This window comes from Saccopteryx leptura, chromosome 1 (assembly GCF_036850995.1).
Source record: "Saccopteryx leptura isolate mSacLep1 chromosome 1, mSacLep1_pri_phased_curated, whole genome shotgun sequence".
Taxonomy (NCBI): domain Eukaryota; kingdom Metazoa; phylum Chordata; class Mammalia; order Chiroptera; family Emballonuridae; genus Saccopteryx; species Saccopteryx leptura.
The window spans coordinates 204,181,139-204,325,317 of record NC_089503.1 but is presented as its reverse complement, the minus strand read 5'-3'; the positions used below and the strand labels follow the sequence as shown (position 1 = coordinate 204,325,317).

General features: G+C 40.3%; 2 protein-coding genes and 2 non-coding genes across 4 annotated transcripts; 2 read left to right on the top strand and 2 right to left on the bottom strand.

Annotated features, from left to right (window-relative positions):
* Positions 1-17,245: 17,245 nt before the first annotated feature.
* Positions 17,246-38,709, bottom strand: C1H4orf33 (chromosome 1 C4orf33 homolog). Its single transcript, XM_066385179.1, is given in 7 exon segments — positions 17,246-20,368; positions 22,440-22,639; positions 22,767-22,818; positions 32,680-32,740; positions 35,419-35,428; positions 35,430-35,609; positions 38,406-38,709. Coding segments are annotated over 7 exon segments (666 nt in total). The 5' UTR covers positions 38,463-38,709; the 3' UTR covers positions 17,246-20,262.
* A 3,751-nt stretch (positions 38,710-42,460) lies between these two features.
* SCLT1 (sodium channel and clathrin linker 1) lies at positions 42,461-135,269 on the top strand. The gene is made up of 21 exons (XM_066385175.1): positions 42,461-42,970; positions 51,463-51,530; positions 54,765-54,823; positions 55,721-55,793; positions 59,647-59,702; positions 61,383-61,518; positions 63,852-63,974; positions 65,572-65,637; positions 69,494-69,564; positions 87,169-87,259; positions 88,860-88,951; positions 95,341-95,518; positions 100,811-100,909; positions 103,731-103,802; positions 107,669-107,743; positions 109,760-109,905; positions 111,106-111,298; positions 115,533-115,729; positions 129,025-129,103; positions 131,813-131,908; positions 134,724-135,269. The coding sequence occupies exons 1-21, from the start codon at positions 42,937-42,939 to the stop codon at positions 134,784-134,786; spliced, it is 2,067 nt and encodes a 688-aa protein (XP_066241272.1). The 5' UTR covers positions 42,461-42,936; the 3' UTR covers positions 134,787-135,269.
* Positions 79,477-79,552, bottom strand: TRNAF-GAA (transfer RNA phenylalanine (anticodon GAA)). The gene has a single exon. It is a non-coding gene; the product is annotated as a tRNA-Phe (tRNA).
* On the top strand, positions 86,341-86,502 carry LOC136390042 (U1 spliceosomal RNA). The gene has a single exon (XR_010748570.1). It is a non-coding gene; the product is annotated as a U1 spliceosomal RNA (small nuclear RNA).
* Positions 135,270-144,179: the final 8,910 nt, after the last annotated feature.

Sequence of the window (144,179 nt, the reverse complement as noted above, 5' to 3'; positions counted from 1 at the left end):
TAGTAGGGATACAGGCCAAGGATATCCTGGCAAAAATACAAAAGTCTTTGTGATGAAAATGATTAAATGGCAGAAGAGAAGCCCTGGCCGGCTGGCTCAGTGGTGGAGCGTCGGCCTGGCGTGCAGAAGTCCCAGGTTTGATTCCCGGCCAGGGCACACAGGAGAAGCTCCCATCTGCTTCTCCACCCCTCCCCCTCTCCTTCCTCTCTGTCTCTATCTTCCCCTCCCGCAGCCGAGGCTCCATTGGAGCAGGGATGGCCTGGGCACTGGGGATGGCTCCTTGGCCTCTGCCCCAGGCGCTAGAGTGGCTCTGGTCGCAACAGAGCGACGCCCGGGAGGGGCAGAGCATCGCCCCCTGATGGGCAGAGCGTAGCCCCTGGTGGGCGTGCCGGGTGGATCCCGGTCCGGAGCATGTGGGAGTCTGTCTGACTGTCTCTCCCTGTTTCCAGCTTCAGAAAAATACAGGAAAGAAAATAATAATAATAATAAAAGAAAAAAATAAATGGCAGAAGAGAGATCTATTTTCTTCTTCTTTTTTTTATGGAGATGCCCTAGGTAAGAAATTGAGCCTGTCAAATCTCCTTGTAAATCAAATCATGACAAATCTGACAAACTAATATATTTGCCAACAGGAGATTCCTTTACCTACGGCTAGCTTAGCGCAGGATGTATTTGGTTGGTTTAAGATAGCTTATGATAAAAAAAAAAAATACCCACATAGTTTTGGGTTGATGGAGCATGGGTCCCTGGAAAATGTCACACAAACAATGTAGTTTTCTGAATATAAAATAGAACTGTTTATTGACTATAAAACACAGCCCCTCTGGTGTTAGGTCCATGTTGCTAAAAGCAAGGGGTCTTTTGCCTGTGCCCTTTTCACAGGGGACAGTACCTAAGCCCACTCTTCACTCAGTTTAAATTGGTTGTGTGAAATGAGAACCTTAGAAATTGGCTGAATCCATAGTTGCCTTCATGACAAATAGAGAACAGTTGATAAATCCAGCTAAAAATCAGGTCCAAGCCAATCTGAGAAATTCCTGGAGCAACCAGAGACATTCCTCAAACACTGACAAATAATCTATTTCCCCTCACAGACCCTTCCAACGAGCAGGCCACTCATAGCTTAGGAGGGCCGTCTGAGTTTAGCAATATCAAGTTGCTCCTATAATAATTTTGTTAGCCTGTATCACAGAGCCATCCAAAATAAATCTTATTGTCAGCGGGGTCCTGAGCACAAATAACCATTAAAAGACTGAAAAGGATGGCGGCACAGGGAGCCCCACTCGGACCGCACGATTCGGCTGAATCGTGCTCAGCTTACACAGCATCTCTCTGCCTCCTGGAATATATGCAGATGCGAAGCCCCTGGAAGAAATCCAACAGGGCCCTCAGCAAAGACCTTTCAGATTTTGGACTTGAAAACGAAGGCAGCTGCTCATTAAAGCCCATTTGAAAGACAGTTGCTAGCCTGTTCCTGGAAGTCAGTTAAGACTGCCCCCCACCACCACCACCACAGAAGGGCGTCAAAAAGTCGGAGGCTTAGATGTCAATCACGCCTCGTGTGATGTCCCAGAGACACCGACTGACCAGGGAGGGCAGCACGAGAGAAAATGCTTACAGAGGGTGCTCTATGGTAGGGAGTGCCGCTGAGAGAGCCCTCCAAGGACCTGGCCTCCCACCCCGCCCATAGTCCAAGCCCAGTGATTCTTTCCCAGCCAAGACCAAGCAGCTGCCTGGTTCTGTGCCGGGAGTTCCTGGCTAGAGGGTCACAGTGCTGCCAGGAAATTGGCAGCTGTGTGCCTTACTGAGAGGGAAAAACCTTGAAGGGAGAGAGAACTGGCAAGTCCGTAAATCTGGCAGAGGCGAGAGCTACTCATTTAGCTGTGGGGGAAGAATTAGGCTCCTGAGCTCAGAGGAGCCATTAGATATTCACAGAGTTTGGGCTGTAGTCAACAGCAAACGGGTCCTAGATCACGAGGAAATAGAGAATACCCTTTTGTGGCACTCACTTAAGGAAAGGTCATTAAGAATTAAGACAAATTAAAGGAGGGTCACGTGGCTAGTCACCAAAAAAAAAAAAAAAAAAAAAAAATCCAGCTCAGAAAGGAGACTGGAATGCTAAGATAGATGCCTTCCTCAGATTCCTGAGCCAGCTACCTGGGTTCCTGAAGCCAGTAGGTATGCAGTTTCAGATGCAGTAACAACCTGTGTCTTCCCTAGCAGGGGTAGATGGTACATAACATCACCCACTAAAAACTGTACTATAACGTCGGGAACAAACCAAATGAGATCCAGACTTCATTGAACAATGGACTCTACTCACCACCCCTACAGTTGGGAATGTGATGTATGAAAAGTCATTTCTCTTGGGAAGGAACAGAATGACTGATACATGGTTTGTCCAATATCACTTGACTCTCTCTCTCTTCAAAGGTTTTATAGTGTATCAAAGAATGTTTAAGTTTATTTATACAATTAAATAAAAAGCAAGATTTATGTAAACAATGATCCCCCAGGATGAGAAAATAATTTGGGAAGCTGAATTAAATCTTCCAATAGATATAATACTTATAAAAACTGGCCAGAGAAGACAGTGAATTTTGCCTTAGAAAAATCATATATTCAAGTTAAATGCTTCCATCAACACATTATAAAAAGTTTCAGATAACTGTGAATAAAGGAGGAAGAAGAGTAACTAAGTCAACAAGAGAATATCAAAAGACCTATAAAGCAGTGTGGGGTCTGGCTGGCTAGCTCGCTTGGTTCCAGCATCACCCCGGTATGCCAATGTTGTGGGTTTGATCCCCGATCAGGGTACATATAAGAATCAACCAGTGAATGCATAAATAAGTGGAACAACAAATCGATGTCTCTCTCTGTGTGTGTCTCTGTCTCTCAAGGTGTTTTATAGAGCTACTTCTAATGCCCTAACAAATGGGCTCAAATCCTGGTTGTCCATGGAGTTAGTAGGCATAGTCTTTTGTACAAATGTCACAAAAACTGGTAAAAGAAATAATGAAATGATACCCCATAATTCAAAGTAAAAGGGGAATGAAACCAATGGACATTTGTGTGTACTGAATCTGGTGGCATAATACACAGACAGAAACTACTTACAAGTTAAGCACTTGAACACAGGAATTTGGCTATATATCCTTGATGGAATATACTCAAAAGTCAAAAGGAATCACAAAAACAAAGATGCTATACTTTTTAAAACCTTTTCAGTAATCATATTGCTGTTGATGTTTTTTATATAGTCTGTTGTGTGAATTATGGGGAAAAACAAATGAGAAATTATGTTGAAATCAATGAAAACCAATTTGGGCCATGTCAGATGGGAAACAGTAAGATGTAAGTAGAAAGTATCAATATAAAATCATGATGCACTTTCTATTTAAGAAGACTAGAAAACAAATACCCAGGCCACCAGCAATGGGCACTCCTAGTGTCCAAACAGAAGTCTCTAGTATCATTTGCCACTAAGAGAAAACAGGACTAACTGGAGAAATGGCTAGCTCTCTCTGTCTACTCAAGGTAAGCCTGGAACATCCTGTCACCCAGAAAGCCAGTAAGCTACTAAAGACTACTAAGGTCATGTCAAAAGCCTTAGGGGCAACTTAAAGAGACTCTCACTAGTCAAAGTTGGAACAAAAGAAAACTTCAATGGACTAATACACATAAAGTACTTTTAAATCCATGAGTTCATGTAGATACTTTTTAAAATCTCATTGGCCATCTTTGGGGATTGCTAGAAAACCAATCATTCATAAAACTGCTAAATAAAAGAATCAACATTTATCCTATAAAACCAGTGCTTCTTGGGATCAAAACAGTTGAAATGGCTTAATTTATTTTGTATGAGGATTCCAGCTAAGAAGTATGGAAAGAGAAAACCGAATTACTGACATATTGCAAGTCCTAATGAATTCATGGATTCAGGCCATACTCAAGAAGATGACCGGACATTATGCATCTCCTGATGAAGAATGCAACACTGTCTACGAAATGTTTTTACCCAAAATGGAACCTGAATGCAATCAAGCTTCTAGATGTAATGCACAGAAAATATAGGAGACAGATGAAAGCATGGGAATACAATGATCAAGATCTAGATGGCCAAACAAAAGGTCATTTTCTGAAATAGGAGGAAAGTATCTAGACAGTGTCGTAAATCATGCAGCTTTTTCTCCTGTGCTGAGTTCTGCGGTTTGTCACTGTAACACCCACAGTCATTGTGTACACAAGACGGAAAGCTGTCTATGGATGAAGGTGATCTAGAACAGTGTTTTTCAATAGTGTGCCATGAGACATGGTCAGGTGTGCCATGGGGAAATTAAACATGGGTCCCCAAACTACGGCCCGCATGCCGGATACAGCCCGCTGCCAGTCGCCTCCATCCGAACATAAACATTCCCCTCACAATCCCTCCAGCTATCAGCGACAGGAAGAGTGGAGGCACAGGGAACGCTCACTGACCAATCACCTTCTAGGATTCATACCGACCACTAGCAATGAACCAATAGTAGGCCACTTCTCATCCACACCCAGGTGGTCCCCGCTCGGGCTGCCGCACACTTGTCATTGTGTGGCCGCAGCGAGTAGTTGAAGCTTCTACTCATCCCCATGGTCCCGATTTCTTTTTAATTTAATTTTATATATTCATTTTAGAGAGGAGAGAGAGAGGGAGAGACAGAGAGAGAGAAATGGGGGAGGAGCTGGAAGCATCAACTCCCATATGTGCCTTGACCAGGCAAGACCAGGGTTTCAAACCAGCGACTTCAGCACTTCCAGGTCAACGCTTTATCCACTGCGCCACCACAGGTCAGACATGGTCCCGATTTCTAATCCTGGTCAGGACTGGAGGTAAATGTTGCCACCACTAGATGAAGCCTCAGCCTCAGCTGGTTATGTCTATCCTGATGGTGTATATAGATATTTGATCTTTTTCTTTTTAAAAGAGGCCCCCGCAGAGGGGGCCTCAATGCATCACAATGTTATCTAACTTTAAAGCTAAAGTTTGCTGATATTCCTTTGGACAGTTTTTGGTTATCTGTTGCCAAGGAGTTCCCCATTCTGGCCAACAAAGCTATTTTGACATTGCTCCCGTTTTCAACCACATTATCTATGTGAGCTGAGCTTCTCAAGCTTGACTGCGATAAAAACTAAAAACAGAGAGAGACTGAGAACTGTTAAGGAAGAGCTTTGTGTGTGTCTTTCTACCATTCCTGCCAGGATATCCTTTTGTGTTCATTGAAACAGGCCCAGGTTTCACACTAAGTGAGTATAAATACATTTAGAAACTATATTATTAACTATATGTATAATATGTACTGTGTTAGAGTATCATTTTGTGTCATTTTGGTAGATGGTGTGCCCGAGGATTTTGTAAATGTAAAAAATGTGCTGCGGCTCAAAAAAGGTTGAAAATCACTAATCTAGAAGATGGCAGAGCAAGAAAGCCACCTCTAAATGGAGATAGCAACCTGCTGACACAGTGAGAGTATCAATCCCTGGTAGAGAATTTCCAGAATTCTTCTATCCCCTTTATTGTTTAAACTGGTTTCAGTTGACTTTCATTTACATGTAACACAAAAATTATCCTAATTTATGTATTAAACAGCTACATATTGTGATAAGGGACCACTTTTAATGAATATATTTAAAATGTGAGGCTCTATTATATGCATGTCTTACCTATCATATGGGTTTTTTCAATTTATAAATAAAATCAAATTGAAGAGTAAATAAAAGGCCATATTTCTTCCTAGTTCTTTTTTATTTATTTTTTTATTTTTTTTTTTAATAATTTTATTTTTTTAATGGGGTGACATCAATAAATCAGGATACATATATTCAAAGATAACAAGTCCAGGTTATCTTGTCGTTCAATTATGTTGCATACCCATCACCCAAAGTCAGATTGTCCTCTGTCACCTTCTATCTTGTTTTCTTTGTGCCCCTCCCCCTCCCCCTTTCCCTTTCCCATTCCCCCCCCCCACCCCCCCGTAACCACCACACTCTTATCAATGTCTCTTAGTTTCACTTTTATGTCCCACCTATGTAAGGAATAATGCAGTTCCTGGTTTTTTCTGATTTACTTATTTCGCTTCGTACCATGTTATCAAGATCCCACCATTTTGCTGTAAATGTTCCGATGTCATCATTTCTTATGGCTGAGTAGTATTCCATAGTGTATATGTGCCACATTTTCTTTATCCAGCCATCTATTGATGGGCTTTTTGGTTGTTTCCATGTCCTGGCCACTGTGAACAATGCTGCAATAAACATGGGGCTGCATGTTTTTTGAGACATGGTCAGGTGTGCCATGGGGAAATTAAACATGGGTCCCCAAACTACGGCCCGCATGCCGGATACAGCCCGCTGCCAGTCGCCTCCATCCAAACATAAACATTCCCCTCACAATCCCTCCAGCTATCAGCGACAGGAAGAGTGGAGGCACAGGGAACGCTCACTGACCAATCACCTTCTAGGATTCATACCGACCACTAGCAATGAACCAATAGTAGGCTGCCTCTCATCCACACCCAGGTGGTCCCCGCTCGGGACATTGATTTATGTATCAATGTTTCTGAGTTTTTGGGATATATACCCAGTAGAGGGATTGCTGGGTCATAAGGTAGTTCTATTTTCAGTTTTTTGAGGAACCACCATACTTTCTTCCATAATGGTTGTACTACTTTACATTCCCACCAACAGTGTATGAGGGTTCCTTTTTCTCCACAGCCTCTCCAACATTTGCTATTACCTGTCTTGCTAATAACAGCTAATCGAACAGGTGTGAGGTGGTATCTCATTGCCGTTTTGATTTGCATTTCTCTAATAGCTAAAGAAGATGAGCATCTTTTCATATATCTGTTGGCCATTTGTATCTCTTCCTGGGAGAAGTGTCTGTTCATATCCTCTTCCCATTTTTTTATTGGATTGTTTGTTTGTTTGTTGTTGAGTTTTATGAGTTCTTTGTATATTTTGGATATTAGGCCCTTATCTGAGCTGTTGTTTGAAAATATCATTTCCCATTTAGTTGGCTTTCTGTTTATTTTGTTATCAGTTTCTCTTGCTGAGCAAAAACTTCTTAGTCTGATGTAGTCCCATTCATTAATTTTTGCCTTCACTTCTCTTGCCATTGGAGTCAAATTCATAAAATGCTCTTTAAAACCCAGGTCCATGAGTTGAGTACCTATGTCTTCTTCTATGTACTTAATTGTTTCAGGTCTTATGTTTAGATCTTTGATCCATTTTCAGTTAATTTTTGTACAGGGGGAGAGACTGTAGTCCAGTTTCATTCTTTTGCATGTGGCTTTCCAGTTTTCCCAGCACCATTTATTGAAGAGGCTTTCTTTTCTCCATTGTGTGTTGTTGGCCCCTTTATCAAAAATTATTTGACTATATATATGTGGTTTTATTTCTGGACTTTCTATTCTGTTCCATTGGTCTGAGTGTCTATTTTTCTGCCAATACCATGCTGTTTTGATTGTCGTGGCCCTATAATAGAGTTTGAAGTCAGGTACTATAATGCCCCCAGCTTCATTCTTTTTCTTTAGGATTGCTTTGGCTATTCGGGGTTTTTTATAGTTCCATATAAATCTGATGATTTTTTGCTCTATTTCTTTAAAAAATGTCATTGGAAGTTTGATGGGAATTGCATTAAATTTGTATATTGCTTTGGGTAATATAGCCATCTTGATTATATTTATTCTTCCTAGCCAAGAACAAGGTATATTCTTTCATCTCATTATATCTTTTTTGATTTCCCTTAACAATGGTTTATAGTTTTCATTATATAAGTCCTTTACATTCTTTGTTATGTTTATTCCTAAGTATTTTATTTTTTTTTTGCTGCAAAGGTGAAGGGGATTATTCTTTTGAGTTCGTTCTCAATTGTTTCATTGTTGGCATATAGAAAGGCTATTGACTTCTGTATGTTAATTTTGTATCCTGTGACCTTACTGTATTGGCTTATTGTTTCTAGTAGTCTTTTTGTGGATTCTGGGGGGTTTTCGATGTATAGGATCATATCATCTGCAAAAAGTGATACCTTTACTTCTTCTTTTCCGATATGGATGCCTTTTATTTCTTTGTCTTGTCTGATTGCTCTGGCTAGAACCTCTAGTACCACATTAAATAAGAGTGGAGAGAGTGGACAACCCTGTCTTGTTCCTGATTTAAGGGGGAAAGCCTTCAGTTTAGTGCCATTTAATATGATGTTAGCTGATGGTTTATCATATATGGCCTTTATCATGTTGAGATATTTTCCTTCTATACCCATTTTGTTGAGAGTCTTCAACATAAAATTGTGTTGTATTTTATCGAAAGCCTTTTCTGCATCTATTGATAAGATCATGTGGTTTTTGTTCTTTGTTTTGTTGATATGGTGTATTATGTTAACCGTTTTACGTATGTTGAACCATCCTTGAGATTCTGGGATGAATCCCACTTGATCATGATGTATTATTTTTTTAATATGTTGTTGTATTCGATTTGCTAGTATTTTGTTTAGTATTTTAGCATCTGTATTCATTAGAGATATTGATCTGTAGTTTTCTTTTTTTGTGCTATCCTTGCCTGGTTTTGGTATGAGGGTTATGTTGGCCTCATAAAATGTGTTTGGAAGTATTGCTTCTTCTTCAATTTTTTGGAAGACTTTTAGTAGAATAGGAACCAAGTCTTCTTTGAATGTTTGATAAAATTTGCTGGTATATCCGTCAGGGCCTGGACTTTTATTTTTGGGGAGGTTTCAATGGTTTTTTCTATTTCTTCTCTACTAATAGGTCTGTTTAGGCTTTCTGCTTCTTCTTGACTCAGTCTAGGAAGGTTGTATTGTTCTAGGAATGTATCCATTTCTTCTAGGTTGTTGAATTTAGTGGCATAAAGTTTTTCATAGTATTCTACAATAATTCTTTATATATCTACGGTGTCCGTGGTGATTTCTCCTCTTTTATTTTGGATTTTGTTTATATGAGTTCTTTCTCTTTTTTCCTTGGTAAGTCTTGCCAAGGGTTTGTCAATTTTGTTGATCTTTTCAAAGAACCAGCTCCTTGTTCTATTAATTTTTTCTATAGTTTTTCTGTTCTCTAATTCATTTATTCCTGCTCTGATTTTTATTATCTCCTTTCTTCGTCTGGATTTGGGTTTTCTTTGTTCTTCTTTTTCTAGTTCCTTAAGGTGGGAAGTTAAGTGTTTCACTTGGGCTCTCTCTTGTTTGTTCATATATGCCTGAAGTGATATGAACTTCCCTCTTATCACTGCTTTTGATGCATCCCATAGATTCTGATATGTCATATTGTCATTTTCATTAGTCTGTATATATCTTTTGATCTCTGCACTTATTTCTTCCTTGACCCGTTCATTTTTTAAAAGTATGTTGTTTAGTTTCCACATTTTTGTGGGATTTTTCTACTCTTTTTTGCAGTTGAATTCCAGTTTCAAGGCTTTATGATCAGAAAATATGCTTGGTACAACTTCGATTTTTTTGAATTTGCTGATGTTGTTTTTGAGGCCCAACATATGGTCAATTCTTGAGAATGATCCATGTACATTGGAGAAAAATGTATACTCAGTCACTTTGGGATGAAATGTCCTGTAGATGTCATCATATCCAGGTGCTCTAGTGTTTTGTTTAAGGCCACTATGTCTTTGTTGATTCTCTGTTTGGATGACCAATCTAGAGCCGTCAGCGGTGTATTGAGGTCTCCAAGTATGATTGTATTTTTGTCAGTTTTTTTTTTTAAATCAATAAGTAGCTGTCTTATATATTTTGGTGCTCCTTGGTTTGGTGCATATATATTAAGAATTGTTATGTCTTCTTGATTCAGTGTCCCCTTAGCCATTATGAAATGGCCATTTTTGTCTCTGAGTACTTTTTCTGTCTTGTAGTCAGCATTATCAGATATGAGTATTGCTACACCTGCTTTTTTTTGGATGTTATTTGCTTGGAATATTGTTTTCCATCCTTTCACTTTGAATTTGTTTTTATCCTTGTTACTTAGATGAGTTTCCTGTAGGCAGCACACAGTTGGATTTTCTTTTTTAATCCATTCTGCTACTCTGTGCCTTTTTATTGGTGAGTTTAATCCGTTTACATTTAGTGTAATTATTGACACTTGTGAGTTCCCTATTGCCATTTTATAGATTGCTTTCTGTTAGTTTTGTGTCTTGTTTGATCCTTCACTTTCGTTTTTCTATCTTTTGTTTTTATTTGGTTGTATTCCATACATCTTTCCTCTGTTGCTATCTCTTTTATCTCATGTGCTTCTGTGGTGATTTTTTCAATGGTGGTTACCTTTGAGTAATGAAATGGGTCCCTACCCTGTTCATTGTAGCGAACTATTTTGTGAGTACTTTTGCACTCCATAATCCTTTGCTACTGTTAATCTCCATCCTCTCCGCCTTTTCTTTTTGTTGTTGTCACAGTTTAAATTTGGTTTTATTGTGTTCTTCTTGGAGCTTTTACTTGTGGCTTTATTTTTTTTTGTTCTTTGTATCTGATTGGAGAACCCCCTTTAGTAATTCCTGGAGTGGGGGTTTTCTGATGATAAATTCCCTCATCTTTTCTGTATCTGTGAATGTTTTTATTTCTCCTTCATATTTGAAGGATAGCTTTGATGGATATAGTATTTGTGGCTGAAAGTTCCTCTCTTTCAGGACTTTAAATATTGGGGTCCACTCTCTTCTAGCTTGTAGAGTTTCTGCTGAGAAATCTGATGATAATCTAATGGGCCTTCCTTTATATGTTGTATTCTTCTTTTCCCTAGCTGCCTTGAGAATTTTTTCTTTGCTGTTGGTTTGTGTCAATTTCATTATGATATGCCTTGTAGTAGGTTTGTTGGGGTTAAGAAAACTCGGAGTTCTGTTTGCTTCTTGAACTTGAAGCTTTAGTTCTTTCCACAGGCTTGGGAAGTTCTCATTTATTATTTGTTTGAGTATGTTCTCCATTCCATTTTCTCTCTCTTCTCCCTCTGATATACCTATTATTCTTATGTTATTCTTTTTGATGGAGTCAGATAATTCTTGTAGGGCTTTCTCATTTTTTTTAAATTTTTGAGTCTCTTTCTTCTTCTCTATGTTGTGCCTCAAGTTGCTTGTCTTCTATTTCACTAATCCTCTCTTCTATCTGACCTGTTCTATTAGCTAAGCTTGTTACTTCGTTTTTCAGCTCGTGAATTGAGTTTTTTATCTCTGTTTGATTTGTTTTTATAGTTTCAATTTCCTTGGACATATATTCTTTGTGTTCATTGAGTTGTTTTCTGAGCTCCCTAAATTGCCTTTCTGTGTTTTCTTGTATATCTCGGAGGATTTTTAGGATTTCTATCGAATTCTCTGTCATTTAGCTCCAAGGTTTCCAATATATTAAATTTTTTCTCCATAGATTTTTCCTCATCTAGCTGTGTTACCTCTCTTTCTTTTGTATCCATGATATTCGATTTTCTCTTTTTTAATGGCATCTGAGGGTGGTTTTGTTGATAGTATTAATGAGATTTAATAAAGAATAAAAAGTTAAAAAAATAAAAAATCAAAAAGAGTTGTTTTTTTAAAATAAAAATTAATAATGAAATAAAGAAAAATAAAATAAAATAAAATTTTTAAAAAAGGAAATTATTCCCCCCCCTCCTTTTTTCCTCTCCTCTCCTCTCCCCTCTTTCTTGAGAAAATCTTGTGGTGAACTGTGAATTATAACAAACAATGCCTGTAATGGAGGGCCTGAATTGGGGAAAAGTAATAAAGGGGCAAAAAAAAAGAAAAAAAAAGAAAAAAGAAGGGGGTATGGACCCACAAAAAGCAAATAAGGAAAAAATTTGGGTCAAGAATAAAATGATTTGCTTTTAGGTGTTGGTTGTCTAAGAGTTATGATGAGAGGAATAAGAGGAAAACAGAAAAATGGGGGGACAAATTAAAAAATTACTATTTTATTTAGTGGAACAAGAACTAGATAAAATGGAGAGCCAGGGATGGGAGCACTGCTAGTGAGTTAAAAAGGTGAAGTAAAAAAACCCCAAAATGCCACAAACATAAGTTTGAGTCCCAGATAAGATATTTTGTTTGTTATTGAGGTTTGAATGAGAGGAGATGTAAAGGAGAAAGGAAGAAACTAATATAGAGGGAGAAAAGAAAGAGAGAGTGAGAAAAAAAGAGGGAACCACTAAAAGAAGAAAAAAGAAAAAAGAGGAGAGAGAGAGAGAGAGAGTTAAGGGTTTTGGAGTGCAACCCTCATAGAGAGAAAGGAAGAGGAGAGAAAAGATAATGGGAGATGTAACACTTATGGGTAGTGTAGTCCAAGGAGAGGACAGAGTAAGACCGGCAGAGAGTTAATCGGCCAAATTGGAGGAGGAAAAAAAATATCAAGAATGAAGATAAGGGAAACAAATGAACAAATATAATAAAATGGGATAGGTTATAAAGTCTGCAGATTATTCTTGATTTTGAGAGGTTATCTTCTTGCTTTTTCTTTTCTCTCCCTCTTCCTGGTCGGTGACTCTGTACCCTGGGTTCTGCCCCTTTGGCACGCTCAGGTAGAGGTTTGCAGTTGATAAGTTCTATGGCGATGTCATGTATTGTGCTTTAGTCTCATTGGCAGTCGAGGCTCATTAGCATTTATAGGCTCCGACAGTGAGAGAGTCCGTGTTCCTGGAGCCTTTCTCCTAGTCTTTCCTTCCTCAATTACTAGCCTGATAATCCAGCTATGGGGTTTCTGCTGCCTCTGCCTGGATAGTAAGAGGCTCAAAGAGCTGGAAACTCCCCACTCTATTTCCACTCAGCACAGGGCTCTGGGTAAGGATCAGTCAGTCAGAGCTGCTAGCATAATCAGGCGGGGTTTCCGCCCACTCAAAGACCTCTGGCTCTGCCACTCTGTCTGGTAACACAGGCAGGTGCCCACTTCCGGGGCGCTTGGAGGAAACTCTCGCTCAATATCTGCGTGCGCAGACCAGGATATCCGGCCAGCAGTCTCACGCTCTGAGTGAAACCCCCAACCGCATGGAAAAGTTGTCGCGTTGGAATTGGCTCTTGCTCTGTCCCTGTGCGCGGCTTTTGCAAGGTGCTGGGGCGGCCCGAGATTCCGCTTTGGCCCACACAAAGGCCCCTGACTCTGCCCCTCTGTGCAAAAACACGGGCGCGCACTGCCGAGGCACTCGGAGGAATCTCTCGCTCACTATCTGCGCGCGCAGACCAGGATATGAGGCCGGCCGTGTTTCCCTCTGAGTGCAACCCCCACCAGCACGGAAAATTTCCACCGTTGGAATTAGTTCTCGCTCACTCCCGTGCGTGGCTTTCCCAGGGCGCTGGGGCTACCCAGAGATTCTGCTTTCGGCCCACAGAAAGGCCTCTCTGACTCTGCCTCTCTGTGTGGTAACACGGGCACCCACTCCTGGGGCTTAGGAAGAAATCTCTCGCCCACTAACTGCGCGTGAACCGACCAGGAGATCGGGTAAAATGGCTGCCCCGCTTGTCTTTCTTTGTTTGGGTTTGGCGCGAGTGTTAGCTTGTATTGCCCGGGTTGCCACAGGATCAGTTTTTCCTTGGCTTGGATCTCCGTGCCACAGCCTGGTTTGGCCGTTTGTGCCGCGGCCTGGCTCTATTCACCCCCTTTGCCCGCCTCAATTTCTATATTCACAGTTACCAGAGAAAGCCGCCCTGTTTAGGTTAGTGAGGAAGGCGGAGCATTTCTTTTTGTTTTGTTTTTTTTTGTTTGTTTGTTTGTTTTTTTTCTGAAGCTGGAAACAGGGAGAGACAGTCAGACAGACTCTTGCATGTGCCCGACCGGGATCCACCCGGCACGCCCACCATGGGGCGACGCTCTGCCCACCAGGGGCGATGCTCTGCCCATCCTGGGCATCGCCACATTGTGACCAGAGCCACTCTAGCGCCTGAGGCAGAGGCCACAGAGCCATCCCCAGCGCCCGGGCCATCTTTGCTCCAATGGAGCCTTAGCTGCGGGAGGGGAAGAGAGAGACAGAGAGAAAGGCGTGGCGGAGGGGTGGAGAAGCAAATGGGCACTTCTCCTGTGTGCCCTGGCCGGGAATCGAACCTGGGGGCGGAGCATTTCTTACTCCCTTTTTCCTTCAGGGTTTGGTTATATATTTAGCCAATTTTTCACTCGACCATACCTTCGGGTGTATTGCGAAGCATCTGGAGGCTCCAAGTATAGGTTTTTCGGTTTCTGGTTGAAGATCTTGTTGAGTTTTGGGGGAGATTTATCGGTATCACTTCCTACCCCGCCATTACTCTCTCTTTCTAGTTCTTAAGCTGCTCTGGATTCATGTTTGAGTGTTAGATTCCCTCCAAGTCTCCCATCACTAATCATTGAGAATCTTTTTAATACTATCTAATTACCCAAAAGATAATATTACAAACAAACAAAGTGTTTAAGGCTTGTGTCCTGCAAATACTCAAAACTGGCAGATTTTGAACTAGATCCAACATAAGAACAAAGACTAGATCCAAAATAAGAACACAGCCCTTGAAACAATATATGCACTTAATAAATGTAAATGCACTCTGGCCTTTTCAATTCAATTTCATTATAGCCTGCTCCATAGATGCCATAATCTACTTCCAAACAGGTTTGCAACCTGCAGCTAGAAAAATCACTGATAAATCATTCTACTCCATTACTCTCAAAAGATACCGGTCTTACTTCTCCCAGGAAGAAATACAAATGGCCAACAGATATATGAAAAGATACTCATCTTCATTAGTTATTAGAGAAATGCAAATCAAAACTGCAATGAGATACCACCTCACACCTGTTAGATTAGCTGTTATTAACAAGACAGGTAATAGAAAATGTTGGAGAGGCTGTGGAGAAAAAGGAACCCTCATACACTGTTGGTGGTAATGTAAAGTAGTACAACCATTATGGAAGAAAGTATGGTGGTTCCTCAAAAAACTGAAAATAGAACTACCTTATGACCCAGCAATCCCTCTACTGGGTATATACCCCCAAAACTCAGAAACATTGATACGTAAAGACACATGCAGCCCCATGTTCATTGCAGCATTGTTCACAGTGGCCAGGACATGGAAACAACCAAAAAGCCCATCAATAGATGGCTGGATAAAGAAGATGTGGCACATATACACTATGGAATACTACTCAGCCATAAGAAATGATGACATCGGATCATTTACAGCAAAATGGTGGGATCTTGATAACGTTATACGAAGTGAAATAAGTAAATCAGAAAAAAACAGGAACTGCATTATTCCTTACATAGGTGGGACATAAAAGTGAAACTAAGAGACATTGATAAGAGTGTGGTGGTTACAGGGGAGGGGGGAGAGGGAAAGGGAAAGAAGGAGGGGGAGGGGCACAAGAAAACTAGATAGAAGTTGACAGAGGACAATCTGACTTTGGGTGATGGGTATGCAACATAATTGACCTCAAGATAACCTGGACTTGTTATCTTTGAATATATGTATCCTGATTTATTGATGTTGCCCCATTGAAAAAATAAAATTATTATTAAAAAAAAAAAAAAAGATACCGGTCTTCTCAGAAAGGAAAGAGACACTGTCACTGTTGCAAACAATAAAATATTGCCGCGGACCAGTGTGGCTCCAAATAAGGGTGCAGAATTAAGGAAACACACTTGTCAAAACAAAAACAATGGGACCGGGAGGACTCTTCAAACTGCCTGGCAGTATCCGAGTGCCCCATAGCCCCAGTTTGCTTTATTATATAGCCATATGCAAATCAAGGACCCCGATACAAAGTTGCACATCCAAGGCTAAGACAGGAACTCTCCCAAGGCATAAAACAGGATGCATTAGTGAAATTTACCAACATCCGAAAACAAACAGTCAGAGGAAGGGCATATATATTGTTTCCAGCAGCCTAAGGAAACAAGTGGAGTGGGTACAAATACTTAGCATCATAGCCAAATATGGAGATGGAGGGGGGAGAACTTAGCCTTTTGCTAAGCTTCGAAATCTACAATGGCTTTTTGCCATTTATGGTCCACAACAAAATATTAAGGACAGGAAGGCAGACATTCACAACCTTTAGGTTTTCTGTACAAGTAGACTATACAATCATTTTGAATAAATCACTGCTCAATTACTTCAGTTTTTAATAAAGCACCCATCTGCCTCTCCACCCTTCCTCCTCTCCTTCCTCTCTACCTCTCTCTTGCCCTCCCACAGCCAAGGCTCCATTGGAGCAAAGTTGGCCCGGGAGCTGAGGATGGCTCCATGGTCTCCGCCTCAGGTGCTAGTATGGCTCTAGTTGCAACGGAGCAATGGCCCAGATGGGCAGAGCATCACCCCCAGGTGGGCTTGCCAGGTGGATCCCGGTCGGGCGCATGCGGGAGTCTGTCTCACTGCCTCCCTGCTTCTAACTTCGGAAAAATACAAAAAAAAATATTATGATTAAAAGAAAAAGAGAAGATAATCTGTAGGCTTTGGGATATGAGTAGAAGTGCTAAAGGCTTGCTATAATAGCTTCATCCATTTGCTACTGTCACCGTATATTTGTCCCTCTTTATTCCCTTCCCCCCAACACCCACTACTTCAACCCCCTCTATGGAGAATTGGATCAAGAGGATGTGGTACATATGTATATACAGTGGAATACTACTCAGCCATAAGAAATGATGACATATATTGTCATTTACAACATCATGGATAGACCTTGAGAACATTATACTGAGTGAAATAAGTAAACCAGAAAAAGCTCAGAACTATATGATTTCACACATAGGTGGGATACAAAATTGAGACTCATGGACATAGATAAAAGTGAAGTGGTTAGTGGGGGAAGGGGTTAGAATGGTGGGTGCTGGGGGAGGGGAGTAAAGAGGGACAAATCTGTGGTGACGAAAAATAATTTGACTTTGGGTGATGGGCACACAACACAATCAACAGTTCATATGCTATAAAATGTTTACCAGAAACTTAAGTACTCTTATTGATCAATGTCATTCCATTAAATTTAATTTTCTAAATAAAATTTTTTAATAAATTAACTTAAAAATAACTTCTAAATTTAATCAAAGATGCCTTACACTGCCACCATGATTTGTAACCATAGTGCCTTTTGTAAGTCAGCATTTCTTTACACCAGCTCTCTTTTTAGACAGAGAAGTTACTTGATAAGTCACATTTACCAGCACTAATGATTAAATGGAACAGCATAAACTAGAAGTGAACACCATTTTATTTACAGCTTATTTTATAGCAGTATTTTATTAAAGTATACTTTACACATAGTAAAATCACAAATCTTAAATACAGCTTGAGGAATGTTGACAAATGTATACAGGTATATACATACTGTCATCCAGATCAAAATACAAAACATTTCAACCACCGCCAAAATTTCCTCATGCCCCTGTTCCAGGCCCTTTGAATCCTCTGCCCCTACACAAAGCAGCTGTGGTTCTCATTCAAGATAGCCTAGTTTAGCCTAGAATTAACCTTCATAGAAAAAGAATTATACAGTATGTTGTATCTGGTTTATTTTTCTCAGTGTAATGCTTAGGAGATTCTTCTAGGTTGTTGCACGTTATCAACAGGCCATTCTTTTTTATGATAGTACTCCATTGTCTGTCAGTTTATCCCTTCTCCTGTAGATAGAAATTCGATTGTTTCCAGTTTGGTACTGTTATAAATAAAGCTCTATGACCATTCATTTCTTGATTTTGTGTGTGTGTGTGTGAGTGTGTGTGTAAAACTGCTGAATCATATGGTTGGTATGTATTTAACTTGACTAGAAATTGGCAAATGGTTCCCAAGAGGTAGTACCATTTTACATCCCTACTCACAGTGTAGGAAAATTAAATTTACTCCACAGTCTCATTAATTTTGGGCATTTTCAGTTTTGTTTTTCCAATTTTAGCCAGTTAGCCACTGTGTATATTTTGTAGTTTTAGTCACTCAGTGGTATCTTGCTGTGGTTTTAATTCACACTTTTTTCAATGGTAAGTGAGGTTGAGAGCCTTTCTATAGATTTACTGGCCTTTTGTATATTTTTCTCTGCAAAGTGTCTGTTCAGTTCTTTTGCTCTTTAACTGGCTTCTCTTTTATTACTGATTTTCAGTTCTTTATACATTCTGAGTACGAATCCTCCATCAGATGTGTGTATTTTGAGTATTTTATCCCTGTGACTTGATTTTTCACATTCTTACTGGAGACTTTGGGAGAGAAGCTTTTAATTTTGATGAAGCCCAGTTTATATATTTTTTTCTATTTTAGTGAGTGCTTTTTGTGTCCTATTTGAAATTTGTCTCCTCCAGATTGTAAATATTTTCTTCTGGAATTTCTTAATTTTTCTGTAGGATGTTAGGTAGAGGTCACATTTCTTTCTTTCTTTCTTTCTTTCTTTCTTTCTTTTCATGTTTTTCCAATTATTCCAACACCATTTGTTAAAAAGACTATCCTGTTCCTTTTAAATACACTGGCACCTTTGTCAAAAATCAACTGACTCTATGTAGTTCTCTTTCTGGTTTCTCTATCCTGTTCCGTCATTATATTTGACTAAATCTGTGCCAAGGTCATACTGTCTCACTACTGCTGCTCAATAATGTCTTGATTGAGGTAGCATAAGTCCTCCAACTTGATTCTGGTTCAAAATTGTTTTGGCCTAGGCCTTTTGCATTTCCACAAAAAATCTGAATCAGCTTGTCAAGTTCCACCCAAAAAACCTCCTAGGATTTTTAACTGGGATTGCACTGATTCTACAGACCACGTTGGGGAAACAAATCAGACAGTTGATTCTCTCCTGTATAGGTAAGTAATCCAGACGGATTCCTCTTCTGAGCTGTTTGGAACCAAGGCTGTGTTCTCTTTGTATTCAGCTAACCCTGGGTTGGCTCCTCTTTGGCGCAATGTAGCTAATGTGTTAACTCAGGGATTCATTCTGCAACTCAGGTAAAGGAGGTGGGAGAGCCAAGGACAACAGATGTATGGCTGCCCAGTCTTCCATCTTTTTTTTTTCTTGTGGGAGAGACAGAGAGAGTCAGAGAGAGGGACAGACAGACAAGAAGGGAGAAAAATGAGAAACATGAATTCTTCATTGTGGTTCCTTAGTTGTTCATTGATTGCTTTCTCATATGTGCCTTGACCATGGGCCTTCAGCAGACTGAGAGACCCCTTGCTCCAGCCAGCGACCTTGGGCTCAAGCCGGTGAGCTTTGCTCAAACCAAATGATCTCATGCTCAATCTGGTGACCTCAGGGTCTCGAACCTGGGTCCTGCACATCCCAGTCTGACACTCTATGCACTGCACCACCGCCTGGTCAGGCCCAGTCTTCCATCTTTAAAGCATCTTTTCTTGAGATCCCCACTGAACACTATATACTTAAATCTCAGGATATGAACTGTTTTATAGGGCCGTTTCTATCGGCAAAGGAATCTCAGAAAATACAATTGTTGAGCACATCCCTAAAAATGAAAGTTCTGTCAGTAAGGAAGAGGAGAAAGTATGTTAGTGGGTAGGCAATTAAATATCTGTAAGTAACAAAGGTGCTTCTGCAACCCTGCTAATCTCTGAACTGAGAATGCTAGAGCAGGGCCAGGTGTGGTGGAGAGGTTCACGGATAATCTATTTGATGACTTCAAGTTCTCTTCTAACAGGAAATTTCAAAGTTGTAGACCAGGAATTTTGATGTTCGCAAAATAAAATGAGTACAATTCACACATTGTTTAATAGCATTAAGAAAAATGGTATTTCTTTATAAATAAAAGCAGAAGCTGTTACCCAAACTCCATCCTTTCTACAAAGTAAAAATAGTCACAGGACAGGAAAAACAGCAGGTTAAATAACACATGTATCTTAATGATACCTTTACAGATGTGGCTCTCCTGTTCAACTGAAATAGGTTATTGTTTTCTACCCGTTTTAAGAGTGGGCGAAAGATTCTGAGTAAAGAAATAATGTAAATTACAGGGAGTTCAAAAATCTGCAAAAAAAGGCATTCCTGTCTCAGGCTGGCTGAGGGTTAGGGAAGTGGGAAGGGAAATCACAGTTTGATTGACAGAGGCAGGGATATTCGGGGTAAGGGTGATGCAAAGCTCATAAAAGAACTCACTGACATTAAATGACTTTGAGAAAATGTTTCACTCTTTAGATACAATCATCAACAAGCTTTCCATTTCCTTAATTTATACACAATTTTCCAGAGATATACATTATGAAAACATTTATCATGGCAAGGTTGTCATGGTATCTTGAAAGAGATTATACTTGGTATTGATTTATCTTAAAAGGCATAGAGAAGAAATGATTATATGGTCATCTGCTATATTCTTATACACCACGTTTCTCTGTTAGCCACAGGTCAGATTCTGGTTGTTTCCATTCTTCTCCATGCACTGTGTTAAAATTGAAAGGCTTGAAGTATTCCAGACGATGGCTAAATGCAAAGAAAAAGAAGGTGGGGATTGAAATGAATTATGCATTTGTGAAATAGTTGTCCTGAAGGGCTATTTATTCTGTCACAACTGTGATCGGACAACATTTTATTTTAAGAATACGAAAGGTAAGATCTATTCTGTATGTATAACTGTCTCGAGTTAGCTCTCCAACAGGCATTTTGAAAACATTCACCCACATCCCAAAGCACCCCTTCTAAATTCTTACAAATAGCTGCCTCACAGCTGAGAGAAATAAAAATCAACCATCAAAACCTGAGTCATTCCATCTAGCCATAAACAAAATTGTATCATAAAGATGATTTTAAATTTCAACTTTGATATGGTTTATATCAGTCACCTAAGCAATTGTTTTAAAAAGTTCCAGCTCCACAGATCAGAGCAGTGGTTTTCAACCAACGGTCTGCACACAGGTGCTGGTCCTCCAGAAATTTCTTGAGGCTCTGTGACAGTGAAAACCACTGAATTACAGGATAGATCCCTTTGCCAAAGCAAAGGAGGTTACAAGAGTGTTTGAGGGTTAATAGCGGTTCTTTCCTTCCTGGGAACACCATGTAACCATTAGGGAAATTCTTACTGTGGCTTAACGAGAGAAAGGTTGGACTACATACTGCATGGAACTCGAACTCGGCTCTGCAGATGCTCACTCTGCCTCGGCCCTAACCTGGCCAGTGGCAGAATCATACTTCTAGCTGGGCTAAGCCTCTGATAAAGTATCAATCAAGGGGCTGAAATGGGGATTATTAGGTAGTGAAGAGCCAGAGAAACAAGCCATCCGGAGATGAGAGCCCTGAGTCACTGGCATCTAGACTTCGGTCCCATTCTGCTCCCCTGGCCATTCTGATGCAGGTGGGGCCCCAACTGTCATTCCCGAGGAAGAGGTTAAAGAACTGACAGCGCAGGGTAAGAGAGAAGAAGAGAGAAAGAGGTTAGTCAGAAAGGGCCGGGATTGGGGAGTGAAGCAGAGGGAAGAGGGGAAGGGGGTCAGGCAGAAAGCAGGCAGAGGTGAGAGACAGGAAGGCAAGGCGGAGAAAGGGCTCGGCAAGAAGGAGAAGGCAGACAGGGAGCGGAGGGACCACCCCGCCCACCTGGCGCACAGAGGCAGGACGGTGAGTCTGTCCTGGTGCGCAGCCCACAGGGGCATCTCAGGGAAGCTCTTCTGATCACACAGACTGAGCAGATGGCCCTGGCCACACAGAGAGCACGTGGGGACCTGCAGAGCAGAGGCCAGCTTGCCCCAAGACAGCGGCCAGCTTTCCTCCTGCCGGGAGCAGAGCTGGCTGAAGCGCATGGAGCATTCATAGGGCTGGCCAGGAGCTCGATCTCCTCAGCTGACAACTCCAAACGGGTAAGACTCAAACTGGGCAGGCATAGGAGCTGCCAGGGCTCACATGCCTGCTGCCCCACAGGGGCCTGGGCTCTGGTGATAAGTCCGCAGGCATAGCTTCTGGGGTCCCCACACGGAACATGATTGCTAATGGTGGGATCCCAAGCCATGCTGTCCCCATCACGTATTTATAGTTTATTCCTAATGCTACCGGTCTGGGTACAATTTACCAATTAAGTGTCATTTTTCTCATAAATCGTGTTGCCTAGAAACCTAGGTGACACGTTTATCCTTGAGTTTACCACGGGAAGCATGCTAGATAGTGAACTAAAGGTCAGATTCCCAGGCAGCAAGGGGAAGGATTTATTACCCCTCTGTTCACACCAGGAATCTGGATGCCTCTCTCTGGCCACGTAGCTCCAAAAGGGATCATAAATGAATCTGCAGCACTACATCTATGCCAGCAGTTGCAATAGTCACCAAGCGAGACTTCTCACACTGCGATGGAAACGCAAGTTCTGGGCGTACAGCAGGGAGGGAGACCGAGTCTGTCCACACTCAGTCTGGCGAGGATGTGCAGAGGACCAGCAGGGAACACAGCACCCCCTTGGGTGCTTGGACGCATATGTCTCCTTTGACTGAAAAATGGTATTGTTGCTCTACCAAGAATGAATTTCCCAAAAAAACCCACACAGTTGGAAGGTCCTCATTTTCTTTCCACTTACAAATCAGGTTTCTGTCCCGGCTGCCGCTCACTCTGAGGCACAGGGTACAGAGCTTCATAGCTCCTTTTATTTTTCAATCCGTGAATTGCAAATAAATTGAGTTTTGTCACATTTGGTGGAAAATAACTCCAAGGAAGATACGCTCGGCCCTCCCATTTTGTCTCTCCTCTGGACACTTCGAAAGACAGAGCAAGCTCTCGCTGCAGAAACAACGGGAGAAATAGAAAAGGCAAATGCAGACTTATACTTTAAACATATGTATTAGATAACAGATATACATCTATCTTCTATATGGAAAAATTTTGTAACATATTCTTATTTACTTACTTTCCACACATTTCTTCTTCCAGATAATAAAAGCACCAGATGCTGTCCGTGGCTATCAAAATTTAAATTCCTCATGAGTGTTTGAAAGAAACAAACAGTATTTTCTCTGCTAATCTTCATATCTGCAATGTGTATATTTGTAACTGAATTTCCAGATAATTAAAAGATGAATGACAAATATTGGGCTATTAGAGGAAGAGCCAGTGTGTTCAGTGACTGAGAAATGACATCTTTGAGTTTATCATTCTGAAGACAATTATAGTCAAAAGCTACACATGTTCAGATTGCTTTTTATATTCTTATAATACAAAATTATAGAAAAGACTTCAGTTGGTTAGACAACGCAAAGTATGCAAAGGGGCGGGGATACCATGGTGCTTGGAGTTTATAATAAAACCAGTTTCGAAACTAAAGCACCCTAAGGGAAGCTGGCACCATCTTCCAGGTCTGAACCCAACAACTTCACTGAAGGTTATTTCTATAAGAGAACCATCTTGAAGCTCATTAGGCAGACAGAAAATACAAAATACAGGTTGTCTAAAACCCTATTCGTCTGCCTTCTGTGTTTTCCTGCTTTCCACCATTAGTTCAGACACCAATGTCACATTTTCAAAGAGAAACACAATACTTCTTTGAAAGGAAACTCAAATAAGAGAGCATAATTGAGATGAGCCAGGTCGATGAGAATCAAAGACTTTCAAGTAGTTTACATGAAACAAATGTATTGTCTCTGGAAAAGACTTTATCTAAACACTTCTGTGCAGACAGTCTACTGTGAGCTTCTCAGGGCGGGTTTCCCTCTAACAGATGGCAAGTGTTCTCCCCCTCTACTTATTTTTATGGTTATTATGCAAGCTTAAGAATATCCTAGGAGAAGTGAAAGTTCTTGTAAATTAAAACAACAATATTCTCCCCGTTACTTTCCTAGAGATTAATTAACTGCACAGGAGTTGATTGCCTGGAGCAAAATCATGATTCTTGATTACTGTCTGTCCTGATGTATAAGAAACCAAACTAGTGACATCACGGAAATGGCGCCGTGAGCAGCGCGTCCGACAGATCTCCCCAAAATCACAACAAATTTATCAACTAGAAACAGGAAAATTTATCCTCGGAGCATTCCGGAGTTCCACAAAAACTGAAAGCGAAAGGACTGTTATCATTTGAATCTGAGAGACGAGGGTGTGGAGGAAGCTACCGCAGGGACGTTCATTCAAGCCGCGAGGAAGTGCGCCTGTGGTGAGTCAGCCTACACTCGGGAGCCGCGAGCAGCAGCCGCGAGCAGCAGCCGCAGGCGCGCGCCCGGTTCGGTTGCAGAGCGAGCACTGCCCACACTCCGGAGCGGCGAGCAGCCGCTGGCGCGCCGGGTCCGGTTGCAGAGCGAGCACCGCTAACGTTCCCAGCGGCCCGCGCACTGCGAGTGAGAGTCGCCAGCCACCGGTGCCCGGAGCACCCCATTCGCGCGTGTACCCTGGGCATTCCACGCGCCCAGAGCGCCCTGCTGGCCCGCACACCCAGGGTGCCCCATCATCCTGCGCCCGGTGCGCCCCAGCCGCCAGCAGCGGGGGGAGCGGGAGAGGCCCCAGGGCGGTATTCCCTACTTGGGAGATTCTCTGCGTGGGCGGGGCACCTCACCCAGCCATTCAAGCTAACAATCAAGCATTGGGGGAGGGGCGCGCACAGGCAGCCTGAAATATCTTCGGGAGCACAGCTGCGACCCAATCACTGAAATTAGCTTAACCCGTGAAATCTGCGCACCCTCGGTTCTAATTGATAAGATCTCTCTCAGTTCAGCGACCCAAGACAAGAGGCGTGATATTTTTTAGTGCCTCTCGCTAAAGGGACGGGGGCAACTTCTGACTGATAGAGCCTCCATATTCAGGGATAAACGCTAACAAGAAGGACTTGGAAGATAATAAGATCTATACTACACTAGTCGCAAGCAGAGACTACTGCCTCTTCTTCCCAGCCAAAACAGGCTACAAAGTGTGGAAAGCCTGGGTTGAGAGGTCCAACTGAATGCTAGGCGCTGAACAGTCACCTTGACAACAATTGACTCCCACCCCCGCCTGACTACACTGGAGGCCCTGACTGCCAGAGCCTTTCCCAAAGCCTTGCACTGAGTGGGGATAGAGTGGGGATTTCCCAGCTCTTTGAGCCTCTTACTCCCCAGGCAGAAGCAGTTGCAGCCTTATAGCTGGATCACCAGGCTGCTAATTCAGGAAGGGGGGACTAGGAGAGAGAATCCAGGAAAGCAAACTCTCTCATCGTTGGACCCTGCAAACGCCAACAAGCCTTGACTACCAGCAAGACTAAAGCCAATTATATGACATTGCCATAGAATCCCATCAACTGCAAATCCCTACCTAAGTGTGACACAGGGGCAGAGCCTGGGGTAGAGTCACTGACCAGGAAGAGGGAGAGAAAAGAAAAAGGAAGAAGTTAACATCTCAAAATCAAGAAAAATCCACAGACTTTACAACTTGTTCCACTAATTTTTTTTGTTGTTGTTGTTGTTTGTTTCTTCTATCTTATTGCCTTTATTTCCTCCACATCGGTCCTTCTATTCTCTGCCCATCTTATGCTTCCCTTTTCTTGAACTACACTACCCATAAGTGTTACATTTTATTTCTCTTCTTCATCCTCACCCTCCTTTAAGGTTATACTCCAAAACACTTAACTCTCACTCTCTCCTCTTTTGTTTTATTTTGTTTTGCTTTATCTTGTTTTTTTCTCTTCCTTTTTTATTTCTTCCTTCGTTTTTCTCTTTTTCTTATTTTTTCCTTTCTATTCGTTTTTTCTTTTCTCGTTTTACTTTCATCCCATTTAATCCTCAATCACGAACAAATTAGTTAATTTGGGACTCAAGGCTTTTTTTGGCTTTATTTTTCTTTTTCGCTTATGTTTTTGTTTTTTTCTTGTTTGTTTATTTTTGTGGCATTTTGGGTCCTCCCAACCCAAGGTAACCATTGTATTTAGTCTTCGCTCCACTTAATATTACAGATTTTTACTTATCATTTTTATTTTTTTCTTCTTTATTATTCTTTTTTTTGTCCTTTTTTCTGGTTCCCTCTTATCCCTCTCATTATATCTCTTAGTTGACCATCACTCACAAGCAAATCATCTTATGCTTGTTTAAGATTTTCTTCTTTTTTTTTTTTTTTTTGCATTTAGTAGGTCCCTACTCCCCTTTTTTTGCCCCTTGAACTCTTCACCCCAAATCAGGCCCTCCATTATAGGCACGATATTTCCCTGAGGAGGGGAGAGGAGGGAAAGAGAAGAAAGAAAAAAGGGGGAAATAATAAATTATTACTGTTTTTTTTTGTGGGGTGTTTTACCTTTTTTTTTTTTTTTACTTTTTACTTTTTATTAATTCTAATTAGTGCTATCAACAAGACCACCCTCAGATGCCAATAAGAAAGAGGAAATCAAATATTATGGATACAAAAGAAAGAGAGGTAACACAAATAGATGTGGAAAAATCTATGGAGAAAAGACTTAACATATTGGAAGCCTTGGAGCTAAATGACAGAGAATTTAAAATAGAAATCTTAAAAATACTCAGAGATATACAAGAAAACACAGAAAGGCAATATAGGGAGATCAGAAAACAACTCAATGAACACAAAGAATATATTACCAAGGAAATTGAAACTATAAAAACAAATCAAACAGAAATGAAAAACTCAATTCACGAGCTGAAAAACGAGGTAACAAGCTTAGCTAGCAGAACAGCCCAGATTGAAGATAGGATTAGTGAAATAGAAGACAAACAACTTGAGGCACAACAGAGAGAAGAAGAAAGAGACTCAAAAATAATAAAAAACGAGAAAGCCCTACAGGAATTGTCTGACTCCATCAGAAAGAATAACATAAGAATAATAGGTATATCAGAGGGAGAAGAGAAAGAAAATGGAATGGAGAATATACTCAAAAAAATAATAGACGAGAACTTCCCAAGCCTGTGGAAAGAACTAAAGCCTCAAATTCAAGAAGCAAACAGAACACCGAGTTTTCTTAACCACAACAAACCCACTCCAAGGCACATCATAATAAAGATGACACAAACCAATGACAAAGAAAAAATTCTCAAGGCAGCCAGGGAAAAGAAGAGTACAACATATAAAGGAAGGCCTATTAGATTATCATCAGATTTCTCAGCAGAAACTCTACAAGCTAGAAGAGAGTGGACCCCAATATTTAAAGCCCTGAAAGAGAGGAACTTTCAGCCACGAATACTATACCCATCAAAGCTATCCTTCAAGTATGAAGGAGATATAAAAACATTCACAAATTCAGAAAAGATGAGAGAATTTATCAACAGAAAGCCCCCACTCCAGGAAATATTAAAGGGGGTTTTCCAACCAGATTCAAAGAACAAAAGAAAACATAACCACAAGTAACAGCTCCACCAAGAACACAATAAAACCAAACTTAAACTGTGACAACAAAGGAAAAAAAGGGGAGAGAGGACGGAGATTAACAGTAGCAAAGGACGATGAAGTGCAGAAATACTTATAAGATAGGGTACTATAATGAATATGGTAGGTACCCTTTTCACTACTTAATGGTAACCACCCTAGAAAAAACCACCACAAAAACACTTGACTTAAAAAAGGTAGCAACAGAGGAAAGAAGTATGGAACACAAACAAACAAAAACAAATGATAGAAAAACAAAAGAGAAGAATCAAACTAGATACAAAACTAACAGAAAGCAATTTATAAAATGGCAGTAGGGAACCCACAAGTGTCAATAATTACACTAAATGTAAATGGATTAAACTTACCAATAAAAAGACACAGAGTAGCAGAATGGATTAAAAAAGAAAATCCAACTATACGCTGCCTAAAAGAAACTCATCTAAGCAACAAGGATAAAAACAAATTCAAAGTGAAAGGATGGAAAACAATACTCCAAGCAAACAACACCCAAAAAAAAGCAGGTGTAGCAATACTCATATCTGATAATGCTGACTACAAGACAGAAAAAGTACTCAGAGACAAAAATGGTCATTTCATAATGATTAAGGGGACACTGAATCAAGAAGACATAACAATCCTTAATATATATGCACCAAACCAAGGAGCACCAAAATATATAAGACAGCTACTTATTGACCTTAAAACAAAAACTAACAAAAATACAATCATACTTGGAGACCTCAATACTCCGCTGACGGCTCTAGATCGGTCATCCAAACAGAGAATCAATAAAGAGATAGTGGCCTTAAACGAAATACTAGAACACCTGGATATGATAGACATCTACAGGACACTTCATCCCAAAGCGACAGAGTATACATTTTTCTCTAGTGTACATGGAACATTCTCAAGAATTGACCATATGTTGGGCCACAAAGACAATATCAGCAAATTTAGAAAAATTGAAATTGTACCAAGCATATTTTCTGATCATAAAGCCTTGAAACTAGAATTCAACTGCAAAAAAGAGGGGGAAAACCCCACAAAAATGTGGAAACTAAACAACATACTTCTAAAAAATGAATGGGTCAAAGAAGAAGTAAGCGCAGAGATCAAAAGATATATACAGACAAATGAAAATGAAAATACGACATATCAGAATCTCTGGGATGCAGCAAAAGCAGTAATAAGAGGAAAGTTCATATCACTTCAGGCCTATATGAACAAACAAGAGAGAGCCGAAGTAAACCACTTAACTTCACACCTTAAGGAACTAGAAAAAGAAGAACAAAGACAACCCAAAACCAGCCGAAGAAAGGAGATAATAAAAATCAGAGCAGAAATAAATGAAATAGAGAACAGAAAAACTATAGAAAAAATCAATAAAACAAGGAGCTGGTTCTTTGAAAAGATCAACAAAATTGACAAACCCTTGGCAAGACTCACCAAGGAAAAAAGGCACAGGACTCAAATAAATAAAATCCAAAATGAAAGAGGAGAGATCACCACAGACATCATAGATATACAAAGAATTATTGTAGAATACTATGAAAAATTATATGCCACCAAATACAACAATCTAGAAGAAATGGATAAATTCCTAGAACAATACAACCTTCCTAGACTGAGTCATGAAGAAGCAGAAAGCCTAAACAGACCAATCAGCAGGGAGGAAATAAAAAAACTATTAAAAACCTCCCCAAAAATAAAAGTCCAGGCCCAGACGGTTATACTAGTGAATTCTATCAAACATTCAAAGAAGACTTGGTTCCTATTCTACTCAAAGTCTTCCAAAAAATTGAAGAAGAAGCAATACTTCCAAACACATTTTATGAGGCCAACATAACCCTCATACCAAAACCTGGCAAGGATGGCACAAAGAAAGAAAACTACAGACCAATATCTCTAACGAATACAGATGCTAAAATTCTAAACAAAATACTGGCAAACCGAATACAACAACATATTAAAAAAATAATACATCATGATCAAGTGGGATTCATCCCAGAATCTCAAGGATGGTTCAACATACGCAAAACAGTTAACATAATACACCATATCAACAAAACAAAGAACAAAAACCACATGATCTTATCAATAGATGCAGAAAAGGCTTTTGATAAAATACAACACAATTTTATGTTTAAGACTCTCAACAAAATGGGTATAGAAGGAAAATATCTCAACATGATAGAGGCCATATATGATAAACCATCAGCCAACATCATTTTAAACGGCATAAAACTGAGGACTTTCTACCTTAAATCAGGAACAAGACAGGATTGTCCACTCTCTCCATTCTTATTTAACGTGGTGCTAGAAGTTCTGGCCAGAGCAATCAGACAAGACAAAGAAATAAAAGGCATCCATATCGGAAAAGAAGAAGTAAAGGTATCACTTTTTGCTGATGATATGATTCTATACATCGAAAACCCGAAGGACTCCACAAAAAGATTATTAGAAACAATAAACCAATACAGTAAGGTCGCAGGATACAAAATTAACATACAGAAGTCCATAGCCTTTCTCTATGCCAACAATGAAATATTAGAAAACGAACTCAAAAAAATAATCCCCTTCACGATTGCAACAAAAAAAATAAAATACCTAGGAATAAACATAACAAAGAATGTAAAGGACCTATATAATGAAAATTACAAAGCATTGTTAAGGGAAATCGAAAAAGATACAATGAGATGGAAAAATATTCCTTGTTCTTGGATAGGAAGAATAAATATAATCAAAATGGCCATATTACCCAAAGCAATATACAAATTTAATGCAATTCCCATCAAAATCCCTATGAGATTTTTTAAAGAAATGGAACAAAAAATCATCAGATTTATATGGAACTATAAAAAACCCCGAATAGCCAAAACAATCCTAAAGAAAAAGAATGAAGCTGGGGGCATTACAATACCTGACTTTAAACTATATTATAGGGCCACGATAATCAAAACAGCATGGTATTGGCAGAAAAATAGACACTCAGACCAATGGAACAGAATAGAAAGCCCAGAAATAAAACCACATATATATGGTCAAATAATCTTTGATAAAGGGGCCAACAACACACAATGGAGAAAAGAAAGCCTCTTCAACAAATGGTGTTGGGAAAACTGGAAAGCCACATGCAAAAGAATGAAACTCGACTACAGCCTGTCCCCGTGTACTAAAATTAATTCAAAATGGATCAAAGACCTAAATATAAGACCTGAAACAATAAAGTACATAGAAGAAGACATAGGTACTCAACTCATGAACCTGGGTTTTAAAGAACATTTTATGAACTTGACTCCAATGGCAAGAGAAGTGAAGGCAAAGATAAATGAATGGGACTACATCAGAATAAAAAGTTTTTGCTCAGCAAGAGAAACTGATATAAAAATAAACAGACAGCCAACTAAATGGGAAATGATATTTTCAAACAACAGCTCAGATAAGGGCCTAATATCCAAAATTTACAAAGAACTCATAAAACTCAACAACAAACAAACAAACAATCCAATAAAAAAATGGGAAGAGGACATGAATAGACACTTCTCCCAGGAAGAGATACAAATGGCCAACAGATATATGAAAAGATGCTCAGCTTCATTAGTTATTAGGGAAATGCAAATCAAAACTACAATGAGATACCACCTCACCCCTGTTAGATTAGCTATTATCAACAAGACGGGTAATAGCAAATGTTGGAGAGGCTGTGGAGAAAAAGGAACCCTCATTCACTGTTGGTGGGACTGTAAAGTAGTACAACCATTATGGAGGAAAGTATGGTGGTTCCTCAAAAAACTGCAAATAGAACTACCTTATGACCCAGCAATCCCTCTACTGGGTATATACCCCAAAACCTCAGAAACATTGATACGTGAAGACACATGTAGCCCCATGTTCATTGCAGCACTGTTCACAGTGGCCAAGACATGGAAACAACCAAAAAGCCCTTCAATAGAAGACTGGATAAAGAAGATGTGGCACATATACACTATGGAATACTACTCAGCCATAAGAAATGATGACATCAGATCATTTACAGCAAAATGGTGGGATCTTGATAACATTATAAGGAGTGAAATAAGTAAATCAGAAAAAAACAATTACATGATTCCATACATTGGTGGAACATAAAAATGAGACTAAGAGACATGGACAAGAGTGTGGTGGTTACCAGGGGTGGGGGGAGGGAGGACAGGGGGAGAGTTAGGGGGAGGGGGAGGGGCACAGAGAACTAGATAGAGGATGGCGAAGGACAATCTGACTTTGGGCGAGGGGTATGCAACATAATCTAATGACAAAATAACCTAGACATGTTTTCTTTGAATATATGTACCCTGATTTATTAATGTCATCCCATTACCATTAATAAAAATTCATTTAAAAAAAAAAAAAAAAAAAAGAAACCAAACTACTCTGAGGACTTTTTCTTTAACTTTTAGAATTTATTAATGTGTACATAATGGTTTTTATGTAGTATCTTAGTAAAAGAGAGTCTAATTACCCTACTCATCCAGCGTTGTCATCACTTTATGAAAACAAATTGATAATTTTATCTAATAAAAGTAAAACTAAGGAGAGAACTTTAGAATTCCAGTAGATCCAAGTTCTTTACTGTCTTTGTAGACAAGTTATAAATCTATTTGCCTTAGTTTTCTCGTCTGTATGGTAAAATTAATCACACAACAGGTGAAATTCTTTTCATCTCATTTCACTAGGTATAGGACAATTAATCATATTTTTCAACAAAAGACTTTGTCATGTAAATTGAAGGGTATACACAAAGATATATGGTTATTCTTCTAAAAAATATAATTGCGAACAGCTAGATTTTCTACATTAGCATTTGCAAAACATCAAAATAAGGGAAAAGAAAATGTATCTAAAATCTCAAATCAATTGTTTGGGACTCTCTGCTCAGCCTATACTGGGACAAAGGCTATATTGGGTACCGAGAAGCATTTCAATGTCATTTAAAATTAATAATCACAATTCAAAAAATATTTCATTATTCAATATTTTACTAATTTAAAATTTGTCATAATATAGATGAGTGGTGGGTAGAAATATACTTTTTCACATCAACAGGGCAAAAACTGTCAACCAGACATATCTATGAATATGTCTCCTTTTATTTCTGAATAGCCAGTACATGATAATGCAAATTTATAGATTAAATAGTGAGTTTCTGCTTTATAATAATTTTTCATTTTGCAAAAAATAATTGTTTACGATTTTATTTAAAAAAACCAACCACAGAGTAAAATGAAAATAAAGTCAACATAATATATTTAAACATTTACAATATTTATGTTCTAAACATATATTTTAAATCATATATTTTCTTGAAAATAAGAAATAAGACATAATTCAGATTAGCATTTCCCCTACTTTGTTGGAATTAGTGAGTTTTTAATATGAGTACATAATTTATAACCAGAAAACAATGTGTGCAAATTATGTAGTAATGAGTTAGAAAAAATTTTTGTACTTACGGGCAAAGTTCAACTTCTAAATACTGTTCAGCTATGTCATTCAAGAAAAATGCTTCTACAACTTTTAAAAAGAGAGATATGACATTTGAGAAATTTAATTATGCTTCAACAATAAATAATTTCTTTAATTTTTCAGAATATAAAATAAATTATTATTTTTAATTATAGCTTTATCCCTAATAGAAAAATAGATAAAAAAACTAAATAGACATTGCTTGGAAATAAATCACCATCAAATTTTCCCATGTCAGATTGCCATAAATTAAAAAGATTAATAAAGCCTAGTGCTGGTGAGACTGTAAGGAAATCAACATGATCACAGAGGCTTTGAGCCGTTCACTTCTTCCAGGAATTTATCCTAAGGAAATCATCAGATAACTAAAAAAAAAAAAAAAAAAAAGAAGTACAGCGGTAGAGCATCGGCCTAGCGTGCGGAGGACCCGGGTTCGATTCCCGGCCAGGGCACACAGGATAAGCGCCCATTTGCTTCTCCACCCCTCCGCCGAGCTTTCCTCCCTGTCTCTCTCTTCCCCTCCCGCAGCCAAGGCTCCATTGGAGCGGAGATGGCTCGGGCGCTGGGGATGGCTCCTTGGCCTCTGCCCCAGGCGCTAGAGTGGCTCTGGTCGCAACATGGCGACACCCAGGTGGGCATAGAGTCGCCCCTGGTGGGCGTGCCTGGGTGGATCCTGGTCCAGCGCATGCGGGAGTCTGTCTGACTGTCTCTCCCTGTTTCCAGCTTCAGAAAAATGAAAAAAAAAAAAAAAAAAAAAAAAAGAAGTAAATATAATGCTAACCATCAAAGTATTGCTCAAAAATTGGAAAATAAATGGTTACCTCCTAGTATATAGGGTTATTGACTATTATATAAATACAAAATAAATAGAAAAATATAAATAGGAAATTATATAAATAGAAAAATATAAATGGGCAAGCTAGTATATAAGTTATGGCATTGATGTAGTCTATGCAGTAGATGCTAATGCAGCCATTAAAACCAAAGACACAGTTCGATATGTTTGATATGAAAAGATACCCATGATATTTGATAAGTAGGCTCCAGAGCAATAACCAAATTAGTAAATAAGCAAACCTTTCAATGTGTTAACAAGTGAGGCTGCAGGGAGGGTAAGGGCCAGGTCATGGAAATCTCACATAGAAATCATAGTAAGAAGAGTAACACTTATCCTGGGAGCTGTGGAAGCCTGAAGAGGTGTTGAGGAAGCTGGCTGGTGAGTTTAAACGGTTATTTTGGCTAGCTCACTCTGGCTGCCAAGCGGGAAGGGTGGACAAAGGCTCTGCCCTGGCTGAGGTAAAAGGTGACGCTGGCCGAACAGAGAGCAGAGCAGAGATGGTGGGGACAACGAAGGGCACTGAACTAGAGAAACATGCAGGAGGAGCAGTCCGTAGGACTCTGAGTAAACCCAAACAGGGAGAGTGAGAGGTTATAGACGGGGAAAATCTCCCAGTTCTGGAGTCGGCGATTTGATGTATTGGAGTGCCACTGAACGAGACTGGGCAAGTAGGGCAAGAAGCAGTTTTATGAGAGAAGCGGAGTTGCGTTTGGGACTTGTTAAGTGGATACGTCTCACTGGTGTGTATACCAATGTGCACACCAGGGGATGCTGGGATACGCGAGCTCCGTATCAGTAAAAGCCAACACATGTTTAACATTTGCCTAATGAATACTGACACAATATAAACTGTACAGATGGTATAGAGAAAATGAACATTAATAGGAACTAGAAGAGGCATCAAAGGTTTCTTTGAATAAACGGAACCTGATGTAAACCTTGAACTATGAGCATTAGAGGCAGGGGAAACAGAATGAGAAAGGTACTGGGTGAGAACATGCACGGACACTAATACCACTGAGAGCTCAATTCACGAGTACCCTGCAAGTTTATAGGAAGGGTTCGAACTTTATCTCAGGGATAGTGATGGTCTGTGATCTGGGGAACAGCGTCATAAAAATAAGTTTGAAAGCCTATTAGGACATATTACAAGGGGATCATATAGCAAACCTGAAACTGTAATTTCATGGTGTCTTTTAACCTTCATTTGATACGTGAGATTACCTGTCAGTACATATAAAATAAAAACTACACTTCATGTTGAAGTTGATGGTGTTTCTAAAATAAGTAAAACACCCCAAAACTTCCATAAAGAAGGTTTATAAGGTTAAAGCGGCAATCTGGACATTTGAAGACAAAACAGGGATGCTGAACTCTTCTTTTTTTTTTTTTTTTTTTTTTTTAAATTTTTTTTTTAATTTATTTATTCATTTTTAGAGAGGACAGAGTGAGGGAGAGAGAGAGACAGAGAGAGAGAGAAGGGGGGGAGGAGCTGGAAGCATCAACTCCCATATGTGCCTTGACCAGGCAAGCCCAGGGTTTCGAACCGGCGACCTCAGCATTTCCAGGTCGACGTTTTATCCACTGCGCCACCACAGGTCAGGCAAACTCTTCTTAACATAGGTAACAGAGTTAAATAAAGAACATACGGCAGTAATTTAGGAACGTGGATTTGTAATTGACATCTTTCACTGTCCCAGAGATACAGCTGAGTCACAAAGGTGATGCTGGGAAAGTCAGAATGAGAGATCGGTAGGAAATATCACATGCTGCACATGTCAGTCGCTCAGAAGCACTCACTCTCTCACAGTAAGATAAAATAATAGCTCTGTGAGAGGTTATTATAAAAAGATTTATGTTTGCAATAAAATACAGTACTTCCACTTACCTTCATAGTCCCCACAGTTCATGGAAAGGCTTTCCTGGTTCTCCACGTGGGGCTGGAGGATCATTGAAAAACGGAGCACTGACTCTCAACAGCACTCCTCCACCACCTGGATTCAGCTGGACACACATTGGTTCGTGCTTCACTGGGACACCATCCCAAGTGTGCTCAATTTTAAAATCCATCTTTGGACTCTAAGTAAAAAATATATATATCAATATATTCAAACAAACTCTTTAACCATCTACAAATGTGTCCTTTTGTTAGAAATAAAAATTCCTGCCTGACCAGATGGTGGCACAGTGAATAGAGCATCAACTTGAGATGCTGAAGATCCAGGTTTGAAACCCCAAGGTCGCCAACTTGAGCACAGGATAGAGACTTGAGCATGGGATCAGAGACATGACCCCATGGTCGCTGGCTTGAGCCCAAAGGTCACTGGCTTGAGCAAGGGGTCACTGGCTCAGCTGGAGCCCTCCCCCCCAGTCAAGGCACGTATGAGAAGCAACTGAAGTGCTGCAACTACAAGTTGATGCTTCTCATCTCTCTCTTTTCCTGTCTGTCCCTGTCTGTCTCTCTCTCTCTAAAAAAAGAAAGAGAAATGAAAACTCCCATGCCCAATAGCAGGCAGGACGGCAGCAGAGTGACCAGAACACAGCTCTGAAAAGTCCAAAGGCCATTTGTGAGATGGCAAATCATGGACACTGAGCTCTACTGTACAACAGGTGGTTGGATTCTAAAAGCTTTGAGACTTTAAGTATAGATCCAAAATCGTTTTTAAAACTGTAATTAAGTCCACTGCAGAAACCATTCATGTACTTGACAACTATAAGCGTCATGAGTTTATATACATGACTCTTTGTCACTATAGTAAAATGTGCAGGTGTCCGAACTATTGGACCACCTGGGAACAAAGTTCTTTATAATAAAATTCAATTTGATTTAAAAAAAATCTATAAATCAGAAGAAGCATTGCTGTTATATTCTTTTTAGCTAAAATCCTTTTTTCTTTTGGGGGGAACAAAGAGAACTTTAACAATTTGAAGGTTAGTAAACTTTAATATTGTCTTCTTTGGTCTCAGGGTATAGGTTATAGATTTTCTTAGTCTATTTCAAAGTTTAAATGATGGCAGAATATTTTCTTTCTTTTTCATAGAGAGAGAAGCAGGAACGGAGAGAGAGACAGGAACATTGAGCTGCTCCTGTATGTGCCCTGACTGGGAATTGAACCAGCAACCTCCATGCCCTGGGATGGAGCTATCCTGACAGGGCTTTCCCCCCCATTTTCAAAGGCTGAAAAGGCAATAACTAAGCAAATGGTCACTAACACTTAAAATATCAAAAATTGGATAGACTAAGTACATGTGACACAAGAAGTATTGGCACTTCACATTCTTTAAGGATTAAATGAAAATACATTGTATTATTTTAATAAAATTATATTTTGTTGAAAACTATGAATTGGGCATTTTATTAACATCATCTAATTTAATTTTACAAGAAACTTGCAGATGAACTATTATTATCCTCAGTATAACCAATGAATGCACAACCGAGTGGAACAACAAATGAATGTTTCCCTTCCCCCACCCCACTCTCTCCCTTTCTCTCTTTGTCTCTCTTTAAATTAACCAATAAATAACAAACTTAAGCCCTGGCTGGATAGCTTAGTTGGTTAGAATGTCATTCTGGAGCACAGTGGTTGCTGGTTCAATTCCCCAGTCAGGGCACATACAGGAACAGATCGATGTCCCTGTCTCCATCTGTCTCTCAAAAATAAATAAATAAATTATATATATATATATATATATATATATATATATATATATATTTCTTAAAGTTCAATTTAAGGCTAGGTTTCTTTAAAGAGTATGGTGACTACCTCTACTTTCCTTTATATTATCTATGCTGAACATTTCCAAAAAGTCAGAAGGAATATTAGGAACATTATTGAAAGAAAATATTAATGCAAGTTAATCATCACCCTATTATATAATTTTAATGTTGGCTGTTAAAACTTTCTTAAAAGAATGTTTACTGTTAATTCTGGATTTCTTCCCCACATTTTTAACTGCTATTCTTCAAACTATTCTTTCATTAAAAAAAAGTCAAAAATAATTTTAAATTACTTTCATGCTTTCCTGGTACTATGGAAAGAACTTGAAAAGGAAATGAAGGAAGAGGAAAGAGACAGAAACTTGGAGCATTAAAAGCTTAGGAGTGGGGGAAAAAATCCATGAAGGTTAAAAGAAGGAAGTTATGGAAACGGTGTTTTCTCAACAGAAGGTTTTGCAAGGAGAGTTTCCAAATTCCTCTCTTCAAGAAACTTTCTTCAGTGTTCTACAAAAATTATGTAAAGCCAGTGGCCGCAGCCACTAATACAGCCGCCTGGCCCATGCAGGTTCGCACTGGATTCGGACAGTCGGTGAAGAAACAACGGAGCCAAAAACTGGTGGGCCATCATCCTTAATCCTAGCTTGCACCCGGCGGGCAAGTAAAAACACACACTGGGCTCCAAAACCCACTCACATTCAGTGCTCACAAAGCTACTGACTTATCCGAGTTTCCTAGAATCAAAGGTTTCTAGCTCACCAGACTTTATTCACCTCTGTTCCCCATCTCCTTCCTTCTCCCTACACAAACTCTGCACAAACTGGCTTCTCACTTAACACTCTGCCATCTTGGCTGCTTCTCCTGGCCTCCTCCACGTGGCGTTTCTCTGCTCTCCTCTCTGCTCTCTCCTCTAATATTAATCTCAGGAATCAAGAGCGCAAGCTCCCGTTCTGCCCCCATTTTATAGCTTAGAAATCAAAACCTTTAATCCAATATACAAAATAGGGAAGTCTCTAATACAAAGTCACTTCTCTGAGGCATGATAGGATTGTATGACCCCACATCAAAAAGGGTGAGAAAGGCTTAATCCTAAACCAAGCCCCAGGCTACAAGGATCCTGCCTGCCCACAGCCCACAGAGACACACATTAATATTACCTGGGCAACGGCCTCCACGTGGGCAGCGCCATCTTTAATAAAGTGAGCATAATACATTTTATCCGCCAAACAATTACTTTCCAGTTTCCATCCCCCACAGCTCCCATTAAAAGAGAAAAGAGGAAATGAGGAAGTCTGACGGAGAGTGGGAGTAAACTGTGCCAGCAGGAGGCGGCTGCTGATGAACAGTCACGGGAGAAAAGGCTGAGGACAAGGCTGGGCGAAGGTGCTGGGAATAAGAGCGAGGAGGCAGACGGAGAACAGAACACAAACCCAGACCGGGAAGCGCTGCTCCATCCGCCTCTGGCTCCCTCCTCCTAGCCGGGAACACGGGAGAGGACACAGCCTTAGGCTCCGCCCAGCTGCCACACCTCAAGGGGAGGGACTTGAAGGACTGACGCTTGATTTTCCAGGATGGAAGAATGTTGAAGGACCACCAGTGAACAACGAAAGACTTTTAATCATTCTCCTGAAGTGTGAGCGGTTTTCTAGGAGAAAGAGGAGTAACTCTGCGATATAAATCCCGTGCAACGATTTGAAAATCAACTCTAAATTATTAATATTAAAATAGAACACATACAATCGTAATTCACTAAATGCAACTGAAGGTTAGCTGGCTATATATGGCTATATAAGCCAAACCTGGGAATTATATTATACTAGCTATAAATAATATTACCCCAGCTGTCAATTATATTACTCTATAGGGAGACATCGGCATAGTGGTCAACAATTGTGATAATGGGATCAGACTGCTTGGATTCCCAATCCAGGCTCTTTCTGATTGTGATCATCAGCAAGTTATTATAAAATAAAATTGAAACTGCACTTATCTTGAAAAGTTTTTGTGCTCTGAACAGATAGCTTGTAGAGTACCATCCCAAAGTGTAGAGGTTGCTGGTTTAATCCCTGGTCAGAGCACATACAGGAATAAATTGATGTTCCTGTCTCTCTCCCCCTTTCTCTAAAATCAATACAATAAACATTTTAAAAAAAACATGAAAGGTTTTTGTAGGAATTCAGTTGTGATGTATATATATATTACATATTACATATATATATAAATTATTTACAACAGTGTCAGGCACAGTATTCAAAAAAGGTTATCTATTTATTATTAAAGTATATAGGTTTTCTTAAAGAAAATATTTTTGTTCAAATTATTAATCCTATATGTTTCTGAAGTGGTTCTTTTTTTTTCTTCCCCAAAAGAGAATAAGACAAAAAGCAGCTCACATGGAAGCGTACACTTGAGCGTCAGGTACTTTTGAGCTGTATGAGTCATAAAAAGGGTTTCCCTCCTTTCCAGAAGTCTGTATACACGGCACAAAAAAGTGTTTTATTTTTCACTTAAAATATGGGCACTGGCATCACATTAGCCGACACAGTTTCGCTGCCACTTTATTACAATGCACAAACACTAAAAAGATCAGATTTCTTCCATTAAGAGGTTCATGTAAACTCCACATAGGCCACAACTTTTCTTGAAAATGGTCTATGAGAGCTTTGAATTCCTATTTTCACCAGTTTTGCTTGTGGGATGGGGACGGGGGTTGGGGGGGGGGAGCGGTTATGGTTACAGTGATGTTCCTAAGGGGAGGAAATGATTCCAGGGGACCACAGTGAGCTGACAAGCTTAGTGAGGAGCTATCTATGTGTGATTTAAACAGCAGTGAAAAGCAAAAGTCCTAAAGTGTTCTTTGCCTGCTTAGTAATTGTTGGTATGAGTGTTTTCATAAAAGGAAATATCAACTGCGGCCTTTGGTAACACAGAAAAGGCAGATTTTTAAGTGGCTCTATATCTTAACCTCACTCTGCGATAACGGAGTAGTTCTGCATTGCTCCACATAAACTACAGACTGAAATTAGAAGCGGTAAAAGTTTCACCTTTTTACAGTGTCATTTTTAAAGCATATGTGGGATATATTTATTATAAATTGATCAAAAACTTGCTTTTTTCCTGAATTTTTAAAAATTTTCCACTGATTGGGAGTGGGGGAAGAGAAGTGTCAATTCATTGTTGCACTGAGTTGTGCACTCATTGGTTGCTTCTCCTATGTGCACTGACGTTGGCCCATGACCTCAGGGTGCCAGGACACTGAGCCACCCATTCAGGCCTTTTTTTCCTAAAATTGTTGATGTTTTCTCAGTTATGTGAGTATAAAGGGTTATTTTCAATCCCATAATACTCACTTAATTACAATCTTTAATTATAGTTTTTAAAAATCTACCCTATTGTTCTACTTGTTATATATCTGGTCATATAATAAATTCATTTCAAAGTTTGTGCCAGTGGGTATTATCGGTGCGTTTTTTTTTTTTGGGGGGGGTTGCATTTTTCCCAAGCGTTTTGAACTGAAATGGTTATCTTATAGAAAACTAGACTGCGAGACAGGATAGTATGACTGACCCTTGAGATGATAAAATATGGTTAAATGTCCTAGAGATACACAACATGGGTCTGGTTGTGTCAGTCTCAACTAGCCTCGCAGTTTTAGCATTTCTCAACCTATTTTCCTTCATTTAGTGTCTCCTTCACCCAGCACAGTGTGGACTTCCTGTTTCTATATAGGATTCAATGTATCCAGGAGGAGCTCTTTACTTTCACCAAAACTAATATATCTTATCACCTTTTAGTGTAAATGTAGAGTCAAGCTTATTAACTACGTGCTTGATGCCAACTTAAACCACAATATGACAATACACAAGGTTCAGGTGTAGGAGAAGACACAGCGAGTCCTGAGGGAAGCAGGGAAAGTTCATGTAGAAGATCATACAATGACTTTTGAAAAAGAATTGGAGCTTGCACACTCAATTTCTCCTCCCTACAAGTTTCCATGTTAACTTCATGGCTGCTAAAAACCAAATAAAACTCCATCTTCACTGACTCAAAGCGAAATTAAACCTTTTTATGGTTATTAGATAAACCTCCATATTTAACAGCCAATTTTTAGAGAAAGGGACCATCTTATTCTCTTATTAGTATGGAGAAAGGCCATAATGGGACTTTGAATACCTAATTGGACACAGTTGAATGAATTTTTTAAATTTCTTAATGCATTCTGCTAAAATAACTTAGTATATATAAAACAATGAGTACAGGACAATAAAACTTAACTGTTAAAGAGAAAGACAAGCGGAGCTACATCTATGACATGTCTATTTAGTGTAACATATACTTAGTCCATAAACACACAATCTATTAAAAAGCACTAAAACTAGTGGCTAGCTTCAAGTTAACATTTTTTATTACTAGCACTGAAATATCCTCCAATGTTAACTTTGGGGAGGGGGGTGATAGGGTTTAAATCCAGGCAAAATCAATTTTTAATAATGGGAATTATATTCCAGCCATTCATGTAAAGTTTTTCCTAATTCTTTTCTTGCAAAAAAAAAGTATAAACTTTTGTCGCACACCCCCCCCCCTTTTTTTTTTTCCCTGAGGAACAAATTTATCTTTAAAGAAACAACTGCTGACTTTGCAGAACCTTCGGAGAACTTCTAGCTTCATGCCTCATTGCCACACAGTTCAATATTTGAGGGTAGCTGTACCCTTTCTCCAAAGACCCACGAGGGGCAGGACGGTACTTCGTTTCTGGAGATTTCCGAGTCCTTACTCAGAAATCCTCCACGGGGTGCCCGCCTTGGTGGTGAACTCCGAGGACACCAGACGCAGACCCCGGGGTTCTTTCCACCCACCGGCTTTGGGGACCAGGTTCCCCCAGTGCATAAGTGCTACCTGTCCAAGATGCAGGGGAGCCTAAAACATGTAATTAAAGACCTAGCTAGGTTTACATTTTAGGTATTTCCTTTAAAAAGAATCAAGAAGAAGAAGAAAACAGTAGTGGGGTCCCACCACCCGAAAGTCGCAGGCCCGCCCGCTTTCCCGCCGCCGCTTAGCTGGCTCAGACGGCTGTGCCGTGTCGCGCACGTTCTCAGCACCGGCTGGTGACAGAGCCAATAGCGCGCGAGGACTCGGGCAGCAGCGTGATGACAGAAGCGGACGCCCGCGTGATGACGCAGGCGGCGTCACCGTCTCCAAGGAGCGTCCGGGGCACCGCTTTCAAAGTCGCAGGGCGCGCGGAGTGGACTTCCGCCGCTGGCCTCGGCGGTCCTGAAGTCGCTGCTGGCTCACTGTGTGAAGGACGCCGCCGCCAGGCTGCCCGCCGGCTCCCTCCGCGCTCCCCCGGGCTGGCCCGACTCGACTCCGAGTGGCCCGTGGGACGCCCGCCCGTGGCCGGCGTGCCCGGTCCCCTCCAGGCTGGGATTGGTGTGAACGTGTACAGAATGCACTTGGCGGGCCCCCGCACACCTGAAACCTGAAGTCTCGGTCCCGAGCCTGGGACTCCGCTGGGCTGGGACTCAGGAGCGGAGGCGCGGCTTCTCTTGAAGCCGCGTGAGTGGGATGCTGATGACACCGCTTGCCAACCTCCGTAGCGTCACAGTAGTTTGGTTTTCCCGCACGGTAGGCTCTGTGTCTTGTCGAGGAAAGTGAAGGTGGCGAAACCTCCAAAACTCACATGGCATCCCGATGGCCACAGATCCCGACTCAGTGAGGGAGAAAAGTAAGCTTCGTATTCCTTTTTTGAGAATTCTTCTGTGTCATATTGAATGTCATCGTGGACCCACCTATATTTTTTGAATGCCTGTTGGGTGCGTGGGAATGCGTAGCAGTTTGAAGAAGTCATCTGCAGAAGAGGCTTGGTGGTATACATGCGGACGTGTAAATACTCAGAGATGCCTTATGCTTCCCTAGGACTCGACCAGACACTAGACGTGTTCCTTACGCTTCTCACCTGCTCTGAGGAAACTGCAGGGCCACGGCAGGAAAGGGTTTCCAAGTCTGCAGTTAGAACCTAGAGGCACAGCTCTGGCCATTTGTTCCGAGGATGTTTACTGAGGCCCTCTTTTTTATTTTCTCTAATATGTTCTAGCGCTTTACAAGCATAGCTGCTACTAAGATGAAGAAGACAGTTCTACCCTCCAGGAATTTAATCCAAGGAGGGAAATACATAAATTCCATAAATGTACCGCAGTGGCAGCAACTGCCAACTCCTTGGCCTCGGTTTCTTCATAGGGTTGCTGGCATGATTAGATGAGTGTTGAGATAGGTACAGGGCTTAGCGTAGTATCTCACACACAGAGGTAAGCCAGTACATATTAACCAGTACAGGCTTATTTATTAACTGTGGTCAAGGAAAGTGCCATTGGGCTGAAATTTGAAGTACTAATATTGACTTCAGTGGGCACCTCAAACTGAACAGTACTTGTGACACTGAGGGGTTAGGAATATGCTTAGTAAATGACTTGCAAGGTTGGCTTGCATGGAATATGGTATGGGTAGAGAAATGACAGGTGTCACCGAAAGGGAAGGACAGAGCTGGGCGATGAAGGGCCTTGTCTGCTATGTGTTAAGGAGTTTGGACCATTGCACGGGTTCTGGGAACCACTGAAAAGAAATCAGTTGAGAATATAACATGATCAAATTGTGATTTGGAAAGCCCAGGGTGGCTGTTATGAGGAACATGCATTATATAGCACAGTGCAATTAGGTGGCTGGCATCCAGGTTAGACATGAACTAAGGTTGGTACACTGAGGTTGGAGATTAGGGGATTTGGGAGAAGGAGATAGAGGGAACCAAGTTTTTGGCTTGAGCAACAGGGAAGATGGGGCTGGGGTTATGATAGGTTCCATTTTGGAAGCATATGGAAGACCAGTGGTGGAGAACTCAGCCTCTGGATTCAGTCTGTCTTTGACCTTGGGCAAGCTACTAAGCTTTTCTGTGTCTCAGTTTCCTCACTGTAAAATGGGTATAAATAGCACATTAACCCTCAGGCAGTCTTGTGAGGGTTAAATGAGATGGTTCAAATAAAACATGGTGTCTAGCACATAGTAGGTGCAGAGTGTATATTTTGTGTAATGATACTATAACGTTAGCACTATTTCTTCGGCTTGAATCGGGACTGTCTCCCACCCCATAAGGAGGAGCAGCTGAACACCATCTGGGTGGTATGGGACATGCGCTGAGTGGAGGAGTCTGGCTGGCAGGGAGAGTACCTGAGGCAGTCAGAAACTCTGTTTCGTGGGAATGAGACAGCCAGATTTCTTTGATAAAACTGAAGTCCAAAAACCAGAGAAAACCAAATAAGACAGTAGAAGCATAGTAAATTATTTGTGGGAAAATGTGTGGTTATTTACTAGAGGACAAGTTGAGTGGCAGGAGAAAATCTCAGAGGGAGCGGAGGCCACACAGGCTCAGAGGTTTGAAAGAACAGTGCTTGCACAGGAAATTGGAGCATGATGGCAGGGTTTGCATGAAGAGGTGAGAGTCAGTGGATGTCAAGGATGCCCCACTGTTTCCTTTAACTGGACCTAGCGTGCCTATTATAGCTGGTAGCTTCCCCTGTTAGATGAACCACCCAAACAGCTAGGTCAATGTAGATGGCTTGCCCTACTCCCACTGACCTCTGACCTTCTCTACATTGGCTTCTATTGATCTTGGTGGTCTCTTTTCATTTTTTTCCATTTGGATTTGGTAGTGCGGATTATGGGTAGTGGGGATGGACGCGCTTTTTTTTCCTTTCATTGTCTTAACACTCTTTCATAGAGCCTTCTCCTGTTGATGAAGTTCAGTTCATCAATTTGTTTCTTTATTCATCTGTGTCTTAGTCAAGACAGGCTGCAAAGATTTTCTTCTAGTTTTGTAGTTTTGCATTATAGATTTAGACCTATGACCCATTTTGAGTTAAATTTTGTACAGGTGGAGCATAAGGGTCGAGGCTCACCTTTTGGCAAATGGATAGATGCCCAATTGAAAAGAATGTCCTTTTGCCATTGGAATACCTTTGCACCGTTGTTAAAAATCAGTTGTCTATATTTGTGTAAATTCATCTCTGGACTCAATTCTGTTTTATTGATCTGTTTGACATTTTATAATAAACCTTAAAAATTACATAGTGTTAGCCTTCCAGATTTGTGCTTTTTCACAGTTGTTTTGGCTCTCCTAGGGCCTTTACACTCCCATATAAATTTTAGAAGCAGCTTGTCAATTTCTATTTTAAAAACAAGATGCTTGGACTTTGTTAGGCATTGCATTGAATCTCTTCATTTGTGTAGGATTTATATCTTAATGATACTGTGTTATCTGGTAAAAGAAAAGGTATATATCCATTGACATATCTCTTCATTAGTTTCTTTCAGCAATATTTGATACTTTTTAGTATATGGGTTTTGCACATCTTTTGTCAAGTTGTTCCCTGTTATTGCTGGTTTCGATACTACTGTAAATGGCGTTATCTGTTTAGTCTCATTTTGGATTCATCATTGCTGCTACTTAGAAATCATTTTCTTGCCAATTGTACCCAGCCACCTTTCTAAATTTGCTTATTAGTTCTAGTAAGGTTTGTTTTTGTTTCTGTTTTGTAAAATCCATTAGATTTTCTACCTACATAATCCCTTTAGCTTGTAAATACAGTTTTATTTCTTACTTTCCAATTTAAATGCCTTCATTTCATTTTTTTGTCTTATTGCACCTCCCATATGATGCTGAACAGAAGTGGTTGGAGTTGACGTCCTTATCTTTTTCCTGGTTTTAGAGAGAAAACATCTGTCTTTCAAAATTAAGTATGATAACAAGCTGTAGGTTTTTCATTGGTGTTCTTAATAAGTTGAGAATGTTCCTTTCTATTCCTTTTCTGAGAGTTTTATCAGAATGGATGTCAGATTTTTTTCAAATGATTTTTCTGCATTGATTGAGATAATTTTTTTCATTTTTAGTTTGTTAATAGGGTGATTTACATTGATTAAATTTCAAATGTTAAGCACCCTTTTGGGGAATAAACTCCTCTTGGTTTTGATGTATTATCCTATTTATACATTGTTAAATTTGATTTTCTAATAGATTGTTTAAAATTTTTACATCTGTTTTCATAAAGCCTTTTTTCCCCCCCAAGATCTGTCTGGTTTTGGTAACAGATAATGCTGTTCTCATAGAACCACTTGGAAAATATTTTGTTCTCTTCAATATTCTGGAAGAGCTTATATAGAATTAGTATTATCTCTTCCTTAACTGTTTGGCAGAATTCACCATTGAAGCCAGTGAGACCTAGAATTTTCCTTGTGGAAAGATTTTAAACTACCAACTCAGTGTTCTGAATAGATGGAGTAGCTACTCCATACTCTGTTGTGTACTCGAGAGAAACCCTCTGCCCCTCCTATGTCCAGGGCTCTGTCTCTGCAGCTCTCTCTTCTGTTCTTTGAACTCCCTATATTAACTTACTCGGTCTCTATCGACCCAGCTCCATCCCCCTAACTCGGAGAGTCTGCTGGTTTCTGCTTGCCTTTTTTCCTGCCTGCCCCATGGCCTGGAAAGTCAAGTCCTTAAGCTGGGGCAATCATGTGTCTCACCTTATTTTTTATGTCTCTCATATGTTTTCATGTGTGTTTGTATGTGGTGAGAAGGAAGTCCTTGTTATTTCATCCTGGGCATAAGCAGAAGTCCTGTTCAAGTTGCCTTCTTTTCAAAGTCTTAGACACTGATCTCTTAGTCTACTGTATTCTTTGATGTAAGACCTCTATCGTTGCATCCTTTATTTCCTTTCATCTCTTAAACCCTGTACCAGTGTGCTCTTACTGCTTCTTACACAGGCTGTCACCACTGCCCATTAGTTTATCTGCTTTCTTGCCAGTAATCTTAACATGAGGATGTCCCCACGTTTCTGCAGCCCTTGCCCGCCCAGTAATACCTTATCTGTACGTCAGTTTTTGCATTTGCCTTTACAGTTCTCACGCCCAACTGTTCAGTAACCATAGATAAAATGTCAGCTTTCTGGACTAGTGCCTCCACACATTCAAGGTTAAGTTATAACTACTAAGTGATGCACTTGAATTTGAACCCAGGCAGTCTAGCTTCAGTGTCTGTGTTCTGAACTACTATCCAACAAAGACATTTGAAAGGAAGAAAAATTATAGGCCTCTTTCACTTATACACATAGAAACTAAAGTACTAAAGAAAAATATTAATAAATAGAAGCCAGCTATGAATGTGTGTGTATTCATTCCCATATTATTGTATTTATACTGGGTTCATCTCAGCAGTGGAAAGATAGCTAACCTTAGAAAATTATTGAGTACATAAAGGAAGACCTACATTAATGGAAAACGTATCAAATTTATGCATTAGAACACGTAATGAAGTAAATATGTCAATTCTCCCATAAAGTAATGGGTGGATTCAATGCAATCATGCATGCCCTGACTAGGGATTGAATAGACAACTTTGGTGCACCAGGAAGATGCTTTATCCACTAAGCCACCTGGCCAGTATTTTTTAGATATAATTCCTTTGTCAGTTATATGTGTTGGAAATTCTTCTTCATGTCTGCAGCTTGCATTTTTACTCTTTTAACAGTCTCTTTTTGGTGAGCAGAAGTACTTGATTTTAATGTGGTACAATTTATCAGTTTTTTCTTTTATGGTCAGTGCTTTCTGTATTCTGATTTAAAATCTTTGCCTAGCCTAAGGTTGTAAAGATATTCTCTTTGTTCTCTCCTAGGATTTAGTGTTTTGGTATTGACAGTTAAATTCTTCGTTTCACCTAGAATTGATTTTTATAGGTGAAGTTTTCCCGTCCCTGAGGATATCTATTAGAGCAGTGGTAGGTCAAAACCTGGTCCCTACCACCCACTAGTGGGCATTCCGGCTCTCGTGGGTGATAGCGATGCAACCAAAGTATAAATAAAAAGATAGATTTAACTATAGTAAGTTGTTTTATAAAGATTTATTCTGCCAAACTTAGCAAAAATCCAACATAAAGTATTGGGTTGGGGAATAAGTTCGTAGCGTTTTTATATTTTATTTTACAACGATTTGTTCGCTGTTTGGCAAAGGGTAAATATTCATTCGATAAAACTCTTTCTGCTCTACAAAACTATGTTAATTGTATTTTTGAGTTATTTAATTTTTTATTAGTTTTGAGGCTTAGAAATGGAATACCCAGGAGGCAAAAATCAACATTTTCGACACCTGCTCTTCTTTGCTTTTCATCGAGGTCAAAAAGCTGCCGAAGCAGCCCAGGACATTTGCGACGTGTATGGAGAAGGTGTCATAGGCGAGTCTACAGTACGGAAATGGTTTGCAAAGTTCAAAAATGGCGACTTTGACGTCGATGACACGTGCCGCAGCAGAAGGCCTTCTGAATTCGATGAAGAACTGGGAAATGCTCGAAAAGAATGCCATGGTCAACAAGGAGCTCTACATTGCCCAGCTACACCGCGTGAATGAGGCTATTTGACTGAAAAGACCTGATTGACATGGTCAAACCATACTCCTTCACGACAACGCCAGGCCCCATGTTGCACAAGTCGTCAAAGCTGTACTCCAAGAGCTTGAATGGGAGGTCCTTCAGTATCTGCAGTATTCTCCAGACCTTGCACCGACCGATTACCATCTTTTCTGCTCCCTGTCAAACCATATGAAGGGCGTTACCTTCGATAACAAAGAGGTCCTTAAAAACTGGCTCAACAACTTCTTTGACACCAGACCAGGCGATTTTTGGCGGAACGGCATCAACAAATTGGTCGAGAGGTGGGAAGAGGTTGTAAACAGCAACGGCGAATATATAATTGATTAACTTATTGATATAATTATTGTTTTTTGTTTAAATAAAAGTCTTCGGTAAAAACGCTATGAACTTATTCCCCAACCCAATACTTGGTAAGTAATTATTATTATATGCTTTAACTTGCTGTAACTCTGCTTTATAAATTTTATAAAGTAAAGTTACTTCCCTACTTTATAAATCACCATTACTGTGGAACTGGTGAGCAGTTAGAAAATCTTACTACTAACTGAGATACAAAAGTGGACGGTAGGTATAAAAAGGTTGACTACCCCTGACTTAGAGAATGATTATTTTCTCTCCCACTCTGCTCTGGAGGACCCCTTTGGTGATAATTCCGGTGCTCATATATACAGAATATATTTCTAGATTCTCTCCCATTGATCAGTTTTGTTTATTCTTTTATGACTATCAAACTGACTAAATTACTGTAGTTTTATAATAAATCTTGATATCTGGTATAGCACATCTTCCCATTTTCTTATTTTGCAAAAATGTCTTAACTATTCTCATTGTATTTCCACTTCTATTTAGAATCAGCTTTTAAATTTCTGAAAAATCCTTATTGGAAATATTAATTGGATTGCACTGAACCTAGAGAACAATGTGGGGGAGAACTGACATCCTGACAAAGTCCTGTAAATGATGTGTATCTTTCTACCTATTTAGGTCCTTAATTTATCTCCTGAAGGTTTCATAGTTTTCTACGCAAGAGTCTTACACATCTTTTCTAGACTTATTTGGAGATATAGATATTTTTATTGTACTTTAAATTATTTTTTAACTTTATGTTGCCAGTATATATAAATAGAATTACTTTTTGTATATTGACTTGTATCCAACAACTTTGCTAATTTTAATTATTGATTCTAAGAATTTATCTTTGTGTTCTTTTGGATTTACCACATACACACTTGTAACCATAAATAATGACTTTTTTTCTTTCAAGTCTTTATCTTTTATTTCTTTTACTTGCCTTTTTGTATTAACTTACACCTACCTCCATGAGAGTGTGAATATATGTCAAGAGAACTTATCTTCTGTCATTCTCAATTTCCAAGAGAAAGTTTTCCACATTTTCACCCCTAAGAATGGCTGGCATTTGCTGCATGTTTATATAGGAACCCATTAACATGATAAGGAAGTTCCTTCTATTCCTACATTCCTAAAGCTTTATCATAAGTATATCTTGAATTTCGTCAGATGTTTTCATATAACTTTTGAGATGATTGTATTCATTGATCTTCTTTGGCATGTTTATTTTCTATTTCTTTTGAGGGTGAATAATCTTTGTGATTTCCTCTACTTCCCACTCTCTGCATTTAATTTATGGCTCTTTGTCTAACTTTTGGGGAAGGATGTGTGTAGTTCATTGACCTTAGCCATTTTTTCGAGTATATGCAATTAAATCTATAGATTTCTCTATAAGCAGGTTTCAAGGTATTACATTTCACTACCATTCAGTTCACAATACCTTCACATTTATAATTCCGGCAATGACCTGTGAGTTATTGAAAAGTAGTTTTTTAACTTCAAAATCTATGGAAATTTTTCCCTTTACTTTTTTGTTCTCCATTGCCATTTAATTGAGCTATTTCAAATAACAAGCTATTCTTGGCTTCAGTCTTTGGAAAGTTGTTGAGAATCACCCTATTGCACTTTTAAATGTTCCAGATGACTGCTCAGTTGGGTAGAGCATCATCCTGATAGCAAAGGTGGCGGGTTTGATCTCCAGTCAGGGCACATATAGGAACAGATTGATGTTTCTCTCTTTCTCTCTTTCTCCCCCTTTCCTCTCTAAAGTCAATAATTTTTTTAAAAAGTAAATAATTTTTTAAATAAATGTTCCAGGTGACCTTGAAATAATGAATACTGTACATTTGTTGGGTGCTGTGTTCTACTGTGCATTAAAATTTTCACCTGTGTTTGTCGAGAACTCTTGGCTTTATTCTGGACCTTCTTTGCCATTGTCTCTTGCCCACTCCTGCTTAGTTTGGATTCTTTGTCTTGCAGTTTTTTCTCAGTGTGGAGGTTTATCCTGAAAAAGAATTTCAACAGATTTGAACAATTCTAAAGAATATGGCTACAGTTAATCCTTCTAACTCTTTTTACCTCTGTAGCAGGAATTTAAAAAGAAATGTGCAGAATATTTTTTGGTTCTGCTGACCTGAAGAGAAAGCTAGAGAGACTGAAAATTAAATTTTCTGAGACCACAAAAATTAATTATTTGCAGCTGCTCTTTTTTTATTGGCAATAGTTGGTTTAGCTGTTCTTAAACTCTAAAGTGGCATGTTGAAATTAAAGATTCATTTATTTTGAGAAGCTGTGGAGACTAGTTTTACATTGGATATATCAAATAATAATTTTTTCATTTCTAGTTTTTATAACTTGAAAATTACCCAACAAACTACAGATTGATTTGTCTTTTTTATTTTCAGATCAAGGACTAAATGAAGTTATTAGAAGATATCAAATGGAAAATTTTTCTAAATATTCAACAGTACAGGTATGTAAATTAATTGAGGTCTAACAAACTGGTTCATTTGGGTTGTAAATATGTCTACATGGATATGAATCGAAATAAACTCTACTTTGGATTCTCCTCATGTAAAGTTCCCTACAGTGCTTTGAAATTTTACTTACAATTTTGATTCTTATGAGGAGGAAAGCTTGTTTTTGCTTGGTGAATGTAATGTCTTTGACCATAGAAATTGCCTTATCATTTTCAGGGTTGGCACCTACATATTATGCATGTTGTTAGAATGTCTGTGTTCTAAAATGAAAATTTATTGTTTTAAAACATTCTAAAATTGTTTCTCAAGATACAGCCAGTTATAGACTCTAACTCCCTGAGGTCTCATAAATTATGACTGAAGCATTAGACAAACTCAAAATAGTAAATAATATATGACATTTTTTAATAGTTCTTTCCTTGGGTGTATGCAGTATGCACTGTGATTATAAATTGTTAAAGTCTAATATACCAAGTAGGGACACATCCTCCCTTATTTAATAGTGTACTCTATGGTGAAATTATAGCACTTTTGATTTTCCAAAGGTGCACATTCTTCTCTTACATGTACTGTTCTCATAGTCATACAGTCATATCTCAGAGCCTATCTCTTATTCTTAGTGGTAGGCTAATGTTCCTGCCAAAGGTTCCTCCTGCGCTCGACCATCTCCTGAGTGGCTGTCTCAGAGCTCCACTCATCATAGGTCTTGCCTTTCACTGCATGGCTTGCCGTAGTGAGAGGGGAGGTAACATGACAGCAATACGATGATGGTTTAACGTTTGAAAATAAATCAGTGTAAATCACCATAATGGCAGGAAAAAGAAGAAGAAAATGGCCTCTCACAAGAGATCTAGGAAATGATTGATAAAGTTCAGTTTCCTATCATGACAAAATAAATTTCAGCAAACTAGAAATAGAAAGAAACTTCTTCAGTTTGAAAAACTACAAAAAACTAGATATGCATTGTACTTGATGGTGAGAGGTTGAAAGTTTCCTCCTAAGAATGAAAATGAGGTATGGATACATGCTGAAATCACTTTTATTCAGCATCATAATGAGTAAATATATAAAAAATGGAAAGGAAGAAATAACTATCACTATTTGCAGAAAATAAGATTGTATATGAGAAAAATAAAAAATCTTCTGATTGTCAGACTTAAATGAATTTAGCAGTATCTTTGGATACAAGGCCAAATTACAAATTTAGTTTTATTTCTATAAATAGCAGTATTCCAATTGACATTGAAATTTAAATAGTGATGATAACATGAAAAAAACATTAAATCTTTAAGAATAGTTCTAATGAAAAATATATAAAACTTGAAAACTATAAAATACTGATAAAATTAAGGAAGAATGAAATAAATGTAAGGATGTAATATGTTCATAGCTTGCAAGGTTAATTAATTACATTCAACAAAATTTCAATCAAAATTGTAGTAGGATATTTTTTTCTTCAAACTTCTCAAGCTGATTTCAGAATTTATGTACAGAATGCCAAAAAGAACTAAGGCAATCTCAAGGAAGAGTAATAAAGCTGGAGAACAGATACTAGCAGAGGTCAAGATTTACTGTAAAACTCTGTAATTAAGACAGTGCCATATTGACTAAGGGTAGAGAAATAAACCAGTTGTATACAGAATAGAGTTCAAAAATAGCTCTACACATGTCCGATATCCATTTAAAAAAAAAAAATCTTGACCCCTACCGATACTAGTCTAAAATACTACATATGGATTGATTGTGTGTGTGTGTGTGTGTGTGTGTGTGTGTGTGTGTAAGGTAAAATAATAAAGCTTTTAGAAGGAAACTTATAAGAGCAAGTCTATCAACTTACATAGGAATATTGTCTTCCAAAGGACACAAAAAATAGTCATAATAGAGTAAAGGATTGAAAAATGGAATAACTCAAAATGAAAGACTGTGTTTGTTAAAAGACACCATTAAGAAAGTAAAAGCATACTATGAGTGAATCCAAGTGTTGACAAGGGTGTGAAACAACTCTCTTAATACTGCCTGTGGGAGAGTGAACTGGTACAATCACTATTAGAACTAACTGATTCATACCCTAGGAGTCATCAGTTCCATCCAAGGTATAACCATAAGAAAAGACCTTTCTAACATAGCTCATTTAACAGTAAAAGTCATACATATATTGTGGCATGCTCTTAGAATTAAAAAAAGTGTATAGCCATAAGAAGGAACAAACTGAAATCACTTGCAACAGAAGAATTAATCTTATAAACCCAACTTGGACAAAAAAAACTCAGCCATAAAAGAGAATGTACTGAATGATGACATTTCTGTAAATTTATAAAAACAGATTAACTAATCTCCAGTGTTAGCAGTTGGGGCATTAGTTACATGTGGAGGACTGGGGGACAGAAACTTAGAAGTCACAGGGTAGTTTGTGGGGTTTTGCTTTGCTGGTCGTCTAAGCAGTTCTCACTTTGCATGGCACAAAGTTAACTAAACCTTCACATATCAGAATTGTGTGCTTACTTTGACTTGATGTTCGCTCAGAAATGAAATGCAAAATGAAGTCACTGGAGCAGTACATACACACGTTTCCGTTGCCAGGGTGTGCTCTGCATACCTTCTGCTTTATCCACTGCGCCACCACAGGCCAGGCCTCTGCATACCTTCTGTTTCTTGTGTATTTACTAGTGTATTTACTTTGTGAAAATCTAGTATTATATTATACTTGCAATTTGTATACTTTTTCATTATGCATGAATATAGTACTTGAATAAAAAAAAATCTTCCTTTTTTCTACTCACTCTCACATTCAGCACCTCTTACTGTATACCCAGCCCCATGCTCCTGCAACAGGTTGCATGAACTAGAACCTCTAGCCCAGTGCTGAGTCTTCGCAATGATGGTGAAGCAGCCTGTATCAATAAGTTTAATGCAGTGTTTCTGATGCTCCACCCTATAGGACAGTAATTGATATACAGAGGTTTCTGGTAGGGAATATTTTTTAACAGTTTGAGAAAGTTCCTATTTTTAGTATGCCAAGATTCTTTATTATGTATTCTTTATTATGTATGAAAACCAAATGCATTTTCGACATCAATTGAGATGATTTTCCTTTCTCTCCTTTTTAATCGCATTAATAGGTTTTCTAAGGTTATAAAAATTTTCATTGTATTTAGTTTTGAACTGCTGTCAGTTTGGGCTAGAACGGACTGAGAATACCTTTTAAGAGTCGGTCTTCTCTCCTGCAGAAAGCTGCCTTCAAAGGGGACAGAGATGACGCATTGGGAAACTCGGTGGTGGACCAAAGGTAAGGCTGAGTTACCAGAAAAATGTTATTTTCTTAATTATATTTAGCTATTGTGAAAATAATTGTAGTAGTGTCAGGAATGTTTATTTTGTGGTCTGCTGTAAGTAGTTAGGCTTGAATGGTTTGTCATTGAATTGAAAAGAAAAGCCAGTATTAAACATTTATTTTATTTATTTATTTATTTAATTTTTTTACAGAGACAGAGAGTCAGAGAGAAGGATAGACAGGGACAGACAGACAGGAACGGAGAGAGATGAGAAGCATCAATCATTCGTTTTTTTGTTGCGACACCTTGTTGTTCATTAATTGCTCTCTCATATGTGCCCTGACCGTGGGCCTTCAGCAGACCAAGTAACCCCTTGATTGAGCCAGCAACCTTGGGTCCAAGCTGGTGAGCTTTGCTCAAACCACATGAGCCCGCGCTCAAGCTGGCGACTGCGGGGTCTTGAACCTGGGTCCTCCAGCATCCCAGTCCGACGCTCTATCCACTGCGCCACCGCCTGGCCAGGCAGAAAAGCCAGTATTACAGTCTAGAATAGTGGCTCTCAACTGGGGTGCTTTTGCCTTCCTCCCTGCCCCCAGATACTTGACAATGTCTGGAAACATTTTTTTTGTCACAACTCTAGAGGGTGAGGGTGCTACTGGCATCTATTGGGTAGAGGCCAGTGATGCCGCTAAATGTCCTCAGTGCACAGCTCCCCACAACAAATAACTCGGCACTAAATATGAACGGAGCTAAGGTTAAGAACCCCTGGTTTGGGGGGGGGGGTGTATTGATTGCTAGGGCTAAAATTATAATCAGAACAGTAAACGTTTGGATGTACAATTTATCTCACAAGTTACACATTTATTAAACCAGATTAAACAGAATATGCCCTATTTTATATATCTTTTTAGCTTTGTAGCATCTCTTATTACTGAGTATGATAAGCATCTGGAAGAGCTGAATGGGCAGCTGACATACTATCAGGTATGACATCACAGTTATCAAGCTCTTTTGGATTTTACTATAAAAAAAAGTGAAATAGACTCCCTTTCTTTTTTGAAATATTGATGAGAAAAAAAAAAGTAAATAAGTACAAGTTTTGATGAGGAAGAAAATATTTAGCTCCTTGTAAGTGTGCGTGTGTATATGTATGTGCGTGTGGGTATATGCAATATTTTCTTCAGTTTATTTTTTAATCCAGTGTTCTATTGTGCATGCTATTGGGTAGGAATACGTCTTAGATGCTTAGAAGCGTTCTTAGTCTATTGTTGGCTTACATCTTTATTTATCCCCCAGAAAGACCCCAAACCATCACACATCTTTTTATTTATTTATTTATTTATTTATTTATTTATTTATTTTGTATTTTTCCGAAGCTGGAAACAGGGAGGCAGTCAGACAGACTCCAGCATGCACCCGACCAGGATCCACCCGGCACGCCCACCAGGGGGCGATGCTCTGCCTATCCGGGGCATCGCTCTGTCGCAACCAGAGCCACTCTAGAGCCTGGGGCAGAGGCCAAGGAGCCATCCCCAGCGCCCGGGCCATCTTTTGCTCCAATGGAGCCTTGGCTGCGGGAGGGGAAGAGAGAGACAGAGAGGAAGGAGAGGGGGAGGGGTGGAGAAGCAGATTGGCGCCTCTTCTGTGTGCCCTGGCCGGGAATGGAACCCGGGACTTCCGCATGCCAGGCCGACACTCTACCACTGAGCCAACCGGCCAGGGCCCACACATCTTTTTAGACCTTTCTCTTTACTTTCATTTTATCTCTATTTCCCATTATTTGGAGAATAAATTTTTTCCCCAATTTAATATATTAAGTCTGTCTGATTTTTTAAACTATTGATTCACTTCTAATATAAGCTTGAGGTGTGACAATTTTTTCTAAAACCTCTTAGTAATTAGAGTTTATTTTAGGAGCAAAGGAGAGTGGAGAAACCGAGGAAGCTGTCCATGTAGACAGATTACATTATGAGTCCCAGAATTTCTAAGACTAGGGTTTATAGCAGGCTCACGGAGAACTAGACTAAATAGCACATCATTGTTTGGGGTACTATCTATATTTCAATTAGTTACATTTTTAGAGTATACCTAATATTTATAATCTGTTTTTTTGTTTGGAAAATCTTGACTTTTCCTATTGTTGGATAATTATACAGTAGAATTGTTTCTTAAATAGATGCTATATATCTTCAGCTGAGCCCACCAACAAGTGACGACGTCTTAGAGTTTTAATAAAATCACCATTGTGTTTGGCTCAGATAACAATCCCTGAATCAATTTAATTGTGACAAAGGTGGCAGGGTTGACTTAATTTAATGCAAATAGAAGGAAGTTTAACATTATATAAAGACAACACTGTGAGACTCATTTCCTCAGAAATGGGCCTTGAATGTGGCAGCCACTAAGAACCTCACATCTTCTTTCCATGCATGGACAGCAAGAGATCCTACCGTATGCTTTGAAGTCTGGTGCATAGCAGGCCTTCAATTATTGATGAATGAATAAATGCTAGAGCTTATTAACAAGATGATCCAATATAATAATCTCCTATTTATAAATTAATGGTGTGATATGTAGCTTTACTAAAAGAACACACAATGTTTGTATCATCTAAAACTGAAGTTCTTTCATTGCATTTGAAATTATTTATACTTTCATTTCCAAAGTTAATCTTCTAATATATATATAAAATCATAAAGTGATTCTGCAGACCTAAATTTCAAAAACAAACATTTCATTAAGTTATCACAAGTTAATGAAATGTTTTCTTAGTCTTTATTATAAGCTTTTCAGCCTGTGGTCATTTCAGTTTTGAGCCAACCATAGTAATGTCTTCTAATCTTTCTACTTAACCGTAGCAACAGAGAGTTCTCTGTTGCACAAATGGCATTTTGCTTTTATTTTTAAGACTAGGGTGCTTTAAATTTCTGCTGAATTCTCTCTTGGAATTGCTATAATGACATGTTTCAGTTATTATAGAATGGAATAGCTTGTTATCTTGAAATTAAACTGTGTTAAATTTTTAATTTTCTATAATCTATCTGATTCACATTACTAAGGGGTTTAACTTTATTTTTCCATTTGGCATTCTCCATCTAAGAGTGATTACTGAATTAATGACAAGAGAGAAGCCAAGAGCCCTGGGGTCTGAGATAAGAATAGCTGCTGCTTTTAAAGAGATAAAAAGATGCTAATAGCTACTTCTAAGAACAGTTGCTCACATAGATATTATTGATTAGAACTAGTACTTATGATTTATCTTGTTGTCCCAGTCATAAAGTAGTATATCTGGAAAGCGTAAAAAAAAGAAGCCACTATAATTCTTGAAATGAAAGATTTCCTTCCAGAAAATGTAAATAATAGTGGGAGAGTTGGTGCTATGAGAGGTACTGCTGAGATTTAGTTTCCTTCCAACTGCTTTGCTAAGTAGATATTTTGAAATATTTTACATGAAAAAATCTTTAGGGCAACTGTAATGATCCACCTTTAATCCTAGCTAGTGGATGTAGATTCTACCTGGGAATTATTTAAGAGTAATAAGTAGTTTTCAAGATATTCTGACAATTTTGCAACTTTTAAAGATTGATTTTTTAAAAATTACAAAGTGAGATCATTGCTATCCTAAAATTCAGACCTCATAGTTGGCATGGCATTCAAGGCCTGCCAACTGTCTTTTTAAAATTTTCTTTCTCACTGCCATCGCCCAGGGTATGGTCCATCCTCAGTTATGTGGGCTAAACTCATTCATTTCTATTTCATCGTGATTCAGGCACAGCAGGGACCTGGGGCAAGTTCCCCTTCCAAGCCAGCTTTGCCAGTAGGATTGGCTGTACTGATTCCTCGGCCGGCTGCTGTCTGGGTGGGAAGGGAGTGAGAAAGGCTGGGAGTCCTGCCTTTTCTCCTTCCCCTGCCCGGTTCCCTCCAGGCTTGGCTCCTCCTCTTTAGCCTCGGTGGCCAATCAAGACTGATGGACAGATCAGGAATCAGTTGCAGTTCAACTGATTTCACATGGTCTTCTTCCTGCTCTTCACTTCCCACAAACTCTTCCTGAGAGCTGACCACCATGCTTCTGTTATCCGCATTTTTTACTTCTTTGCTGTCACTTAGATTTCTCCTGATGTGAAATGCCCTTTCTTTCCTGTTGAAATCCTATTATGCCTTTATCCCCTCAGAGAAAATTAATCATACCTTAATCTCATTACCTTTATAGTTTATATTTTACTCTTTTTTGCATTTTAGTCATTTTTTAACCTTCTTTCCTACTAAAGTATTTTTACTTTACTTTAAAAATATATGTTTTGGCATACATTGGTTTACCAAAGCAGCCTTGTATAGTGCAGAGTATGTAGACAATTAGTAAAGGTAGTGAATCAGAGAATGAATAAGTTAATGATAAAGATCTTTATATATTTTATTTTTCACCATTAACATTTTACCTTGTACAATACAAGAGCTTTAATGGGCTTCACCTAAACTAAGGTGAATTAATTAAAATATACATTCACAGTATAGGGAGCATCTGATATTTATTATAGTGACATGAGGAATATCTGTTCTTTGTAAACATCTACAAATCATAGAAATTACATTTATAAATATTTCCCAATGTGTTATATAAAATACTTTTATTTATATTCTATGCAAAATGAATGTGTCTCAAAGTCTTTGTATCATTAAAATATTTACATTTAATATTGCTTGTTAGAAGGAAAAAATAGTTATTTTTCATCTGAAGGCTAGTGTCCTAGAATACGTTTGCTTGCATATGAATAGAGGATTTAATAGAGATCTAATTGTTTGGGAAATGTGTGACCACAACCACATTTTATTCTTTCAGAAACAGGTTGGTGAGATGAAACTAAAACTTGTAAGTGTCATCAAGGAAAATGAAAGGTATATCATTTAACTACTGGTTATTTTATTGTCTTAGATGCATGTTATTGTTGTTATTTGGTATTTTATTTATAAAACATATGAGTGTGATCTCTCGGGCCATATTTCTTGTTTGATTCCTGGCTCCATTACTTACTAGCTATTTGACTGATCAAGTTACCTTCTTTGTACTTTGTACTGTAGAATCTTCATCTATGAAGTACATGAAATGCGGTACATAATGAACACCTCATAAATGTTAGCAGTTGTTCATAGTATCATGTATAGCATGTATGTTATGAGATATGCTGATAAAACAATACCTGTAAGCAACCATCCAACATAAGAACTAATATGTTACCAAACTGGTACATCGATCCATGTGTTTTTCCCTATCCCATCCATTTTGCTCTTTGCAAGAGCTTGATACTGTCTTGAATTTTGTATTCTATCTTTTTTTTTTTTAATTTTTTTTTTTTTTTTTTTTTTTTATTTTTCTGAAGCTGGAAATGGGGAGGCAGTCAGACAGACTCCAGCATGCGCCTGACTGGGATCCACCCGGCAAGCCCACCAGAGGGCGATGCTCTGCCCATCCGGGGCGTCGCTCTGTTGCGACCAGAGCCACTTTAGTGCCTGGGGCAGAGGCCAAGGAGCCATCCCCAGCGCCCGGGCCATCTTTTGCTCCAATGGAGCCTTGGCTGCGGGAGGGGAAGAGAGAGACAGAGAGGAAGGAGATGGGGAGGGGTGGAGAAGCAGATGGGCGCTTCTCCTGTGTGCCCTGGCCGGAAATTGAACCCGGGACTCCTGCACGCCAGGCCGACACTCTACCTCTGAGCCAACCGGCCAGGGCCTTTCTATCATTTTTAAAAGTTTTTTTACAGATATATGTATATGTAACAGATACATGTTTTTTACAGATATATGTATTTAGTTTTTAGTTTTATTATTTATATGTGTTTATTGGAAGTAGTATTTTCTGCTTGTAATTATATTAATTGTTTTGAAGTTTTTCTGATAAACTTTTTTTCCCATAGGTTTGTATATCATGTTAAAATAAAACAGTAGTCTTTTAATCTGTACCTTCTGTGCTTTTTTTTTTTAGTTTTAAAGTAAGAACTATCTGTAATTTAGCTTAATATTAATTTTAATCGAATTTAAGGTTTTCAGAATTATGGTCAAGTTGATATAAGACTGTACTGAAAAATAAAACCTCAGTAATCTTGATTCCATAACTAGCAACAGATTTATTCTACTCTGTTTATTAACTGAGACGAGTACAAAGTCAAATGAGTTTTGTGAAACACTATAAAGAAAATAAGTAATTCTACAAGATTCAGTATCCCATTTCTGTTTAACTGACTAGATGAAAACATTATCACATTTTAAATATTTTTATGACTGTCTTTTTATCAATTAAGAAGGTATAATATCTGAATTTTACCTTTTTGAAAATTTAAAAACTCCCTAGGACAAACTGAATTAGACTTGAATTAATTATGACCAATTAATACATCTGAAATTATAAGATGTTTTTATTCTTATAGCACAGTATATAGTGGTGAATAAATACTTCTAATTTTTGAGGTCTGCTTAAAAATAATTTTTACGTAAAGAATGATTTTTTGACCCAAATGTTTATGTAACCCTGAAACATTAATTACTGTTACTAAAGTGAATTTAGATTATCATTTGTTCCAAAAGGTTACACAGTGAATTAAAAGATGCTATTGAAAAACAGTTGGAGAGCCTTCCCTGTGGCACGGAGGTGGGGAGTGACCTATATGCAGATGAAGAAACAATCAGGAACCTTCGAGAACAATTACAACTGGCCAATCAAGTGAGTGACATATTTTTTAAATTATATCCTGAATAAACAGAGTTTTTAAAAATCTCTGTTAATCATGATTTATGAATGATAACACAGAATAACAAAATTGTTAACACTTAATGATTTCCTACAATTTACACAGTGGTTAACAGGTAACAAAACTTTTAAATAACATTATAAATATAGTTGTCAAATATACATTTTAATTGAATCATAAAGCTTTTGACATGAATTTATCTTATAAAAGTATTTTGATATCAAGGGAAATTTTGAAAGAGAAAAATCATCAGTTATCCACTTCCCTAAACTTACGGTTTTTATTTTTCTGTGTTTTCTTCTGGTACTGTTTTTTTCCATTTTCAAGGATTATAGAATTATATTTTTTAATGGTACTTCTAGGATTACATTTTTTCTTGTTTCATTCTCCATCATAGTAACTGAAATTTTGGAAGCCATGTTATATGTATCCAGTTTTTAACACTATTTTTTGTGTTATATATAAGGGAATTATATTCTAATTTACAATTTTATATCCTAGGTATCATGTATTGTATGGATTTGAATCCCTATCCTTTTACTTTCTGGCTGTGTGCCTCAGTTTCCTCATTTATAAATGGGGATTAGCAATTCTAATTTTACAATTTTGATTTTATAGTCATCTATGAAAAGTCATTTTTTTATTCCTTGGAAATTTGGTTTTGGAATTGTTTACTTAAGCAGATAGGCTGTATTGACCCTGATAAGGAGCATGTATTTAACACTGAGTTTGAAAAGTAGTAGAAGGGAGAAAATAAGGAAATCATGGTTTTTAGTTTGTTCTAGACTAGTGCTATTAGGAAGGTCCGATAAATATTTATGTAGAAGAAGTATATAGGAGCTTGTAGTTTCAAAAAACAAACAGAAAAATTATCTCAAAAAGCCTCTCTTTATAGTAATTTTGTTCCTGTAATGTCCAGTGCTGAATTTTATTAAAACTCGAAAATTACTCATTTTTTAGCCATTCTTTTACTATACTTTAAGAAACCATACTCTCACTACATACCCTTTCTCCTCCTGTCTTCCCTGTCTTTCCATCTACATCTTGCTTGGTCTCCTGTTATATCTCTGAAGATGGTCCCACTGTTTTGCTACATTTGGATCAGTTATTTCGTAGACGGTTTGGGAAGGTCCAAGTCTGGACAATCAAATAGGAAAAAGCAGTTTGGCTTCAGGTTTTCCCACCAAGGTTTCTTCCTGACTGTGCCATCAGCTCGCGGAGGGACCCTGTGCCGATGGCCTGAGTCTTGGGTTCCGCCTCCCTAAAAGTAAAATGGCCCTGCAGGCCTGTTTAGGCTTTCTCAGCCTCTGGTGTTGGGACTCCTCTTCAGGGTGCTTAAGAACTAGTGAGGACCCCAAAGAGCTTTTTGTTTCTGTAGGTTGTGTATCTATCATAGTTATTGCATTAAAGATGTAAACAAACATTTTTTTAAAAACAAATGGGAGCATAAAAACACATTCCAGTAGCTGTCAGAGGATTGACAGCATCACACATCACATCGTTTATACGATGGACAATGCCACTCTACACTCATCAGAGATGAGAGTCAAACAGGCAAACAACATCTGTACATTAGCTTGAACATAATTTTGACTTCAAGGATCCCCATTCCACACTTTGGGAATTGCTATATTGAAAGAGTAACAACTTGAGAAGATTTTCATTATAAAGTATCAAGTGAAAATAGTATAATACGAACAGTACACTATATGATTTTCAATTTTGTTAAAAGAAAATACAAAACTCTCCTGAAAAATCACATTTATACACATCAATAAACCCAACATTTATTGGGTTAATTATAAAATTTAAAAATTATTATATCCAGATGTTAGCAATATTTTCTACAAGTTGGTAAAATCTTAGATACTTTTTATTTCATCACCATTTTTTGTATTTTTCTGATTTCCTACAATAAACATTTATTACTGTTACAATCACAAAAGAAGTCTTATACTTTACTGGGGGCAATTTTCTTGTCAGTAGTTTCTAAGACTTACACTTTGTTGAGGAACAAGGAGAGTGGTTTAATCCTTATCTCTGATCTAAGGGTTTTAATTTTACCTATAAAACCTAAATAAAAAAATTTTTCAAAGAAAACAATTTTCACTTTTAGTTTTATTCTCTAAGTTATTAATACAACTTCATATCATCCACAATATTATTATACTATCTTTGTAGAAGTTCTGTTTTAACTTATGACTTATATGCAAGAATTCATTCTGGAAAAGGATATGATTAATTTGTACTATATGATAGCTTACTAATAGTTTAATGAATTCTCAAATATTTTTTTGTTACATAGGAAAAAATTCAGGCTGTGGAGCTCTGGCAAACTGTTTCTCAGGAGTTGAACAAACTGCAGAAGCTTTACCAGGAATATATGACTGAGGCCCAAATTTATCTAGTTGAAAATCAAAAGCAAAAGGTAATGTTAGATTTCATGCTCTTCTTGTATATCAATATGAAATCACGTTTTAGACAAACTGAGCTTTGGGGGGGAATGCATAAGTTTCTAGTATGCATTTATGTTGACAAAAAAGAGATCTTGGATGCTTAGGAATCTTTGAAACAAATCACTGGAACAGTTCCTACTATACACTGGGTTTTAGAATGTGGTTAACATGAAAGCTGTGTTTGGTGTTACGAAGCAGCTATTAGATTATTATTTCTAAATGGGCCTCTAAAGCTTTTATGTTCTTGATGTCCTACCTGGCTTAAAAAAGACAAAATCTGTGCATTGGATTATGTCCAATGAAGAAACCTGCTTAACTATAATGATAACGCCATGTAAAATGAAAATGGACACCTTTACATGGAACCTTTTACTAAAATGGATGTCAGGCTTGTCTAACATAAATTAACCAGAATAAAATCTTACAATAGGAATGAATCTTACTGGTTCCTTAAAGATGTCTTTCTATCCAAAGCAAGAATCGTTTTATATTCTTCCAAAGTGGCCATCTAGCTTTCGCGTTATACTTCTGTTGACAAGAATTCACAATTCTGTCCATTCCATTGGAAAAATCTGCCTCCTTTATCCTTTTTTTCCCCTTTTTCTGCTGAGTACGTTGAAAACTATGGAGTAATTCCAATTCTGATGGCTTTTCTGTAGCATTTTGAGAAAGCAACTATTTGTAATTGGGAATTTCTACCAAAAGAAGTCATAATAATACTTCTGTGATGCTTTATAGTTTACTCAGTAACTTTTTTCTATATGCCCAGTATGGAAAATAACCCATGTGGTCTCGTTCATAAAACTTATCTCTGAGTTCTAGAAACCATTTCTAACATAAGTAAGTTATTTAAGGTGTTTTCTTGTTTAGGTCAGTCATCTAAGCCATTACTTTTCTTTTTCTTTTTTTCACCTGAATAAGATTATGTTTGCACTCTAGCTTTGCAGTAATTTTTTTTACAATACTTTACAAATAATTCTTTGTTCTCATTTTCCCATTTATTTTTAATCTTTAATTCTGTCATCTGACACATTAACAGCACCTCCCAACTCTCTGTCACCTGCACATGTAATGTTTAATAGGAGCATAACAAATAATCAAGCAACTTAAATCTTGTGGCATTCAAGCTGTGAGAATTTTGAAAACTGGGGTGAGGAGGGCCGGCTGTGACTCCAGTGCCATGTTTTGCATTGTAGGTTTTGAAAAGGTTTGAATGTGGCTTTCCAGTGTCGGAAAAGACTTCTCTAGCATGTCTGTCTGTTCACTGATGAACTGATTTCTAGATTATGTTTTCACACACACACACATACGCACACACACACATACACACAAACACACAAAAGCAAATAACTGCTTTGGTTTTCATATCACCACCTTATTTAATTTTGTAATCATTTATTTTAAAATGTATCATTTCTTCAACTTTTAATTCATATAATAATAGAAGAAATACCTCTGATCTCATCTAAACTTAGACATAATGATTTTAAACTTTATTTTAGTTTAATTTTAAAGAAGAGCTGCAAACCAGATGCTATATATGTACCTCCTCTACCTTTTTTACTATAGGATCAGATGACCAGTTTTCAACAACCGACCAGTGAGCTTCATGTTAGGAATGAGAACGTAGAAATGGTAAGTGAAGACATTCATTTAGAGTACTTATTTATATAAACCAGAAATTGTCACTCTAAGTATTTGTTTATGCTAATGTAAATCAACAACAAAATGCTTGTTGCAGGAAATTAAAATACAGAAGCAGTACTCTTTCTCTGTATCTGTCTTTCCCTTTCATGTTTAATAACATGACAGGGTTCACAGGACACATGCAGGAACAGATCGATGTTCCTGTCTCCCTCTCGCTCTCTCCCTGCCTCCCTCTAAAGTCAATACAATAAACATTAATACAATAACAACAATAGGACACTAATAACCATTTGTTAGTTGACTCACCACCAGGACTAGCTGGTACACCTAAATTTTCCTATGATTTTTTCCTAAACAAATATAATCAGCCCTCGCAGCTCTCTTTTTACCATTTTTCCTCTCTTTCCTTTTCTTTCAGATATTTTTCTTTCTCTTTTTCCTTCCCTTTTCTTTTCTTTCTTGGAGTTTTATTTTACCTCATTGTTGAGTAATAGGATTATCACATCTCAGGTAATTACTCTCTTTCCTTTCTTTGTTTTACTTACTTACTCTGCTAATTCTTGTTAGTACCTAATGAGAATGTCTTTGTTTAATAGCCGAGTTGTACCATCAAAAGTAAGTTTTCCAGTTTTAGTCTATTTTTTAAAGTTTTTCTGTTTTAACCATGTAAAAATATTAGCTCAGTTTCACCCTCTTTTACTTATGTTAACATTTAGAATCTCCAGTCACTTATATTTTTCTATAATACACTTCTTAGGGCTTTAAAATAGTATTAACAAAATCCAAAACAAAATTACCAATATCCCTAATTGAGAAATCCTACTTCTACATGGAATTAATAGTTTAACATCAAAATTATTTCTTTATTTAGTACATCCCCTAATGTGGGAGTATATGATTTTTTTGTTATATTATATAACAGAGCCCCTCTATTATTAAAAACAACTTAAAATCATTGTGATGCACATTGTAAGAAAAGAATATTTGAATAATCACAGGAAATACATTAAAATTTTCCAAGGCACACAATTTATTGTTACAGGCCAAAATTAAACTATGGTTACAGGACAGTGTTAAAGGAGTGACAAGATGGGTAAATGAGAGTTGTGCTATAAATACAAATAAAAGACCATACTGTGGTTAAAACAAGGAAAGTGATTAAGAGAAACTTTAAAGTAGAAGAGTTTTTCTCAATGTGCATACAAGCATCAAACAAGACCGCTGAGTATAAATGGACATAGCTGAGTTATGGGGACAATCTTGTGTGTCTCAGCACTCAGAGCACAGCCAAGGGGCGAGTTTCAGTCAAAATCAATTGGTAAAAAAGTACCCTTTAAAAATTAAACAGTTTCTATGTAAGTTTTCTGATTACATAAATAAATTCATGAAATGAATAGGTTTCTATGGATGCACAATAAATTGATGAGTATAAACAAAGTAAATAAAATTGCTCTTGTGACCAGTCCACATTAGTAATATGCAGAAGGTCATATTACTAATATTCAGGTAATATACTCACCTGAATGGTATGTAAAAGCACAAGTTTATGCTTATTTATTGTGGCTATAGGTACAGTCAGAGTTCACATTCCCCACTGATTCTCTTTACTGAAATCCTATTCTTCTTTGATAGTTGCTCATCTCTAAATTACTCAAAAATATTTGTTAATTGCATACTAAGGTCCTTGACTGTTACAGAGACTCTAGCTGCTAGAGAAGTGCATCTACCCACAGGGCCCTGGTCTGTTTGGTAAAACAGAAGAGACTACAAAGTAATCAGTGTTAAATCAAGTGCTGAAATAAGTGCTGGCTGAAAACAATGCTTCCTTAGACCTCTGTGCCGCTCCACGTTCTAGGAATCTTCCAAGTTTGTGACTGATCTCGATACAGAGCAAGGCCGTGTTCAGAGGCAGTTGTGGAGCTCCTGCTAGGATCGTTCCCAAATTAAATGTGTTAGTTACCAATACTAGCTGCTTAAAATCCATGCTTCCAATTTATACGTCCACTTATTCTACATCAGTTATCTGTAAGGTGCCCCCAGGTAATAAAAAACACAAACCTTACTTATGGTGGTGCCAAGGCAGTCTACATAATAAAACACTAATGGTGCCATGCAGGCATTATAGAGGAATTCAGAGTCGTGGATTAGTTTGGGCTGAAGTCGTCGAAGTTGCTTCAGAGGAGGATTTGAAATTATGTTAAAGGTCATCTACTCCCCCAAATGTAATAGACATCCTTCTATTAAATGCTTTTCAGTTAGATGATCGTTTAGCCTCTGCTTTGAATATTCCCTGTAAGGGTTATTACACTTCCCCTAATAGCCTTTTCCTTTCTACTCTGATTATTGGAAAGCCAAAAATCTCTCATCAATTTCTTCCCCCTGACACATGGCTTGACCTTGTGGAGTAACACAGAAGGCTGGCTTCTTCAAGTCAGCACTTCAGTTATGTGCACACAACCAGATGTCTTTCCTGATGTCAGGCCCAGTATCACACCCAGGACCCAGGTCTTTTTGTTGCTATTGTTGGTGGTGGTGTGGTATAATTTACCTACTGATCTTTCTGTCTCTGCATGATGATAGTTGGTCTCTTAAATTTTGGTCTGTGAAGTGAATACTAAATTCTGGTCTTCAGTAGTCTACTCCCCACAGTAAAAATAAAGATGCAATCCATAGGCAGTCTTTCATGGCCATAAAGACATCCATCCATTCATTCCTCAAAGGTTTAAACACTTAGAATAGACTAAATCATGTGCCAGACATGGGAGAAGCTGGTCCTCAAAAAAAGGCTCAGCTTGTAACCAGAAACACATAAATTTTAAATACAATGCAGTGTGCATTGTAAAAGCATGGGTAAAGTTTTATCGAATGCAGAAAGGAAACAGTCAGTCCTGCCTGGGTGAGTGGCCCCTGTGGGGTGTGCAGGGGTGAGTGCTGGAAGTCTGGGGCGTCCCAGGCAGAGGGAAATACAGAGGTTACTGAGAATGTGAAGTCAATGCAGTTGGGTAGAGAGTGAGAGACACGCAGTGAGAACAGCCTCCGGGACTTTGTTGGAGAGACTGTGGTCCGAGGGGGTAGGAAGGACAGAAGTCGGGCAGAGAGGAGGTGGCTCTCCTCTAGACTCGCAGACACGGCCCACAGGGAGGGATAAGGACTTGTCCTGTCATGGGCAAAGCGGTACTTACAGAAGAAAAGAATTCCCTTACAAAGTTTTCCACACCTGGACCCCTGCTTCACCTCTCACCTTAGTTCCCTCCACAAGCGGACCCTGAGGCAGGCAAGGTTCCAAGGCCTGTGGCTCACTCAGGAGACCTGTGGGAGGGAGGCACCGGTAGGGGAGTGGCGATAGGTGAGTAGGGATAGGGGAGTGGGAAGCCAGGCTGGGAAGGGGAGAGAGGAAGCCAGGAAAGGCTTAATCACGCACATTAACACGTGGGTCACTGAAACTGAATCCCACAAATGAACTGTGGAAGCCAGTGTAGGACACGGCTCAGAGTCACTCCACTAGGGGACACGAGAGTTGGGGGTATTTGCATGCTGGTTCCCTTCCAGGGCAGACTGGGGATGTGAATTCTGCCGCCTGGGGCCTTCTGCATGGACAGGTGAGTGGGGCCACAGGTGGCCAGAGAAGCCCTGCGAGGAGACTCGGGCAGATGGGCTGGCAGGATGCAGGGCCCACTGAAGCAGTCAGGCGGCACAGAGGGCCGGGGTTCTGTTCTACCCTCAGAAAACCTCATCATCACCATGACTTCATGTTATTTTTCTACTTATAGGCCCCATAGCTAATCTCCAAAGAAGCAGTTATAAATGTTCTGATACTACATGTTTCTCTTTTTGTGTGTGGCAGACTAATAAGCAGTTTCTGAAAACAGTGACTGAACAAAGTGCGGAACTCCAGCAGCTCCGAAAACAACTTAGGTATGTCTAAAAATGAATTTTGTTCTTTTAGTCTTTTTCCTCAGAGGAATTGAAGATGCCATCATTTTCCCCGTGGGTGTTTTTTTCCACCCTTTTAAGTTTCTGTCAATAGTGTTTTGTATGTATGGTCTGTTGGGGTGGGAAGAGACTGAAATCAAAACTGTTAGTCAGAAGGCAGCTGTTGTGTGTTTATACACACACACACGCATGCACACACACATACATGCACACACGTACACATACATATATACATGAAGGGATGTTTCCTGATGGTACAACTAGTGCTTAGGGAAGAAAGTTAATTTCCTTAGATAAGTTTTCTAGACTTGTCTTTCTTTGGATGCCTCACAAGCAGACCCTGAGCAAAAGGTTCTGAGCATATACAGTAGTTGATTCAGATGGAATGCCAGGAGCACCATTAGAGGGAGTGGAGAAGTGAGACAGGGAAGAGGAAGAGAAGGAAACCAATAAGGGGTTTTGAAAATCAGGCACTTTAATACGGTATTTATATATTGTGGTGCGGGGTCTCATAATCATTGCATTAATAGACTTCACAGGAAAAACTCCAAATGACCAAAAAAAATTTTTGTCACTTTTAAAAGTTTCTTTCACTCATGATATTTAAAATTAAGAAGTGTAGACTTGGGGCCCTGGCCAGCTGGCTTAGTAGTGGAGTGTCGGCCTGGCGTGTGGAAGTCCCAGGTTCGATTCCTGGTCAGAGCACACAGGAGAAGCAGCCATCTGCTTCTCCGTCTGCTTCTCTACCCCTCCCTTTTCCCCTTCTCTCTCTTTCTCTCTCTTTTTCCCTCTTGCAGCCATGGCCCAAATGGTTCAAGCAAGTTGGCCCCAGGCACTGAGGATGGCTCCATGGCCTCACCTCAGCTGCTAAAATAGCTCGGTTGCTGAGCAATGGAGCAGCAGCCCCAAATGGGCAGAGCATTGCTTGGTAGCAGCTTGCCAGGTGGATCCTGGTCGGGGTGCATGCAGTAGTCTGTCTCACTGCCTTCCCGCCTCTCAATAATAGTAATAATAATAATAATAAAAGAAGTATAGACTTGGAAGGTTTTGTTCCATGCTGCAGTCATTTATAAATATCTTTAAATTGTAATATGTGTAGAAGCCAAGAGAAAGAAGTATATCAAGGAGGAAGGAGTGACTGCTGAGTCCAGTGCTTATAATAGATAAAGCACAATGAGTTCTGAGAATTTAGCAACATAGAGGTTGTATTAGTTTCCCACCTGCCATAACAAAAACAATGGAAATGCATTCCTCATAGTTCTGGAGGCTAGAAATGTGCAATCGAGGGGTTAGGAGAGCCACGCTCCCTCTGTGGGCTCTGGGGAGAATCTCTCCTTGCCTCTAAGCTGCTGGTGGCTTCAGATGTTTCTTGGCTTCTGGCAGCATAACTCGAATCTCTTTCGACCTTTATCTTTACTTGCTTTCTGTCTCTCCAGCTCTGTCCTCTCCTCCTTTATAAGCATACAGGTTTCAGCACTTAGAGCCCACCCTAGTCTTGCATGATTCATCTGGAGATCTTTACCTAAATGACTTCTACAAAGTCCCTGTTTCCAATGGACCAGAATTTGGGGACCTACTACAGACGTCATTGTGGTTTTAACCAGGGTACTTCAGAATCTACTTCCTTTTCATATCTGCACAAATCACTTAAGAAAACACTGAACTCATTCTGGGTGGTAAAACAATAATTAACAGTTTCCCAAGGATTGATTTAACATAGACCAGAGTTTCTTAGAACATTGGGCAAACAATATTAACAAATATTTCAAAAGTCATAGTAGGAAAATGCACGTTGAAGTAATGTGATACTTTTTCACACCCAGTTATCAGTGTCAAGAATATAATGGGCAATGTAATGACAAGTGCAAAAGGAGCTCAAAGAATGATGCAATTTATTAATATATACATTTTAAATGTTTTAAATAATAGTGTCTATTGATTATGGATATAGAGGGTGGGTTTTCAGTTGTATGAGAAACGGTGTTTATTCTTGTATTATTTATTCATTATTGTATTATTTTTCATACAAACAATTGTAAACCTACATTTGCCCCATCCTGTATATTCTGTTATAGATCCCATATATATTCAGAATATATCTATATAAGTTTATATAGTAAAAGAATAAAATAAAGACATTTCCAGGAATGACATACCCTAACTTGAAATTAGTGATTATCTCTGGGGAGTAAGACTATCAGTAGAAGTAGGGAAGTAGAGGCAGCTTTGGTGTCTGTCACCAAAGAAATGGACAGGTAAAACATTGTAGGTACATTTGTGGAAAGCTACACGTCACTTAGCAACATGTATTTACATGTGAAGATGTAGTTACAAGCAGCTAGATCTATAAAATAGAGTTTGTATTTAAAAAGTAAAAAGAGCCTGACCAGGCGGTGGCGCAGTGGATAGAGCGTCAAACTGGGATGCCGAGGACCCAGGTTCGAGACCCTGAGGTCGCCAGCTTGAGGCGGGCTCATCTGGCTTGAGCAAGAAGCTCACCAGCTTGGACCCAGGGTCGCTGGCTTGAGCAGGGGGTCACTCGGTCTGCTGAAGGCCCACGGTCAAGGCACATGTGGGAAAGCAATCAATGAGCAACTAAGGTGTCGCAAGGAAAAACTGATGATTGATGCTTCTCATCTCTCTCCGTTCCTGTCTGTCTGTCCCGTCTGTCCCTCTCTCTGACTCTCTCTTTGTCCCTGTAAAAAAAAAAGTAAGGAGATTTGGTCTATAGCATAGAAACATAGACGAATATGTATATATCTCAAAGGATATATCCCATCTTCAAGTGAGCCACAAGATGAAGGGGAATGAGAGAGGGATTGGGAATGCACAGGAAAAAAAATAAACAAGAACCAACATGCCCAGCTAATAGTGATACCAGGTCACTGAAAGGATAGTGTGATTGATTTACCTCTGCACTCAACGTACAGAACAGAGCGGAGGAAGAATATAAGATGCACAGTGTATGTAGTATCAATCAGGGTGTAGAGATCCTGGCAGAAAGGTAACTAAGGAAATTGGTTCCTAAAGACCTGCGATCATATGATGACAATGGAAATAGAAAATAAAAATGCATGTAAAATATTTCTGTAGACAAAAAAATGGGCAAAACTCGGTGATACTGGGATAAAGGATGAGAAGAATCATGGAATTTTGTTAAAGGTATCTTAGTGATCATCTTGCTTTAATTTCCTGCTTTGATAGAAGAAACCAAAATGAGCCAAAGGCTCAGAAGTTGTCTTGTTCAGGGTTGCACGAAAATTCATGGAAGGCCAAGTTAGAACTCCCATGTTGTAGTTGCTAATCCAGGGAGTTTCCGCTTCTCGGACAGTATTCACAACAGTGAGGATGTCAAGAATGAGCCACTTGTTAAAGAAAGAATAATGAGTGGATACATTGTTTTTGACATCTGTGTGGAAATCTTATTTAGCTTTTGGACATTCAGGCCCAAAGGTTATCAATTTAAGTTAGAGATTGATAAAGCTCGTAGTTTTTTAAAGCCTAAAAAGCCTTCAGTTTAATTGTCCATGAGCAATTTTGCCATAATATTTATCGACAGTATTTCATAGCTTAACATTAAGGAGCTCAGAGTTGTATACATAAAACTATGCTTGCTTTCTTGACACAGACTTGAAGGAACATAAGGATAAGCAGATGCTTCTTTTAGGGAAGAAGGTGTGCTTTCAAGTTTGACAGATTCTGAATGATGGGCATATTGACATTACCAGAATTGAGATTTTGAGATGCCCTATATAACCATGCTAAGAATAACTAAATCAGAAACTCTTTCAACACCAGCGTTGTTTAAGTGTGTACTTATACTGAAAACATACTAGTTTCATTTGTTGTCTGATGTTATGGTACAAAAAAATTAGAATCATGTGAATTTATAATTAAAGCGTTTCATCCTTTTCCTTCTCGGGAGTTTCTGGTGATGCGTGATCATAGCAGATGAAACTCTTTAGCCTGTTTTCTAAGAACCTTCGCGCACCTGGTTTCCCAGCCCTCCAGTTGTTTACAGACTGCTCACACTAGTTGTTTTACTATTACTCATGGAAGTTTTGATTTCTTCCTTTTTGTCTTTGATCATTATTCTGTTTGTCAGAAACTTAATAACTTTCTAGACCTGGTGAAAATTGCCTTCTCCAGGAAGACGTCTCGCATTCATTCCACCAGATTTTTACTCTTCCTGTGGCCCTACTCAGCATTTACTCATGTAAACAGATTTTATGCTATTTCCCTTTCAGTGCTGCTGTTGTCATGTCTATTTGTTTCTGGTGTATGTCCAGCTCAGTTAGGGAAATGACTCTTTTTCAAAGTCATGTCTACTCAGATTTTCCATCTTCCTGGTAAGTCTTTGACGGAAAGGATGGTCATCTGACTCTATCTTTCAGGAATAACTAATATTATCTTGGTAAAAGGATATACTATAAAGATCAACTAAAGCATTTGCATAGGGGTTTATGTTATACTGTCATCATCAGAATGTTTATTTTAAAAAAATTTAGCCATTAAGTAATGGTCCTGTTAGCAGACATAGATATTATCTCTTCATATAAAGACTCTGTAACTTGTCAACCAATTTATTTTATATTTTTGAGAACATAAACATATACAAGTGTGCTCTGAGTGTAGAAACAATCTTTAATAAGCTTATATATAATATGATAGCCTCAAATTATTTTAATTTGACACATTCGCCCCATGTATACTTCAGTGACTTCAACAATCTATAAAGATGAGACCCCATTCAGTTTTTTTAGCTCAGGATTCTCCTGGTTATCTCTGTCCAGCTGGCTCAGAGCAGCTTGAAACTCAGCAGGCTCTAGACTGAGCTTATCATCCATCCGTCATAGATCCTGAATCTTGTCATTATGTTTGTGAACGGTACTATCCAGTTCCTGCTTCAGAAAACTAAAGGAATCAAAATTCTTCTCTGTCTCAACTCTACTTTCCAAATGTTGTTCATGGCCTTCACTCGTCCATCATGGTACCGTTACTGCCTTTGATCAGTCCATCATCTCATCTGAATGCCTCAAAAGTGACTTATTCCTTCCTCGTCCTCCTTTTTCAAACTGTCATCAAAATGGTCTTTCTAAAATGAAATCTGATCATGTCACTGTCCTTCAATGGCTAGTAAATGCATAGAGGATATAATCCAAGTTACTCAGCATAACATAAAGTCTTCTATGACTTGATCGCTGGCTACTTTATAGCTCGTCACTCCTCACTTCAATTTTCTGAACTACTTTGAGTTTTCCAAGCAAGCCATGCTTGCTGTTCCCTAACTCCCTAATTCTGATCACATTGTTCTGGCTGCCTACAATGTCCTTCCCTGGAATAGAGCCTTTCAATTTTCAGTGTTCAGCTCGAATGTCACATGTCCTGAAAATCTTTTTCTGGATCTTTATGGTTTCCTTCTCCCTGGGTAGAACAGAACCCAACGTGCCTTCCTTTCTGCCTGCACCGTAGACTGTGGGTCCTCCTCTCATAGCATTGTTAGCATTGCAGTGGAAATTCTTTACAGATTAATCTCCCTTTACTGGGTTATAAGGTTTTTAGATTGCCATCTTCTAGCCTAGTGCTAAGACACAGGACAAGGGCTCAAAAAATATTTTGAGTGATTAAGTCAGTTAATTACATAATTAATTAAATGGCACTTCTTTGGAGGGGCAAAGCTAAACTAATTCATGTGAGTTTTCTCTTTGTATACTTTGTCATTGATCATGTCCCACAATTGGTTTCTTAGAATGTCATTATTTAGAAAAATTATATTTTGTATTCTTCAGGTATGCAGTAATATGTGACCACTTAGTAGTTTGATTTCCAACCCAACATACCAGAGAAAACCATTTCTAAAAGGCAAAAGATTTATAAGATTTGAAGAAAAGCCAGAGTATGAAAATCCCTTTTTAATATAATTAATGGTAGCTTTGCAAAATGAATAAAAATATTTTCTGTTTTTCCCATTATGAATCCAGGCTTTAACCTGTATTAATTTCTAAATCTGTTTTTTGTAACCAATCATCTAAAAATTGAATGCATGATAGATGCATTTAAGTATTTTTTTAACTGTATAGTGCTCTGTTTAAATATGAAATAAAATCCAGGGAATTTCTAAAATGTTATAGTGAAAGGATTTTTATTTTTTTTTAATTTATTTAGACAATTAAATTTAACAGGGTGACATTGTTCAATCAGAGTACATAGATTTAGAGAAAGCATCTCCACATCGTTTGGACAGTCGATTATGCTGTATACCCATCACCCAAAGTCAAATCATCTTCTGTCACCCTACATTTTGTTTCTCTTTAAGCCCCTCTCCTTCCCCCAACCCCCTTTCTCTTCACCCCTCCCTTCCCCCTGGTCACCACTGCACCTGTCTATGTCCATGAATCTCAACTTTGTGTCCCACCTATGTATGGAATCATACAGTTCTTAGCTTTCTCTGATTTACTTATTTCACTCAGCATAATGTTATCAAGATCCATCCATGTTGTCATAAATGATCCGATGTCATCATTTCTTATGGCTGAGTAGTATTCCATAGTATATATATACCACATCTTTTTTATCCAATCATCTATTGAAGGGCTTTTTATTGTTTCCATGTCTTGGCCACCGTGAACAAGGCTGCAATGAACATGGGGGTGCCTGAGTCTTTTTTTTTTTTTTTTTTTTTTTTTAACAGAGGCAGAGATAGACAGGGACAGACAGACAGGAACGGAGAGAGATGAGAAGCATCAATCATTAGTTTTTCGTTGCACGTTGCGACTTCTTAGTTGTTCATTGATTGCTTTCTCATATGTGCCTTGACCGCGGGCCTTCAGCAGACCAAGTAACCCCTTGCTGGAGCCAGCAACCTTGGGTCCAAGCTGGTGAGCTTTTTGCTCAAGCCAGATGAGCCCGCGCTCAAGCTGGCGACCTCGGGGTCTTGAACCTGGGTCCTTCCACATCCCAGTCCGATGCTCTATCCACTGTGCCACCACCTGGTCAGGCATGCCTGAGTCTTTACATACCAGTGTTTTCAAGTTTTGTGGGTATATACCCAGTAGAGGGATTGCTGGGTCATATGGTAGTTCTACTCTTAATTTTTTGAGGAACCACCATACTTTCCTCCATAATTGTACTATTTACAATTGTACTATTTACATTTTCACCAACAGTGAATGAGGATTCCTTTTTCTCCACAGCCTCTCCAATATTTGCTATTACCTGTCTTTTGATAATAGCTAATCTAACAGGTGTGAGGTGGTATCTCATTGTAGTTTTGATTTGCATTTATCATCTAGTTAGTGATGGTGAGCATTTTTTCCTATATCTATTGGTCATTTGTAGTGAAACGATTTTTTAAATAAGTAGTTTTATTGAAGAACATAATAGCAATTTGCTATGAATGTGATTCTTGGTATCATTCTATTATGTTTGACACAACAAAGGCTAAACTATATAAATCAGTCTGTATATTTATTGTGTTTGTTTTTAATCTTTTTTGAAAACACAATCTTTTCTTTAAAAACATTGTACATGCCAATAATTTTTATATAGTATCATATTTTCAAAAGTATATGTGCCTTTGCCAGGTACCAGTTTTATTTTAGCTGAGTTCGTTGTCAGTGGAAATGGCATTCTTTCAGAGTGGCAAGGAAAGCATTTCGGAGGACCCTGGCCTGGGAGGCCGAGGTCTAGTGGGGAGGTGTATGGAAGCAGAAATGAAGGACAGCCCCCAGATCCCCCGTCTTATCTCAGTCTGTCCCACTGTGGAAGGAGTCCGGCCTTGTCATCATCAGGCACAGTAGTAGGTCCAGAGTCCAGAAACAGTGCGCCGTTGGTGCAGTCCAGCTCAGTCTGACCCCACCAGCCGGCTCAGCCTCTGTTCCCGGCTGTACTGGCTGGCTGTGCTCAGTGCCCATCCTCCTGCTAGAGCTGGCACGGCTGCCAGGCCCGCGCTTGGGGCGGGGGTTGTAGCCTGCAGGGCTGCTAGGCCCACCTGCCTGCCTCAGAGACGGAACATGCAAATGAACACAGTACTGGGGCCAGAGGACTTTGTTAGGCTCCAATGATAAGATCTGGGGCTTGGGAAGGAACCAGGCGCCCTTTCAAACTGATCATCCCTCATGGACTTGCACTGGGACCTCCCCTTAGCCAATCCATTTCCTGGACCCTCTAGGGTTCTGTGTCCCTTATCCGATCCAATCCTTTTCCCAGGCTAGGCTCCACCCCCTTACGGTCACCATCTTATGGCCTTCTACCGGGCATGTGCCCAGCAGAGGAATTTCCCTCCTGTTCCACCCTTACCCCACAGTAATCTGGTTAATGAACAGTAACAATCCTTCCTGCCTACTTCAGGGATTAGGTCCGAGGGCCGAGGATGCCCCCGTCCCCTGGACAGTGTGTGAGGCTACAGCTTCTGACCTAATTAAGCTTAGCCAGCTTTGTTCTGTCTCTCTTTTATTAAAATCTAGCTACCTAAAAGACACATGTAGCCCCATGTTCATTGCAGCACTGTTCACAGTGGCCAAGACATGGAAACAACCAAAAAGCCCTTCAATAGAAGACTGGATAAAGAAGATGTGGCACATATACACTATGGAATACTACTCAGCCATAAGAAATGATGACATCAGATCATTTACAGCAAAATGGTGGGATCTTGATAACATTATACGGAGTGAAATAAGTAAATCAGAAAAAAACAATTACATGATTCCATACATTGGTGGAACATAAAAACGAGACTAAGAGACATGGACAAGAGTGTGGTGGTTACCAGGGGTGGGGGGAGGACACAGGAGGGAGGGAGGGAGAGAGTTAGGGGGAGGGGGAGGGGCACAGAGAAAACTAGATAGAGGGTGACGGAGGACAATCTGACTCTGGGTGAGGGGTATGCAACATAATTTAATGACAAGATAACCTAGACATGTTTTCTTTGAATATATATACCCTGATTTATTAATGTCATCCCATTAACATTAATAAAAATTTATATAAAAAAAATCTAGCTACCTACACTAACAAGATAACAGATTTTTCTCAGATGTTTCATGTTACAATTTGAATAATATTGTGTCTTCTATTATAAGAATGCTATGGAAATCGGGAATTCATAGACCACTATATTTGATTCATAGTGTCTCTTGGAGCCTGTCCCATGTGAGAAATGGTCTGAGCAGCTGTGCTTAGTCATAAGAATTGCCAGACAGTTCCTTATGTGTTGGCAGCTAGTTTTCTGAGCATAGAAAACATGTTTTAAGAAATAGGACTCTGCTGTCATTTTCCTATCTCTTCAAACTGTTTCACTTATACTTACCCCTTATTCAAATGTTTACATTATTCATTCTTGATCTTTAAGAAACAGAAAGAATATTACACTTGACTTCCACATATTGGTTAAGAGTAGGAACAAATACCTAACTTCATTGTTTAGAAGTTTGGCCTCCAATAATTGATTACTGGTTTATTTCAAAGTGTGTATTTTATTGATTTTATTTTGCAAATATTCCACATTTGTACACCTACCCTAAAAATGTGCTTCTGTGTGGTGTGAAGTATAAAGAGCATAGGCTTTGAAGTCACAGCTCTAGTTTCATTATCTTCTTTTTTTTTTTTTTTTTGTATTTTTCTGAAGTGAGAATTGGGGAGGCAGACAAACAGACTCCTGCATGCGCCCAACTGGGATCCATCCAGCATGCCCACCAGGGGGCGATGCTCTGCCCATTGGGGGCGTTGCTCCATTGTAACCGGAGCCATTCTAGTGCCTGAGGTGGAGGCAGTAGAGCCATCCTCAGTGTCTGAGACAACTTTGCTCCAATGGAGCCTTGGCTGCGGGAGGCAAAGAGAGAGAAAAAAAAGAGAGGGGGAAGGGTGGAGAAGCAGATGGGTGCTTCTCCTGTGTGCCCTGGCTGGGAATTGAACCCGGGACCTCTACATTTCAGGCCGACGCTCTACCGCTGAGCCAACCAGCCAGGGCCTTATTATCTTATTTTTTATTTTCTACTTTGCATTCTGGTTCTTGACTTTGGCAGGTTGCTCAACTGAAGGAACTTCAGTTTCCTCATCTCTGTAATGGAAATAAATTACCTTTGTGTTGTTGCAGTATTCTGTAACTATTGTCTTTGCTCTCCTCTAGTCTCCTTTAACATACAACCTATCCAAGTAGATAGGCATGTATAATATTTAGAAAGCAGATACTAGTAAGTTTTGGAGTTGGTGTAATGTCACAAATAGGCAGTAGATATTTTTCCTTCTTGTGCTGGAGGATCAGCATTACCTGCGTTGTTGATGCTGCATCTTCTCAAACCAGATGAAGCATTCCTCTCTTATTCCATTCTTTCTGTTAAACTGTTGTTCCCATTTCTTGCATACTGCACAACCCCAGATCTCTTCTGTTTCTTCTCATTTTAAAAAAAATCTTAGTCTCTCTTCTGTGGGGTTTTACCAAGACCCCAAATATATAGACCTCCTTCTGATGTTTTCTCAATTTACTATAGTTTCCTTTTTCTATTCTTTGAAATTGCTTGAAAAAGCATATTGGCTTTACTATAGTTTCCTTTTTCTATTCTTTGAAATTGCTTGGAAGGGAGCATATTGACTATAGTCTCTCTTCGGAATTTCTTTCAATTTGGTTTTGATCTTACCTCTCCATTCTTCTCCTCCAGATTACTGGTACCATTTTTGCCTTAAAACAAAATCCTCCATTCTTCTTGGTTGTTGACTCTCCTTGAATGAGGATTTTTCTGCATTTATATGACCTGACCTCTGCCTTCATTGTCTACCTTTCTGTTAGTGATACACCCCAGCTAATTATCATTTCTTTAAGTGCCTTTCTCACACTCAGTGTTTATTGTTAATTCACTCTTCCTGTAAGAACAAGCAGAAGGGGGTCAACCTGCTGGGCCTGTTTCAGGGAGGTCAGAAGTAACCTGGAGAGGCGATGGGGGCCGCCATGTCCACGGCCGGCCGTAATCGACAACTTAAGTAGTCTGCGTTGATTAAAGGCAGATTTTCTTAAGTTGACTGTATGGCTAGTAGTCGCGACCATCGTCGCTGCCAGGCAGGTGCAGATTCCTATTAGATTTGGGCAGATGGTAAAGAAACAGTAGAGCTAAAAAATGGTGAGCCATTCCTTTATTCTAGCCTCACACCCAGCAAGGTGAAAACACATAGAGCACCAAAACCCACTCATTCAGAGCTCACAAAGCTGCTGACACATCCAGGTGTTCCTAGAATCAAAGGCCCCCACCAGTCTAAGTCACCTCTGGTTCCCCATCTGCCTACCTTCTTACTCTGCAAAACTGGCTTCTCTCTCCTTCCCCTCATCTTGGCTTTTTCTTCCTTCTCCTTCTTCCTCACAAACTTTTTGGCGTGAAACCCCTCCTCCAGCAACGTTAGCATAACAATGACCCTTCCTAAGCAGGAAGGTAATTAGCAGTTTCACGTGGTTAGCGCCATTTTTAACCAAGTGAGCAAACATAAAAATCACATTTTACAAACTTATTTGCCCAAGATTGAATCATCGTCCTTTAGACCTTGGCTCAAATATCCCTTTCTTAGATGGGTCATCCCTGATGACCCAGGTCTCTTCTTTATTGTTTTCTATCCCTTGCTTCCTGGCATTCTGAAATGACCTTGTTTGTTTGTTTGCATATTTATTGTCCATCTCCCTCTACTCCCTCTACAACTTTATGAGGACAGGGGCTTTGTCTCTCATCACCAGTGCTGACAACAGTGCTTAGTTAATTTATGGAGCCGCTCAATAAAGTAAGTCTAGGGCTTCTGAAATACAGTTAAAAAAAAAAAGTGAATGAGCCACCAGCTTAAGGTGTCCAGACTGAATTCACAGTTCCTGGCATATTATAAGCATTCAATAAATATTTCTTCAAAGGATGATTTTACAGAATCTCTTAAATTCTGTCTTTGGAAAATCTATGCCACCTCTCCCAGTGGAACTGCTTACTGATTGTTGCCAGCACGCGGCTTGTAAAGCCAGAAGGCAGGGTCAGGGCCACCATCACAGCAGCCCGGCCCATGCAGGTTTGCATTGGATTCGGACAGTCGGTAAAGAAACAGCGGAGCCAAAAGCTGGTGGGCCATAGTCTTTAATCCTAGTTTGCACCCGGCGGGCAAGTAAAAATACACACTGGGCTCCAAAACCCAATCACATTCAGTGCTCACAAAGCTACTGATTTATCCGAGTTTCCTAGAATCAAAGGTTTCTAGCTCACCAGACTTATTCTCCTCAGTTCCCCATCTCCTTCCTTCTCCCAGATACAAACTCTGCACAAACTGGCATCTCACTCAGCACTCCGCCATCTTGGCTGCTTTTCCTGGCCTCCTCCACGTGGCCTCCTCCTGCTGCTGGCTCTACTCTCTCTGCTCTCTCATGCTAATCTCAGGAACCAAGAGCCAAGTCCCGTTTTGCCCCCATTTTATAGTGTAGCTTCACAACCTTTAATCCAATATACAAAGTAGGGAAGTCTCCAACCCAAAGTCACCTTCTGAGGCATGATTGGATTGCACCACCCCACATCAAAAAGGGTAGGAAAGGCTTAATCCCAAAACCAAGCCCCAGGCTACAAGGATTCCGCCTGCCTTTAGCCCACCCCAACACACATTAATATCACCTGGGCGACGGCTTCCTCGTGTTATCTTTAACAAAGTGAGCATAATACATTTTATCTGCCCAACACGGCTTTAGACGTTTCCTGCCTCTTTCTACTTTACCGTGATGTATTGGTTACAGAGAGAAAACCATCGTTCCTGCGCATTGTTTTTCGCAAATGTGAGGTTTCAATTCCTAAAGCGCAGCTCTGATCCCAAGTAGCTCCTCTTTGCCTTTAATCAATGCAGACTACTTAAGTTGTTTGTTACAGCCGGCCATGGACATGGCGGCCCCCATCACCTCTCCAGGTTACTTCTGGCCTCCCCGAAATGGGCCCTGCAGGTTGATCCCCTTCTGCTTGTTCTTACTTTGCTCCTTCTTGAAGCTTTCTCTTTATCTGTTTGTGAGAATTACTATTCCTCTGCCAATTCTTATTTTAAATACCTCCCACTTCAGTATTATTTGAACTAAATGCAAATGTGCAGCCTATCTGAATCATAACACTTCATTTTAATCTTCTGTGATGCTAAAAGTGTGGCTTTATGGCTCTCTTAAGGATTACTGCCTCTCACTTATCTTTCAGTGCTTTGTACCACTTTATAAAACACCTTGTGTGTCACAAACATCACAACTTGATAAACATTTTCAAGCATGTCCATTGCATAAGCCTACTTAATGATAAAAAATGAATATATTTTCTCCTTTATCAGTGATATCCGAAGTTATGACTGTAAACCTGTATTTGTAATCATTGTTTGCAATCTTTTTGTAAAGATAAATTTGTTGATTGTGTAGTTATTCTGTAAAATCTAAGACAGTGGCTGGATATCAGAATCACTTTTAGAGATGCTGAAAAACATTGATGACCAGACATTGTAAATGAATGAGACAAAGAGCCTATGTATATTTAGCTGGGGAAAGCTCACTGTCCTGCAAAGTAAGTATAGAGCACTTTTACTGGTATATTAGAAGATAATATTTTAACATAGACATTAGTATTTGGAACTACCTTAGATTGTGTATAATTTTGAATACGTTTTTAAAGATTCAAGAGCCTCTGTTTTAAAGTTGTGACAGCTTAGATATGGATTGTTAACATCCACTGCTTTTAGAGTTTCCTGGTAGGCTTGTCTTTTGAATAAGTTTAATCATTAAATGGCCACTAATGATTGAAAGAATAAAAAATAATAAAATAAAATTTTTCACAGTTTTGCTGTTTACAGTTAGTTTCCTGTAGCATAAATGATCTTAGAATTTCAGAACTTTGTCTAAAATTATGTTTGGGGATTCTTTAAAGTTTGGGAGCATAAATGACTGGTTTTACTACAGTACTGGATAATTACAGAGGTGCTTATTACAGTACCAAGGAACACAATTTTCTTTTATATTAAAGAAAAAATTGAAAATCAAATTAGTGAAACTGCATCTTATTTTTCTTGGAATCTTTTCATTGTATGAAGAATTATTATAAACATTCCTAGGATTTCCTTGATGTAAGACTGCCAAAGAAACAGATAAAAAATATAAAGTAGACTCAATGTATTTCGTGTTAAATCTCAGAAGGATGTAATGATATTGAAGTGTTTGCATTTCTGTCCAAATTAATACCGTAATTTAAAGTACTATATCCTGTCTTTTATGTTATATTGGTTATACTTTGCTTAACTGAGCAAAGCTTTGTTTTTGACAGATAGTGAGAAATCACATTAAAGGAAAATATCAGAAATTTTAAACTGTTGAACAAGAAAGCATGCCTGAAAATGAAATATGTGCTTTTTGAAACATACCTTTGGGGCAGAAATGAAATATATGGGTAGGGGGGATATCAGGATTATTTAATTAGTTATTCTTGTTTATTTTTTATCAAATTTGTTTTTCTAAAATGAAAACTATTTTAGACCTTGATATAATATGTACACAAACAGACATATACCTAAAATATTTGCATGTAAAATAGTATAAACATGTAGTTATTGAAGTCCCTTCATAAAGTTAGGATTATTTTTGTTGGTCCCTTTAGAGAGTAATATTTGAAAGGACTCACAAGACCCCACAGAGCCTACTCACATAAGGCTTTCAGTTAAATGCAGAGGATATTGTGCAGCAAGTCAGAGCTCAGGGCGAGCACAGGGGGCTGGTGACATCCAAGCACAGTGCTCCATCCAGGGTCTTTCTTCACACACAGACCTGCTTTGTCTCCAGATTGAACCACCAACACGTGTGCAGTGAATCTTGGCTTCAGGAAAGCTCAAAGCGGAAGTTCCCCCCGGGGTCTTTTTTTGCCCCTCTGGTCACATTGTCCAAACCAGCTGTCTAACCAGATACACCAGGTGAAAACCATCAGTAAACAAATCCTGGTTGCGGGTTACCAGAGGAGATTCAGACTTAAGCAGCACATCATAAATCCTACTTGTCATTCCTTGGCCAGAAATCAAGGCCAGATGTACAGGCCCTCAAACTTTCTTTATCCAACTGTAAAGCAAACTATAGATACCACACAGTTCCTGGCAATTTAAAATCCAATAACGGGCAAGATTATGATGATAGCTTACTCATGTAAAAAAACTACAGTGAAGTTTAGAAAGTGCTTTAATATGAATTAACTTACTTGAATTTTATGATAATTCGGTGTGCTATGCAGGAAAAATTTGTTTCTGTATCTGTTTTACAGCTGCATTTCTGACACTCAGAGAGGTGAAGTGATGGACCCAGTTCACATGCTGTTATGGTGGTGGAGCCAGGTCTAAAAGACCAAGCTTACAGCTTTTATTCTAGAATAGTTTTCAGTGTTTCATGCCAGAATATATAAACAACTATTGACTTCTTTTCTAACTATCTTGTGGAACAATGTAGAAATGAGTAAGTACAATGTTTTTTGTTCCATGAGACACACTTTTCCCCCCCAAAAGTGGAGGGGAAATGCCCATGCATCTTATGGAGCAAAAAATATGGTATTTTATGAAATATTTTAACACACCATTTGGTTCAGAATATTTTTTCTTATTTTCCTCCTTAAAATTCTAGGTGTGTCTTATGGTAAGGTGCATCTTATGGAGCGAAAAATACGGTATATACTATAAACCGCTCCCTATTCCCCCCTTTGTGCTTTAGGAGACATAATATAATGATTTAAATGCTTTCAGAATATTTTTTCTTTTAATGACTTACAGAAACAAGTCAGCCCTGGCCAGGTGGCTAGGTTGGTTGGAGCCCTGATACACCAAGGCTGTGGGTTTGATCACAGTCAGGGCACATACAGGAATCACCAATGAATGAATAAATAAGTGAAACAGCAAATCAATGGTTATCTCCCTCTCTCTCTCTCTCTCTCGCTCTTTCTTTCTGTCACATCCTCCCCCCCCCACCCCCTTCTTCTCTCTAAAATAAAAAATTTTTTAAAAACACTTTTTTCTAAAACAGGAACTAGGACCAGTGCCTGAAATTTTTTTAAATTATGTGGGAAAAAGATTCTATCTCAAATGAGGGATTCACAAAATTATTATTCTAGGATTTCCACACACAAATATCAAACTGGATAAGCAAGATCTAAGTGAAATATCAAGCTATACCTGTGACTCCCTCCTTTTGTGCTCTCTTTCATTCATTTATGACATACCTACTTCTACTCTGTGCTGGCTACTATGCTCTCTACTGAGGATTTAATCCTTAACAAAATGTGACCCTTGCCTTTAATGGTCCTAATTCCATATTTTTTAAATAAACTTTGAATTCCATGAGGGAATATCCATTAGTAATGTACAAAGTGTTATGTGTTACGAGGACTGGGATTATACAGGGCCTTTTGCCTAGAACAGGGAAGACCTGAGATGAGGAGCCTTTTGAACTAAGTCTTGAAGATTTGGCAAGTTATCAAGAAAAGAGGAAGGAAGCTATTCCAATCAAACGTGAAAAAAATAGGCCAGAGTGTGTCTAGGAAACAGTGAGTTAGTATAGTCTGTTATACCTGGAACACACATTGCGTGGGGGAATCGGCAAGGCATGAGACTCTTTGAGGCCAGATGAGGGCTACCTTGTATGTCAGAGAGCAGAGTATTGATTGTGTACCCAGAGAAGTGGGGAATCCAGAAATCACCAGTAAACAAGAATTTTTATCACTAGATAACTTCTTGGCAGATAAAATGCATTATAGAGAATGACTACTTACCCGGCAGGGGAGATGCCATGACCATGGAGGTGGTTTTCCCAGAGTGAGGCTCACCCACTGCTCTCTGGAAGTGCTGAGTCCTGCGATTTCCCCAAGTGTGGGAAGCCCCACTGCACAGTTTGCCATAGTAGGAGACTGTTCATGCTCTCCCCTGAAAGAAAGGGAAAAAAATGCATTATAGAGGATGAATTCAAGAGGAGACCAGCAGTGAAGAGATCAGTGTGGAGCCTATTGGGATAGTCCTGGGAAGTAACAATGGGACCCAAGGTTAGACAGTGGACATGAAAATGGATTACACGATTGAGAAACAATTTTTAAGTAGAATCATTAGGCAAATTAAATAGAAATGAGGAAACCATATATCACAGACAGAGGCTTGGTGCACTTGACCCCAACAGTGTGTCAGTGATCTGGTGTCTAAAAACAGGAAGACAGATTAGATAATCTGCCAAGATAGAAATGAGGAGACCTGTCTGACCTGTGGTGGCGCAGTGGGTAAAGTGCTGACCTGGAACGCTGAGGTCGCTGGTTCAAAACCCTGGACTTGCCTGGTCAAGGCACATACAGGAAGCAACTACTACAAGTTGATGCTTTCTGCTCCTCCCCCCTCTTTCTCTCTCTCTCTGCCCTCTATTAAAAATAAATAAATAAATATTTTTAATGAGGAAACCACCTATTACAGAGGTTTGGTCTTGGTCTATTATCCTTCTTAAACATGTATGTACACAAAAATCAGTATTGATTTTATCAAATTTACATTTTTAATTTTTAAAATTCTTTATAATGTAAGAAAACTGTATGAATTTACTTTCGTTTTTAGGCATGCCAAGTCTGAGCTGAGAGTTGCATCTGCAAAAGTGGAAGAGTTAACTAACGTGACTGAAAAGTTTCAAGGACATATGCAAAAGAAGGTATTTTCTTATTTCTAAGGCAACTCCTTCTTGTAGCTTAGTTTTTTTTTAATGTATTTTATTATTGATCTATTTCATTAGGTGTTAAACAGGGCTGCTGGAAAACAAATTAATCATTTCTGCACCCTCTAAAATTAGAAAGCTAAATTATGTTGGAAATAACTATATTGCCCAGTTTTCAACCCCAACTTCCTAGACAGGAAAGTGGGGCTCTTGGTGGCGAGGCAGTCCATGACGCACTCTCAGCAGACCAGTTGTGGAGTCCGCAGGCCAAGGCCAAAGGGTAGGGGCAGAAAAGACATTCAAAGAAATAATGGCTGAAAACTTACAAAATTTGACAGAAAACAATAATAGATCTAAGAATCTGAGCAAACCCCAAGTAGGATAAACACAAAGAAAAGCACTTTTAGATACATCGTGACAACACTGACGGCCAGTTATAACGAGAAGATGTGAAAGGAGCAACAATAAAACGGCATAAACGGGAAAGGCTGTGAGTAACAGCATATTTCCCATCAAGACACTGGAAGAATACATCTGACGTACTGAAGGCGAAGGAAACGCTCACTAAGAACTCTGAGAGCAGTGCAACTGTGCTTCAAAAATGAAGGCAAAATAAAGGCATTTTTGGATAAAAAAAAACAGAAGTTGTCACTGGCAGAGCTGTGCTTCAGAAATGCTGAAGAAGGTTCTTTAAGCTGAAAGGAAGTGACACAAAATGGCTCACGTAGAGGAGGAGCCATGGGAATTAGAAAAATGAAATAATATATCGACATATTTTTCTTTTCTTAATACCTTAAAAGACATGACTGCTTTCAAGCAGGACTCAACACTGTGTGTGATGGATTTATAAAGTGTGCCGACGTCAGATATGACCTCCAGGGTACTAGAGCCTGGTGTGGGATACAGAAATAGACATGCAGCTGCACACTCCGATGTTTATGTGAGCTAATTAAATATAAACTCTAAGTAACCTAGGGTAAGTTAAAGATGCATATTATAATTGCTAGAGCAGCCCTAAAAATCAATTCAAACAGATATAGCAAAAAGCCAATAGAAGAACTGAAATGGTATTTAAAAAATAGTAATAATAATAATAATAATACTTGCTTAACACACTAGAAGGTAGGAAAGGATGAACAGAAAAAAAAAAATTAAATATGGTACAAGTAAAACCTAAATATATTTCAAGATCGCCATGTCAAAGAAGAGCTATCCTCTTATTATAACGGACACCGTACAATCCGGTGTGGGGCATTTCATGGGCGCAGACTGCGTACAAATCACTGCCTCGTTTTGTTCTACTTGCTCTGTAGAAATACAGTAGTTTGGAATATTGGCAGCCACCTGTGTGCAATGACTGTTTTGATTATTGATTATCTAATACAGGATTGAAGGTATTTACTACAGTGAGATTCTCTTCCTCCTTTTTTAGTGTAGGTATGATTTGTTCCTGAAGTAGTCCTGCTTCTTTAAACTCATCTCTTAAATTTTGGCAGCGTAATAACTTTCGAGAGTGAATGGATGTCTGTATGCTGTAGTATGATGAACTGATCCCTCCGCATACTCAGAATAAGCTTCCAGTCTCTCTTCTCTCTAGGAGAAGGATTTGCTGTCTGCCCTAAGGAGAGAGGAAGCATCGGACAGGCGTTTGCAGCAGCTGGAGAAGAACATAAAAGAGCTGAACACAAGGTACCTTGTTTCGTACATCTAGCCTGGCCTCTGCTTTCCAAACGGTGTTCCATCTTAGGTGGAGTTTCAATATGTATTTTATAAGTAAGTACTAAACAAACTATAATTGTAGGCTTAAAATCTGATTTATTGGACATTGTTTATTTAAAAAAACAATATTCAAAAGATGAGTATATTTTGAACATATATTTAAAGATCATTTATCTCTTCACCTTTGCTCCAAAACAGTTATAGTCAACTGTAGTCAATCCCCAAATCTAAATGTTTCCATCTTAAAACTGAAACAATAAGGAAGATGGGTAAAAATTATATAAAACAACTATTTTTTTACTAAGTATATACACAAGAGGAAAAATACTTGAGTAATCATTATAGATGTTTTCCCTGGAGTTTTCTTAAGCAACAGTTTTCATTTATCTTTGAAGATGTGGACTACTTTTTAAATACTTTCATTACTATCTTAATGTAAACATTCACTCTAGACCAGTGGTCCCCAACCTTTTTTGGGCCACGGACCGGTTTAATGTCAGAAAATATTTTCAGGGACCGGCCTTTAGGGTGGGACGAATAAATGTATCACGTGACCGAGACAAGCGTCAAGAGTGAGTCCTAGACAGATGTAACAGAGGGAATCTGGTCGTTTTTTAAAAATAAAACATCATTCAGACTTAAATATAAATAAAATGGAAATAATGTAAGTTATTTATTCTTTCTCTGCGGACCAGTACCAAATGGCCCATGGACCGGCACCGGTCTGCGGCCCGGGGGTTGGGGACCACTGCTCTAGACTATTTTGTTGTTTTGTTCTTGTTTCCTCTTATTAGCTGTTCCCTTCAGAAACTTGAAAATTGTCATCTGTAATTTTTTTTGTAAATTTTTTAATTCAATTTATTGGAGTAACATGGGTTAATAAAATTTTGCAGGATTTAGGTGCACAGTTCTATAATATGTCATCTGTATATTACACTGTAATTTGTAATCTTTTAATGATATCATGACCACAGCCTGTAAATTCACACTGTGGTTAGAGAGCAGAATTCTCCTGGGTATGTTTGGAATCTTTTACAATCAGAAATAATCTGCTAATCAGTGAACACCAAAAATTGAGATCTCAGCTCTAGTTACAGATCCTTGGCTAATTTATTGTTTGTTCAGAAAAAAGATTAGAGTCTTTGACCTTCTGTTTACTGTTCTCTGAAATGTTAGTGAAAGTAATTTCTTTGCTCACAAGAGGTTGAGAACTAATTGATTTTAACTGCTAACTTGATATTCTGATAAAAGAGGTAATTTTTGAGTGTTAGGGATTTTGGGTTTTGATTTTCATTTTTTCTAAATTTTTCAGCAGTTGATTTTTTTTACTGCTTTCCTGAACTTCTTTTTATTAACTTTAGAGAAAAAGTCTGTGATTATAGATTTTCATTTCTGTTAGTTTAGTGACAGTCTGTACTATGAAAATAAACGCAGGAGTGGCAAAACCATGAAATCTGAATGAGTGAGTTCCACTTCCGTTGGAGTCTGATTGTAGCGAGTCACGATTCATCTAGTTCAGTGGTAGTCAACCTGGTCCCTACTGCCCACTAGTGGGCATTCCAGCTTTCATGGTGGGTGGTAGCGGAGCAACCAAAGTAACTATAGTAAGTTGTTTTATAAAGATTTATTCTGCCAAACTTACGAAAATCCAACATAAAGTACTTGGTAAGTAATTATTATTATATGCTTTAACTTGTGGTAACTCTGCTTTATAAATTTTATAAAGTAAAGTTACTTCCCTACTTTATAAATCACCATGACTGTAGAACCAGTGGGCGGTTAGAAAATGTTACTACTAACAGAGATACAAAAGTGGGCGGTAGGTATAAGAAGGTTGACTACCCCTGGTCTAGTTTTCATTCATTCCTCAGTGCTGCAAATTGTCTTTTTAGTATTGAAGGTCTTGGGATTGTTATTATTGTTTTATTTTGTTTTGCTGTTAGTATAAAGCTGTCATATAACCTAACTGAACAGCTCCCTAAGAGATTACTGCATATATATGAAACTATGAAGATACTCTTTTTAAAGTCAAGTATTCGGCTAGCCTTCTGAAAAGAAATGTTTCCGTTGGCTGTCTTTCAGCACTGTTTAATATCAAGTTCCTGCTGTGATAAAAAAAAAGAACTAGTTGTATATTTTAAAGTTTAAAACTCTGTGTATGTAAAATGTTTTGACACAAAAGAAAGAAGAGTGCCTGATGTGTTTCTCTAGCAATGCTCAGCCCATATGTTTAGGTATGAACGTATCCCATTTAACAGAACTATCCGGTTGAAAAGCTGTTTTTAATGGTCATTTTTGGTCCATAAAGTCAAAGACATTTTGGCCTCCATATACATTTATTATAGTTATTAAAATTATTTATATTTAAATTTAACTGTGATCTTTTCAAATGCTACAAACATCTAAGAAGCATCATTCTGTCTTCCACAGAAAGGTCCCCTTTCCCTGCCTTTTAGATGATTTCTGGACTGTGGGAGATTCCCCAAGGAATGACGGTTCTCTCTGGGAGAGACCTCCCTGGTGTCTCTGTGCTGGGCTAGATAAGACAGGAGGGGAATGAGTACCGTGACTCTTCAGAAGCCCGGCCTGCGTCCACTTGCTCAGCCCGCCGGGAGGCCATGGCAAAGGGGAGAGACGGACGGACAGATGGTAGGGACAGTGGCAGGTGTCCTGTGCCCGTGGGGGTGGCAGAGCTTGGTCTGCCACCACAGTGCTTCCACCAAAGAGAATGGAATGAATAACATCCTGTGTGGAAATCATCTCATTAAGGCGCAGCAGGGCTGGATTCTGTTATGAGGCCGAACACTTGCAGATTTTGATTACAAAGCCAGGCTTAGTAATATGTTTTTAGAAAACACCTAAAACAAAAAATAAGTGAACTAGAACAAAGATTTCAAGAAAGGAAAGAAGAAAAGGATCTGTTTTACATTTAAAGTAAACGTTTGCCCTGGCTGGGTACCTCAGTTGCTTAGAGCACCAGCCTGATATGCCAAGGTTGAGGGTTCAATCCCCAGTCAGGGCACATACAAGAATCAACCAGTGAATGAACGATTAAGTAGAACAACAAATTGATGTCTCTTTCTCTCTGTCTCTCCCCTGCCTCTCTTCCTCTAAAATCAAGAAATAAATTTAAAAATATAAAATAAAATAAAGGTTTAGTGGAGACTTAGGAACTTAAAAATAAAACAAGACTGATAGTATTAATATCACACAAGGTAGGGTATAAAGGTAAAAGCAGTAAACATGTAAGAGGGATCTTATGTAATGAAAATGGCCCATTGTGAAAAAGATAACATTAGGCTCTGGCCGGTTGGCTCAGCGGTAGAGTATCAACCCGGAGTGTGGAAGTCCCGGGTTCTATTCCCGGTCAGGGCACACAGGAGAAGCACCCATCTCCTTCTCCAGCCCTCCCTTTCACTCTTCTCTCTCCCTCTTTTCCTCCTGCATCCATGCCTCAAATGGTTTCAAACCAGTTGACCCCAGGTACTGAGGATGGCTCTGTGGCCTCACCGCAGATACTGAAATAGCTCAGTTGCCTAGCAACGGAGCAACAACCCCAGACGGACAGAGCATCACCTGGTAGGGGGCTTGCCAAGTGGATCCCGGTTGGGGTACATGTGGGAGTCTGTCTCTGCCTCCCAGCCTCTCACTTAATTTAGAAAAAAAAGGTAATATCAGTAAACCTAAATACAGCAAATAATAAACAGGACAGCTCAATATGTGATGCAAAAGCTAGAAGTGCCGAGGTGGTCTGCTGAGAATACGGTTGTGGACATCATCTCTGTCCCTCACATCACCTCTCCCTGCCCTGTCCGGGGAGTTCCCTGGGTTTAGCTCTTCGTGGGAGACCAGTTCCTTGCTACAAAGCTTCACGCCTAGTTCTCCAGCTTTCCCAGTGAGTCTGTGAACTTACAGTGTCCTTTCAGAAGCCCTCCTTCTGCTTAGATTGGCTTCTGCCTGGCAACTAAGAATCCTGAATGACGTAGTGATAGGCTTTACTCACTCATTTAGAATTACGCTATTGTACTAACCAGCAATGAAGAAAATATCTGAAAAGGGATGAAATAAAAGGCCCGCTGACTTCTGTCCGTTGCAAGCTGGGAGGGTGGGCGGATGCTGTCTCCTGGCTCTGGGGTGTTTGGGTGTGCGGTGGGGCTGCTCCTGCTGCCACTGCAGAGTGAATCCCAGAGCTGACAGAGGGCAGTGTAAAATGGAAGGGAAGTGCTTGCTGTCTTACCAGAGCATATTATGATAGATTTAGGGGTAAAAATATGAAAGTCATAGCCATCTTTTGAGGAAATCTAGGAGCTTATATTGACAATCTCTGGATAAAGGAGATCATCTTTATAAAAACTGAAATTCAAGTAGTTGAAAAACAGTCAAAGTTAGCTGTATTAAAGTGAAATTCTGTTGTGTGATAAAGAGTCCCTACCTAGAGTCAATAGGTAACAAAAATAGATTTGGGAAAAATATTTTGCAGGACCGATCGAAGGTTAATATCTTATCAAAGAGTTATGATGAAGGAACAAGCTAAGTAAATAACTTGTCAGAAATAATGGACAGAGGATGTGAAGAAAAATTTAAAGATGACAATTCACATAGCTAACTAACTTTTAAAAATATGCTTAAGCCTTCCAGTAATCAGGGAAATAGAAAATATGAGCAAAATTAAGTTACATTCCTCAGAGTAGGAAAGGATAGAGCTTTTGGATGTATTGTAGGAGATTTCTGCAAGATATTGTTCAATGAGAAAAGCGAGTCCAGAATAGGGTACATACTGTAACCTTAATTTTTTTTTCTTAAGTGAGAAGTGGGGAGGTAGAGAGACAGACTCCCACATCCACCCTGACTGGGATCCACCCAGAAAGCCCACTAGGGGGCAATGCTCTACCCAACTGGTGCTGTTGCTCTGTTGCTCAGCAACCAGCCTATTTTTAGCACCTGAGATAAGGCCATGGAGCCATCCTTAGTGTCAAGGGCCAACTTGCTCCAACCAAGCCATGTCTGTGGGAGAGGAAGAGAGAGAGAGAGAGAGAGAGAGAGAGAGAGAAACAGAAAGGAAAAGGGGGGTGGAGAAGCAGGTGGTCACTTCTCCTGTGTGCCTTGACTGAGAATCAAACCCGGAACATCCACGTGCCGAGTCAGTGCTCTACTGCTGAGCCAACCAGCCAGGGCCAATATTAGTTTTTATAACACAATAATAGTTTTTATAACACAATAACTTATGTTTAAAAACCTATGGATAAATGTGTATATACTGTGTATGTATGTTACGTGTATATATGTATATAATTTTAACAACTTGGAAAAGATATTTAAAGGTACACATTAGTAAGTGAATGTGGGTTATCAGGGTAGACAATGGGAACCAGGAATAAGCAAGCAGGAAAGGGAAAAAAAGACCAAAGAAATAAAAATTAACTCATTTTTAAGGATTTGCTTTAAAACATCATATGTACCTATAGAATACACTGTGACATATAGAAAGTGCAACAGAGTTAGGGTCTGATATCTAGGCACATCTGCCTCTTGCTGCTCATCAGCCATATGGCCTTCATCAAATGCTTAACTTCTATGAAATGGGTCTATTTGTTTTTCTTTAAAATGAAAATAGCGAAATCTCTGTTACAGAACTTTTTTTTTTTACATTTCTTTTTTTTACAATTTTATTTTTTTAATGGGGTGACATCAATAAATCAGGATACATATATTCAAAGATAACATGTCCAGGTTATCTTGTCGTTCAATTATGTTGCATACCCATCACCCAAAGTCAGATTGTCCTGTCACCTTCTATCTAGTTTTCTTTGTGCCCCTCCCCCTCCCCCTTTCCCTTCCCTCTCCTCCCTCCCCCCCATAACCACCACACTCTTATCAATGTCTCTTAGTTTCACTTTTATGTCCAGCAATCCCTCTACTGGGTATATACCCCCAAAACTCAGAAACATTGATACGTAAAGACACATGCAACCCCATGTTCATTGCAGCATTGTTCACAGTGGCCAGGACATGAAAACAACCAAAAAGCCCATCAATAGATGACTGGATAAAGAAGATGTGGCACATATACACTATGGAATACTACTCAGCCATAAGAAATGATGACATTGGATCATTTACAGCAAAATGGTGGGATCTTGATAACATTATACGAAGTGAAATAAGTAAATCAGAAAAAACCAGGAACTGCATTATTCCATATGTAGGTGTTACAGAACTTTTGTGTGAATCAAATGAGGAAATACTCGTGATGGTAACTGGGATAATGCTTATACCGTCATACGTCCTCAGTAAGTACGCTGTCTCCTTCCTTCCCTTCAAAAATAATTAGCTCTTACAATGTGATTATTAACTTCTAGATTATGCATGGCAACCCAAGAAGCCACCCAACTAAAAGAAGAAAAAGCACATTTGCTGAGACAGACCAGAGAGCTGCAAGCCAAGTACAGTGAATTAGAAAAGGAGAAATATGACGCCATTATAAATGCCAGAAATAGCATGCAGCTCTTAGAAGAAGCTAACCTGCAACAGAAACAGGTACAAAAACTAGTTAGCATGTTTATAAAAAAATAAAATGCTATTTCCCCGTCTGACCTAAGGGTAAGGGAATCCATAACAGCAGAATAAACACGTGAAAATTAAATTGCTATGCTCTCCATTAATAAACATATTACATTATTGATGGTAAAACTTAATAGATCAAAAAATATATATGAAAAACTGTCAGCCCTCTCTCAAAACTTATGTATACACAGCAGACTTTTCTTCTGTCTACAATCCTTTGTAACTACTTTTCATCCCCTTAGTCACTTTTTGTACTTTTTAAAAAAAAAATCTGCACTTGACTGTGGTATACACTTCAGGGGTCGTCAAACTTTTTATAAAAACCGCCCACTTTTGCAGTGCTGGTCAACCTGGTCCCTACCGTGCAACCAAACAGCGCCGCGATTGGCCCATCATGAAAGCTGGAACGCCCACTAGTGGGCGGTAGGGACCAGGTCTACCAGCACTGCAAAAGTGGGCGGTTTTTATAAAAAGTTTGACAACCCCTGCACGGTCTAGATTTTATTCATTGAAATCAGATGAATCTTATTCATCTTTATTTCCCCTTTACCACCTCTAATAGAGCAGAAGCTTAATTGACAGGAATTCAATTTAACTGCAAAGATATACTAATTGGAGCCTTCAATCACTGTTATTTTAGCCCTCTTAACAATTGATTCCTCTGCTATCTTATTTTTGTCTTTTACCCCTTCCATATGCATGGTATGTAGTTTATAGAAATCAAAGACATAGAATTGTTTTTAATATTGCTGCTTTCCTTATATAGAGATCATTAGATCATTAATCCATTTAAGCAACATGAATCCCTAGTATAGGTATGGGAAATATGGAAAGTACAAAAAAAAATGCTATGTTTTATTTACATTTCTTTTCTTACATGGAGGGCTTTCCAAGAGAGTTATTAAAAACAAAACAAGCTATAAGTTGTATATTTAGAAACTAATAAATAAAAAAATTTTTTTTCAAAAATAAATTTTTATTAATTTTAATGGGGTGACATCAATAAATCAGGGTACATATATTCAAAGAAAACATGTCTAGGTTATCTTGTCATTCAATTATGTTGCATACCCATCACCCAAAGTCAGATTGTCCTCCATCACCTTCTATCTAGTTTTCTTTGTGCCCCTCCCTCTTCCCCTCCTCCTCTGCCTCCTGCCCTCCCCCTTCCCATAACCACCACACTCTTGTCCATGTCTCTTAGTCTCGTTTTTATGTCCCACCTATGTATGGAATGATGCAGTTCTTGGTGTTTTCTGATTTACTTATTTCACTCCTTATAATGTTATCAAGATCCTACCATTTTGTTGTAAATGATCCGATGTCATCATTTCTTATGGCTGAGTAGTATACCTTAGTGTATATGTGCCACATCTTCTTTATCCAGTCATAAATATATATATATATATATTTTTTTATTTTATTTATTTATTTTTTTTACAGTGATTAAAGCCTTTAAGCAAACTCTTGGCCAATACAACAAGAATCCATAAAAGAGTAGTGTCCTTAACATGTTCACCAAGTCTAAGTTGGCACCATCACCATTCCTTGTTCACCAAGTCCAAGTTGGCCCAACACCATTCCAAATCCCCGTGAATGCAACCCAACCCCAGTTCAGTCTGTTAGGAGCTGTCACAAGGAGCAGGAGTCCAGAAAAAGTCCACATCCAGGAAAAGTCCGCATGGCACTGGAATTGTTGTCACAATTCTATACTTTACAGCTCATGTCAAGTCCAAATGACCGCTGCTTCTAGCTGGTAATGATTCAGATAGACTGGAAAAGCCATTTGCAGCATGTGTGGAGATGGAGCTTCTGTTCTCCTCTGCCTGGAGAGATGAGACCAGGGTGCTTTTCCCTGGAGCTCTGCAACTGTGGTGTGGTAAAGAGAACCTTGGGATACACTAAGCTGGGTGGCAAAGGTAGATTCATAATAGAAGTTGGCAAAAGAGGGAAAGAGAGCTCTAAATTAGGAGAAAGTCCCAGCCTAAATATGAGTGGGGCATTGAGGTAGGAGGAATAAAGGAAACACTATATATTAAACAAAGCAGCAGAAAATAGGACTATCAACACCCACAACAGAGATCTTTGAGGGAAGAATAAAAACCTGACTATTCAGGCAAGACATAGCTAAGTGGCCCTTGTGCAAGTGAGATCAGTTTACCTGCTTCTTGGAAGAAATACCCTAGGCTCATCCACAGTGTCGTAGATGGGGCTGACGGCCCTGGGCACCTTCAGCCTTCAGTGGCAAACCCCAGCTTTCTGGACAAGGTTAGGTCATAGGTGGCTGGAGCAGGGCTGGAAGAGACTGAACCCTCCCTTAGAGGAGCAAGGGGAAGCCTACCTTCCAGTGTCCCTGTTTCCTCACAACAGAGGCATGTAAGCCTGGCAGGCTTTAGCTCAATGACCTTCCTTTCCACTATTGAAGCAGCACCCAGATGGATTCCTATGAGACCCCTTTGGGGCATTGGAGCCTTTAAGGGCATATCCTAAAAGCTGGTAGTTCACCTGATTTCTGTTTGGCTTTTTCTGCCTCTTGGTACCTTAAAAGCCATGCTCAGAAGATCTCGCTGAGGGGTTTGAGGATCCCCATCCGCCTATATAATCCTTTTCTGTATATCTGGAGCTATTTGGAAAAAGACAAAACAGTGTTATTAGCTGGATCAAATAAAAGAAGGTAGAAATTTGCAGGAGAAGAAAATTTGGTGTCTCCTGTTCATCAGCATTCAAAAGAAATTTAAAATTTTTTAAATAAATAGCATGATATGGTAGACCCGTAGGAGTTCCAGGATATGACTCCCCCCTTTTAAATTTTTTTAAATTTTCCTTAAAATATTTGCTGGGTATGCTTTAATAATACCTTGACTTTAAAGATTATAAGAAATACCCATAATTCGAAAGGTTTGACAAAATACAGTAAATGCTTTTGCTACATATGCAGGAGCATTGTCAATTTTAACCAGTTTAGGAAATCCAATAATAGAAAAATGCATACAGACAATGAGCTATAACCTGCTTAGCAGCCTCTCCTGTTCTGGCAGAGGTTACTATGTATATAAATCCAGCATAAGTATCCACTGTAACGTGGACATACGGCTGTTTGCCAAATGAAGGTATATGAGTAACCTCCATTTGCCAAAGTTGTTCTGGTAGGAGTCCTTGAGGGTTAATTCCAAATGAAGGGACAGATTGTAGTATAGGATCCCTTGGACTGGATTTACCAATCTGCCGTGCTGCTTCCCGAGAAAGTTGAAGCTGTGTACACAGGACTGCAGCGTTCTTGTGATGAATAGTATGAGACTGTGGGAATGCTAATCTTTCCATCTGAATGCTCTCTTAGAATGATTAAAAGGCCCAGAATAGACACAAAGTGCCTGGGCCTTTCTCCTGACACCTCAGCTAAAACAATTAATTAAGAGCAGGATGCAATTGTTTCTATTCCTCCTGTGAAGCCTTGTAACATGAACATTCTTTATTTTATTTTATTTTATTGATTTTGGAGAGAAAAGAAGGGAGAGAGATAGAGAGAGGCATCAATTTATTGTTCCACTTTTTTATGTATTCACTGCTTGAATATATATGTACCCTGATCAAGGATTGAACCTATAACCGTGACATGTTAGGATGACTCTCTAACCAAGTGAACTACCAGCCAGAGCTCATAAACATTCTTAACATCAGGTTGTAAAAGATGACCATTGGGGGTAGAGCAAACGGATAGAGAAGGTGGTAGGGACACTCATGGCCTAACCCTCAGATCTTCTCACCCCACCCCTAAGTCAGCAGACACTTAGAGGCCGTTTGTGGCTGTACCATTGAGCTGCCTTTGACTTATGGCCTGATTGCCAGAGCGTCCCCCCTTCAGTTGCTTGTGCCAAGAAGTCAAGGGTTCTTTGAGCCAGTCGTCAGAACAGACGGGAAGCGCAGCACAGTGCACTTCTGCTGTGATGCTTCCCTCCCTCAGCACTTCCTTCTCCCCACAGGATGTCCCATCAAAACCGCCTTCCTGCCTGACCTGTGGTGGTGCAGTGGATAAAGCGTCGACCTGGAAATGCTGAGGTCGCCGGTTCGAAACCTTGGGCTTGCCTGGTCAAGGCACATATGGGAGTTGATGCTTCCAGCTCCTCCCCCCCCCTTCTCTCTCTGTCTCTTTCTCTTCTCTCTCTCCCTCTCTGTCTCTCTTCCTTTCTCTCTCCTCTCTAAAATGAATAAATAAAATAAAGTTAAAAAAAAAAACACCTTTCTCTTACTAGCTTCCCTAGTTACGCAGGAGAAAATGTATTAAGCAATTTAAAAATAAAAAGTTGGGAATGTGGTATCTTTGAAAGATAGTAGTATCTGAACACAGGGCCACTTATTCTGTGATGATGAAAGGGAGAGAGAGAAATTCAGTTCTGGGCTCAGAAAGATATTTGGGCTAGACAGGTAAATTTGGGGATTGTCAGCATATAAATGATATTTAAAGCCCTGAGGTTAGATTAGACCCCCAAGGGTGGACGTAGATGGAGCAAAGGACCAAAGCTTGAGTCTCGTGTCCCCTGATGTTGAAGAGGGTGAGGAGGAGAGGCAGCAGCAGCACAGGCTGGAAAGGAAAGGACGGGTGAGCTAGGACAGCGGCCATGCACAGGGCCACGGAGAGTGACATGGACGCTGAGACCATTGGTGGGAGCCTGGCTGGAGAGCGTGTGGGGGAGGGTTATGGGACATGAGGACGTCCACGAGTTTGAGTTCACTCCACTGGGAAGCCAAGACAAGAGTTGACTGACAGCAGAACTGGGGTTATAAGACTGCTTTCTAGGTGAGAGATGAAGTGATTGGATGGAAGACAGAGCAGGTGGTATCTGGAGTGACTGAAATGTGAGGTGATAGGGGACTTAACTGGAATAATACTGAATAAATAGAAAGGGAAATCCAAGAGATTTTTCCAAGAATGTAATACCTGGACTTGACTTATTTTGTACAGAGACGGAGAAAGAAGAAACATTCAAACCTGATTCTAAGAGCCCCACTGTAGAGCCCACAGAGTGAGGGCACCGTCTGAGAGGAAACGCCAAAGGGAAAGAATGACCGTTGGGTTAGGGACAGGCAGGTAGGAGGTTAGCGAGGAGAAGTACCACTCGGTACTTAAGTAAGAACTCCAAGTGCAGATGTCTCAGAAGTTTAGAATAAGAGGATTGCTTTCCAGAGGGTGCTTAGTGGTTAAGTTTTAACCCATTTATTATGCTACCTTTATTAATGACAATGACACCGAATGACTGTTTTCTAAAGGCTCTGATTGAGGAGAGGCAAAAAGAAGAAGATATAGAGAGAATGAGAAAATCATTTTCTCAGTTCATGCAAGATGCCACCATGACGACGAAGAAGGAGGTAAGGGGTTTTTAATTATATTTAAAATTCAAAATTTTAAGACTACTAAGTTTTTGCCTGATGGCTATAACTAGTGAACTGTTAGCTAATTGCATCGATTGTGCCAGATTTCGAAGAAAGATCATCTCAGCAGAGTAGCACATACTGTTTGCGCTGGGCGGGGCCGTGGGGGAGGGGAGGGAAATGGGAAAGAACAGGGTGTAGGCTGGGAACAGAGTGAAGATCAACATAGCTGAAGAACAAAGTTAAAAAGAATCCTCAAAAAGGATCTGAGCATGCATAAGAAATAAGGAAACCTGGTGTTTGCAGTATCTTAGAGCGTCTGAGGACTGGAGAAATCTGACTTAACCTCTCATTTTGTTCGTAAAGAAACTGAAACCCATAAGTTTATTGACTCACTCAAAGTTACATACTAATAGAAGCCAGAACTTAGACCCATACCTCCTCCTAGCTATACTGAGCCCGGTTTTGTTTCCATCACATCGTGCTGACACTTAACCCAATATGTGAATTGTGTGGTTGCTGCTATTCTGTTATCAAGATTACAGCTAATATTTTTGTGTTAATTTCTTGGTTTGAATTGTGAGGCTTATGAAAGTTAAAACCGTCTTGGATGAAAGTTTGCTTTCATCTGGAGAGAGAGAGAAGACTTATATTTGCCTTTCCCTCGGTATAGATGGAAATCTGTTTTGAAGTGGTGTGGGAAAGTTTGAAAGTGTAGTCTGAGTTTAGGGGGAAGAAACCACAGAAGTCCCTTTGGAAGATGACAGAACCGAAGGACAGAGAAGTTGTCATTGCCAAAGGTTCCACTTCCGGGAACCGCGGAACTGCCCTGTGGTTGCAGCCGGTTGCTTCTTGAGCTATACTCTCGGTCACATTCATTTGTGTATATTTTTAGACATTTTCAAACCTATAAAAAGGTTGAAAGAGCTGTGCAGTGAACACTGATTTATTTACCCCCCACCCAGGTAACTCTTTAGCACCTGGCAGTAAGTATCGGTTCCCTTTTGCCAAATGTTTGAGCAGAGACGACAGGCATTGTAACACTTCACTCATGTCTGGGCGTCTCTATCCCCAGGAAAGGGCTGTTTCACTGACAACCACACTACTGTTATCATACCTGAAAAAAAATAAGCATTACTTCAATGCAATCCACAGTCAGATTTCCCTAAAATATCGTTTATAGCTGTTTGGTTTTTTTACATCCGGGATCCAACCCACATTTATGCATCATTGCGTTTGGCTGCTGTCTCTGTAGCTTTCACCAGTTTAAGCCAATCACCTGCCTTCCTCCGTATGTGGCAAGGAATCCTTTGTAGAATACAGGCCAGTTGTCTTTCAGAACATCCACATCTGGATTCATGTGACTATTTCTTCTTGATTAGATTCAGGTCATTTCTGGCAGAATGATGTGTACACTTCCTACCTCATCATATTAAGAAGCTATAATGTCAGGCTGTGCATTGGTGACGCTAAGCTTGACCACATGGTTAAGGTGGTAAGACCCGATTTCTCCATTGTATACCTAGTAAATAATTGGGGGAGATACCTGAAGACCATACAGGTATCCTTCTCCACCAAACTCTTTCATCCAGTGGTCTTAGCATTCACTGATAATCCTTACCTGAAATAAATGAATATTATATATATGGAGTGATTGATTAAAGTGATAATATTCTAATTCTGTTATTCTTTCTGTACATCTATAAGCTGTCATTTTTCAGTAATGAAGTGTCCTGTCCCACTTTTAATACCACCATCGTTTTATGAATATTTTTTATTTTTTGAGTTGCATCCCATCCGTCTTTTTTTCCTCACATTGTTGCTCCAGTCTCCTTGCATAGTGATGCTCCTCTCTCATCCGGTACTGTCCCTGCCTCAGACCTGGAATCAGCCAGTTTTTCAAGAAGCCTTGGTTGTAATTTTTTAAATTGACATTTTTGTTAAGAGACAAGGTTTAGCATAGGCAGAAATCCATGTTCTATGCTTGGGATTGAAAATACTATAACTTTGGCTGTAATTTAAAATAGTCTTGATGACGTAGCTTTATAAATAGATAAATTTTGTTGCTTTAAATGATGAAACAGTTTTTTATCAAAGTACTCATAATATGAGAAGTCCTCTAATTGATTTTCTAATTCTTAAATAAATTCATGTTAATTTTATGGTTATCTTTTGCATGACTCCTCCAATAATCTCTGTAACTTTTCAAAAGTCTTTTGATCTCTATATTCAGTCCTGACCTTTCTACAAACATGAGTATTCAAATGCCTTCTAAAATCTAGTTATATACTTATCTAATTAGTCTCACCAGGTATCTGTGTTCAGCGGTTATGTCTGTTGAGCCACACATTAAGGAAATTTGCAAAAATATAAAATAATCTTACTCTTTTCAAAATATTTTAATTTTAGAAAGTACACATTTTATAAAAATATATTATTTGTGTTAACGTGTAATAACCTTAGTTACTATTTATAAAGAGATTAATAAGTAAATATTTTAAAATTTTCTCAGTTGTCATTTCTAATATGGTCCATTTCAATAGACAGAACCTATCATAAACAGAAGGTCTTTGTTTCTGTAGTGTTAAAGGACCCAGGGCCAAAATGTTTGGCAACCACTGCCTTCTCCCTTAGTCTTTCTCCTCCCACTGGCATGAGAAATACTTGACTCTCCGGTACATCACAGGCTTATTTATCTTCCTATGCCCTAAAATGTACAGCTTTACTTTTTATCAAAATGATTCTCTTAAATGTGTATATTGGATGTTATTAATTTTTATTGTAGATCTAAATAATTCATAATTATCTTAATTTACAGGTTAGAAACACAAAAAAACAATTTAATGTACAGATTTCTCGACTATCGGAAGAACTTTCAGCCCTTCAGATGGTATGTTAGAAGACTATATTGATGTTTTCTTTTGAAATTGCTTATTTTAAAGGGGAAGGTACATATTATCAGGCACTAGGTCATTCAGAAGGTATGTATTAAGATAAGAACTATGCTAGATGCTTGAAAAAGTAAAAATCAAGATAAGCATGTTATCTGTGGTCTTGAAACTTACGGTCTAGCAGGAAAGATGGATGGCATTTATTTATCACATTTTCTGGTCACCTGGTTTGACAAGTATGTACAGGGCGCTCTTGAAGCAGCCAGCTGCAGCTGCTAACGTGCTGGGTTCATGTGGGAATGCAAAAAGGACAGGCAAGCTTCCCAAAATAAATGACCCAAGGATGAGTCGTCGGCAAAGGGAGGATAGGAAAAGAGTATTTGTGTACCTAGAGGTGGATTAAATTCATAAATTTAAAGATTGATGAAATGAAATTTAAGAATCTTGCTTACAGGGGAATAAAAGTATAGGATTTTCCAAAATTGGGAAGATATCAGATTGATATTTAATTACCCCTGTAAGAAGGATCACATCTTTCCAATCTGCAAACTCAGTAGCATCCTTGATGGGAATTTAGGCATCCTGTATGGGTCCTAAGACCAGTAGAACAGAAACAATGTTATATTCTGTTGTGTTTTATGTCATTTGTTTTAAGGATACAGGAACATTAGATAAAGTAATGGGATGCATTGTGGCCAAATAGTCATGTTCTAATTCCTTGTGATTTTTAAATTTTATATCCTCTTCTCTCACCTTGCTATTTTGTTCCATTACGTGGAATGGTTTAGCTATTAAAGGATTAACAGCTTTGAGGAAGAAAGTCCTACCATGGTCTAGGATTACTTAATGGATTGTAACCTCTGGAAGGACAAGAATTTCTGTCCTTCCTATTTTTCCAAATGAACCTGTGGGGATTTGTAAAATAACTGTTAGCAGTGTAACAGAGCTACATAAATTTACTTTAGAGTAAAAAAATTATAATTTCAGATTATTTTAATACATGTTTCTTAGGATATATAGTGAAACAATTCTAAATTATAGCTAAGTGGATTTTTCTAAAAATATTACTGTTTACTGATGTCATGTTACTGATTGAAAAGTGTTTACCATTGTCTATGTCTGAGTTTTTGTTTATTTTTCTTATTTGTTAATTTGTTGCTTCCAGCTTTATATACCACATATGAGTGAAATCATATGGTTCTTAACTTTTTTCTTTTTTTTCTTTTTTCTTTTACTTATTAATGAGGGAGGGCAGGCAGAGAGACAGACTCCCGCATGCACCCTGACTGGGATCCACCCAGCAAGCCCACTAGGTGGCGATGCTCTGCCCAGCTGGGGCTGTTGCTCTGCTGCTCAGCAACTGAGCCATTTATTTTAGTGCCTGAGGTGGAGGCCACAGAGCCATCCTCATCGCCCAGGGCCAACTTGCTTGAACCAGTAGAGCCATGGCTGCAGGAGGGGAAAAAAGAGAGAGAAAAAGTAAGAAAGATGGGGAAGGGGAGGGGTGGAGAAGTAGAAGGGTGCTTCTCCTGTTTGCCCTGACAGGGAATTGAACTCAGGACTTCCACATGCCAGGCCAATGCATACCACTAAGCCAACCGGCCAGGGCATCTTTATCTTATTGTCTGACCTTTCGCTTAGCATAATATTGTATTCTCAAGGTCCATCCATGTTGTCACAATGACAGTATCTCATCTTTACTTATGGCTGAGAAGTAGTCCATTGTATATATCACCCCAATACAGTTAATAAAAGATAGAAAATGTTTAAATTAAGAATTTAAAACTACATTTGAAGGAAGACATGTTCAGCTACTTTGAAAAATAAATTTTTCAGGAAACTCAGGCTACAGATTGGAAAAAAAATATTTGCAAATGACATATCTGATAAAGGTCTGCTATCCAAAATATAGAAAGAACTCCTAAAACTTAACAATAAGATAACAAAGAACTTGATTAAAAAATTGATCAAAGACCTTAACAGACACCTCACCAAAGAAGATATGCAGATGGCAAGTATGCATATGAGAAGATGATACACATCATATACCTCCAGGAAAATGCAAACTAAAACAATCAGGAGATACCACACATGACACCAAATGTGTGACAGATACAACTATCAGAGTGACCACAATCCAGAACGCCAGCCCTGGCCAAGACATGCAACCCCAGGAACTCACGTACACTGCTGGCGGGAGTGAAAATGGGTACAGCCACTTTTGAAGGCAGTTTGGTGGTTTCCTATGGAACTGAACATACTCTTCCACATGGTCCATGTCACTCTTCTTTATGTGCCCACACCAGGTAGAAACTGCATCTACACAAGATCTGCACATGACTTTACAGAAACTTTTCTCATCATTTCAAAAACTTGTTAGCATCTTTTAGTATATGAATGGATACATGAACTGTGATACACTAGACCAGTGGTCCCCAACCTTTTTGGGCCACAGACCGGTTTAATATCAGAAAATATTTTCATGGACAGGCCTTTAGGGTGGGACGGATAAATGTATCACGTGACTGAGACAAGCATCAAGAGTGAGTCTTAGACAAATGTAACAGAGGGAATCTGGTCATTTTTTAAAAAGAAAACATCATTCAGACTTAAATATAAATAAAACAGAAATAATGTAAGTTATTTATTTTTTCTCTGCGGACTGGTACCAAATGGCCCACGGACCATTACTGGTCCGTGGCCCGGGGGTTGGGGACCACTGATCTAGACAATAGAGTATTATTCAACACTAAAAAGAAATGAGCTATCAAGCCATAATGATGCGGAGGAAACGTATATGCATATTACTAAGTGAAAGAACCCAGGCTGAACAGGCTATGTCCTGCATCATTGCAGCAATATGACGTTCTGGAAGAGGTGAAACTATGGAGACAGTAAACAGATCGGTGGTTATCAGAGGTGATGGAGGAAAGAAGGATGAACAGATGTAGGTGAAGTACAGAGGATTTTCAGGACAATGAAACTGCGCTGTACGGCGTTATGATGGTGATACATGTCATTATAAATTTGTCCCAACCCACAGCACAGTCACCACTGAAAGCAAATCCTTAGGTAAAGCAGGGCCTTGGGGTAATGATGTTACACCATGTCGGTTCATCATTTGTAATGAATGTGCCGCTGCAGTGTGGGACGTTGGAGATGGGTGAGGCTGTGCGTGTGCGGGGCAGGCAGGGAGTGTACAGGAAGTCTCTGTCACCTGCACTCTGCTTTGCTGTGAACCCAAAACTTTTCTAAAAGACAGTATCTTTAAAAGAAAATCACACAGGATGAGTTATGAACATAAGAGAAATCTCAAGTTTCACACCGTGAAACATATTCATGGATGAGCAACTTACTCTCTGAACGTATTGTAAAATAGGGTTGAAGATCTTTATTATAATCAGAGTTAATGGTGAAGAACTAGTCATTATGATGATTGTTTTAGGTTTAGTTTTATTCTCACTGGCTGTTTATTAGTTTTGCAAATAATAACAATCTTTAGAATTTATATACCTGTGTTCCTTTTAGTCCACAGGTTATCCTCAGGGTGCTGTGCCTCTAGTTCTATGTCCCCTTTGAAAATATGTGATAATAGTATATGGAAATAAAAACTGTAGTATTAGGAAGGGGTGTCATTTATTTTTTTTTTCTCATTGCTACCCCTCAACCTCCATCACCCACCTTGTGTGTTTACTTAGAACTTCTTGGCATTCTGTCCTGGAGGTGATTTCTGCAACCCAGGGGTAGGCAGCTCTTTGAAGAGTGGGTTTACCTGTTAGTTTGTTTTTGGCTTTGTTTTGTTGTTTCCCATTTTTTCTTAAGGAATTCCAAACATATTTATTTACAATATGACTTGAATTTATAGGAGTGTGCCAGTAAACAATGCCAAATTGAACGAGTCATTAAGGAGAAAAAAAGAGTGGAAGAAGAACTAGAAAAGGTAAAAAGAAAAAGGAAAAACTAACTGTCTAAAACCCAACAGCAAATATTCAACATTACTGTCTGCTTCCATCATACTATCTACTAGCAATCCCTATATTATAAGTATTCTCCTGGTGAGTGTTTTTATTGCTTGGAATATATTCACATTTTGCATTTAAATATTGATATTGCCTGCATACGTTTCTTTATAAAAGTGGCCACATTATTTTAAGTTTTACTTAAAAGTATACATTTTATGAAGTAGCTATAGTCCTTGCTTAAACCTCCTCTCAGTGCTGTATTTCCTTTTGTATGTCTTCTCTTTTTAAATATTAGGCCAATTCTTAATGGGTTTAGACCATCTATAAATATAGGAAGAATATATAACCAGAAAATTAGAACATTGCGGTGATTTTTACTTATCAAAGTACAGATTTCATTACATAGTTAAGAAAAATATTTACTCCGATGATATTTGAGAAAAAAAAATATTGTAAGAAGTCTATAGTTAAAATTTTGTTCTTAGATAACTTTTATTAGCAGTAAATATCCCACTCCCTTTTAGGGCCTTGGGGAAAAGAGGAGACTAATTGATTTAGCACATACTTGCCCTGTATTAAAAAAAATAGTCAATGGTAGAGTCAAAGTTTGATTTTTTTTTTCCAAAGAAGGCTGTATAGCATAAAAAGCATGTGATATATCTGTAATGTTGACATAAAAAAGATCATAACATTAGATCATAAAAGAGTAATTTACAAAGCAAAACATCTTGTATAATCCCATTTGTGTGTGGGGGGGACTGTACATGTCATGTTCCAGGTAGGACCTTCATGGTCACCTCTCTCCTTCATGGATGATGCCTTCTCAGTTTTTGTCATATATGTGCCATTTAGATTGCTACCTGCTTGCTATATACATCAGGGCTTAGGAAGAATTTTTAATGTCATATAACATAGCAATGGTTTTCCACCTTTTTATGCTTGGGGACCCACTGGGATTGCTGAGGCAGAAGTCATCCTGAGCATAAGCAAATCCGACTAAGATAATTGGGTCTGTAATCTCCACACATCGGGCTGGGTAACTGTTTCGCAGATGGGCAGGAAAGTCCTGGCAGACCAGTCCGTGGACCTGCGGTTGTAAATCACTGGGTTAAGGAATAGGCTCCAGTGGGAAAATGTGAAACTTGGAAGGCTGGATGCGACAGGTCAAGAAGAAACAGCTCCCTGTTCTCCCACTGCCTCGCAGAGAAGTGGGCTAGTCGTAGAAGTCTGCATTAAGTAGCGGGACACTGTGCTGATACCCTCCTTTTTATAGAGCGGAGCAACAGAGCAGTCCTGGCAGTGGGCGAAGACAGAGGGTACCTGTCCAGACAGTCTGGTGTGAAGGGAGCTGTGTGTAGGATTTGTCTGGAAGTGTGAGCTAGCTGCCTCGCTCCTGCGGACCTTGCAGTTCTTGGGGTGTTACACCCTCTGCAATGTGGGATAAGGGCCAGTCTCATGGGAAGACTGACTTGGGTGCCTCCACTCCTGCTGGGCAAGGGGGACCCCACATTCCAGCTACATCATTGTCTAGTTAACACAGAAATTTTGGAGTCGCTGTCGGATAGACCTCATTGAGCGCAGCATCGACCTGTGTTTTTTCAGTATTCTGATACAGGATTAACTTGCCTACAAGTTATCAAAGAATCAACACAGCCATCTCTCAAGTGGTTGCATCTTGAGTTTTGGGGTTTTTTTTTACTTCAACTAGTTCACATTTCTTTAAAAAAATATTAAAAGCTATTGGAATGATTTACAATGAGCATGAATAATTTCAAAACATAAGCAGTTATATTTTATATGTCAGTTTTTAGCATTGAATTGTGTAAATGCAAAACAGTCAAATTAATGATTGATACGTTTTAATAAATTACAGTGGAAACATGAACACATAATCATGAGTTTTGGTTTCTCGGCATTGATTTCAGTTTCTAAACCTGAATTTTCTTAGTCCGTTTTCTTTCATAAGGTAATATTCACCTAAGCCTCTTCTTCAGGTGTCCTCTGAAGGCAGGGCCAGCGAGGGCCACTACAGGAAGCTGGAGGAACTGCAGCACCGATGCCTGGTGGCAGAGCGTTCAAAGGACGACCTTCAGCTAAGACTTAAGAGAGCAGAAAATAAAATCAAGCACCTTGAATTAAAGTAAGATATTCTTTAAGATTTCCTGCAATAACATTTGCAGAGTACATAGAACGTTTTACCCATTCTTTACTTTTCTTTTTATAGGACTACTAATTATATCTTATGTTAAAAAATAAAAGCTTGAGCAACACATAGTTGTGGGTTTTCTTCCCAAATTTAATTCTGAAGACTGATTTCTTCAGGAGGAAAAGACTTAATAGTACTTTTGCCATCTTCTTTAAATGCCCCCTTCCTGGCAGTTAACTAGGATGCCTATGTGTGGTATCAGTTGCCTCATTCCTCTGTGCCCTGTAGTTCCTATAAACAAGGGATTCAGTCAAGAGGCCTGAACTGATCCAGCCTTCATTTTTCTGTAAGATTTCTTCGTAGATGATGATATTTCGGACTTCTGTTCGGAGGCACACAGAGTGTGTGTGTTTCTGACCCTGACATCTTTCCGATTTTAGCCTTCTTGGATGATCACTGCCTGAGTCCATCATTTTATTAAGAACTTTATCAGCCAAGGTTGATAGAGAAGAAAAACATCAGCAAGTGTTCTGGGAAATGAGGGCCTTGTCTTTACCAGAAAATGTTCACATTATTTTATTACCTCAGATTGAAAAGATAGAGATTTAAAATGAGAGGAATAGAAATTAGCAACATACACATTTGGAGGTTGTGTCACTGAATAATCCATTGTAGAGAAAGTTCAAAAAATATCTAACCTATTTAAACTATGATTAAGTGAGAAGTTTATAGAAATAGAAATTTATTAAAAACTGTTTCTAAGGCATATAATAGGAAAATATGAAGTAGATCTTGCTATATTTTAGTCACATGGTCAGCTAATGTCTTTTTATGGAGCTGATTGATGAAATAAAGGAGTTTTGATTATTACCTACTTCACCTTTCTTACCATGTCCCCTTGAAGTCCTCTTTACACAGTGGTTCTCAAGTTACTCAAAATTTGAATGAAGTTTCACATAGATTTTCTAGGGGAGTGGTAACAGTTTAATTTGTCTATTCTTTGTTAAGATTGCTAAGGTGAATGTATAATATTTTCTGGCACAACAAAACAGGATGACACCACGCGGCTAAGTCTACAGTAAAGAGAAATGGCTCAGAACAAGGGAAACAAGACTCTCTACTCTAAAATTTAGACAGACTTCTTGATGTCCATTACAAATCATTGTGTCAGTTTCTTTTGTTTTTTTTAATCAGTTCCTCAGAAGAGATATCACGTTGCCAAGAAATGATTCAGAAACTTCAAAATGTCCTGGAGTCTGAGAGGGCGAGCTGTGCACTTGTCAGTGAACAGAGGCTAAAACTTCAGCAAGAAAATGAACAGTTAGAGAAAGAGATGGCGGATTTAAGAAAAATTGCTCTCGAAGCTCAAAAAAAAGCCAAATTAAAGGTATTTTCAAGACTTGTCAGAATTATATATGTACTTGTGAAAATCAAAATAGAATATTTGGAGATCTAAGAAAACATTTTTAAGCCCCCCCCCCTTTTTTTGCCTTCACTGCAGATAGCACTAAATCATAATCCAGACCATTAGCCAGCCTCTTCTGCATGGTAGAACTTGGCAAGCCGACTCGAAAATGATTGCTTTTCACTATCTACATACAGAAAAGTTCTTTTCCAGCTACAGAGTACACTGATATTCCTGCCAAAGCAATTTAAGCAATGTTAGCAAAACTGTAGATTAGATCACTTTATAGACTGCCTCTCTTCTCCCTCTATAGTAGCCTCTCGAAAATTGAATTCTGAAACTATCAATAGCTGTGCAGAGGATGTACATCAGTGTGTTCTGAGAATCACTCATAGGTAGTCTAAAATTCCCATAGTAGGAAGAAGGCAAGGGACAAAGTCTCCTCTGGGGAAAAGCCCTCCCCTTGATTTCCTTCTCATGTGTCCCTTCTCTGTGCTCGCGTGCTCTGGCCAGAGAGACTTGATATTGTGCTAAAGGAGCACAAGTATCACCGTCAACATGTTGCTTGATGTCACTTGCTGTTCCCGTTCCATGAGACTTTTGTAAAAAGTGGCATTAACTTGTTATGATAAGGATCTGTGTCTTCTAGTTTCATAGCAAGGGTATGGGGTGCTAGTGCTTCACTCTGTGAAGTTCAAACAGTCCCACTGCAAACAAATTCATATCGACATATATTTGTTTATTTTAATTTTATTGACTTTTTTAGAAAAAGAGAGGAAGGGAGAGAGAGAAAAAGAGAAACATCAATTTGTTGCTCTACCTATTCATGCATTCATTGATTGAGTCATGTTTGTGCCCTGACTGGGGATCGGCCCCTCAACCTTGGAGTATCGGTATGACGCTCTAACCAACTGAGCTACCCAGCCAGGGCTCAACATATATTTGTTGAATGCCTCCTATTAAAAGTATTAAACACACACACACACACACACAAAGTATTAAACACTATGGTTACTGATAGCACCTTGAACTCTGAAAAAGAGAGCCTTATGTCTCATACAAAGAAGTTTGTGCTTTATGCTTCAGTCAGTGGGAAATCTTTGAACAACAAGGGAAGAATTGTACTATAAGATATCAAGACTTTATGTAAAGTTACAATAGTAAAATATATCATTGACATAAGAATAATCAACTTGATTAATCAGACAAAATAGAGTCCAGGAACAAACCAATTTTTCCTAATCACCTCATTTATAATAATAGCACCACTGCAGTACATTAGGGAAAGAAAATTACAATAAGTGATGCTAGGTCAGTTGGGTCCATATTTTAAAAACAAACCTTGACCTTTAATTTACAGCATACATGCAAATTAATTTGAGTTGCCTTGCAGACCTAAATGTAAAATACAAAACACTGGAGCTTCAAGGAGGAAAGCTTTGTATCCTTGACTAAGAAAAAAATTTCTTAGAACACAAAAAGCAATAATCAGAATGCAAATATAAATGAGTTGGATTTCATTAAAATTAATAAATGGCATCAGAAGACATCAAGAGAAGGAACACTGGAAGTATAATACATACAAAACCAAAAATAAAAAGTGACTTGTATTTAGAATATAAACACTGTTACCAATTAATAAGGAATTAATAGACATCCCATTTCTGTAAATGGGTAAGGCTTAAATAGGCACTTTTTGAAAGAACATATATGAAGAACTGTTCAGCTTCATTACTTATTAGGGAACTATAGTTAAAACTACCATGAAAGTACCACTCCACACCTACCAGAATGGATAAAATTTAAAAACTGACAATATCAAATGTTGACAAAGTTGTAAAGCAACTAGAACTTTCACATGACCCTTTTGGGAGCGTGAACTTGTGCAGCCACCATTTGGCTGTATCTTTTAAAGCTGTACATACATGTATACTCTGCCAGATAACTCTGGCTGCATACCCAACTGGTAGGAGTGCTTATGACCTGTGCTGTGAAGGGCACAAAGGTGGAAGGGAGGGAGACAGCAAATGCCCTTTCCTGCCTAGCATTCTGAATTCCATCAATAGTGGGACCTTTGTTATGGGAGGCCCAGTGGTTGTGGCCCTCTGCCTCCCACCGTTACTGCAGACCTATCCAGCTTAACGATCAAAATTGCATCTGCAGGACCTGGGTTTGTAGAAAGACTAAATTTTGACACCCAAAAACTAACATTTGTTCAATTTACAGATGTGTTTTGACAACCTTACTATGTTTCCGGTCCTAAAGGTTAAACAAGAAGGACATGGTCCCGTACCCTTAAATACTTATAATTGGCGTGGTGGTGGTAGCACCTTAAATATCCACTTGCAAACTCATAAATGCTTTCTAGGAAATGCATGGGGCACTGGGAGCACTTATACAGGGCAGATGGTGAGAGAGTCACTCTGCGGAAGCAGTCATTGAACTGAGTTCTAAAAGTTGAATGCAAATAACCCAGATAAGCAGAAGGGGAGAGATGATTCCATGCAAAGGGAGCGTGTGATGAGACCAGGGAGAAGAAAGCATCAGCAGGGACAAAGGAGAAGTGGAACAGTCACAGACGCAAGCTTGAAGAAGTTAGCAGACACCAGGTTATCCTGAAGGATTCTAGAGCAAGGCTCGTCACAAACAGATTTTCCAGGTGGCAATGGGGAGTCAGCCTAGTAGGCAGAATTCTAAAACTATATAGATGGTTAGATCTGTTTTTAATATATATGCGAGAGAAACAGAAATCGACCACTCCACCTCAGACATTGGAACCACGGCTTCTCCAGGGGAAGTGGAGACCAAGGCAGGGAGGGGGGGGGCATGTTCAAATTTGCATTTTCAGAATACAAGAATTCAAAAATTAGGAAAATACCAGAGTCGAGGAACCTCGGGAGGCTTTCCCAGCAGTAACTCAATACAAAACTAAGAAATCTGTATTGTCTTTCCAGTGCCTGTGTTCATGAAGTCTTCAATTTCTACCCAGGTACACTACCTGAGAAAGCAAATGTACACGTCTCAGGAAGCAGGTTGCCTTTAGCAGGGGAGTCAGGATAGGCTGCTTACAGTTTTCTCCCATGAGCTGTGGACTGTGATGCTGTTGGGTTTCCTCTGGTGTTTTTTGAGTTGATAAAGTTGGGTCCCTTGTTCATTCTTTTAGTTTGGAAGTGGCCATATTGAAGCCACGCCAACTATGGCCATTTCTAAAGCACATTAAACTATCACAAGGTAGGTATTCTTTATAATATTTCTTTAGTGTAGCAGGATAAATACTTGCTGAGAGTACACCAAAAAGGTTGATCCAGTAACTGTTTCTCAGTTGCTTCGAGGGTGGTAATGGGTAGTTTCATTCTAGATGCATGCAAGGGAAGGAAGTTCATTACATAAGGCTTAATTCTCTCCCTGGATCCCAGTTGAGAAAATTTCTAGGGTAACCCAAGAGCATTTACTTGTATGTTCATTCTGCATTAAGGTGTTTTTCCTATAATGACATACATTACCTAGAAAGATACTGAACTTATCTCCATATGAGATTCTCAAAATCATTATTATGGTCTTTTTTCCCTAGAAAAACCTTTGTACTGTAACTGAAATGGTAAAGGAATTCCTATAATCTATAACACCCTTAGACTTCATAAGGCCCTTTGAAGGCCGTCTGAAATGTAGTATATCCATCAGAAATGACGGGAGGGCTCCAGAGCTGGTGCACACATCCGGAGCAGGGAGGCTCATAGCCCTGCAGCCCACACCACGCCCTACGCATCTCCATCGGGCTGCTCCTGAGTGGTATCCTGTATAATAAACAAGTAGACATCTTTTTCAAGGGCTTGAGGAAAGACCGAACTCTCAGTGACTGAGAGCATGAACATCTTCTGTGGACTATGGTAACCAAAGTAGAAGTCACCAATGAGAGCAGTTTGTTATGACATAGTATACTTTTTTACCACTGCCGTTCTAAGGGGCTGGGGAGAGTTCTGCAGAAAGTCGTGGTCCACCGTAAGCCTGGTCTTACTTGAGTGTTTACCGTCACACAGGGTAAGCCTTCACATGTGACAAACACAAATTGTGAACTTAATTTTTATATGAATTGCTCATCCAAACATTTATGTGCTACAGCCAACACCGTGGATGATCCTTTTTGTGCGTATCATTTGTCAGTACAGTCCTCAGAAGAGCAGGAAAGCGGAGACACCATGTTTGCTTCCCTCCCTAGATCAGTACCATGGAGCAGGAACTTTCAGTGAAGGAACGCGGGTTTGAAGTGCAGCTGAGAGAGATGGAAGAGAGTACCCACAGTGCCACTGCCGAACTGAGGCATCTCCTGACCGCGCAGCAGAAGGCGGCCCACTGGTGGAGAGAGGAAACAAAGAAACTTACTGAAAGTGCCGAGCTGAGAGTCAGTAATCTGAAGTAAGTTCCCTGTTGATTGCTTATTCATTTTACAGAAGAAATTAACCTCTAGTTTAAGGTTCCTGCCAGAATCTTTTTGTAAAAATGTGTATAGTTCTGGACCTTGTACTTATATTTTTTATTCAGCATATATTTATTGAACTACTATGAGAAATATTCACCATTATAAACCAAAACCGATACTGTGTGTTTTTGTAGGTTTTAGGCATATGCCACAAAAGATGATTTTTGTTGGACAGAACAGTTTAGAATCTTAATGGTATTTGCATAGAGATTTAGCATCATAATGTTCTATAATTGCAAGAGACTCTGTTTGGCCTGCAGAGCCTAAAATATTTGCTGCCTGGCCCTTTAAGGAAGTTTACTGACTACTGCTCAGAAAGATCTTGAGCTATTGTGCTGAATGAGACGGGCACCCTGGAGGGCTTTGAGCAGAATGGTACGACCAGACTGTCCCCCAGACCGGAACCTGGGCTCCGGGGCTATAAATGCTTTCCACGGTATAGGATTTGGCGGCGCGCCCGCGCTCTGCTGCTTTTCTCGTTGCGAGCTTTCGTTCAACACCTGCTTCACAACTTGTTCTTGCGTTTTCACCTATTTAATGCGTTTGAAGTGTTGTGGAATATTTAATGGATTGATTAATCTGAATAAGCAATATCTCTTTAGTGGACCCAAATATGTTCTTTAAAGATATCCCACCTCAATGGGCACAGTGAGTGACAATATATCTTGGTGAGAACCGGACTGTGGGTAACATCTATACAGAGTGTGCACATGTCGCCCTGGCTGGCTCAGTGGTAGAACGTCAGCCTGGCATGTGGAAGTCCCGGGTTTGATTCCCAGCCATGGCACATAGGAGAAGCGCCCATCTGCTTCTCCACCCTTCCCCCTCTCCTTCCTTTCTGTCTCTCTCTTCCTCTCGTGCAGCCAAGGCTCCATTGGAGCCAAGTTGGCCCAGACACTGAGGACGGATGGCTCCATGGCTCCACCTCAGGCGCTAGAATGGCTCTGGTTACAATGGAGCAATGCCCCAGATGGACAGAGCATCGCCCCCTGGTGGGCATGCTGGGTGGATCCTGGTCCGGCACATGCGGGAGTCTGTCTGTAGGCTGCCCTGCTTCTCACTTCGGAAAAGTACAAAACAAACAAACAAACAAACAAAACAAAGTGTACATGTGTCTGGTCAGTTCTTAGCATCCTGGAAGCTGAAATCAATCATAGCTACAAAATAAATCAATTAAAACTATTATAGGAAATTAATTAACATCAGGGTCATTAGAATCAATGTTGTACTTATACACCATATTACTTTTAATTAAGAAACATTAGCAATTGATTTTACTATTATTTCTTAACTAAAAATAGAAAAATATGCTGTCTACTCTTGTGTTTTAACCGTGTTACCTTGAGGGAAACGTAGTGAGGCCAGAGGCAGACAAGAGAGAAAACGTGGGAGTTTTACTGCTTCTGCCCACAGGGTGCCCGGGCTGAACACAGCCCAGAGCACCGGCCCCCTCAGCGGTCAGGGCACAGTGGGCACGTGCCTGGATTGGAGTTTCCTCTGGGAAGGCATAGGGTCAGGGTCTGCTAATCGAATCATTTCCGCAGGCTCAGTCCCTGGCTGGCTGATAGCTGACGGAGGGCAGGGGTAGAGTGGTCCAGAGTGTGAGACCCTTGCAAGGCAGGTGGTCGAGAGTGAGTTTAATCAGCTGCTCAGGGACGGAAGCTGACCCGTCTCTGGCTGGGGCCTCCATCTGGATCACCTTGAAGCAACTACCAGTATAGCGTCCTAGATATGTGTCTGCAATGGGCCAGAAGTGCCTGCCTTTGACTTATTTGTATCCCAGTGTCGGAGTGGGAGATGAGAAAGTGTCGGTCTTATTGGCCGAGATCTTAAAAACATCTTGAAAAATGTAGCCGAAGTTGTAACTCTCCTCTGGCTTAGCAAGGGACCGAGGACGTCCCATTTTCTCACTCAGCTTTCCCATCAGTCCTTATACTTTGATGACCAGCAACTATGGTTGTGTGGCAGATAATCTGCATCAAGTTTAAGAGAAAGGCAGTACCACCCTTGTGTGGGTCCTGTTACATTTGATTTTCCATAGCTCTCAGGAAAATAAAAATGAATAAATCACTCTAGTTTTACATTATTGTTGTATTAAAAATAACATGGAAATTATTAAAATTATATATATTAACCCTGCAATGATAGGACCTCATTGATATTTTACACACTTGCCATCCTATATTAGTAAATGTAACTGAAAGGACCCACATTCGCTTGGATTGAGGGATTAGTGCACCCTGAGAAGTTTTTAGCGGGATTGTTACATCTTGGCTCTCTAGCTCTTTATTTAGAATGACACTTTGCAAGTTAAAGTGCCACTACCTCAGCTTGCAGATTTATACAAGTATTTCCAGAAGTAAAAGCAGATACCTGAAGTCTCACTTTAACTTATATAACAAATGTCTGAGCAACAACTCTTTTCTAAACATTCTGCCAAACGCTAGAAACACAAAGATGCGAGTAAGATGAGGTCTTGCCCTTACGTTTTCTATATCATTACCCTTTTGATTTCTCTTCTCCTGATAGCACTCATCACTAAAGGAACTGCATTTTATATATCTTTACTTTACTTATACTTTTTTTTCCCCCGCAAGAGACTATCAGCTCCATAAAGTAACTTGTCTCTTGTGTTCTCCACAGGGGCCTTTGTCCCTAGACCCTAAAGAAGGCCCAGCCATAGTACATATTCAAAAAACGGTTGTTGAATGAATTAGTGAGTGAACGAAAAAGCTAGTGACTGTATCGATTATTGTTTCTTTTCTAGGTCATACTCCCCTTTCATCTTTTGATTCTTTCTGAAGAATTTCAGTTTTGGACATGCATTTGAACGTGTGAAAGCTGAGAAAGTATACTGCACCCCACTATTTAAGAGACTACATCACTAAGAGACTTGACGCCTTAAGAAACATAGCCTTAGGGTGAAACTTGTTTCTCATCTTACAGACTTTTCAAATCCTCAGTTTTAGTTTTTACTCTGATCTTATCTCTTCAAGTTCATATGGACACTGGTTGTTATGACTGCTTTTCCTGCTGCCATTCTAGTTCAGTGTAACAGCTTTTAACAAACCCATCATAACTATGTAGGGCAGGAACCCTTCTTTGAATGCTTTTATTGAGGACAGGAGAGAAGGAGCCTAAGTTTTCCAGCTGTCACCTCTCCTGCGCATGTGACACCCTGGTCTTTGTTCTGGGTGTTAGAACACTATTTTTATTAAATATTAAAAGCTCCATGTTCCATGGCAGTTTTGGTAGGTTGAGCAGGTTGAAAAAGATTAGTTAAAACTAAATTGAACACAAGACAGGAAAACAGTAAAATTGGAAAGACTGTTCATGATAATATGGCATTTCAAATCAATGGTGAAAAGATGATGTTTTAACTCATTTAGAATATTTTTCTTTCCCATATATAAAATAAATGTCAAATGGACTAAAGAGTTAAAGAAAAAAAAGAAGGTATTAAAAGCAATGACTGTATTTATCTATTTTTATTATCTTGGAACAAAGAAGTTTTCCTAATCAAAACACAAAACTCAGAATCTAAAAAAGAAAAATACTGATTGATTTAAGTAAAAAAATAAATAAATAAAATTCTTTATGAAGATACCAAACAAAGATAAAAGACAAATGACAAAACTCCAAGTATTTGTATGAAAAATTGGGCAAGAACACAATAATTAAGGAAAAGCTTGACAACCAAATGGAGGGAAACCGTGCCTGACCTGGTAGCTCACAGAAGCAGAAATACAAAAGCTCTGGTGAACCTATCCCACCAGGTTCGGCCACGCTCCTCACTAAAGAGACGGAAATTTAAACAGTAATTTCACCCAGCAAGTTGGCAGAAATGCGCAGGCTGATAACACACAGTGCCCGCCAGCAGCACGTGAGAATTCGGTGGGGAAAATAGGTGGGGACGGGCCGTCCTTGTGGGAAGGACGATCTGACAAGACTCGAACTGCGCAGACTCTCCGCAGCTGCAGGTGCAGGAATCCATCCCCCAGAAACACCTGCGTGAGTGTCAGCGTGCAGTCACACACCTGCTCTCGCTGTCAGCCAGGCCCTGCATGCCTTTACACAGGGCTCTTAACACCCCCACTCGGGTGTCTCTGCCACAAGTGGTTCCCCCCCCCCCCCCGCTCTCCCCGCTTTCTATATACTGCTGTCAGAATTATCTTTCTAAAAAGCAGCCCCGATCCTGGCCCACCACCGCACTGGCTCCTGTTTCGTTGCTGCCTGCATGTTTTTCACAATCTTTCCTTCACCTTATTTACCATCAGTGACCTGCCTCCCTCCACCTGTCCTCATGTCCCCGTGTCCCTGCCACACTGCACAGCCCGCCCTCCCCCTCCCCCCAGCGAACCCGGTGTGCTCGGCCAGCCCGCCAGCCCCTTGTCTGCCCTCCACTTGCTCATCACGTTCTTACTGAGTGGCTTGGCTCGTTTAAGTGCCAAGGACACAGCAAAGCACCCCCCTCCCCTCGTTTCTCTGAAGATACTGTACGGGCAAATGGAAACGATCAAATCAATAAATATCCATGTTGAAAGTCAGATCATAAGTACTACGCAGAAAATCAAAATAAGCCAGTGTGAGGGTGAATGGGTGGGTGGGCACCTGAGACTGGGAAACAGGGAGGACCCTGTGAGGAAACTCATCTTACTGTGGGGTCTGATGACACAGAGGATCCTGTCGTGTAAACACCAGGAGAGAGCACTTCAAGTAGAGAGCGTGGCTACGGGAAGATGGAGGTTGGGGGGGGGGGACCCTGCTATGTCTGCAGGAAAAGAACCAGCATGCAGAGTGAAGGCGGGAGGAGCAGACCTGGGCCGTGCATCCCGTCGGGTAATAACAGCCACTGCAACACGCAGACTCTGAAATCCCAGGGGCTGGGCACAGAAAAGGCTTCTTTCTTGCTCACATTACAGGTCTAAGGCAGTCCGGCAGGAAGGCTCTCAGGGGGAGGTCGTCCCACCTGGGAGGTGTGGTGTTCTGAGCTCACTGAACCACGGGGCGGGGGGTGGGGGGGCGCTGGCTCTTAACTCAATCAGCTCTGAAGTCATTACATCACTTCTCTCTGCCTTCTCTGGCCAAACTGACCCAGCCGCAGAGGAGTCTGGGAAATGCCCATGGAGCACATGGGACGGTTGGTGACCACCATCTCTGCTGAAGACTGGGCTTGACCTTTAGGTGTTTCTTAGCCAGGTTCCAGAGTTTTAGGTGTAAATGAAGGCCACTGGGCCGTTTTGAAAGAAATCACCTGATTAGACCTTTTTTAAAAAATAAACATCCCTCAGGATACTGGGTGGAAAAAAAGTTTAGAAAAAGCTGGAAAAGGCTTTAGAAGGCTACTGCAAGAGTCTGGTTAAGAGATGACGGTGGCTTCGACTGTGAAGAAAGGAAGATGGATTGGACCCCCCCCCCCTTTTTAAAGGCAATAGAAGGTGTTGATGGGTTCAACATAGAATATGAAGGAAAGAGAGGAATCCAGGACGATTCTAGTAGTCTGTACATGGGATTTCTTTCTAGGGCTGTCTTTTCCCAGCTCCCCAAACTGAAAACACGTTCTTCCTTCCAGACCCGTCTCCTGCATCCTCCTTTTCGGTAAGGCATTCCTTAGTTCCCGTGCCGACGGAGGGTTTCCTGGGCCCGCACCGCCACTCCGCTGTGCTCCTCCCTCTTTATGGCACCAGCTGGACTGTGGTGTGACTGTCCTTCATGGGCTGCTCTTCCACAGGAGCGGGACCTCACACCTTGCTGGGCACCCACGTGTGTAATGAAACTGGACTGAATGCGTGAATAGACAATATGTCACATTCTCTTCCCTTGTCCAAAATGATACGTGTCTATGCAGCCACACAGCATCAGAGCCCAAGGCCTTCTCCTCAGTCTCTGAAACATGCCTCTTGGCTGTATAGCTCTGTAACGTTTGGCTGCCATACTGCTTTTTTTTTTTAAGGTTTTTTGTTTGTTTGTTTGTTTGTTTGTTTAATTAACAGGATGAGAGGCAGCTGCAGGTACTGGCAGATTACAAAATGTGTAATTACTCAAAGTAACTGAAGCATATTATAGTATGATTCAACAGGGAAAAAACCCCATCTGGCACACGCTATGTTAATTTGTCATTGCAGAGAGTTTTGGAGGAAGCGCTTGCCACAGCTGGCCATGCCGTCCCCCTGAAACGAACACTGCACCTCTGTTTGTCAGGCCCGAGTCCAGCGCAGGGCAGAGTCTCCTTGAGACATCACTAAGGGATTCCAGGTGGCAAGGGAATTTTCCCTTCCGCTGTACCAGCCAGAACATAGATGGCTGTTGCTCACCTTCCGTTCTGCCTCAGTAGTAACGGAATGATGTAAGCAATTCAAGTCATTCGTTATAAAGCCTAAGATAAGTGGCCCAAATTACACTCTCTTATCCCATGTCTTAAGGAATCATAACTTCTTTTAGGAAAAGTATTTGTGGTATTTTCAAAGAGATTCCTGCATGGTAGGGTAAACACTGCTCTTAACCTTCTAACCGTACCTCTTCAGTTGTACACGCCAGCGATACTGAGAATGCGTTTAGAACGGAAATTCTCTCGGCTAGGGTTAGGGTACCCATTTCTATGACAGACAAGAGGGAAAGGACTAATTGTTATTACAAAACAGCTTCTAGCGCTGGCCTTTTAAAAATATTAAAATAGTTCTCTGCTGAACGTTTCCAGAGGTACCTGTAAGGCCAGTGGCCGAGGCCAGGCAGGTCCATGCTGGAGTCGGGCAGATGGGAGACGAACTGTGAAGCCGGAACGCAGTGGGCCGTTCCCGTCTAGTAAAGTCCCCCAACGCCGGGAGGGCACACAGGCAGGGAAACCGCTTCTCACGGCTGCAGGTGAACGCACAGCAAGATGGCCCCTCACGGTGGCGGGCAGGCAATCCGCCATCTACCCTGAGCACAAGCACCCGTAGCCCCTCAGAGGCTAGGCACATGCAGCGCCGCCATGTGCTCACACAGTAATCGTGCCAGGTGCCAGCAAGCAGGCCTAACACGGTGGTCTTCCTTGCAGCACCTCAGAATCAGTCTACTCAAAACTGAGCCCTTCGCTCCACACGCGCACTGCATCCTGTACTTCCCTTCCCACGAGCGGCACTGTCTGCCCAGTGGCTCAAGCAGGACTCCACAAGTTGTCCTGAATGCCTTCTCCTTAAACCCCTGTCACAACCTACTGCTCCTGTCCTCTCCCCCACCCCAACTATCTCCTGAATCTGTCCATTTCTCTCAAGGTTCAGGCTGTCAACATTGCTCACCTGGATGGCTGCCGCCCCCCCCCCCCATTAGCTATGGTCGTTGTGATGCAGGAGGCCGAGGCCGGGCAGGTGCACACTGGGTTCGGGCAGACGGTAGAGGAACTGCGGAGTCGGACCACGTTGGGCTATCCTGTTTATTGGAGGCTCGCAGAGATGGGCGAGAGAATAAACAAAGGAAAACCACTCTAGTCGTGGAGGGCGAGGGACCGGGAACATAGCCCCTCACGGTGGCGGCTGAGGGACTCAGGAAACTGCCCCTCGCTGTGGCAGGAGAGCCGTCTGGGAGATGCCTCTGAGGGAAAGCACCGTAGCTCTTTATAGAGATGCACGCACTAATCTTGCAAAGTGCTTGCAGCCAGGAAACCAGCGAGCAGGCCCAATCACGCCAGTTTTCCCAGCAGTCGCAGATAGATCCTTCCTGTTTTTCCTGCTGTAATCAACAAAATGTTCTGATACTCAAATCTAATCATGTCACCTCTTTTATTAAAACACCTGAGGCCCTGGCCTGGTGGCTAAGTGGATAAAGCGTCAACCCAGCACACTGAGGTCACAAGTTTGACCCCTCAGTCAGGCACAGACGAGAGCAATGTAATGAGTGCACAACTAAATAGAACAATGAAGTGGAACAGTGAGCTGATGCTTTTCTCTCTCTCTCTCTCTCTCTCTCTCTCATATAAATGGGAAACTTTTAAGAAAAATGCAGGCATCTCCCTATAGTACTAAGGTTAAAGTCTCCATTTCCTGTGAGGACATGGACGGCTCTTTGCAGTCTGTATTTCCTCATGTCCTCAGCCCTCCCTCTCTCCCCCCTCTCCCCCCTTCTGGTGACTGCCGCATTCCCAAGGACCGCATCTCAGCTTTCTAGACTAGTTATTCTTCCTTAGTTCCTGGCCTCCCCACGGAGACCTGATTGTAGCACTCTTCTTCTTCTCACCCTGCGTTTGTTACCTAACTTCTGTTTCTCTTTCATACTTTGGCTTAGAAGCCTACTTCCTCTGGACAGACAGCTCCAGTCCCCTACTCCTTCATATGTGCTCCCCTGGCCCTGGGGACTTTTCATAGCATTTGCTACCCATAGTACAAACCCAGTAGCTTCTCACTATTTCTGATATTCCTCAGTTTCACTATGGCAGTGGCTGGATCTCCCCCTCCCCAATCTCACTAGTACCGACATAGTATATAAAGGACAGAATTTCTTGTTAAATCAAATACAGCAGATGAGCCTGACCAGGCAGTGGCACAGTGAATAGAGCATTGGACTGGGACGTGGAGGACCCAGGTTCAAAACCCCGAGGTGGCCAGCTTGAGCCCAAGGTCGCCGGCTTGAGCAAGGGGTCACTCAGTCTGCTGTAGCCCCCCAGTCAAGGCACATATGAGAAATCAATCAATGAACAAACTAAGGTACCGCAATTAAAAATTGATGCTTCTCATCTCTCTCCCTTCCTGCCTGCCTGTCCCTATCTGTCCCTCTCTCTGTCTCTGTCTCACACACACACACACACACACATAGCTGAGGCAAAGGGGGGTGGTCTAAGGTAATACCTAAGCTTTGGAGTGGAGTATCTGGGTAGATGGCAGTGACATTCACTAGGAAGGGTTAGGTAAGTAGATACGTAGGTTCCACTTTGGACAGGTTGCAGGAGAGGTGCTCATTAACGTCCTTTCACCCTGGACCTGGACTCCCTGAGGTCCCGCAGTGGACTGTGCAGAGCGGAGGGGAGGCAGCTGGGATGCCAGGAGTGCGGTTGTGTGAAGCCGGGCTGCCTGCACCAGCCTGTGTTGCAGCTAACTGAACGAGACCTCTCAATGCGCTGCCTTTTTCAGTGGTCAGGTCTTCTGAAGACATACAAAACCTTGACATTACAATCTTTGTGACCACCGACCATTTTGCCACCTACTTAACATTAAATATTTTTTTTCCAGATAATCTTTTTGCCTTTTAGATCTTGATATTTTACGATGCCACAGATATGCTTTATTAGTATCTCTTGTAATCGACAGGACTTAAGGTGAGGGGCACCGTGACCTAGTTGAGAGAACATTTTGATTAAAAGACTGATACGAACCCTATTTTTTCATTCAGTCACTTGATGACATTAGAAACATTAAATGACTTCTCTGAGTCTTAACTCCTCTATTTATGGGGTAAGAATAATAACTACTTTGTAACCGTGAAGTAACAGTAAGGTCCAGTGGCAAAGTTAAGGTGCAATAGAAAACCCTCTTAGCTAATGTCCATTATCATCTAAGCACACTAACCAGTGAACGAAGTGTCTGTGTCCAGCATGCTGGCCATGCCCAGGCCTTCCCCAGCTCGTGCTGTGGTCACTGTAGTGTCACCTGTCATTTGCATTACAAGTGTCAGCATGCTTGTTTCCCAACCAGGTTATTCCAGTCGTTCTTGTTTTGAAAATATGCCGTTTAGTTAAATAGACCAGTATATATGCGTACAAGAAGAGATGGTTATTGTTTCTTTAAAAACTAACTGTCACCCTGGCCAGTTGGCTCAGTGGTAGAGCGTTGGCCTGGCGTGCAGAAGTCCTGGGTTCGATTCCCGGCCAGGGCACACAGAAGAAGCGCCCATCTGCTTCTCCACCCCTCCCCCTCTCCTTCCTCTCTGTCTCTCTCTTCCCCTCCCGCAGCGAGGCTCCATTGGAGCAAAGATGGCCCGGGCGCTGGGGATGGCTCCTTGGCCTCTGCCCCAGGCGCTGGAGTGGCTCTGGTCGCAACAGAGCGATGCCAAGGAGGGGCAGAGCATCGCCCCCTGGTGGGCAGAGCGTCGCCCCTTGGTGGGCGTGCTGGGTGGATCCCGGTCGGGCGCAAGCGGGAGTCTGTCTGACTGTCTCTCTCCGTTTCCAGCTTCAGAAAAATACAAAAAAAAAAAAAAAAAAAAAAAAAACTGTCTGCTTTGGGGAATTTGCTATTGCTGTAGGTTTGGACAAAGTATCTCTAAAAGAACAGGGGGAACTCTTGCATTAGGTTCTCACCCTTCACCTACCTGCATCTCGAATTGAAGAATTTGATGATTTAAACCAATCTTATTTACTAAAGCATTTCATGTATTCTTAATAGATACAATATACATTACTTTGTTTGTTATTTTTAAAATTTTATCTAGAAGATAGCAAATCAGTTATATTTTACAACCATATTTCCAAATTATATTTGTAGGCATGACACGGATTGTTTTAATCACGTACACATCAATTATGTAAGTGAACTAAAAATACTTAGGACGCTGATAGGCTGATTTTTAAGGAATTCCTCATTCTTACATACTTACATTAAAACTGGTAGAAGATAATTTCACCTTACATCTTATCATATAATATGCCAGAACTTATAGAGAAATTGGGCAGTTTCACCTAAATTCTTTAACGAGTGTAAAGCACTCTTTAAATACCATCATATCATAGAGAAACTGAAAATATCATCTGTTGCCATACCTTCTGGCCAGCTGCACTTAAATCATTCCTGATAGGTAAGAATGTTTCTGTTTTTAAAGATTACCACTGGAGAGATTATGTGGCTTTATTTGGCAAGTGTTTCAGCTGTAATAGCACTGTGAACCTTTCTGGAGAGTGGGGTTTAATGCTTTTCCCAGATCACTAATGATACTGGGAACACTCAGAGATGTTCTCTCATGAAGGGAAATTTTCTCATAGATCACAGAGTTGGACCATCCTCCTGGGTCTTCCCTGGGCCCCCCCCACCGGACCCCCTTCTCCCCGTGAGACGTCCTGACAGAGGAGGAGCAGCAGAGCAGCTGCAGAGCACTGACAGGCCTAAGCCCGCCCCCCGGCCCTGCACACCCCCTACAACTCCACTCAGAAAGAATTGAGGGGAGGACATGTTCAACTGAAAAATAACTGTTTCCTAGCCACTTCAAATCCTTTGTTGAAAGAAGCAGAATCTAAATAAATCTAAAGAAGTCAAAGTATCGTATTTCCCCATGTATAAGACACACCTTAATTTGGGGGCCCGAAATTTGAAGAAAAAAATGTGTTACATAAAGTGATTGAACTCAAATTTTATTCATCATAAAATTCATACAACTCCTCATCACTGTCAAAACTCCCCTCCATTAGCTTGTCCTCATCCGTATCTGATGATGAATCACTGTCTTCATAGATTGCCTCGTCCTCAGTTCCATCTGTGGCATTTGAAATGCCACAACCACTGTGTAAGACGCACCCACTTTTTAGACCACAAATTTCTTGGTAAAGGGTGCATCTTATGCATGGAGAAATACAGTAATCTTGACCTAGAATATGTTGTGTGGTAGATTCCTCAGGAAGTGTGGAGCATGTGAGGTCTGTCGCAGCGGCAGCCCGTGCTCACTGGCACACGCCTGGCCCTGGCCCAGAGAGCGCCAGTAAATGTAGAATTGACTCGTGAACACCATGGTTTGTTCCCGCCTTCATATTTATAACAGATTGCTTCCTGATTTAGTACTAAGTGTCCTGTATTTTGAGAGACCAAGGGTATATTTTAGCTGTTTGTATAGCTCCTTTGGGGGAAAAAAAGAAATTGAAGCTGAAATTGTTTTGGAAGTATTAATGTGTTGATTTTTTTTTTAGAAGCAGAAGGTCAGAGGATAAAAATCAGTCCTGGTTGAGTATCTTAATACTCAGAAACCTAGTCGATCTTTTTTAAAGTTATTTCTAAAACTACATTGTATCCACTTCCAACCTGGGACTGTTGAAATTATCTTTGGCCAAAGCAATATAATGCATATATGCTGAATAGGAAGGAAAAGTTCTGTGCATTAAGAAAATTCAGACTAATAAAGCATAAAGGATATGAATGCATAAAACACAGCACATAGGCAGAACAAACCCCAGTCCTGACTGTACTACACGGACATGATCACAGAGTGGTTAACGTGGCCCTCGCTTACTCCACGGCACGCCCTGAGCTGAAGCACTGTGTGTGAATGTGCAGGTGCACACGATGACTGAGAATCACAGTAGCTTCAAGTTTGTACTAACAAATGCTGTGTCTGTTTAATACAGATAGACTTTTATTTTAATGCCCAATAAGACTCAAGATTGAAGATACAAGGGCACTTTTAATACATATACATTGTTTTTAATACACATATAAATATATTTTGATATAAGTACCTGTATATATAAAATATATTTAATACATATATATGTAAGTATGTTGGGGCTTCCTGTGGTAAAATATAATATATACCATTTTAAGCATTTTAAAATTGTGATAAAATATACAAAATACTACATTTATCAGCTTAACCATTTCTTTTTTTCATTTTTCCGAAGCTGGAAACGGGGAGGCAGTCAGACAGACTCCCGCATGCACCCAACCGGGATCCACCCAGCATGCCCACCAGGGGGCGATGCTCTGCCCCTCTGGGGCCGTCGCTCTGTTGCATCCAGAGCCACTCTAGCGCCTGAAGCAGAGGCCACAGAGCCATCCTCAGCGCCCGGGCCATCTTTGCTCCAATGGAGCCTCGGCTACGGGGAGGGGAAGAGAGAGACTGAGAGGAAGGAGAGGGGGAGGAGTGGAGAAGCAGATGGGCGCTTCTCCTGTGTGCCCTGGCCGGGAATCGAACCCGGGACTCCTGCACGCCAGGCTGACGCTCTACCACTGAGCCAACCGGCCAGGGCCCAGCTTAATCATTTTTAAATGTTACAGTTCAATAGTATTAAGTGTATTCATGTTGCTGTACAACGAGTCTCCAGACTTTGTGTGCATTTTATAAAGAAAAGAATGAGTGAGTCCTTTAGATGTGGTGGTCAGTTCATAAGAAACTTTATTTTGCACACAGATGATATTTTTGTTCAAAACATGAACATATATCTGTTTTCTTCATTTTTTTTAAACAATGGCTTTCTCTCTCTCTCCCTACCTGTGCCCCCTTCCTCCATCCATCCTCCCTCCTTCCCTCCCTCCCTCTCTTGCTCCCTCGATCCCTCGATTAATAGGAGTGAGCTGAGTCGACAGAAACTTCATACCCAAGAGCTGCTTTCTCAGCTGGAAATGGCAAATGAAAAGGTACTTGAGGTAAGATCATGACTCTCCCGGGAAGTCCTTCTGCTGCAGCTTGATACACACGTTAGAGAATTCTACTTGAGCCAAGTCCAAATTAATTCTCCACTTGGAAATGACTGTACAGATGTATTTCTTGTAAAAAATCATCCACAACCCTGAAAGTCCACGCAGAGTATCGTGTGAATGAAAGCTTTGAGAGCCAGTGACTCGCCATGTGTAAATGACAGAAGGTGGAGCATGTGCAGGGTGACCTGTGAGCACCACAGAGACTGTTAGGGTCCTCCTGATGTCGCAGTGTGTCCAAGGTTATTTTTGACCTGTTCCTTTTGTTAGTTTTCATCCATCAGAAGAGACACACAGAAAATACTCTGGCCTACTAGAATATATTAAAATACGCCTTTGTGTTACTTTAGAGCTAAATGTAGCAAGAATTCGTTTTTTCCTTTGAAGTTTTAAAAAGGTAAACAATGTCTAGATCATGAGTAGAGCATTTTAGAACTCTAGTTCTCTTGAAGTTCTAACTTCGAATGTATTGATATTTGTTGGAATTCCTTTAATAGGCCGTATGGTCCCTATGGTCCCTTCTCTTTGTGGCCCTCTTCCTGGTGCCACAGTGAAATCATTCTTCTTTTTTTTTTTTACTTTCATTTATTGATTTTAGCAAGAGGGAGTGTGTGTGTGTGTGTGTGTGTGTGTGTGTGTGTGTGTGTGTGTGTGTGTTGTGTGTGAGGGAGCGGGGGAGAACGTTGATCTGATCCTCTATGTGCCCTGACCAGGGATCAAACTGGCAACCTCTATATTTTGGGACGATGCTCTAAACAACCACGCTATCTGGCCAGGGCTGAAGTTATTATTCTTAAGTTTTGTAGCATTTTAAATTGATATGAACCACTTAGAAAACAAACACTAGCCATTAAAGTACTCTTTGGTGTAGCTCCCAAAACTTCCAGGAATCTGTTCTAAGGAAGTCATTTAAAATATGAAAAAAATTAAAGGAAGATATTCAACAGAGTAATGTTAATAATATTGGAAGATCAGAAGCAACCACAATGATCGGCTGAAAAGGAATCGTCGCCTGTATATTATGATTTATGTCATCTGACTTCATTGGAGCCGCTTCTTCACTTCATAGAAAACTAAACATTGAGTAGTCTGTGACTATGAAAATGACTATTATAGAAGGGGGTATTTTTCCCACAAGTCTTCTCCAGAGTTAACGATGTGCCTCTTAAATTTAAGACTACATATTTAAACAACTTGGTAAATTGGAACAGCCAATATAGTTCTCTCCATAAAATTTAATTTAACTTTTGGGCACAATAATAAGCTTATTTTAACAGGATACCGTTATTTCAATTTTTAAATCACTAGACACAGCATTTGCTGCAATCACTTTTAATAAAGAATGTGGAAACTGGAGTTCTTCATAGAAAGTGCATTTTTCTTGCTAGTCCTGATTAGGCCGATTATTCACTCCATTCCCACACGAGCCAGAAAAAACTGAATAACAATTCCAGTTGTACAAAAACTTTTTGTTCAGGTGAATGAGTATGAGGAGGGCTGATAAATTTTTTAATTGAAGGCTTCTTTGAACTGTCTGCATGACAGCCGCTCATGACAGATTTATATCCCTGATGCCTGTGTGGTTCCCTGAGCCGCTCTAACAGTACTGTGGGCTGGTTGGCTCAAACAACAGAAATGTATTATCTCCCAGCAGTTCAGGAGGTCAGAGGCTATAAATCAAGAAGGTGGCAGGTTGGCTCCTCCTGGGGCCCAGGAGACTTGGTCCCATGGCCCCTCCCCCAGCTCCCGGTGGCCTCAGCATCCCCGGCTTGTACACATGTTCTCCGTGTCTTCACGCGGTCTTCCCTTCGTGTGTGTCTGTCCTGGTCCAGATTCCCCCTTGTTATGAAGACAGTCACATTTGATTTAGAGCCAAGCCAATAATATCATCTAAGTTTAGTCATTAGCAAAAACCCTGTTTTCAAATAAGGTCACATTTGTAGGTACGAGGGGACTAGGACTTAAATATCTTTTTTTAAGGGACATAATCCAACCTATTGCAATTTCTTAGTGACGTCTGCTGACCCTAATGCCCTCAGCACACAGCTGTACAGGGAACATGTAGAAACAGTTCTTCGCCTTTTAAAGAATACCTTTAGCATGTAAATCGTGTAAGACACGTCTAACTGTAAGAAAAATAGGATTTCTAGAATGAAGGTTTTCTTTTTTCTTTTTGAGCTTTGATGATGACAATGCCCCAACGTCCCTCGAAGCTGGTCTAGCCCCTGGCTCCCAGGGCACCAACGGGCGGCAATAGCAGTGCCTGGGGACGTGGTAGAGGGCAGGTGCCCGGGCTGGGAGGAACTCCGGTGGGGAGGCCGGCAGTCTGCGTCCTCACACTCCTGCATTCGGAGCACAGAGCCTGCAGCCTTCGGTCAACAGATCCAAAATTGACAGTCTTTTCCTTGACATCCATTCATGTTACTTTGTATTCAGTTAGCTCTCTTGTTGGCATGTGGGGGTAAAAGCACTTTGGTGAGAATGTAAGACCAGCTCTGACGTTCATGAGCTGGAAACAGTGTGAATCGAGGGATGTGTTATCTTGGCATTTTGTAAGTGGTGAGACGATGTCCCGATTTTCTCACTGACTGTTCCACAGAACATTTCCATGGCACACGCAGGTTTCTAACCTGTCTGTTTTGTGTTTCCCCTTAACAGGGTGAGAGGTTAATTCAAGACCACCAAGAAAAAGCCAGCCGACTGCAGTGGCGTCTGAACCAGGCGGAGCAGAGAGCCGCATCTGCCTCCCAGCAGGTAGGGAGCTTCCCCGTGTGGCTGTGCTGAGGCCGCGGCATGCTCAGAGCTCAGCTGAGCACCTCAGACATCCCCAGAGAGCTAACTCCTTTCTTTTCACTTGACCAAACTATTGAAAATTAGTCTCTTGAATATCTGCGGTTGGAAAAGTAAACTTGACAAACAGAAACAAGCATCAGTCTCCTCCAGTTGACCCTACATCTAGAACTGAACTGTCCACCGATAGCCACTAGCCACCAGCAGCTATTTAAGTTAATTAAAATTAAATAAAATTAAGCAGTGAAATCCTCAGTCACACCAGCGGATTTCAAGTGCTCAGTCACCGTATGTGGCTCCAGCTGTCACATCAGGCAGCGCAGACGTGAAGGACGTGTCCTCACAGGAAGTTCTCTGGGGCAGCCCTGCACTGTGGTTCCATTATGTGTACGATGGGCAGTCATTCACGGACAGCTTGGGAATTTGGTAACATGGCTCCGAATGTACTGTTTCAGACGGCACTTGGTTTGCATTGTAGTGTTTAAATGGAAAAAAAATCACCCTGCGCATAGGTTGGCTTCATTCATTTCATGCACGTTTGGATGACTATATAAATCTAAAATATGGCGTAAAGTTGTCTGCTGGGAAATAGAGTAAGAAAATGCAAAACATCAATGCAGTGATAAGGGGTAATTACTCATAATGCACACAAATCATAATGAAATGGTACGATCGTTCTAAATCAGGAGCAACAGTCTCTCCTACTGGGAACAAAATGAGACCAGTTCAGTGAATATAAGATAGGCAGGAGACAGACAGACAGACAGACAGATAGGCAGACAGGCAGATAGATAGGTAGGTATAGACAGGCAGGCAAAAACAAATCAAGGTAGTAGATTATTAATTATATTTGGTTATAAGTGTACTGTTTTAATTAACATCAATGTTATTCTTAGATCTTACAGCATTTTTTACATAGTACAGCAACTCTAAATACTGAATTCAGTTTATGTTTGTGATGCTTACAGATATTTTTCAAAATCTACCTCTTGTATGAACATGCTGCAGCACTTAAACCCAGTAATAATTTGTCCTCTGTTCCTCTCCCTATCGGAAGTAATCATGGCTTTACCAAATATGCTCACTTTCCTATGAAGTTGTGAGTGAAAGGGTTGCTTACTTACTCCTGAACCCTTCCCCCGTGTGGCTTCTAAGGCAACAGGAGCCAGGGTGTCCTGGGCAGCGTCCTGAGTGTGCGTCTGCTGCCAGGACATGTTAAGAGTGGCTAAGTCCAGTGGTAGAGCATCAGCCTGGCGTGCAGGAGTCCCGGGTTCGATTCCTGGCCAGGGCACACAGGAGAAGCGCCCATCTGCTTCTCCACCCCTCCCCCTCTCCTTCCTCTCTGTCTCTCTCTTCCCCTCCCGCAGCCAAGGCTCCATTGGAGCAAAGTTGGCCCGGGCGCTGAGGATGGCTCTGTGACCTCTGCCTCAGGTGCTAGAATGGCTCTGGTTGCAATGGAGCAACGCCCCAGAGTGGCAGAGCATCGCCCCCTGGTAGGCATGCTGGGTGGATCCCGATCGGTCACATGCGGGAGTCTGTCTGACTGCCTCCCCGTTTCCAACTTCGAAAAAAAAAAGAGCAGCTAAGTCAACAGAAGAAGAGCTGCAGTCTGTTAGACAAACGAATAGGAGACATTGCCCAAAAAGGGAAGGCAGGCGGCTTGTCAGCTTTGCAGACATGCTCACTCTGAAACACAGACACATCAGACTGAGCTGTATCACGCACATTCCTCACCTCTCAAGTGCGGGTTTAGACAGGGCCCTGTTCCGGCACTTTGCCACGCCACCGGGGGAAGTGTCTATTGGTGCAGTCCCTTTGACGCCCAGTTAGATGGCATCTCTCAAAAGCTGTAAATGTGCATAACCTATGGCCCAGCAGTTCTGAGGATTCATTCTGCAGGTGGTGCGCTCGCTCCTGGGCAAGTGTATAAGGAAGAATGTAAAGGACTAATTGCAGCATTGCCTGTAATTTAAAAAAAATAAATGCCCATCAACAGGAAACCAGTTAAATTGTAGAACATCCATGCAGGGGAAAGTTTGCAGCTGTTAAGAGGAATAAAGTACAGTAGATCTAAACTGAAACCATTTCTTTCTAAGGTGAGATCTTCTAGCAGGAAAAAAAAACACATGAAAAGTCTGTATAGTCCTTTATTGTTTTTAAAATAAAAAGGGGTGAAGAAATATCTGCTCTTGTCCTCATTTCAAATGTTTCAACCAGTATGCTTAGAAGCTGGAAGCAGTGGTTGTATCTGGAAAGAGTGGGATGATGACAGTGATGGGGAGACTTCCTATGTGCTATGTGCCGTTAGAGGGATGTTTTGTACTGTTGAGGTTTTTGGGAGGTATTATGTGGTATATTGAATATTTTAACTCCAATTACTATTTACAGATTATTTTCCTGGTAACAGTTTTCCTGCTGTGATCTATCATCTTTTTATTACGAGCCCTGTAGTGTGCGGGCTTACCGTGGTCTGTTGTAGTCACTTTTCTGAGTAACTTTTCCTTAGAGCTTCCTACCACCTGTGAGACATGCCTGGGGGTTCTCAGTATGTCACTGCGTTGTGGGATGTTGTGTTCAACACACACCTCTCTAGTGCGATACAGACTTTGACATGTCTCAAGAGCCAAGTGGAAATGAACACAAAAAAGTGATCTCTCACAAAACTGTTCCAATAAGATTATTTCCAATCATTGTCTGTTGTGATGCATTACACGGTGTCTTAGCCTGCGATTTGCCAGAGAAAAGGTAACTGCTCACTGATTGTCTATTTTAATTGCAGCTCAGTGCGGTTACAGTGCAGAGAAGAAAAGCAGCCTCCATGATGAATCTGGAAAATACTTAAACACATTCCTAGTTCACTCCCAGAACTTTAGAGTTGGGAAAGCTGTTGAACTAGCAGGGTGTTGAACCGGTAAAGCCTGCAGAGAATGGTTAAGGCTTGTGTCATGTAGCAGAAGCGTTTTCCATTCTGCTCTTTGGAGGGTGATTGGAATACAGGACCGCGACAGCTTCCTCTGAGTCCAGGAGAGAGAGCCAAGACGGGGCGGCAGTGAGGGTAAAGCCAGCCGAGAAGAACTTACCACCTTCAACAACGTGTCTATTTTCTAATCCTCCCCCCCCCATTTTCCTGTGGAAGAGCATAATACTTTTTAAGTTATGTTAATCATGAGAAAGAGATTTTAAGAAAATGATAGAATTTTAATATTTCCGCTTCCAAGATTTGAGAATTTTGCATCTGATTGTTACTCCTAACTCGTTTTTAAGGTTCCCGAGTATCCGTTTTGTTATGAACTCGTAAATATAATAAATTATGTTCTAAAATGATGCTGTCATGTATTTTAATATATAGTTGTACTGACTTGTTTTTTTTCACATACATACTATGATTTCCAGTACTGATCAAACACTGCCATTTAAGAAAGGGGGCGGGGCAGGGGGAGGTTTTGTTTTGCTGTTACTCCGGGCAGTACTGACCGGATAGAGGATGTTCTAGAACACAGGCACTGTGCCCACAGTCCTGCTGACTGGAATAGGTCCGTGCAGTTAGTTAGTTGCTCTCTGCTCCTGGTTTGGACTCAGTGCACCTGCTTTCTGGCGACTCAAGCAGGTTGGTTGGCATCTGGACAAGTCAGGAGGCCATTGCGTTGTTCAGATCAGAGATCGCACACTGAGCTGGAGACGGCAATGGAGACGTTCCTGTGTGAGTCCTCGGATGCGGCCAGCGCTCTGGACTGATGTCGGACCGGGACGGTCCTGGGTCCACAGCGTGGAGCCAAGACTGGAGACCGTGCCGGGCGCTGCCTTGCGCAGGGTTCCCTCTCCTCCAGTGACTCCTGCCCTCACCCTGACGCGGCCTCTGCTGCGTCCCTGCCGCGTCCGCCCCCACGCAGGGTCTCTGCCCGTGCTGTGATGATCTGGCTGCTTTCTCCAGATGCCGACTCAGACGTCACTACCTGGGATGAGGTAGGACCCTTGTATTGCTCTTAATGGGGTGCTGTCATTTTCCTTCATAGCTCTCATCACAGTCTGTCGTCAACTCCCTGCAGGTTTTTTCTCTGATGTCATCTCCCCCACAGACCGCAGGCTTCCCGAGAGTGGGGTGCGTCGTCGTCGTCTCAGCGCTTGGCCGAGTTCCTGGCTCACGTGGGAATTTCACACCCGTGTGTTCGAAAGTTGAAAAGGAGTTTTTAAGGGCAGGATCTTAAACGGAAACAAGGACATGTCTTTGTTTTTGCATGAGCTCAGGAAGAAGCGTGTTGGAGGGAGATGACGGCAGCAGCGAGCGGGCTGGAACCGGGAGGACCCATGGGCACGGAGACAGGGATGGAGGACGGCCGTGAGCGGTCGGGCGGCGGTGGTGACACCAGCAGGTCCAGATGGCACTGAGATGGCTGAGCCCATTTCCATTGCATCTCTAAATGCCTTCCCGTGTCACATTCAGACTAATTTCCTTGTGATGTTATTTTCATACTCATGTTTATAGGATGTAGATTTTTAAAAACTTTTAATTAGAGATGTTAGAATTACATCTAAAAAAAAAGAGGCTGTAGTTGAGAAAGCACTTCAGAAACTAACATTCTAGACAAAGGGAATGTATTATTATCCTTTTTTCAGAAAGAAAATCTAACAACCCAGCCTCATTTTCTCAAATCAAAAATCGTTCAACGTGAGCACTTTCTCCAAACTTTGCTCATAGGCACCTGCTCTTTACATTTTAATATTAATAACCCCTTCTGGAGCTCTCCTTGAACGCTGAGACATTTTCTGAGGATGGGTGACTGCTATGCAGATAATAGGCCTTTCTGACCTCCCTTAAATTTGAAGAGACGTAAGCTTATGTTTAGCAACGGAACTGAACTTGTGTGGTTACCTTTTTTTTTTTTTTTAGAAAAGTTTGTTAGCTAATGATCTGTAATGTAAAAATGTAGTGAAGGTTTTGATATTTCTCAAGTCGGCCAGCCTTGACTTCATACACAGACGGTATCATTTCTCCTATCAACAGTTTTAGGAGACAGGAAATGAAGAGGAAAGAGAAAAAAGAGATGATATAAATCTGAAACTGGGGACAAACATAGCTAGTTCATTTGATTTATTCATGTTTTGCTGTTATGTCTCCCTGAGGAAGAAAAGAGATATGATTACCTCTTCTTCCCTTTGTACACAAATACGCAGATTGGGGCAGCCCGCAATCTCCTCATTTCTCTGGTGTAAGACCCGCACCAGCCCCAAATGCGGGGGACCGTCAGCCACGATTCAGCCACTCGTTTATTCAGCAAATATGAATATTTTATCGCTGCATCGTCTGCCGAGCCAGCTTTCAGACACATCATGGAGGGCTGAAAAACAAAACAGCACTCTAAACATTTTACTATAACTTCGATTCTTTCGCCAGAATGTGTTTTTATCAATTGTTCCAAAATAACAAATCTTTAATGAGCTTCTGTACATTTTCTCAAAAATAATGATTGATTTTTTTGTTTACTTTAAAATGTGTAGTCACGTGCAGATATGTACACAAAGAGGGAGCAGGCACTGCAGTACCCCATGCTAAAATGTGAAATCTGTCCCTTACAGCCCCTAAACCCTATAAAAATGTGTGGCTTTTGTGACACTAGCTGGGTCCTCAGGATCTGGATAAAGAGGGACTAAAGAAGTAGTCCCTTGGGCAACAATAATCAGAGGATGGTAATTTTTACAGCACTGGGACCCCCCCCAACCTGGGAAAAAGTATACACCAAGTGGCGTAACCTGAGGGTCCGGCACAAAGTCTTCCCACGTGCCCCCATTCCCACAGACACTCCCAACGCGCTGCTCTAACCCACCCTTGCTTCTTCGCTCAGAAAGTATATTGGAATGTAAGCAAAGGAGAGCAACAGTCCAGAGACAGCTCTGAATCTGCTCTACATTATTGCTTTTTAAATGCCCATCTTTAAAGTGCACTGCTTTCTGTTTAGTGACAAATCACGACTGTCATGGGGCACAGCTGTTGACGTTCACTGCAGGGGCAGTTTGTTTACTGTCCCTTGAGATGGTCCAGCTGACTTCCAACAGCTCTGACCATTAGAAAGTCCTTTCTTACCTTGAACTGAAGTGTGTCTCCCTGCCCGAGCTCCACCTTGTGCACAGAGTGAAGATATTCTCCACAGTCCAAACCCTCTGCCACAGGGCAGGCCTTCAGCCTCCGAAATGATGGTGGTGTTCTCCCTGCTCGTAGTAAACACCCCATTTCCTCAGAGGACTGGGTTTGGAGCCCTTGCACCAACCAGCCCCTGGTCTCTGCAAGCACCCCCGCTAGCATCTGGCCTCCATCACCCCTTCAGTGAGTCTCTTTATGGGCACCTGCTTGACACCAGGCACGCTGGGGCACATCCTTCTCATGCCCAGAACCAAACATAATAGTCAAGGTATAAACTGTTCATTCTTCGTTCCAGATCGTGACAGAGAGGGCTGGGGAGGGGGTGATACCTGCCCATGCGTGGGGAACAGCTGTCAGACTCTCCAGGAAAGGGATATGGCTTTAAACTGCACACCCTGCCCCCACCCCTAAGAGTCTGGCATATTCTCCTAGGGAAACATGCTTTGAGAGATCCGTGGAAAGGTACATGTCATTTCTCTTTAGTATTTAGGATAGGGAGAATGAAAGAACTGTTCTCGAGTCCACACTTTCAGAAATGCAGCTTAACATCACGTTGGCATTTTCAGAAGTTGAAGCTTTTGGACAGATACTGAGCATATTGTTAACTAAAATCCCAATTCTTTTCCAAAGGTTCTGTTGCTAAGCCATATCTTTGCCCCAGGAGCCAGACTGGTCATTCATGCCTTTTAAATTTCATTATTTATTATGATGCGCTGAGATCCTGTTAGCTCCTAATTCCGGCATCCAATTTGTTGTCTGTAAGCATTGGGGGCCGTTTCTGCTTCGTTTTGTTTTCCTGCTACATTTCTTGCACCTGATTTTTTTACTAAGAATAAACATCTACAGATGTGATAAACATGCCACCCATATTTTGGAGGAAATCATTGACAAGATGGGAACTAGACAGATCTGAGTACAGCCGGTCCCTTCCAGCTCCGTGATAAGACAGCCAAGTCTTAGCAACCTCCAGCTCCGTGATGGGTAGAACTAATCAGGACCCACCAGGCATGGTCACTCAGTGCGAGTTTAATCTGGCCCATGTGACTGCATCTACAATAGCGCAGAAACATCAAGACACACCCATCCATCAGCCTAGCAGAGCATTCATTAATGTGACAACCTCAGGTCATACTTTTGAGATCTCCTCTAGTAATCCTGTCCAAGAAACGGCAGATGGAATTCTTCTTAGTAAATGCACATGGCATCCCAGTCATCACTGTTTGTTCCTTTTATGTTGGTTTTTTTTTTAGAAACTCTTTAAGCCCTTTAATATGTGGCATCATGAAAACTTTCACTCAATATTTTCATCCTTTTCTGAAATAAGCCATCAGAGCATAATGTGATATATAAGGAACTCTGTTAGCACTTAGATCTGTGAAGATTAAAAATATGGGATTAGTATCTCCTTTCCTCTACAAGAGAATGAGAGAAGTTATCACATTTCCAAATAGCCATCAGCATTCACTGGAGACTCTTTCCTTGGGTCTACGACGAACACGCCCGACTGTATCACGATGCCTCCTTACTGAGCGCCTACTGATTACAGGGCATTGTGCTAGTAGCTCAGGTAATCCAACAGCCCTGCTAGGTAGATAGTATCATTCCATTTCCAAAGGTAGACAATATGACAGAAGCCAAGCAGCTTACCCAGAATCAAACAGCGGGAAAGTGGTCCTGCAGACTCTCAAGCCAGGTCCAACACCGGATTTTTTCTGCCGGCAAGATGGCGCCGTCGGAGTCTGCCGCATGCGCACCCTGGACACCTCTCCCGTCTGCTGACGGGAAGTGAGCAGTCACCTTTCCAGGTTCTCCAAGCACCCTGGAATGTGGATGGCTGGCTGAGGAGGACTGACCCCCTGTGAATAGCAGGCTGATCCCCTGCAAGTTTCTCGCTTGTCCTAGACATCGCGTAACTCTTGCCAGTACCCACCCCGTCCCTCTCAACTTCAAGGCCCATGTTCTTCATGGGAAATACAGGTGCAGAATTGGATTCAAAACATCCTACCTCCATTTTTCTTTTTTTTTTAGATTTATTCATTTTTAGAGAGAGGAGAGAGAGAGAGAGAGTGACAGAGAGAGAAGGGAGGAAGGAGCAGAAAGCATCAACTCCCATATGTGCCTTGACCAGGGAAGCCCGGGGTTTCAAACCCACGACCTCAGTGTTCCAGGTCGATGCCTTTACCCACTGCGCCACCACAGGTCAGGCCATACCTCCATTTTTCATCCATCAACCTTACTATAACAAGTCAGCACTGTGAGCCCCCCCCCCCCCTTTTATTCCTTTTCTGACTCAGACTCTAACCCAAAAGCCCTCCTTTTGGTCATCAAATCAGTATGCATTGTATAGAAAACTTACTAGGCCTCACTAAGAACAGCATCTTCGTAGATAATAGGGTTAGGGTTTGGTAGTTTTTTTCAAACCTTGCATAGAAATGGGCCATAACCTAAAAAGTTAAGTACTAGTAACTTCAGTCAATAGCAGATATCAATCTAAGCAAAGGAAGTTATAATATTTAGTGGTCTTCCTCTGAAGATTTCCAGATTTCTTTAATAGGTAGAAAAAATTATAATCCTCCCCCCAAAAAAATACATATATATATATCTTAAATATCTACCAAAAATCATAAATATTTTAAAGTTTGTTTAGCAATTGTAAAGTGGTTGGTACAAGATTGTGATTTCCGGCCCTGGGCAGTTGGCTCAGTGGTAGAGCAGCAGCCCGGCGTGTGGATGTCTCAGGTTCGATTCCCAGTCAGAGCACACAGGAGAAGCACCCATCTGCTTCTCCAACCCTTCTCCCTTCTCTCTCTCTCTCTCTCTCCCTCCCTCCCTCCCTCTCCCCTTCCTGCAACCAAGGCTCAATTAGAGCAGGTTGCCTTGGGAGCTGAGGACGGCTCCATGGCACATGGCCTGTGGCCTGAGGTGCTAAAAAATGGCTCTGGTTGCAAGAGAGCAAGGGGAAGAGCATCGCCCCCTAGTGGGCTTGCCCATGCAGGTCACATGTGGGAGTCTGTCTCTGCCTCACCTCCTCTCACTAAATAAACTTTTTTAAAAATTATGATTTCCTGTGTCAAAATTCAGGACCTGGGACTCATTGAGGCTGAAGTGCGATCACAAGCATTTGAAAAAGAAGCTCAAACAATTCAAAGGGTAAAGCTGGCACAGAACGAGGACAGAAAGAACAGAAGAAATGTGTCCTCAGAGGCAGCCACCTGGAGGAGAGGACACCAGAGGAAATAGGTCGGCTTCCTGAGGAAATTGTCTCCCGCTGGTAATAACACTGATACTAGAACAATCCGTGAGATTAGTGGGTAAAATAGCCATAATTGATCCGTAACTATAAATGTACTGCTTAAAACTCAGCCATGCATAAGCCGAGCACCAGTGAGAGTCAGGATACATTAGTGTTAATTAGGAATGACAATATCTTTGCTAGTTAATTTGCCAGGTAAGTCATTGCTTGACTTATTTGTAAAAATGAACCAGATTTATTATACCTTCTATCATGATTGTCCTTATTTGGAGGTCTTGCCTAGCATCGATTTAAAGTCTTTAGACATTAGTCTTAAATCTAGATTCAGTATCAAGACACTATGTGATTTTAAATAATTCTCTTTAACTTTCCAAGCATTGTCTCCGAATAGCAAGAGAACTCTGAGTTCCTGGTAGCAACGCGGTTTTCATCGCTCATATGTTCACCTGTTCTGCCTGCAGATGCGTGTGTGTATGCTGTGTAAACATGTCTGATGCTGCGTTAACTAATTCCGTTCTCCCTAGAAGAAGGCAGGGACTGACCAGGAGCTGACTATATTCTTTATTCATTATCCATTAGGTTACATTCATAGTCGTTCAACCAGTACATTAACATAATGTTTTGAGCCAAGATGATTAGCTTTACTTCATAAAAATTCATTAACCTAAAGTTCACATGTATAACCCTCAGTCCACTCAAAAACACGCGAACTACTTTATAGGAACTACTTTTATATCCTGAGAAGCGGCAGAGCCCCCTCCCCTGGGGGGGGGGGGGGCACAAGTGCACTCTGGCTGGGTTTGACTCTCAGCTCTACCACCTGACCTGGAGCAAGCACCTCGCCTCTTGTGCTCCAGTTTCCTCACCTGCAAACTAGAGAACACCTACCTCACATGGTGTGAGGACTAAACAAAGTCATAGGCGAAAAACGGACCTTGCATTACCTGCAGGAGTCTGGAGGTTCCCGCTGAAGGCTCCGCCCTAAATGACAAGACCAGGTGTTAATTGCAGAAGTGGCCAGTATGGATAGCGTTGGCAGGGCTGCAGCTAATGGGAGGCAGGAAAGACTAGCTTCAGCCAGACGAGTCAAGAAACAGAGCTGCTGCACGAACCTGGGCAAGAGGTGAGGAGCTCCGGGCTGCACCGTGCGCAGCCGTGGGATTACGAGAAGTGAAAGATGCTGAAGAGTTAAGCGCAACACGCAGGCCTAGCTCACTGCTCGTAGGAGACGGGGAAGGGACTCACCCAGGATTCCCCGATTTCGGGCTTGGGTGACATTCTCTGAGGCAGGATGTAAAAAAGGATGAGTTCCAAAATCTCCAGCCCCTGCATACATCCACGGGGAAAGCCCAGAGAGCAGCCCCGAGAATCGGCACTGCGCAGGCGTGAACTCCGCAGCGGCGAGAACAGGTGCAGCCCATGAGCAGGTAACAGGCCTGTTTTTAACCACTTCTCAGTAACCCGGCAATCGGTGCTTTTCTGCTCCGCCCCAGACTAGAACCTATCGTGCGATGCAGTTCTGAGCGTTAAAGACGGCAACCTGGAACTTAATTGTGAAGTTTGCTGCAGATGGCTAATATTTTTCAAAGGTAGAAACCGTTTTTTAAGTGATCTGGGTAAAAACAACAACAAAAAAAACCAACACGAGCCCCTAGTGCCACCTTGCCCATCACATACTGCAGAACTGCTGCCGCTGAGCCCTTCCCGAGGCTCCCGGGGACTTAATTTCCCTAGAGAAGGATTGTGGTTTATTCAACTTTAAGACCTGGTAGGGAGGATCACAGTTATCTCTCTCTGGGGTCTTACTCAGAGCAAGTAACATGGAAGTAAACAGACACTAAGGAGGAACAAGAAGAAATAAACAAGCTTTTAGCCAAATGTGTGAACTATTCAAGTATAAAAACAAACACACACGGTGGCCAAATTATTACAAAAACTGTAAATGAAGGCAGTAATGCCACCCTGGTGTGGCCCGTTCACCTCAATCTAAGTGAAAATACAGGACACACGACAGTTTTTCCTGTTGTTAGATGCCAATCTCTACACACGATGACTGAAGACTGTTTCAGGCAGGGAAAAACACCAAACTGGAAATCAGAACGGGGCCCGAGCCCACTCCTGCCAGGGCCTACACTGTGGTCTGGACGTGTCTGTGAATCGCAGATAACATCTAAGAATGCATTTATTAAAATTACTTGGGTCTTACAGAAATACAACTTCCCTGTCATTCAGGAATAACATTTTTTTTTTTTTTTTTGTCTCAGAAGGCTCATCAGTCAACAATAGGTTGGAGAAATGTCTTGTTTATAATCATAAAAATAGTTTACCATCTACTAAATGCCCGCCACAGGCTTTGTATGATACCATATTTCCCATGTATAAGACACATTTTGGGGGGAAAATTTGGGGTCTAAAAACTGGGTGCGTCTTATACAGTGCTTGTAGTTTTTTTACTTGAATTTCCCGCTTTTTTGACAGTGATGAGTTGTATAAATTTTATGACTAAAACCTGAGTTCAATAACTTTATGTAATACTTTTTTTTTTTCAAATTTCAGGCCCCCAAATTAAGGTGTGTCTTATACATGGGAGCATCTTATACATGGGAAAGTACGATACTGTATTCCCCCCCTCCTTTCTACAGAAGGGAAAATTGAGACTTAGAAAGGTTAGGCAATTTGGCCAAGGTCACGTGGCCAGTAAACTATAAATATATATGTAGTTCAGCCTTTAAACTCGGATCTCTCTGACCCTGAGTGTCTAAGTTGCTTCACCATTTGCTTTCAGACCTAAAATTGTATTCTGGAAAGACCTCTGGGTGGGGCAGACAAAAATCAAACCGTTCCCA

Excerpts from the sequence above, each read along its gene's own strand:
- SCLT1 (XM_066385175.1), top strand. The coding sequence starts at position 42,937 with ATGGCCACAGATCCCGACTCAGTGAGGGAGAAAA. Across the intron at positions 42,971-51,462 it reads CGACTCAGTGAGGGAGAAAA|ATCAAGGACTAAATGAAGTT; the intron begins GTAAGCTTCGTA and ends TTTTATTTTCAG. Across the intron at positions 131,909-134,723 it reads CCGCATCTGCCTCCCAGCAG|CTCAGTGCGGTTACAGTGCA; the intron begins GTAGGGAGCTTC and ends TTTTAATTGCAG.